This window comes from Cynocephalus volans, chromosome 14, assembly GCF_027409185.1.
Source record: "Cynocephalus volans isolate mCynVol1 chromosome 14, mCynVol1.pri, whole genome shotgun sequence".
Classification (NCBI taxonomy): Eukaryota; Metazoa; Chordata; class Mammalia; order Dermoptera; family Cynocephalidae; genus Cynocephalus; species Cynocephalus volans.
The window spans coordinates 41,557,763-41,701,941 of record NC_084473.1 but is presented as its reverse complement, the minus strand read 5'-3'; the positions used below and the strand labels follow the sequence as shown (position 1 = coordinate 41,701,941).

General features: G+C 37.5%; 1 protein-coding gene across 8 annotated transcripts; it reads right to left on the bottom strand.

Annotated features, from left to right (window-relative positions):
* Nucleotides 1–25,623: 25,623 nt before the first annotated feature.
* On the bottom strand, nucleotides 25,624–109,576 carry PPM1B (protein phosphatase, Mg2+/Mn2+ dependent 1B). Of its 8 annotated transcripts, none has more exons than XR_010021644.1 (9): nucleotides 109,157–109,576; nucleotides 108,507–108,623; nucleotides 101,542–101,674; nucleotides 58,929–59,788; nucleotides 51,711–51,828; nucleotides 39,111–39,222; nucleotides 38,663–38,720; nucleotides 28,504–29,487; nucleotides 25,624–27,373 (listed from the first exon to the last, which is right to left on the bottom strand). XR_010021644.1 is itself a non-coding variant. In XM_063078063.1 (9 exons), the coding sequence occupies exons 4-8, from the start codon at nucleotides 59,772–59,774 to the stop codon at nucleotides 28,525–28,527; spliced, it is 1,158 nt and encodes a 385-aa protein (XP_062934133.1). In that variant the 5' UTR covers nucleotides 59,775–59,788; nucleotides 101,542–101,674; nucleotides 108,507–108,623; nucleotides 109,157–109,576; the 3' UTR covers nucleotides 25,624–27,373; nucleotides 28,504–28,524. The 8 variants fall into 8 exon arrangements, 7 of the variants coding, with proteins under 7 accessions (XP_062934133.1, XP_062934130.1, XP_062934126.1 ...); XM_063078063.1 differs by having other exon boundaries at nucleotides 28,504–28,548; XM_063078060.1 differs by lacking the exon at nucleotides 28,504–29,487.
* Nucleotides 109,577–144,179: the final 34,603 nt, after the last annotated feature.

Below are 144,179 nucleotides of genomic sequence, written 5' to 3'. Positions count from 1 at the left end.
ACATTTTACTTTACTCAATAAGGATATTAAAAAATACTCTACCATCTATTACCCAATATCTTATTACATGAAGGACATTGTAACACCAAAACATGTAGGAAGAACATAATCTTAGATCAAAGCATAGTTATTTAAGTAGAATAAATTGTAGCTTTCTGGGAAAACTTTGTCCGAGCAAGTGAGGGAAAAAACACAAACCATTTTTCCTAATCTCTCACACCACAGTAATGGGCACAGGAGACTGTCTTCTGCAATCAAATAAGCGTAAGGCCCCCGTTCCTAACACACCCCCCAAGCAATTCTGCAAACCAGCTGGGTGCCCTCCAATTCAATTCTTTTCTGACACTGTCTACTTGGAAACAGCATCAGATCACACAGGGTGAGGGCTCAGTTCTCAAGACTGTCCCCCACTTCAGATGCCAGTCGCAAGCTCAGGCCCTGGAACTGTAAATCGGGGTTCCAAAGACCCCCTCTTCAAGTCCGATTAATTTGTTGAGTGGCTTACAGAATTCAGAGAAACATTTACTTACATTTACCAGTTTATTATAAAGGATACAGATGAAGACATGCATAGGGCGAGGGATGGGAAAAGGGGCGTGGAGCTTCCATGCCCTCCCTGGCGTGTCACCTTCCAGGAACTTTCAGGTGTTCAGCTGTGTGGAAGCTCTCCAAACCCTGTGCCCTTAGGTTTTTATGGAAGTTTCATTATGTAGGCATGGTGGAAACATGGACAACCATGTAGAAATGTGACTGGACAAAAAAGCTCTGATCTAACACTAACAGACTGGGTGGGGAAACCCAGCAAGGCCTGTCTGTTCAGATTCTTCTCAGCCTCTCTGTGCAGCATTCCTTCCTCCTGGGTGGGACCCTTTCTGGAACAGGGGTCTTAGGATCTACAATCAGATAAGGTAGGGCAGAGAATTTCCCACCTGGGGGAAAAAAAGGAACAGATGAAAGGAGGGCAGGAGAAGGTCAGAGAGGATTGTTCTCTGAGGGCCTGCTTCTCAGGCCCAACATTAGAATGAAAGAACAAAGGTTATGGGAGTTATGAGGTAGGAACTGTGAGCGAAAACTAATATACTCACATATATATTATAATATCACATTGTGGTTTTTTAAATTTTGTGATGGACAAGTGCAAACTTTGATCCAGGTTCTGGTTTGGGGGAACTATTACTTATCCAATGACTTCTGTTGACATGTGAGGACACTAAGATGCAGAAAGACAGTATGACTTGCTCATTGTATCGTGCTCTAGTGGCACAGCCCAGTGCTCCCACTCTTCTTACTGGTGGAGCTACAGTTGCACAGTAATTCATCTTCACTCAGTATGGTGAGACAGGAAAGTACAAGTCTTGGGCCAGATAGACATGGGTTTGAATCCCAAATCAGTAACTTCTGAGCTTCATGGTTTTGGATAAGTTACTCGGTCTTTTTAGATTTCAGCCTTTTCATCCCTTACACTTACTTTGTACAGTTGATACGAGGATTAAATAAAATGTCATATAAGGGCCGGCCCGTGGCTCATTTGGGAGAGTGTGGTGCTGATACACCAAGGCCATGGGTTCGGATCCCTATATAGGGATGGCCGGTTAGCTCACTTGGGAGAGCGTGGTGCTGACACCAAGTCAAGGGTTAAGATCCCCTTACCAGTCATCTTCAAAAAAAAAAAAAAGTCATATAAAAACTAACTACCAATGGTAATGAGCTCCTTTTATAAAAATTGATCAGCTTCCTCCCCAGCAAAGAGCATTGCATAGTGAAGCCTGTCATTGAGAAAAGTTGTTATTGTTAATGTAATTACAATAATGAAAATTACAATTTGTATTAACGTCCATTTTTCAGGATAATGAGGTCTACTCACTACATTTTTAGAACTAAAGGGAACTTCTCAAATTATTCTTCATAAAATAAGAATGATCTGCTTGGAAATAATTTCTCTATCCTCACTTATCCCAAGAGGGAGCTAGAAAATTCTCTAAATAAGACATAAGGGCTGGCTGGTTAGCTTACTTGGTTAGATACACGGTGCTAACACCATAGTCGAGGTTTTGCATCCCTTACCAGCCAGCTGCCAATAAATAAGTAAGTAAATAAATATTTGTTCTATTTGATAGTAAACACTGAGTAGGAAGAGACTAGAAACAGTAGAACATATCTACCATAATATCCTTTTCATTTCTATTTCTGCTTTTTAAGATATATTTGTTTAGTATGAATGATTAGACGTCCATGAGGACCACGACTCTTAGCTCTTCTAAGTCCAAGTTAATGTTAATACCTTTGCTCAAATCATAAGCAGTAATTTGAAAGTCCTTAATTAATAATTCTGCTTCAGGTTAGGGGAAATGATCTAAATACAAGGAACATTGCAAATTATATAAATTCTACTCATGGATGTTAGTCGTGTCCTATCTACTCCATACAACCAAGAATAAAAAATTGTAGAGCTAAATCTTCAGGAGTGAGAATAATAGTCATCTCAATTACTTGCTAAGTATAAAACAGTATAATCTTATAAAAAGAGGACAACGTTAAAGTAAAAACTACTCTCTGAATTTTACATTTGTAAACTAAAATACACTTTCTTTTTTTTTGGTGGCTGGCCAGTACAGGGATTTGAACCCTTGACCTTAGTGTTATCATAAAGTATACTTTCATTATCAGTCAAAGTGGTAATCTAATTTGTGAAACATTTCTAAGCTATCTTGGGTAAATATCTTCAGATTTTCTATAAATTAGAGATTTTTGCATACCAATTAATCATACAGAGTCATAGAATATGCATGCCCTAATTTTCTCATATGGGGCCTCCTGATGAACATTTTATCATTCTGTGTTAGTTCTCTTCATAGAAGTACCAATGTGACTATATAAAAACTTTGTCATAACATGTCCATACTTGTTTCGGCTGATATTTATAAACTACAGCTGGTGTGAGCAAACTTCAGCCTAGGTAAAATCCAGCCCCAAACCTGTTTTTGTATATAAAGTTTTCTTGAAACATAGCCACCATCATTCATTTATGTGTCTTCTATGGCTGCTTGCCACACAGCAGAGTTGAAAGACAGACCACATCATCCTTTACAAAGTTTGTCAACCCCTGTTCTACAGAATAAAGAGCAATAACCATATATGTTAAGGGATCATTACAAAAAAGTTGTCACTCCAAAAGCCTCAAAGGATGCAATCCTAAGCTAAGCCTGTATAACTTCTTACCAGAAAGACAATAAGCTTTGCTTAAAAGGTAGGATCCAGCTTTCCTAAGCTTAGACACATCCAATTGAAGGTCATAATTAAAATGGAGGCACTCTGCTCCTTATAAGCAGCAAAGTGCACTTGGTTTTGGCAATGTTGTATTAATGAGGATGCCATGCAAAAGGGACTGTTCTGATAGGTTACAAAACACTGGCCCTTGAGGAGGAAAAAAACCAACTATGGTCATCTTCAATAGTTGGAGTTCAATAAAATTTTAATTACTTTTACAACATTTTAAAGTTAGGTTCTATTAATAGGACTTCCTGGTTGTTGGGTGAAAGTGGCAGATGGGATAATAAAATAAAGCAGCCTCGATCAATTTCATATCATATAATTCAGCCCATATAAATGGGTTACGTGAAAAGCATTTTATATTTGTTTTGCTCCTCACTCCAACTCCATCATCACCCCAGCAGTTGCTCAAGAAAGTCCTTAAATAATTAAATTACTCAGATAATACACACACACACACACCCCTACTAAATAAATGTCCGAATAGTAAATCCCTGGGGCTACTTACACTAAGCAGGTTACACAGAGGTTCTCATGTGAAAAGTAACTAAGGACATATAATTTGGAGTAATCTTCTCGTGTAACTTTCATCTCAAATTCATATTTTGTATGCATATTTTAAAATGAAAATTATCAAACACAAAGCAAATATTAAAGAATTTTACAATGAATACCCATAAACCCAACATTTACATTAACACGTTTCTTTTTTTTTTTTTTAACATAAACTCAATGAATATAAAATACTCACCACTTACAGGTGTACAAGTCAATGAGTTTTGACAAATGCATACAGTCATATAACGACCACCACGTTCATGACATAGAACAGTTCCATCACCCTCCAAAGATCCCACATGCCCCTCTCCTCCAACCCAGCCTCTGGCAACAACGATCTGCTTTCTATCATTATAATTTTGCGTTTTCCAGAATTTCAGATAAATGGATTCATACAATATGTAGTCTTTTATATCTGTCTTCTTTCATTTAGCACATCAAGATTCACCCATGCTGTTGAATGAATTAGTAGTTTGTTCCATTTTATTGCTAAATAGCATTCATTGTATGAATGTGGTTTATCCATTCACCAGTTGATAGACTTTTGGGGTGTTTCCAGTTTTGGACTCTTATGAATAAAGCTCTTATAAGGAGATCCAATCAAGATGGTGGAATAGATGGTCCTTAGCGTCACTCTCTCCCACAAATCAACCAATTTACAACTATAAAAATGTAACATCAGCCAAGCTGGGGCCGCTGGAGCTCAGGGAAAGAGGAGGAGAGACCTACAGAGTTCATGAAGGTGGGAGAAACTATGATGAGAGAAAGAAAAAGCTGCTCTGAGCATTTCGGGCTGTGGCTGCTTTAAGGCTTGAGCTGATGAGCACATGGAGCAGGAGCTGGCAGAAGCCTCAGCTGTGCCCCTCAGGTGGAGTTATTTGGAGGCAGCAGGAGAGAAGAGGGCCTTGGTGGCCCCCAGGACAGCAAGACTGCTAATAGGGTTCACGTGGACCCACGCAGGAGCGAGGAGCCAGAACAACTGAAAAGAGGGAGCCACTCAGAGGCCAGTGAGTCATTGCAAGGGACCGGCGCAGGGCCTGTCCCATGGGAAGTGTTTGCAGCACGGGTGGTGGGGGAAACAGGCCCACCAGGGGAACACTGGGACACAGCAAGGACAGCTGATCTGCCCCCCAATCAGCACAGGACCACTCAGAGGAGAATGGTCAAGAATGCAGAGTTGCATGGGGTGCGGTTTGATGAAAAAACTCAGGCCCAGATCAGAGATTCTACAGAACACTGATCCACCAGGTCTCTGGAGAGCCGGAAGTACCTATAAGGTCAACAATTAAACTGGAGCTGCACAAAAAGCTTTCCCTAGGGAAACAGCAGCAAAGTAGAAATTTAAACAACCAGGGCCGACCCTGTGGCGCACTCGGGAGAGCACTGCGCTGGGAGCGCAGCAGTGCTCCCGCCGTGGGTTCAGATCCTACGTAAGGATGGCCGGTGCGCTCACTGGCTGAGCACGGTGCAGCCAGTCACAAAAAGACAGAAAAAAAAAAAAAAAGAAAGAAATTTAAACAACAACACAGCTCAAGTACTGGTTCCCACAGGAAGTTCCCCCGTGTTAGAAGCAAAGGTCAAAAAATTAGTTCCAGCCCAGGCACACCACCAACACCTTGGGGCCTGCCTGGGAACTGGAGGCTTGGATCTGGGGACTGGACCCCACTCCCACTTTCAGGCAAACTGCACCAGTGCCTCAGGGCCAGCCTGGGGAACTGAAGCATGGAGAAGGCACATGCCAGCACCTCCCAGAACCAGGCACACCATGCCAGCACCTTGGGGCCTGCCCAGGGACCTGAGGCAAGGAGAAGGGGACCTGACCTCTCTCCCACAACCAGGAACACAGAGCCAGCGCCTTGGGGCCCACCCAGGGACCCGGGGTATAGAGTTGGGGACTGGACCACCCTCCCACAACCAGGCACAACATGCCAGCACCTCAAAGCCCACCCAGGGACCTGGGGCATGGAGAAGGGAACTGGACCTCTCCCCCACAACCAGGCACACCAAGCCAGCGCCTTGGGTCCCACCCAGTGACCCAAGGCATGGAGCCAGGAACCAGACCCTCCTCCCACAACAAGGCACACCACGCCAGTACCTTGGGGCCCACCCAGGGACCAGAGGCAAGGAGAAGGAGACTGGACCTCTGTCCCACAACCAGGGACACCATGCCAGCACCTCAGGGCCCGCCTGGCCCAGAGGCATGCAGAAGGGGACTGGACCCTCTTCCCACACCAGGCACAAAACGCCAGCACCTCAGGGCCCACCTGGGTACCTGAGGCATGGATAAGGGGACCGGACCCTCCTCCCACAACCAGGCACACTGCGCCAGTACCTCAGGGCCTGCCCAGGGACCTGGGACATGGAGGAGGGGACTGGACCCCTCTCCCACAACGAGGCACATGGCGCCAGTGCCTTGGGGCCTGCCGAGGGACCAGAGGCATGGAGAAGGAGACCAAATACACCCCACAACCAGGCATACCGCCAGTGCCAAGGAGCATGCCAAAAACAGCACCCTCACGTGGGTGGCCCACCACAGCCACCACAATAACCATGGCTGCTGCAAGAGCAGCTGGACACCACAGCCACCATGCAGATGGTCTGCCAACTACTGGTGTGCATTCACACAAGAAGAGTCACCAGCAGAGACAAAGAAAAGAAGAGGATGTCTCTTTCCACAAAACCCATTTCAGAGTGACCAAAAAAGCATCTGCTCTATGATAATATTGGGGGACCTGATCACATCTCTCAGCATTGGACAGATCATCTAGACAACAAGTTAACAGAGGAACCATTATTCTTTCAGAAGGAGAGAAGAAATCTAGGACAATTAGAGGGGGGAGGGGGAGGGAATGGGGGAAAGGGAGAGGTTGGACAAGGGGCATAAAGAATAATTACGATTTGTAACAATATATATGCTAGTAATATTGATTTAATAAACATATCGCAATGTTCAACCCCAAAAATATGTATAATCGATTTTGATTCAATAAATAATTTTTTTTTAAAAAAGCTCCTATAAACATTAAAGCACATACAAGTTTTTGTGCTGACATGTGTTTCATTTCTCTTGAATAAATACTGAGGAGTGGAATTGCTGGGTAGTGGGGGTAGTGTAATGTTTAAGTTTATAAAAACTGCCAAACTGTTTTCTAAATTGGTTAGACCCTTTTACTAAACTTCCCATGAGCGATGTGTGAGAGTCCCACTTGCTCCACATTCTCGATGACAATTGGCAATGCCAGTCTTCATAACATTAGTCAATCTATTGAGTGGTATAATTTGAATTTCCTTCATGACTAATAACTTTGGGCATTAGTGTTTATTCGCCATTTGTATATCTTCCTTAGTAAAATGCAATTTTTCATTATTTTACCCATTTTTGCTTTTCGTTATTGAATTTTGAGTCGTTTATTATAAATACGAGTCCTTTACCAGATATATTTTGCCTAAGGCTTGACTTTTAATTTTCTTAACAGTTTCTCTTGAGGAGTAGAAGTTTCTAATTTTGATTAAGTCCAATTCATCAGTATTTTCTTTGATGATGCTTATTCTTATGCTTTCTGTCTTATCTGAAGTTTGCCTAACTCAAGGTCACAAAGATTTCCTCCAATGAGCTTTAGCTGTGTTGTTAAATCTGTGGCTCATTTCTAGTTAATTCGTGAGTGTTCGAGGGTTCAAATCCCCATACCAGCCAACCACCAAAAAAAAAAAATCTTGTTTGGCATAAAATAAAGTGGTCAAGATTGGTTTTGTTGTTTTTGCATATAGCTATGCATTCATTCCAGAATTATTTGTTTAAAAGACGTTCTCTTATTAAATTCTAGTATCATCTTGGTTAAAATTCATATGACCATATATGTGTGGACCGGACTCCATTGTGTTCCATTAATATATAGAGCCTGAAACCCAAACCACATTTTCTTAATTACTATAGGTTTATAGTAATTCTTGCAACCAGCTAGTATGAATCCTCCAATTCAATCCTTCTTTATCAAAGTTGTTTTTGCTATTCAAGGTCACTAGTATTTCTACATAAATCTTAAAATTAGCTTGTCAAATTCTACCAAAAAATGGCTGCTAGAATTTTTTTTTTTTTTGGCAGCTGGCCTGTATTAGGGATCCAAACCCTTGATCCTGTACCAACACCATGTTCTAACCAACTGAGCTAACTGGCCAGCCCTGTAATACCTTCTTTATAGATTCTTTATTAATTTCTATTTACATAATCATGTCATCTGCAAATAAAGACTGTTTTATGTGTTCTTCTTTCCAATTTCTATGCCTTTTATTTCCTTTTTTTCCCCCTTATTGTGCTGGCAACTGACCTCCAGTCAATATTGAATATGAGCATTAAGAGCTCATTCTTGCCTTGCTCCGTGCATGAGAGGGAAAGTTCAGTTTTTACCATTAAGTAGGTTTAGGTGTACTTCCCTTTTATTCATAATTTGCTGAGAATTTCCATCATAAATGGGTCCCGAATTTTGTCAAATGCTTTTTCTGAATCTAATGAGATATGGGTTTTCTTTTTCTTTTTTTTTACTTCCAGTATTGAATTATATTGATTTTCAAATATTCAACCTATCTTGCATTCTTGGGATGAATCCCACTTGATTATTCTTTTTGTATTGTGCTAGATTCAATTTGCTGAAACTTTGTTAAGGATTATTATAATAATATTCATTAGTGATATTGGTCTGTAGTTTTTTTCTTCTTTGTAATAGCTTTGTCTGGTTTTGTATCAAAGTAATGGTAGTCTCATAAAATGGTTTTGGAATCACTCCCTCCTCTTCAATTCTCTGAAAGATTTTATGTATAATTAGTATTACACCTAGGAAATCATTTCTTCAATAGATGGATATAGAGCTATTCAATTATAAATTCATTTTCTCCAATAAACATAGGTTATCCAGATTATGTTTTTTCTTGAAGTGAAGTGAGCTTTGGCAGTTTATGCCTTTCAAGTGATTTGTTCATTTCCTCTAAGGTGTCAAGTTTATTGGCATAAAAATGTTTGTAATATTCCTTCAACATTCATTTTTAATTTTAATTTTTTTCATTGTAGATATTTATGGGGTACAGTTTATTGTTTCAATACAAGCATATATTGTATAATGATCTAATCAAAAGAGTTAGTATATCTATTACCTGAACATTCATCATTTCTTTGTGGTTATAACATTCAAGATCCTCTTTTCTGGCTATCTTGAAACACAATAGTTTAGTTAACTATTATCACCTTTAACAGTATTTTTTTAAATGTCCATAGGATTTGTGGTGAGCTCTTCTCTTTCATCTCTGATATCGATAACTTGCATCTTTCTTTTTTCCTAATAAGTGGGGTTAGAAGTTCATCAATTTTATTGATATTTTTCAAAAAGCCAGCTTTTGATTTAATTGATTTTTCTTTATTTTCTGTTCTCTCTCATTGATTGGTGCTTTCATCATTACTGTTTCCTTCCTTTCTTGCACTTGTACTTGGTTCTTTTTTGGCAGCTGCCTGGTACAGGGATCCGAACCCTTGACCTTGGTGTTAGAATATCACATTCTAACCAACTGAGCTACCTGGTCAGCCCCCTTACTTTTTTCTAACATATGTATTTAAAGCTATAAATTTCCCTCTATATACTGCCTTTGCTGCAGCCCACAAATTTTAATGTGTTGTTTCCATTTTCGTTTTAGTCAAAATATTTTCTAGTTTCTCTTGTAATTTATTCTTTGGCACACAGATTATCTAAAAGTGTATTGTTTTTAATCTTTCTGTTATTGACTTCTAGGTTAATTCCACTGTGGTCAGAAAATATGCCTTGGGGGCTGGCCAGTTAGCTCAGTCTAGGGCTGATTTAGTCCCACTACTAAGTACACACTCTTCTAAGGATTCTTCTTAGTGCCCCTTGTATTATGAAGTTGTTTTGCTGTGGCTTGTGGCAACACAAACTGCTCCTTGACCTGTGTGTGTCTTGGGAATTGTTTTGTCTACTCCTTTCAAGTAATTGTTTCAGGACCAAGGTGGTTTCCTCATACACATGTATAGATCGGTACTCAGCCAAACTTGAAGGAACCCTCTGCAGGTTTCTGAAGTCTCTTCTCTCTGTGCAGCGCATTGCTCTGTCTCAGATACTGCATTGTGGACTGAATCCCTGAACTCAGATTTCTGTCTCCTCAGCTCAGTAAGTCTACCATGTTCTGCTTGTGTTCTTGTACTCTGTGCCATGGCCTGGAAACTACTTCTAGATAGTAAGCTGGTGAAATAAAAGGGCAAACCTCATTTGTTTACCTTCTATCAGCAATCTCATTTCCATATTGCGTATAGACCAATGTCTGAAAACCTTTGTTTCACATATTTTGCCTGGTTTTCTAGTTATGTAACATGGAGAGTAAATCTATTTCCTTTTTCTCCATCTTGGACAGTTGTGAAGTCTGTTAACATTTTACTATACTTGTTTTATTACATATCTATCCATCTATGCATCCCTCTATCCATCCATCAATTCTTCTTATTTCTTTGTGCATTTCAAGATAAATTGCAATTAACAGTGCATTTCCCCCTAAGTACTTCAGCAAGTGTATCATTAACTTTAATATTTGTTTACAAATTTATCTTTTGAAGTAAGATTTGTACACAATAAAATGCATAAATCTTAAGGGAATATCTGCTACATTTTGACAAATGCATACACCTGTATAATCCAAACCTCTTATCAAAATATGAAACAGTCCTGTCATCCCAGAAAGTTCCCTTATGTCCCTTCCTTGTCAATCTCTAACTCCCCTACCCCACTGAGACACCCACGGAGCTGATTCTTTTCCACCACAGATTAGTTTTTCCTCTTCTAAAACCTCATATAATCATAATCATATGGTATATACTCTTTGCATAAAGCTTCCTTTATTCAGCACAATGTTTTGAGATTTACCCATGCTGTTGCATGTATTGATAGTTCTTTACTTTTTATTACTGAGGAAAGTTCCATTGTATGTGTATGGGTATGTATACCACAGTTTATCCATTTTCCTACTGATGGATACCTAGGCTGTTTCCCATTTGACACTATTATAAATAGAGCCTCTCTGAACATTCTTATGCAAGTCTTTTTATAGACATATATTTTTATTTCTCTTGGATAAATACCTAGGAGTGGAACTGTTGAGACCTAATGTAGGTATGTTTTGTTTTATAAGAAGCCCTAGAACTTTTTCCAAAGTGGTTGTATCATTTACACTTCCACCAATAATACTGACAGTTGTAGTTGTACATCTTTGCCAAATATGGTGTTGTCATTCTTTTTAATTTCTGTAATTCTGATGGGTGCATGGAGTTATTTCACTTTTGAAGCTTGTATTTGAATCATTGTTAGTTTTCTCTGTCCACAGTGCCTTAATATGTATGCCACATCTCTCCCAAACAGTAGAATCTGTTTTACCTGCTCTGGAAAACAGATGCCTGTGGCAGAAATGGCCAGTTGTCTTCAAACGTATGCTCCCTATCTTCCATCCTAACTGAATTGTAGCTGGGACATAACTGCCTAGCCAGAGGTAACAATTTCTCAAGCCCACACCTGGCACTTACAGCTAAGTGTGGCCATATGACTAGTTCTCATCAACTAAGTGGGAAAAGAAACAAAGCGCACTGCCTTCAGGCTGAGTCTTTATAGAAGCAGGGGTACCTTTCCCTTGCCGTCTCTCCCCTCTGCTTGTTGAATACAGACGACAATAAGGCACTGGGTGATGAGGTAGTCATAAGACAGAAAGAGCCAAGACCTGAGTAACCACATGGAAGAGAGAAGCCCACTGACCTGAACACTTAGCCTGGTACATACATGAGCAAGGAATAAACTTCTATTATGTCTAAACAATTACAGGTGTGGTTCTGTTTGTTACAGCACTTTAGTTTATCCTGACTAAATTGCTGCCTATCTCTGAAGGTGCCCCCCTTCCCTGAAAGTGATTTTTTCATACAACATATAATCTATATTTTAGTTCATACTCTCCAAAGAATACCTACATCTGTTTAACTATTTTCACGTGCTCTACTGACAGAAACTTCATATAAATAAGTATATATAAAGTTTATTTCATCAGTCAAGGTTTTTGCTTTAAAATAAATTTTTATTGAAGCACAAGACACTATCTATATATACATTATATATGATACAAATATCTGCAGACATTTACAAAGCTATCTACATCTGAGACATTCCCTTCCTTTCCCCCATTTCTTTCTCACTTGCTATTTTTTTGAGCCCTGGTAATTGAGGGAAGTCAAGAGAACAAGAGGTAGAAGGGCACCCTCAGTGCATTAAAGGCCCTTCCAAGAAGTCTAAACTCAAGGCTAGAAAGCCAAAGCTAGTCCTTTAAGATTGCCTAAATGCTGCTCGAGTCTTCTGCCACACTCCTACGGTGCCATCATTTTTAATTTTTTTTTTTTAAAGGGAAAGAGGATATAAAACAGGTAGGGAAGAATGTAAAAAGAGAAATTATATTGTCTCTTTTCCCAGAGCAATTCAAAACTCCAGGGCTGCTGCTAGCCCATGTGACTTCTTTGGTAAATTAGAAAAATACTACCCCAAAAGCACTCCTTTCTCAAGTCACTTTACTTCCACTTGTCAGATATTTGTTGCAATATAACTACTACTTTTATTAGAATAAGAACACTTTCCTGCCACTTGCTGGACAGCTGTAACATATGAGTCCACATGTCTATGATGTGAATGGTGTCCTCATGGATGAGGCACTGTTCTGACCTGGACACCTACACTGCTGCATTTGGTCCTCAGGTTGCAGACCAAGTTGTACCTTTGATTTCTTTTAATGCAGCAGGGTAATTTTTAAAAATACTTCTTTATTGAAGTATAGCATACATACAGGATGAAAAGGGAGATGTACCTTAAAAAAAAAAAAATAAGCAAGAAACCACTATTTCCACAGGAAGAAATGTAACAAGCTCAGATTTTCAAAACTGCATAAATGATGCAAGAAACACTATAAGCAAAAACAAACACCAGAAATTTTCATGGATGTCTAGAAAGGGATCAAAGTGAAAACTCCAGATAAGTTGGGTTATATACAAGTGACTTCAGCAAGGAATGTAAAATCCTGTGATATCATTACAGATAACCTAGAGAGAGAACTAATAGATGGATCAGTACATTACTGAAATTCTTACCTAATGGGTGTTGATTAATAGATGGGTTAGTTTGCATCATAATGAGGCCTACCACAGGGCCTCAGTATTAGGACTTGTTTCATTAAATATAGGTGGTTTACACATCAAATTCTGGAGTGATTGGAAAGAAAAAGACAGCTAGTATATCTTCTGTGAATCCAAAATCAACTCAAAAGTTAATGAATTTAACCCAAGAAAACTGAATAGGAATAAATAAAGGTCCTACAAACTAGGTTAACCAAAACAACAACTGCTCAAGTGTGGGATGAGAAAAGTTCACTTAAAAGCAGTAAAAATAATTAAGCTCAAAAACTCAAAGAGTATCATGTGGTTGTTAGAAAAGTTAATCCAATATTTGAGTATTAAACAAAAGAACAGAAGAGTATTAACCAGAACAAAGGACAGACAATTCTGCCACCCATAAATGTTCAGTTTTGGGTTGTGTACTTTAAGATGAAGAAAACTTTGAAATTACCTTTGGAGAAAAGTGTCCCAGACAATTAATACAGTTGAAGTCACAGCATCTAATGAATTAAATAACTGGGATAGAAAAAAGGAGACACTACAAATTATCATCTTAGCTACAGTTGAATGTTTGGACCCAAGGGTTAACAAGACAAAGGAGAGGAAGAAACAGAGACACAACCAGAACAGGCATAGCTGCCCAAAGATGGAAGTTGATTCCCGTCCTGAGAGTGAGACAAGAAGCTACTAAAGGACTTCTGGCATTCGGGTTTTTTCCAACTTTGAGATCCCATAAACAGATACTTATAAGTCTGTCAGCTATAAAGTTTATTACTCTATCTTTGAAAAACACACAAATGACAAGTCTTCAAAACTACTATGTTAAAACTTCTGGGATGTAAAACTACAAGTCACTCAGTTTGCTTTTTTGGCCGCTCTTTTCTCTCTCACATGGATAAGTAGCTATGTGTGTTTTTTGATGTGAATTCAGTTTAGAAATGTATTTTGGCATATTTTTCTACTGTTAAAGCAATCAGCATTGATGTGTAAATTTTTGATATTTCACCAGTGGAGTGTAGCGTTACGCTGTCACATGATTATAGGCAACATTCTGTCTTAACTGCCAGATTCATGTGTGTGTGTGTGTGTGTGTGTGTGTGTGTGTGTGTGTGTGTGTGTGTGTGTGTGTGTGTGTGTGTGTGTGTGTGTGTGTGTGTGTGTGTGTGTGTGTGTGTGTGTGTGTGTGTGTGTGTGTGTGTTCCCCTCCCCCACAAAGAAAGCCAAAAGCCCTAAAAATGTGTGTGTGTATATGAGGGTACTTCAAAAAGCTCATGGAAAAGGAAAACAAATTTTCCACAAACTTTTTGAAGTACCCTCGTATGTGTGTGCATGTGTGTGTGTGTGTGTGTATACATCCAACATATATATATATAAATACATCCAACATATTAAAGAAGTTTTCTGTTTCATATAACTACATAATAGAATTATCCAGGCATCCAAAAATAAGTGTAAATTTTCTCATGGAGATCACCAACTATCCTTTAAAATTTTTATATTACCTCCTCAGATATTATATCAATTTTCTTTAGAAAAACAAGAATTAACTTTGGCATACCTTTGTGCTCAAGGACCAAACATGTGCTCCGTTTTTCTCACCATAGTTTCTTGCACTTTTCAGTCTCAGAAAGGAAATATCATCTCTCAGAAAGGGAATGTATATAGTTACTATACAGCAAATTATCAACTACTCCCTGATTATAAAAGTAAATTGATTAACAAATGAAACTGCAATAAAAGACACAAGAGGGGAGCTTGCCTAGGTGATGTATTGTTGTCCAAAAGTACTACTTTTTGAACACTTGGAAGAGTATCTGTGAGAAAATATTTAAGCCAATTCCTTGCCTGAACAAGTAATTCACTATTTTTTATATTCCTAAATATAGGACTTGGAAGTCACGTAAATAAAAACCAAAAGGGTATAAATTAATGGGCTTATTAATATTTGTATTCATTTAGGACAAGCCAATTACAAACTTACTTCTTTTCACATTAACTATAAGCACTACCTAATTTCAGAAGAGATCCGAGAATGTTAAAAACCAGTCACAAGATACTCTTACATACTTATAAATCTGTACCTTCTGATTTAAATGGCATTTAGGAGAAGGGAAACAATAATAACGGATTAAAGACAGCCTTTAACCATGAGAGACCCTGAAGTAAAACCAAAAGTGCTGCCAAGAAGCCACAGGTATTTATCACATGGACAGGGAAAAATATGATTTTGAAGGGCAGTGACAGTTCTTCTCAGCCTCCACTAATGGGTTATAAAATCAGAGGTTAACAGTAGTATAAATACTATAATCACATAATGTTGGGTTCATTTTTCTTTCAGATTTACCAAAAAGCCCTTTTTGTCTTTGTATTTCTGGAACTCAGAAGGTCTGCCGGCCACTGCCTTACAAATGGATGTGCCCACGACTGCCATCTGGTGGGAATGATAGAAATTGAATTTTTTTTTTTTTTTTTTTTTTGTAAGTGAATAAAGCCAGTTGTCTACTAAGAAGGTATGAATTAACAATATGTTGGAGGTTGGGAGCTCATTCATAACAGCAACAAGAAATATAAACAAGGAATTAATTTAAGAAATTTGTAAACCATATGGAGAAAACTATAGAACTGTACTGGGGGCATTAAAAAAACACTTGTATAAATAGAAAAGTGTAACATGTTCCTGGAATGGAACTTACCTCTGCTAAATGTATCAATGAACCCCAAAATTAATCTACACATATAACAACTCAATCAGCATATTAACAGGATTTTTAATAGGCAAGGAAATCCTGGTCAAATCATCCAGAAGTTCATCTAGAATAAACACTTTCAATTTTTGTAAAAGCATAAGGGGGCCTGTTTCCTACCAGATAATAAAATGTATAATAAAACTGTGATAATTTAAGATGACATGGTACTGATATATGATACAAAGCAATGAAATAGAATGCCCATAAAAATACAAGCATATACAAGAATATACAATAAAGGGCATTGACAAATAATGAGGAAAAAATTGGCTTATGTAATAGCTGGTGATAATGGAAAAATTATGGGAAAATGTTATATTAGATTTTCACCCCACAGTAATAAGTTCTAGTTGTATTAGATTTTTATAAGTATAAATATTTATTAAAAAGTTCAAAGCCATAAAAGAAAATATATGTAAATATTTACTTACTCATAATGTGAAAAAATTGTCTGTGTATGCAACTGAAAGTCGATGATACTGTTAAAGCAAATGATAAAATGATAAAATTCTAAAACTGTTGAATGAAAAAAACACGCTTCTCAAAACTCTTTAACACCTAAGATCTTTGCAGTTTATGCAAATTTTACTTCAATTTTTTTAAAAAGTGAAACAAAATAAACCCTACCCTATTTGATTTAAAAGGGGGCATGGAGGGGAAAAGGGATTATTTTTGACCAAGGAGAGTTATACAATACTCTTCAGATCCAAGCATCTTAGCCCTCTCTAGTGCCATTCTAATGATAGTGAGTAGAAAGCCTTTATTCTTCCTGTAGGAAAAGCTGGCATAGAAACAAAATGTTATTATGTAAGAAAAAGCACAGAGCACCATGATATAAGATTTTTAAGGGAAAACTCCTAAGATGTTGAGCTTGTGCTTTTTCAGGAATTAAAGTCATTTCAGTACAGTTAGAAGCCCTTAGTTCTTAGTCTCATTATCCAATATTCTTCATTAATACAACAACATACCATAAACAGTGTTACAGTACTGAAAGTCAAATGAACTGGAGAAAATAATTCATGACATATGTAACAGAATAATGGTAATTTCCTAAATATATAAAAAGCTCTCACAAATCAACAAGAAAAATGATAAATGTGTGTGAATAGAAAAATAAACATGTGAACAGACTTTAATAAAAGACATATATCTAGCCAAATGATAAAAAATGTTCACTCACTACTAATCAAATAATTGGGAATTACATCAAGAAAGTGTTATAATATTTTACCCACTGTATTGGAAATGTGCAACATTGTGAGGTGGAAAACATGGGCATTCCTGTATTCTATTGGGATTATAAATTGGTACTCTCTTCTTGATGGCAAATCAGGACCACTGAATTCATTTTGTTTTTGTAGTTTATTTTTTAATTCAAAAGTTTATGAAAAATTCAAATATATAGAAAATTACAGAAAAGAATATGATATTCATACCTATTACCTAGATTTAACAGATATTAGCATTTTGACACCTTTACCTTTTAAGAAAATAAAAACCTGACTCTTGCCAATGCCTCTGAAGAAGTAAAAACTGTTCTAAAGTTAATGTGTATTATTCCCATGGATGTTTTATACATACATATCATGTACCCATTAATTGTACATATCATACTTCATCTACTCTAAGATTATGTACCATTCTTTCATGTACCATTAAGAAAAAGTACTGCCAATTAAACTATAAAACAATGCTTTAACACAGTATTACTTTACACTTATTATAACAGGTTTTTAAGACTTAGACCTTTTAAAAATCTTACATAATGCTGCTGTTTGTGTCATAAACCAAATCATAGTGTAATCATTTTGAAGACATTTTATATAGCTTTTTTTTTTTTTCTGGCTGGTTTGTACAGAATCCAAACCTTTGACCTTGGTATTTTAACAGTGCCCTCTCAACAACTAAGCAAACTGGCCTGCCTTAAATAGCATTTAAATGTAACACTTGTAGTCTCAACAGTGTACAAAACCCAATAATGCATTGAAACATGAATAGGTATGGCCAAATTGGTACAACTATGCCATGACAGCTGCCTAGCCAATGACAATTGAGATGCTATTGACCTAAGATGCTTCCCAATTTCAAAGATATTAAAATATGAAAAAACAAGTGCATTTTTTGTGTAAATTTTGGAGAAAACTTTTACTTAAAAGATATCCTTTTGGAACATGGATGAGCCTGAAAGACATTATGTTAAATGAAATAAAATGGGCACAGAAAAACAAATACCACATGTTCTCACTCATGTGGAAGCTAAAACATTTTTTAAGTAATTGAACTTTTAGAAGTAGAGAGAATTGTGGTTACTAGAGGCTGAGAAGGGGAGGATAGGGAGAGGTTGGTTAATTACAGCTAGATAGAAAAATAAATTCTAGTGTTGTACAGTAGTGCTAGGCATCTATAATAATTTATTGTATGTTCTCAAATGGCTAGAAGTGAGGAGCCTAAATGTTCTCATCATCACAAAGAAATTATAAAGTTTTACGATAAACATGCTAACTACCCTGATTTGGTCATCACATATTGCATTTATATTGAAATATAACTGTACCCCATGGACGTGTACAATCAATACATGTCAATTAAAAAATAAATTCCTTTAAAAAAGGCCATCCTTCTGTAACTTGCTTTGTTTCTCTCAGTATCATGTTTTCAAAGTACAAAAAGATGGCTCACTGCCTAAGGAAGCAAAGCCAATAGCAACTGGCTGCTGCTGGAGCTCAGGAAATCACTAAGCTGCCCCAGAAAAAACTGTTTTATGCTAAAGGTTACTAGCAGGCTAAGAAGTTATTCCTCCTTGGGAACGTCTGCCTTTAATCAGGAAAATGGTCTACAAACAGTCACTTCAAGGGTCCCGGAATTCATGTACATATCAGCTGGGACTAGGGTGAGGCAGTTGCCTTGGGGAAAAAATATAAAGGGTAGTAAAAAACTCAGTAATCAAGATAAATATTTCAATGTAACTTTTTTTTTTTTTTGTCTTTTTCGTGACCGGCACTCAGCCAGTGAGTGCACCGGCCATCCCTATATAGGATCCGAACCCGTGGCGGGAGCGTCACCGCGCTCCCAGCGCCGCACTCTCCCGAGTGCGCCAGGGGCTCGGCCCTCAATGTAACATTTTTAAAAAACTAATATATAAATCGTGATATACAAAATCAAAATTCTAGGTCTGGCCAGTTAGCTCAGTTGGTTAGAGCACAGCCTTGTAACACTGAGGTCAAGGGTTCGGTTCCCTGTACCGGCCAGCCATCCAAACAAAAAAATCTTTATATAAAGACAGAGTCATTATTACTCAATTTGCCTTCTGCTCCAGCTCCAACATAGTTTGGCATGGCACTGTTACTGATCTAACTTTATAGGGGACACGTGCCAGGATTCCACTGGAACATTTTTTTTAATACTAAAAAGTTGCAAACCATCTAAATATCCCTCAATGGAAAATAATCCCATTGTGGTACAGTCAAACAATGGAATACTACACCAGTTTTTTGTTTGTTTCTTTAACCACTAGCTTGTTTTATACGAGGTGGACGTGGAGGTAATGATGTGAACAGATAAAGTTTGAACCTGAGGCTAGGAATAAAACGACCTTTGCCCACACCACCCCCATTATACCCCAATAAACAAATATTGTGGGTGATGTGTGGGGAAGGTGAGATGGTGACTGACCTCTTAAGACAGTGGATGTCTGATTCTTATTCCAACACAACTTCCCCTTCCCCACCTTCTAAATATAATTAAATCACAATACTAGGTAGATCATCAAATCAAAAACTGTAAGTACCATTTACAGCTCAGCCATGTTCTTACTGAGTTTGCTTTCTTGCAAAAGGGTAACTGTCCAGTTTCATTTACCTAATCATACATATAAGACTCCAAAAAGTTCATGGAAAAATGTAATTAAAAGATAGAAATTAAAAATATAAACTTTATTTCTCAACATAAGCTCCATTAAGTTCAAGACACTTTTTAAAGTGATGATACCAGCCATTTAGTCCATTCCTAAAGAACTGAGGGTCCTGGGAATTTAACCATGTGAATGCAGTCTTTTTTATATTACTAACTGAAGAAAAATGGGTGTCCTTTAAAGATTGTTTAAGATTAGGAGACAAAAAGAAATCAGAAGGAGCCAAATCAGCACTGTAAGGTGGATGCCTAACAATTTCCCATTGAAATTCTCGCAGAATTGCCCTTGTTTGATGTCAGCAATGGGCAGGAGCACTGCTGTGGTGGAGGACTCTCCGGTGAAATTTCTCAGGTGCTTTTCTCCTAAAGCTTTAGCTAACTTTCTCAAAACACTTTCATAATAAGCAGATGTTATTGTTCTTTGGCCCTCCAGAAAGTCAACAGGTAAAATGCCTTGAACATCCCCAAAACTGTTGCCATGACCTTTGCTCCTACCCAGTTCACTTTTGCTTTGATTGGACCATTGCCACATTTTGGTAGCCACTGTTTTGATTGTGCTGTCTTCAGGAACATACTGGTAAAGCTGTCACTGCCTGTTACAGTTCTTCAAAGAAATGCTTTAGCATCTTGATCTCACCTGTTTCTGTTTTGATTGTGCTGTCTTCAGGAACATACTGGTAAAGCTGTCATTGCCTGTTACAGTTCTTCAAAGAAATGCTTTAGCATCTTGATCTCACCTGTTTAAAATTTTCATGGAAAGCTCTGTTCTTGTTTGCAGCTGATCTAGGCACAAGTTTTGGCAACCATCAAGCAGAAAGTTTGCTCAACTTTAATTTGAAAAATTGTGTAAGTTGAACCAATTGAGATGTCCATGGTGTTGGTTACTGTTTCTGCTGTTAATCATGGGTACTCTTCAATTACGGCACAAATAAGATTAATTTTTTTCTCACAAATTGCTGTGGATGGCCTGCCACTGTGGGCTTCATCTCCAACATTGTCTCTTCCCTTCTTAAAATGAGTCATTCATTTGTAAACTGATTTCTATGGGGCATTGTCCCCATAAACTTTTTGTAAAGCATCAGTGATTTCACCATTCTTCCACATACGCTTCACCATAAATTTGATGTTTCTTCTTGCTGCAAATTTAGCAGAATTCATGTTGCTATGACAGGTAGGCTCTTTTCAAACTAATGTTTTATCCTTCCTAGTGCCTCAAACTAGATACTGTTTAGACATGTTATAAGAAGTTAAAGAGAGTTTATTTTGGTGCAAACAAAATTTTGAAATCCGTGCAGTTTTTTCATAATATGCATTTTCCATGAACTTCCTGGAGAACCCTTATATACTCTCTGAGCCTAGTGATTTTCCAACTTTTCAAAGTTAACCCTTTATTGAAATTAAATCTTAGGTAGAATCCCAACACATATAAAAAAGAAAAATTGCTCTGGAGGTTGAGAACTGGTATCCCAGTAACTTCCTCTGGTAATGATAACACTTTAGGGAGAACTTGGACTACATGAAAATTCTTAAGACTGCTGGTTAACTTGTAAGTTATCTAAAAATGTGAAGTCTTCATGAAAGTTTTATAGGTTCCTAAAGAACCTACAACTCCAGGAATTAAACAACTTTCAGCACAAAAGTATACTTCAATAGAGCCAAAGTGCTATAATCAGTCTTACCTAATACCAATCTTAACAGCAAATATTATTTAAAATAAACTTTATATCAATTTACTGATAAGATGCTCATCAAAATCTCATGAAAATAAACTCCAGTATCCTCTTAGTCATGTTACTGTAGAATTTTTCAAAATTGCACTTCATGGCTTCAAGTCTCAGGAAAGAAGCAAAACCACCTTGTCATAGTGAATACACAAGCAAAAATAAGTGTAAACAACCCAGGAGAGGAAAAGGTGTCAGACCAACACATTAGTGTAATTCCTGGATTGTACTGGTCGTCTTCACCTCAAGTACATACCCAAGTATTTTCATTATAGGTGAATGTTATATGGAAATAATTAATAATCACAATATTATAAACTAGGATTATTAGTCAACGAGAAAAAAGTAATCTCAAATATTGGATTCTACCCATATGTAAAAGTTATGGCTCTTCTGTGTCCCAGCAGAATTTTAAGTACTTGAGATAACAGAAATAACCTCCTACCACTAAGTCTAAGCACCCCTCACTCCTGAATTAGAAGAGCATATCTAACAGTTACATCTGAGCATAAAACGGTATGCTAGTTAACAGAAGTGTTTGATAGGTAGAATAAAGCTGAAACAGTTTTAAAATAAGCGGGGAGAAGACCTCACAGCAAGGAAGGGAAGGAGGATGTAAGAAATGGTGGTGATGCTGCCTAAAAAGCAATCTATTCTGTATTACTGGCTACATTCTTCTACTTCTAGACCACACTGTAATATACACAAATCACCAAAACAATGGGCAAAATAAACACTTGCTTAGTATTTTCTTTAGGGGGTTTACAGAATAATTCCCTAAGCTGAATAGAAAAAAACCCCTTGAATTCTAGTATTAATGATTACTACATTAGCATTTGACTATCTTACAAATACAATGGATTTCCTGCACACCTAGCGATTGTCTGATCTGCGAAGAAAAATCACAAGATGCTATTTTTCACTAAATGCTATTTAGCTCCCCAAAACATGTTCCAAAAGAAATCTTATCAAATGTTTTCACTTAAACTTACACCAGACTAATTTCAAAATACAAACGAAGGCAATTTGGAAGAGGAAATGTGAATCTGAGATGTCATTTTAAAAATATAATCTAAATCCAAGACAAGACTAAGATTGGGCTATCAAAAGAAATTTGATGGACATCTTCAGGTTAATTTCAGTAATTGAAGCCGAACAAAAACTAAGGCACCATATATTGCTGTATTTGTGAATTTTCTAAGGCTTTAGAAAATTCATACATTTGTTTTCTGTATGACTAATCTGTAGTTTGGAAACAAAACCTTGATGATATATGAGGGCACATCAAAAGTCCATGAAAAGATTTGTGTTGTCTTTTAATTCTATTTTTCCACAAACTTTTTGAACTCTCTTCGTATGTCAGAATACTTATTTATGCATGGTCTCATTCCGTCCAGTATTTCAGGCAATTTGGAATGTAAACTAGTGAGCCTTTCCCTAATTTCTGGCTCAAATGTTGGACTAATATGATTATAGAAACATTTTCCCCCAACTATTATTATTTCATATTATTAAGAGCAATTCTGAAGCCTAGATTTTAAAAAAGACCTCAGAGGGTTTTGGCAGCACCATCATTTTTATATAGAAAGATAAGTTTGGTTTTTTTTTTCAAGGACAGTGTAATTCTCAATGAATTTCTACCTTTAGCATTAAGAAATTATGACTTTGTCATAAACTGTTCTCAGGTTAATAAACTAATGGTGCAGAAACTTGTAAGCATTTGTAGCTTAGATTCGTTGCTTTTCCTTTACAATGAGGAGTTATTTTAAAAGTAAATCTCAGAAAATAAGCAACTTGATGCTTCAATATCTGCTACATTAAATAATAAAGGAACCCAAACAAGCTAAGCTTTTAGATGGGTATGTTATTGTTTTGTTTCTATATTGGCAATCCTCATTTTAATTTTAAATTTTGCTACAGTCTTATCTTATGAGGACCCTCTTAGTTACCTAGTCCAAGAGAGGCTGACTGCACTATAAAAAGACATTAAAATTAAAACTCAAATAAATCCCACACATGCAAAAATAAAACCGACTTAAGAAAAGCCTTAAGGAGAAACAGAGTGGCAGTCACTTCTGGCTATACAAAAACATTTAAAACCAAAAACTCAAGTAGTAGGTGAAGAATTTTAAGTAAATATTATAATAACACAGACTGTGTGACAGAAATTATGAGAATTAAAAAAAAAAATTATAACTTCATGGAACCTTTCCTCAACCCTGTAGAGTAATTAGAAAGTTGAAAAAGTCAGGGAAACAACCAGCATGAAGCTCTGATTCACTTCATGGTAATTAAAAAGAACAAAAATCAAAGTCCTGTGATTTTATTTAAAATATAAATTTAAAAATTCAATATACAGTGAGAATTTTTCAAAGAAATAACACAAATCTACAGACTAATAATTGAAGACAAGTTAAAAGATCAAAAATGATCTGAATATGGACGCCATACAAAAATTAAACTATTGTTGAGTTTAACCTTAAATCATGGGTTTCCTGAGTTGAACACCTCATAAGGAAAATACATTAAAGATTTCACCTTGTTTATCTTGATTTCAAAGTTCCAGTTTTACAGTCCATCCATCCACTACCCCACCAATAAATTTTATAACAGACCCATTTGTCTTGAGACTCATTTGCTACTATACTGTGATATTTGGAATAAGTGAACACACTACGAAGGAGTCCAAAAGGACTAGGGCAGAAGTTCTGAAAGTCTGGCGGATCCCAAAGAACCTTTCAAGGAGGTCCATGAAGTCAAAATTATTTTCATATCACTACTAATACTTAGTCTTTTACATCATATTGAAGTGCACTGATTGTGCAAAAGAAACAGTGGGCAAAACTACAGGCGACTTGGCACAAATCAAACAGTAGTACCAAACAAGTCATCATTGTACCTTCATTGCCACACACTTGCAGGAAAAAAAAAAAAAAAAAGCCTGCTTCCGTTAACAATGCCCTTGAGGAAGCAAAAGAAAATTAATTTTATTAAACCTCTACCCTTCAGTATACATATTTTTAATATCCTGTATGAAGTGGGGAGTCCTGCTTCTATAGCATATCGGAATGTGCTGTCTCGTGCTATCATTTGAGCTGTTTCATGGAACACTATTTTTACTTGAAAGAATGACTGATGGACTAGTTACTCAGTCATTTTTTCTAAAATAAATGAAGTGAGCCTATCACTTAAAGAAACAAATGAAAGTATTTGTTGCCAATGATAAAATTTCACCTTACAAAAGAAAACCAGAATTTTCAAAAAGCTGTATCCATCATGAGTCTGACAGCTTCTCAATAACTTAAAAGATTTTTCTGACAAGATCAGTAATATTAACAAAATATTTTTAATCATCGCATAGTAACATGTCAATATTCCCAAGAACTGCATAATTTAGTGAATCGGTATTTTCCAAATGACGAATTCATGATGTCACAAAATCATGCATAGGTAGAAGATCCATTCAGAATGCAAGACAGACCCAAGAAGTTCTTTGAGGTTTCAGATTTCACAATGCAACTAACCATCAAGAAACAAACAGTTGTCAAGTCCTGATAACCAAAATTACCTGAAGCTACTAAAATACTCCTCTCTTCCAACTACATGTCTGTGAGGCCAGATTTCTTTATATACTTCAACCATTTTGCCACATTAAAACAGATTGAATGAAGAAGCAAATATGAGAATCCAGCCACTTTATACACTACATTTTTTAGTATTAGGAAATAATTATTTTTCATAAAAATTTTATAACAGGTAATGGTTTTGTTATTTAATGAATTAAAGCAGTTATTTAAAAATTGTTTTAATTTCTAATGTAGTAAATTATCAACAGATACAAGTACAACCCACAAAATCGAAATTTCTTTAGGATAAATGAGTCCAGAGACCAAAATGTTTGAGAACAGACAGACTGGGTAATTCAGACAAGTAAACAGTGAACATGGGTTTTTCCTTTGCTAACTCATACCTTATTTGTATTTCAAGGGCCACTAATACCTCTGAAAAAGACAGGTTAGAAAAGTAGTATAAAAAATGTTTTTGGAGTGGAGAAGGGGTTAATTAGTACTGTCTTATACAGTTTGGTTAATTCTACTTTGGAGTTATATTTCATCTACGTACATGGTTTTTTATGAAAATTTTCACAAGTATGCTAATATATAAAGTGTTTAAAATAACATTCAAAACTGGATTTTTATTTTTGAAAATCATACCAAATAGTAAAATGTCACACAGTTTTTATCAATTCTTTATTTAGGTAACAAGTTGGTTATGTTCACTGCATTGTATGAAACATCACAATATCATACTGGAAAGGTACTATCAGTACAGGGTTGGATCAGAGTGGACAGTTTGAACAATAAACCATTTCTGCATTCTTAATTCCCTATCTTTTAACAAAACCCTCAAAACCCAGTAAAGGGACAAATAGCTTTTAACATCATGAAAAGCACTTTAACTTACAAGGCTAAAATCTAAAGAATAAATAAAATATATTGTGGCAATAATTCCTTTTAGACCAAAAATCAGGTGCACAATTAATCAAATGATCAGGAAAGCTGTCTGTATTCAAATGTGTGGCTCTCTAAAAACAGCTTCAGGAAAATGTTACAGAAAATACCATGAATTCCATTTCACACAGGACCAGATGATGCCTCATTTTAACTACACACGAGGGCAATTAACATATAAAAAAAGTTTACAAAGCATCCACAACATGTAAACCATGTACAAATGGACACATTCATCACTTCTCCTATCCCAATAACTTCTTTTAGATAAATACTTTACTCTTCATGTTTAGCATTAATTGAATTTAATACATGCAAAACTCAAAAGAATTCAAGGTTATTGTAAAAATAGAATTAAACTAATAATCTTCAAGTACCTTATGTGACAGCCACTCTGTACCGTGCCCAATGTTTTTATAAAATGAAAGGTTACTGAACCCATGAAAATATCTCTGTAATATTTTCTTAGATCTAAAATAGATAATTTTAAATGTATTTATAGTAATTTCAATGTGATATTCTGAGTTTTAAAATAACATAAATGACTAAAAGTTATACCAAATTACACAAAACTTGTTGTATCTTAAAAGCTGAAAAAATTAAAACTATAGAAACCCACATGTAACACAAAAATCACAATTTACATTATTTATAAAGGCAAATCTGATCATTTAAAAAAATTTGCAGCAGTGAGATGTCAAAGCAAATTATAAATAGCCATAAATTAAATTCATTTGGTTTCAAAAGATTTTCTAGTGAGAGTTGAAGGACGTAGTAGATACATGCATAAAAATTTGTAAGGGTTTATAATATTATTGCCAAATACACTTTATCCTGAAACAAGGCAACATTACTGTTTGGACATTATTGTAGAACCCAGTTTGGTAATACAGGTAAAACTGGAAAAAAATTAAATAACAATTAATAATAAATACATATCCTATATTAAATTGCTCAACTGACATTCCAAGCCACAGACCTGCAAAAGGCTTCCAACTTGGTGAACTGAAAAAAGGAATATCTCATACAATTCTTTACTTTTACATGCTTATATGTTGTGTGTTTTGTTTAAAAAAACAAATCAAAAAAACCCATAATGTATCTTCAGAGTATAGCTAACTATATCCCCATGCACCTCAGGAACATTTGTTGCTTTGTGGTGAAATAACTCATTGGTTTCTAGGGCCAAAAGTTCAATACATATGTAACCAGTATGCCTGAGGTTAGCAAAAAATACTGTAGTACAGGCAGTGCTACAAGTGGCAATTATCAGAAAACACAAATATGAACAAATGATGGTAAATGCTAATGATTTTCTGCTCATATCACAAAACGTTGGGAATCCACAAGAATATTTTCCCCTTGTATTGAAGAAAATTGTGATTAAAAGTTTTTTCCCCCAATTTTCAGAATCAAAAGCATTTTAGAAGGTTTATAAGGCTACCATGGGTCTTCTAGATCTCCAGCACCCTACAGGAAGAGAAAAGGAAGAATATTATTATTTACCTATACCACTTCCAGGTTGGAGTGAATTTCAAAAGAAAACAAAATTAGATGAACAAATTACCTTCCTTTCTTTGTCTGAAAAGGTACTTTTATAGAGAGGTGTATTTTATATTGTGTGTATACACATATCTTATAGATAGATAACTGGTTGGGTTTTTCCTCCCCTTTCCACCAAATGTTTTCCTCTTTCTCAAACCACTTACATAATATTCTGGCATTGGAAAAATAGATCAAAACATCAGCTACAACATACGAATATTCGAAAGTTTCAATTTATGGTACCTTAAGCAACTTCAGACACATTATATAAAATATAAACATGAAGAAGAAAAGTGAATGTTCTACAGTCACAAATAATTGTTTTAAAAAAGTTTCCCCCAGGCCGGCCTGTGGCTCACTCGGTAGAGTGTGGTGCTGATAACACCAAGGCCACGGGTTCGGATCCTATATAGGGATGGCCGGTTTGCTCACTGGCTGAGCGTGGTGCTGACAACACCAAGCCAAGGGTTGAGATCCCCTTACTGGTCATCTTTTAAAAAAATAAAAAATAAATAAATAAATAAATAAAAAATAAAATAAAAAAGTTTCCCCTATATGATTAACAGCTATTTGTAATTTAAAAATCTGTTTTAACAAAAACAAACTCACATCTGCCACTATTTTTAAAATAGCCCATAATTCTTGTATCTATTAATAACCGATGAATACTTTTAACAAAATTCACAATATTGCAATCTTTAAAATGTTCATCTTGGCAATTTTCTGTGTCTATGTGTGCCCATACTGTCCAAAGATTAGTATTTTATACTACAAAAAGGAGATGAGACAGAATAGATTTACTTTGAGTAAGCAAAGCTTATGTATTTTTATACTAAATTTTTTTCTTTTTTGTTAATGAAAAAAGCTAAGCCAGAAGTGTACTAAATTTTAGATACATACAAATTTCTAATGGGATTTTTCCAATATACCAAATCTAGTTGTTTAAAAAAAAATTAATTCAAAAATAAGTACAACATGCATAGATTATTCCACATCACATGCTTTATTAGGACTTAAACACTTATAATTTCATTCTAAACACTTGGTTGACATACATTTTGATGTGTGTTGTCCGGCTATACAGAATGTACAAACCAAAGCTGTATGAATAATACACAGGTCTTTTTCAAAAATTGTTTTATCAAGAATACAGAGAAAGGAAAAATAACCACACATCCAATATCTCACAACTTCTAAAAACAAAACTACAGAGATGTAAAATATAAACAAATCAAACACACAAATTATCATCCTTGAAAGAAAAATTACAGGCCAGCATTAGCCATTCTTTGAAGAACTAAAATTATTAAAGAAAAACACAAACTTATTACAAAGCTAACTATGGGTGTAATTAATATGTAAAATAATATGAAGTAGTATAATTCTACATTAACAAGTTTTCCACAATGTATTGTAATCTCTCTAATCAGTAATCTCTAATCCTATCTAGTATGAATTTAACTACTGACTTTAGTAACTGGTAGCCTAATTACTGGCATACAATGTGAAATGACATATACTTTCATTAAATTCAAAGTACTATAAATATTCAATTTTAAACTATCTCATAAAGGTGTATGCAAAGGCCTTTTTAAAAAACAAGGCTATATGAATATAATAAAACTAGTTTTCCAAGATTCAAATAACAAAATGATTATATAAATGCATACATTATACTTCCTAAGTAAAAACCATCAAATCAAAGATCACAAAAATTTTACCAAAAAGGAAAGTCATATTTTTTCACCACTCATCTTTGTCCCTGCATCTTCATTACAGCTGTCTAATTCAGCCAGACCACTTTTTGATTCAGTATGGCTTTCCTGCATTGTCACTGGGTTTCCAGCATCACTGTTCGAAGAAGCAGCTGTAGCGGCTGGTTCAGCAGGGCTTTCTTCTCCCTCTACTTTAGCTAGCCTGTAACTAGTCAGCATCTCCTCCAGAAGTTGTCGGTAGTTTCCCCTATGATTAATTCTCATTTGCCTGAGAGCTTCCACCAATTTCCCCTGTGATCCACTTTCCTCTGCTTCATCGGAGGCCTTTTTTTAAGATTCAAGACCCCAGTGTCAGTAGACAAACTAGGATATCACATGTATTTCATAACATATTACAGCAAAACACTCACTAATTTCTCTACCATGAGTAATACAGTCTAAGCATGAGCACATTTTATTAAATAAGAATCAATTCTTACCTGTGTCAATTAATAAAAACTTCCAATTGTAATATCTCAAGTTATTTTTAGCAGATTATCATTAACTAGTTTGTCTTATTTCACATTGCCATAAAAATTTAACCTGAAATTTACTCTGCTTTAAAAATTCAACAGCAACACAAGCATTTCCTAAAACTAAAACTGACTGAGTTAAGGGAAAAAAAAAAAGTAACTGGCTATAATGATTTAGTAGAAAAGGAAATTAGTGTTTAAAGCGATAGGAAAAGGACAGAAAAGTGGGCCATCAGAACATTAGTTTCTTCATCATTTCTGCCAAATGGTAAGTAGGAGAGGAGATACAAAATGTAAAACTATGTAAATTTAAACTGTGGATTTTTGTGAGATAGTAAAGCTTCCATGGATAAAAATTTTATTTACTTTTTGCCCTTAAATATTTTAATAAAAAATCTCTAGATGAAAACAGACAAATTATTTTAATGGTTATATGAACAGTAAACTACTCAAATCCTTTTATTAAATTTTGGAAAATCTACAGGTTCCTACAACAGTAACTAATTAATCCTGTTAGCAGAACAAGCTCTAATCAGACAAGCTGATCAAAGTTAAGCTGATAGACTAAAATCAAGACAACCTCACATATGTGCCTCCTGATGTGATACATTATGAAGTACAGAGCCATATCCTGTATTCTTGCCAAAAATGTTTAATGTGAATCTAATAAAGCTAATTGCAGGTTTACAGGGAAACAGGAATAGAGGATCAAGTTAAACAACACCATGAGAAAACAATCATATGAATACAGAGTTGTAGGACATCCTTTAAAAACCTGGCTCAGACACTCAAGTCAGCATTAAGGAAAAAAAAAAAAAGGTGGGGGGCTTCATTAAAGACTTGTTTAGGAGGCCGGCCCGTAGCTCACTTGGGAGAGTATGGTGCTGATAACACCAAGGCCGTAGGTTCGAATCCCTATATAGGGATGGCCGGTTAGCTCAATTGGGAGAGCGTGGTGCTGACAACACCAAGTCAATGGTTAAGATCCCCTTACTGGTCATGTTTTATTAAAAAAAAAAAAAAAAAAAAAAAAAAAAAGACTTGTTTAATGTGCTTGACTGATGACTTAACCTGACTAGTCCATGATTCAAAATAGTCATTCTAGGGACAAACAGGGAAATTTGGACTAGATATTAGATGACATTGTAAAATTTATTACTAACTTTATTAGGTATGATAACGGTATTACAGCTATGTAGAAAAATGTTCTTATTCTTGAGAGCTGCATGCCAAAATATTCAGAGGTAAAATATTATGATGTCTGCAATCTGCTTTGAAAGAGTTTAGCCAAAAAAAGAAAAAAATAGTGTATATATACACACATGCACATATAAAGAGAGATAAAGAAACTACAACAAAATTTAACAATTGTTGAATTTAGGTAGAAGGTATACAAGCATTCAATATGTTATTTCAATTTTTCTGTGTTTGGAAATTTTCAGCATAAAGTGTTGGGAAAAGGAAATGCAGAAAAGTTCACTGATGCAGGTGATCTGACACAAACTCTTAATCATCCTTGAAGACTATTGCCTTATAATTCTGGAACAAAGGTAAGACTAATAAAACCACATAATAAACTGAAATGTTTATTAGAAAAATGAGAGCACTTGAGTGCTTAAAAGAAAAAAAGTGCCCTCATGGCAAAAAGCAAAAGATGACACTGAGTACAGCCTGTGTTTTTTGGGTACGTGTATATCTGTGTATCTGTTAATTTTAGGATATGTAAAATGGCTGGGAAAAAAGGAAATACAGCAATAAAATAACAATGATAATGGGTAAGTGGAGTCAAGGATGCCTTATTCTCTTTGAGTTTTCTACAACAAGCACATTACATGTCAAATTAACTTTGTTTTTAATTTGGAAAATTTATTCTGCAGAAAGAACACGATAAAATATGCTCTCCTTTAAGACTTTTCTTATTTTCTCCCCCTTAAAAGTCTCCTTTAAGACTTTTCTTATTTTCTCTTACCTTTCCCCCCTTAGCATGTTTCCCTAAATGAAGTTTCTCATTTTAATCTATACAGGAAGGGTTAAGGATGGAACAATGAGATAAATGCACTCCAATTATAAACCTTGCCAGTCTTTAATCGGGCCTTCCACCAAAAGGAAATTTTCTAAGACCTTTTTCTTTTTTCTGGCAGCTGGCCATTACGGGAACCGAACTCTTGACCTTGGTTTTACAAGGCTATGTGCTAACCACCTGAGCCACAAAAAACTTTTAACAGTGGGCCCCCCCACACACACCCTCAAAACAAAAACAAAAACCCCCAAACCAAACCCCCCCCAACTCACCTCCCTTTTTATTTGAAACAAAAATTTCTGTACGACACTGATGAAACAAAATCTGCTTCAAAGGACTAGCCAGTTAGCTCAGTCAGCTAGAGCATGGTGTTGTAACACCAAGATCAAGGGTTCATATTGCCATACTGGCCAGCAGCAAAAAAAATTAAATATATATAAATATAAGAAATCTGCTTCAAATGAATACTTGACTTACACATAGAATTATCAAACTTTGTTTCACACCAGATTCACCTGTGGAGCTTTTAAAATTATACACATGCCGAAGTTCCATTTCAAGATATATATATTCAGTAGATCTGGGTTGTTTTTCTAGCCTGCCAGGTAAGTCTGATATACAGCCAGGGCTAAAATTCACTGATATACACTTAATAGTAAGAATTCTACTTGAACTTAGTGATAACAGTGAATCAAAGGTCATTACATTTGTTGTGTTTGGGTCAATTTTAGTGGATTCAACAGATAAAGCACCTCTCACTCTCCAGTTGACACCTTTATTATTACAGTAATCATCTATTTTTCTGTGAATTGTTATAGTAGTGGTAGTTGGGAAAAAGTAGTTGCTTTTTTAAAAAAAAACATGCTAAACCAAACCAGTAAATCAAGTAGAGACAAATTTATAGTAGCTGGTATCCCAGAGGCTCTGAATTGAAAAAAACTTTAGCTAATGACCACACTTAAGAATCATTTTTATCTCAGGATGAATTACATTTTCCCAGTTGTGCTAGATAGACAACGGATGGCTGAAACCTCTTCCCCAGACATTACATTTGATTTTTCAAAATATTATTACATAACTCTCTCATCGGGCTTTCATTAATATCAGAAGAGGAAACTATTATCTAGGCTCCTGCACTTTCTTTACCTTAACTCATACAATTGAGCTCATCAATTTTTACACATCTATTATAGCAATTAACTCTACTTTGCAACCGTTCACAAGTGTCTCCAGTTAGACCGGAAACTCTTTGAGTATAAAGATAATTTCATATTCCTTTCTATATCCTCCTACCACCAAGGAAAGAAAATTAACACTTGTGCTAAGAACTTGATATACACATAATCTCATTTAATTCTCACAGGTACCCTATGAAATACGCACTACAACTTTCATTTATATGTGAGGAAACTAAGAGATATAAATTGTTTATCAGGGTGACAGTGCTAATAAGTGGCAGAGCTTAGATTTGTGTACAGGCATTCTTAACACCAATGTCCATCTGAATGAACTACTGAATACATTACTGTGAATAACAGTTTTTGTGCACAGGAAGTGCTCCGTATAAATAGATGCATACAAAAGAATTACTGGTGAAAATTATTGTAGAACTATAACAGATTATTTCATATTGAAGCCCATAATGTATTCCTTGATAAAGATTAATAAAAGTATAGGACACTAGTCACGTTGATTAAAAAATCTATTTAGATGAATGTTTAAAGTTATTATGTTAAAAAAATTCAAGGCACTGGATGAGATAAGAATTTAGGACTTTCTTCCCCAGTTTTTGTTTTGAAGGTTCTCCTGTCAGCTAGACCAACAACCCAGCTTAAAAATCAAATCTCAAAATTAATAAATAAAATTTTAAAAAGGTAAAAAAGTGGACCAAAAAAATTTTTTTAAGGAATTAAATAAAAAAGGAAAAAAAAAAAAACCCCAAACCTCTCATTATGAAAATACTGTCTTATACCAAATAAGACATAGGAATGTGGATAAATCAAGCAGGGAACAAACAGTGGGGGAGAGGGGTACACATTTAAAAAATAAAATTTAAGTAGCTAACATTTATTTGCAGCAATTTTTTTTTTTTTTTTAAATAGAGCTCCTGAGGGCTGGCTGGTTAGCTCAGTTAGTTAAGAGTGCAGCCTTATAACACCAATGTCATAAGTTTGGTTCCCCTTACTGACCAACACTTAAAAAAAGAAGAAAAAACTAGTATTCAAATAACCCTAAAAACTGTGATATAAAAACATAAAAGCAGCTATGTCTACTGCAATTATCTGTCTGGAGTAAAATAGAAAAGAAAGTTGCACATAAAACTTAATAATGTAAAAACAATATGGTGATTTATTTGGGCTTTAAAAGTTTTTGGATTAGAATAAATAAAAGTGTGTATTAAAATGAATAACTGACAAGGAACTGGGTTTGATTGCTTAGTTTCAACAACTTTATAAAACATTCCTCACTAGAAACAGCGTATCTTAGGACTATTAAACATGAGTTTTCACAGAACAGAAAATGATTTTTCTTGGATGGTAGATAAAGGTAGGGTACGAACATTCATAATATCTATCTTAGAGAGGTGCGTGGAAGAGCATAGTGAGAATAGGTTTTGGAGTCAGCTTGATTCAAATTCTGTCTACATGATTTCTTTAGCTTTGTGGCTTATGCAAGCTACTTTTTCTCGCTGATTCTTAGTCTCATGTGTAAAAGAAGGGTGCTGAGGAGATTACATATTATATGAGATTACCTATATTATATATATATATGGTTTATATATATATATATAGCTTGGCACAAGTAGGAGTTGGGCAAATGCAAGATCCTCCTTTACACTTAGAAATCATCAACTTACATACTTGATCAGAGATATACTAATTCAAAAGCATTATGAGTCTTCTTTGAGGGGAGAACTTAAATTTTTGCATGGAAAATACAAAGCTATAAAATAGACTTTCATACCAATTAACAACCTCAAATTGTTTTTTTAAAATATATAACTTAAGGACAGTCTTTAAGCAAACTACTAGAAATGAATAAATATAAACATTTTCTATTCAACAAGTATTTATTGAGCTCTCACCATATGTCAGAATTGTTGTAGGTGTGCATGGACTATGGGAATAAAGAAGTCAGGTGAAGTCCCAGATCTCACAGAATTTATATTCTAGTTATAAAACACAAACTAGCATTTAGAAAAAGGAAAGGAGTGTGATTTCAGAGCCCTGCCTAATAAAAGAAAAACTTCTAGCAAAACGTAGTTTTATTTTTTCTGGAGAATTTTTAATGGATGTAGGAGTCCTCTAGGGAATTATTCTTTGGGGTCATAGAAACCTTTGAAAAACCAATCAAAATCACATACATATTCATTGTTAAAGAATGCATATGTACAGACATAAATAAATGTACTTTCAAATTTCTGGGGATTCATGAACCCCTTGATTAAGAATTCCTGCTAGACTCTTTTCCAAAGATTTATTTTAAAGGTTGACAAAACATCAATATTGCTTGCACTTAGAAGACTGAACATATTCCAAAAAGTTGAACTAAAAACAAATTTAATAAACAACTTGAGAAGATTCCCCTAGTGAATTTTTGGGAAATTATTTAATTCCTGACTTATACTCAACATGGCTTTTTAAAGTACATTAACTTAAAAGATTTGGCTTTAAATAAAGGAAAAATCAATAAATCCCTATTTCTAATGGTTCTACTTCTAAGCATTTACAGAACAACTCTCTGATATAAAGCAGACATTTTAGGAGTCTAAAAAAATCTGATTTCACTCTAGCACTCTTGTTTTATATCTAAACAAAAAGTTATTTTCATTATTTAAAAACTTAATTTTTATAATACTTTCCATCTTTCTCCTCTTCCATATTTCTACCACACTTTCATCTTTCCCACCCTGAAAGTTAACTACCAGCTCCTGCCACTGTACCTCCTAGCAACATCTTCCACACTATGGAGACCTTTAAGTCAAGAAGCATTTATGGAACACATCTGTGCCTAATTCATTGCTATAGTCGGTGAAAGGTAAGAGCTAAGAATTTAATTAAATATCTATCTTTTCTTCTTTCCCTCTGCTTCTTTTGTATTTTTAAGTACATTTCATGACTGTGGTTCAACAATTTCTAAGGTAATGATTATTCTGAAAGGGTATGTTTCCCAAAATAGGATTCTGGGCTGCAAAGTCACTTTTTATAATAAATAGGGGAGTTTCTCTAATTTATATATCTAAATAATGAATGTATGCTTACCATTTAATCTCTGCAGTTATTTCACAACTACTTGACTTCCAGCACCTCTTTAAACTAACATTGCTAATGTTTCTAACAGATTAAAATAAAGTTCTTCACTCTAAAATAAAGTTCAAAAGGCCAATTTCTTATCAAATACCTCTGCAACCTAAATTCTATTTTCACCACAGGAGTTCACTGCTCTAACCAAAAAGATGTCTTTTTTCTTCCCCAAACATATCTTGTTACTGCCTCTCTTGTTAACTTGAAATGTCATTCTCCTTATCTCATTTTTGCCATTCAAATCATTCTTCAAATCTCATCTTTTCTCTGAGAAACTGACTTTCCCTTCTCTGCTGAACTTTCACAGCAATAACTGTATAATTACATGGCAATTACCCACTTTCTACATTTTATCATTTCTTTTTTTTTTTTTTTTTTTTTTTTTTGGTGGCTAGCCAATAAGGGATCTAAACACTTGACCTTGGTGTTATTATCAATTCTTTTGTTCTTTACTAACTATGTGAAATATTTTTATAATTTAACTTGTGTTTACACCTACATTGTAAGCTGCACTAGGCATAAAGATGGGACCATGCTTTATGTACTGCAGTCTCTACTCCCTCTATCGATTCACTACATGGTAGACTGTCAGTGTCTGATTTGGTGATAGTAACAGAAAGCTTATATATAAAGGTAACTATGTATATTATAAATTTGTATAGTCATACTTGGGCAATTGGTCTGTTGCCTATTTATTCACTGTGTATGTAGCTATTATGTGTGATTATTTTCTCTTTAAAAAAATTTTAACAGTCATCCTTGATATTTCTTAAACAGAAATTCAGGTAATTAAACATTTTAAAAATCTTGTTTGGAGTAAAACAGACCATTTTCTTGATGGACCATGCAATTCAGCAAGATGTAATAATTTATTTTTTTAAGACGAATACACCAGGGTTGCATTTTGAAACACCTGTGGAAATGGAGTACTTCTATGCCTAATAATGGATCAACAACTATTCTGAGGGCTTATTTCCTCTAACCAAGGTGGGAAAGGCCATGCAGAACCTGTAAACCAAAGAGGTGAGATTTTCTTCTCTGCACCTCCCACATTAACACCGTCTTACTCATCAACATCCTATACTCATTTGTTTTACTGAGGGTTCTCTGAATGTATCCCATACCATAATTTTATTTTTAAATTAATTTTTAACAGCTTTGGATACGATTCTTAATACTTTGAGGTTCTGCCACAAAAAAAGACTCAGAATCACTGCTCTAGACCAAGACATAAATTCTGTTATTAGCAATATATAGTATCACTTTTATTCAACTCACTAAAACTGTATTAATTGTGAAATTTTCCTTTTTTCCAGGATAACTTTTTTGTTAAGAAAAAGAACTGGCTGGCCAGTTAGCTCAGTTGCTTGGAGTGGCATTGTAACACCAAGGTCAAGGGTTTGGATCCCTGTACCGGCCAGTCACCAAAGAAAAAAGAAAAAGAACTTATATTACATTGCTATGCAGTAATGAATCCTGGGGGCTGACAGGTTAGCTCAGCTCGTTAGAGCAGCAGCTTTATAACACCAAGGTCACCAGTTCGGATCCCCATATCAGCGAGCCGCCAAAACAAACAAACAAAAAAGCAATAATGAATCCTAAAAAACAATGCAATTGAGATGATACTTAATTTCTACCCAATGGCTACCGTCTCTCTCAAGATCTGCCAAGATTTCTTCTCAAAAAAATTTCATTATTAAGTTGGTTTCTCTTAAAGATTTAAAGCATACATATTAAAAATTAATTAATTTTTTTTTTTTTTTAAAGATGACCGGTAAGGGGATCTTAACCCTTGACTTGGTGTTGTCAGCACCACGCTCAGCCAGTGAACGAACCGGCCATCCGTATATGGGATCCGAACCCGGGGCCTTGGTGTTATCAGCACCGCACTCTCCCGAGTGAGCCACGGGCCGGCCCTAAAAATTAATTTTTAATTCACTTTTAGATTTCTAAAAACTTGAAAACCCTATAAGAAAATACTTACTTGAATTGCTGACTTTGAAACAGAGTAAAATTTTTTTTTTTTAAAAAGACACTTTTATGTCCTGGTACTAGTACAAAAACAAAACTATGTAGAGGAGCAGCTGGCACCTCATCAGTATTTCGAAGGACAGCAAAATAAAAGGTAAAGGAATAAAGAATTTTGCTCTGATGAAGCACAGCAGGGTACAATAGAAATGGTTATCTCAGTTCAATACTCATATACCCATAATACAACAATAATATTAGAAAGAAATTATCCTCACGTATTCCCTGGGCACACAGGGGCACTCAAAGGTCTGGTCGTTAAAATAACTCACTATCACTAACTTCTGCTGATTGTGGCAGCCTGATGGAGGAGAAATTGAGATATTTAAAAGCACATTCTTACCTCAAAATTAAGGTTTAAGGGAAAAGGGGAAGGAAAAGCAGACATACAGGGAGAAAGTGAGGACAGCCCAAACAAAAAGGTTATTTGATGCCCAGAAAGTGACAACAAAGCTATCTACAAAACAGAACTTTATCTCTACCTCCATTTCAATACATTTCCTTAAAATTTAACTGATTCCTTAAAATGAAAAGCAGTAATAATTTATTATAGACTTCATTATGTGAATGTATTCATATCTAGTATTTATACTATAAAATTACTTCAAATGGTTAGGAAATAAAATAAAACTTACCCCATCATTTTCTCTATGTGGATTCAGTCTACTATAAACAGCTTCAATAACATTGCGCCTAAAAAAAATTATGCTTTAGTTTTATTCAATTACATACAATTTTAAGCTTGTATTTATATACTTCATCTTGACTACACTAAATAATTAACTGCCACACTAAATACTTGCTAAGAACACAGTTTCTTCTACATTTCACTCAGAATTTGATTCTGCACAATTTACTTGTTCTCACTTAGCAAGGAAAGAACCGATTTTATCCTCAAAGAGTATAATTCCTCTTTAAAAAAATCTTTTTTAGATGAAGTTTTAGGTTCTCCTCTAAATAAAAGAAACATCAAACCATCTCATCTCTAAATAACTGATGTACTTCCGACTTAAGTTTTCTTACTCAAAATTATATAATAACAATTATAAATGAACTCAAAATTGCTCTTTTTGTCCTACTTACTTGCCAGCAAGACCTCCCCCAGGAGGCAAATTTGGGATATTTTCTGCAGACAAGATGCGCATGACATGGGCAAGATCAGGCATTCCTTCTTCACCAGACTTCTCCATAATTTCTGTAGGGTTTTAAAAGGAGTTGCTAAATTAATGTGATAACTTCTTTGTACGCACAAAGAAGTGCAACAAAAGGCACTATTTGGCAGTACCTATTTTTAAATATAAAAAACAAACATTACCATCAATACAGAAGGAATTTTAAAAATATGAAACCATCAATACACAAGGAATTATAAAAAGTAATACAAAAGTTATTTTCATAAAATGTTCATTCCACCATAATTCATAAAAGCAAAATCTGGAACAAATTAAATGTCCAACAATAAACGAAGAGTTAAGAAAACTGTGGCATAGCCACTAGGTGAAATGGTTTATAATCACTAAAAACGATCCCTATAAAAACATAGTAATAGCACATGGAAAAACACTTTTGATCTAATTTTAAGTAAAAATGATATGAAAGTTATTAATATCATAATTACAGGAAACAAAAGCAATGGCTGAATAAGGATTATAAGGAAAAGAAAAAAATTAAAAATAATTTTATAGGTTTTTTTGGTACCTAAATAGTCATGTTCTAAAACAATTTACTTAACATAAATAAGGAAAATAAATCACATAAGTTGTTAATACTTAAAACAAAAAATTTACACTTCCTATGTCTATTTACAATTTATGGAAAATAGATTTTTTTTAAAAGCATGGTTATTTGGACATTGGCAAGACATAAACTCATCAAAATTCAAAGGATGACAACTTACTTTTAAGACAACAAAAAGCAGCATCCTAAGCAGCCCTCAAGATGCAAAATCCAAATGTCACTCTCTCAAATCCTTCCTTCTCTAACTGAAGACTAGGGTAGGTACACTGCTATATACTCCATATACATGATATACATATACTGTAGTATATACCATATTGTTATATACTCCCATATACGTGATGTTTACTGTATTATCACAGGCTGCAAGCTTCATGAAAGCAGGACTGTAAAATTTCTACCTAGACTTCTATCTCTATAGCATATGGATTCTCAACCTTCACAATACTGACATTTTGGACCAGACTATTTTTTGTTGTGGGGAGTGTTCTATGTACTAAAGGATGTTAAGCAGCATCCCTGGCCTCTACTCACTGGATGCCAGTGGCACCACCTCAGCTGAGACACCGAAAATCTTCCCAGACATTGCCATGTGTCTCTTGGGGACAAAATCTCCCCTGAGAACCTCTACAGTCTAGCACATTATCAACCAACTTTCACACCCTTCCACTAGTGCCGTTCTGGTCCATTTCACCACCATCATCTGCCACCTGCATTAATGCATGATTTGTAATTGGTATCTTGGCTTCTCTTGTCCCCTCTTTACAATCTCTTTTCCACATAGTAACTAAGAGAAATTCTTTGGAAAAAAGTCAGATCAAGCCAGTCTTGTGCTTAAAATCTTCCAGTGAATTTCCATCACAACTTGAATAAAGTCCAGTTTGGTCTACACAACGCTATATGATAGGCTTACTAGCAACTCGTCTTAATCTTCTTCTGCTTTTCTAATGGCTCATTCTAACTTTCACTAAGCACATCCCTCTTCAGTCTTTGCTGTTCTCTTTGCTTGGAATGCTCTTCCCTCAGATACCTACTCTCTCCATACACAGGTCAAATGTCCTTCCTCAAAGAGACTTTTGTAACCAACATTCCTTGTTACTCTCTGCTTCCTCTATTTTATTTCTCATCCATTTAAAAAAATTATCAGTCTCTATGAGAATATAAACTCCAGGAGATTTGTTTTTCACTATATGCTCGGTAACACAAGTGTTCAACAAACATTGAATAAGCAAATATATGTAAAAAGCACTCACTAAATATCTAATCAATCAGGGGCTGGCCGGTTGGCTCAGTTGGTTAGAGCACAAGGTCAATGGTTTGGATCCCTATACCAACCAGCCGCCAAAAAAAAGAAAAAAAAAAAAAAGACTATGTAATCAATCAATTTAGGTTATCTTAACATCATACCTCCCTCTCCTGCCTGTCTACTCTCACTAAAAACATGTAAAGACTTACCCGATACATCAGAATACTTTTACCTCAAAATTTAATGTCAGACAGATTACATGATTTAAAACTCCAACAGAAATACAATGCTCCTGAAGAACACTGCCTCATAAAAAAGAAGTTAAATGTTAAGTACCAACTCAAACTGCTTTATAGAGGCAGACTTGCCAATGATTTAAAGTCTTCTAATTGAGTGATTATAATCAAGTATTTCTCACAGCCCCAGAGGTCATATTACATATATGCCATATCCGCTACATAACATATACTTTGGAAAGTTACAAACTATACAAGAGAAAATTTGTAAGAACCCAAATGCCCCAAGGGATCACACCCTGATCCTTCTCGGCCACACCCACCCCAAGCCCCATGAGGTATGCTAAGCAGGGATTGTATTTTAAGCCAATCAGCCTTCCCTTAAAGCCCTATATACGTGTGTGTGCTGCCTAATAAACGAGCTCTCTCCGGTGGATCATCAACTGGTGTCGACTCGTCCTTTCATTTGGTGCCGAAACCTGGGACGGCGCTTCTCTCGAGCGGCGACACTTTTTGGATCTCAGGGGCAACACCTTCCAAGTCGCCCCTCAGGGCTCCCTCGAGCTGTAACACTTTTCTAATCGCAGTGGCAGCACTTTCCAAGTTGCCCCTCGGGAACTCCGTCCCGCCAGGACCGGCCTCCCTTCCACCGATCACCATTGACGGTCCACCCTCGTCCATTCTTTTCGGTGCTGGCTCCTTCCACTCACCACCGGCTCATCATTAGGTAAGCCCCCTTTCCTAAAGGGCACCAGCCCTTTTTCAGGCTACCACGGGGAGTCTAGATCATCCGGTAGCCCGTAACGCCCATACCCCACCCCACCACGGTCTTCACGACCACCATAAATTCCCAAACTATAACAGGTTCCAAAGCCCTGGTAAACTTTTACTTTCATTTTTGGAGGTTAAAAGCCCTATTCTGTTCTCTCCTTCACCCTCCTGTCCACCACTCTCTTCTCTCCACTTCCCGGGTCCGGGACCCAACCAGAAAATCCTGGCGCTAGGTTCCTTCAGGCACCGGGCTTTTGCCCTAGAGAAGTGGAGGTCTGAGTGACGACCCACACCTCCCTTCTCTCCTCCTGGTTCGTACCTGAACCTGCCGGGACGTGACCTACTGGGGACACCCTTTAGGATCCCGCCTTTCCCAACCGGCCGAAGGATCTGTCCTATCACTAAATCTCTGTCCGATTTCTGTATAAATTCCCATTTAGAGACCAGAATGGGCGCTTCCTCCTCCTCCCTAGGGGACTCTCCTCTTCAGTGCCGGATATTGAGCCCAAACTCCTCACCAAATTCTGTACACAAGATTGGCCTTATTATCCTTTAGATAATCAAAACACATGGCCCCCTGAGGGCACACTAGATCCTAACATTCTGTGCTCGCTTCGGCAGCACATATACTAGATCCTAACATTCTGAGACCTCCTTAACTACTGCCAGCGCCTAAAAAAATGGAAGGAGATCCCCTACATCGAGGCTTTTCACCTCTTGGCTCAGAACCCCACCCTCTGCTCCTCCTGTGCTCCCTCTCAAGTCCTTTAGCCTGTAAACCCTCTTCAGTCACCCCTCGATTCTTCCACCTTTGACCCTGCTGATGAACCCCCACCCTACCGACCTCCTCCTCCCCCAGTGCCTCCGGCATCAACTCCTCCTCCCCCGTCATCTGCGTCACCTTCTGCACCTTCTGCGCCATCCACTCCCCCGTCTTTACCCTCACCTACTCCTGATCCACTAAGCCCCCCTTTCACCCGTTCCCGAGGACCTCCCCCCGCCCCTTTAACTCGCCCCACTACGTGAGGTAGCTGGGGCTGAAGGAGTAGTTAGGGTCCATGTTCCCTTTTCCCTAGCTGACCTTACAGAATTAGAAAAAAGACTAGGCTCTTTCTCTACCGACCCTACCACCTACATTAAAGAATTCCAATGGATCCTGCAGGCCTACAGCCTCACACATCATGACATCTTCATGCTCCTAGCCAATACCCTCCTCCCCGAGGAACACCGCTGGGTCTGGGATACAGCCCAAACCCATGCCACTGACACCCATCGTACCAATCCAGATCACTCGCCAGGCCCCCAAGCAGTCCCAGAACAGGAACCTAATTGGGATTATAACACAGCCCAGGGAATCCAGGCTCGAGACCATTTTGCCTCTTGCTTAATAATTGGCCTCAAAAAATCGGCTCGCAAGGTCGTCAATTTCCAAAAAAAAATCAAGAAATTGTCCAAAAACAGGTGGAAACTCCCTCCGAGTTCCTCAATAGATTAACTCAGGCCTTTCAACAATACACTAACTTAGACCCCAACTCAGAAGACAGCCGGCATGTCCTTATGACCTATTTCCTGGCCCAATCCTACCCCGACATTAAAACTAAACTTAAAAAATTAGAGCAGGGTCCTGCAACCCCTCAGACCGAAATCCTGTCAGTGGCCTTCAAGGTTTTTCATAATCGGGAGGAGGAAAAGGATCGTCGAAAACAAAAGGCTGACCACGCCAACTTCCAGATGTTGGCCCAGCTTATCAAACCCCCCGGGCACCCTCCCACAGCCTCCACCTCTCAGCCTCCACCTGGAGCCTGCTTTAAATGTGGAAAGGAAGGGCATTGGGCAAAGGCTTGCCCCACCCCCAGACCACCCACCACTTCTTGTCCAAAATGCAAAAAGAAGGGACACTGGGGATCTGATTGCCCCTTTGCCCGAAGGGGTGAGGGACCAACTGCCCCACAGTCCCCCGAACCGTGGACACCACCTACGGTGGGCCTCGCTGAGTAGGACCGACGGAGCCTTGGGCCCTTCCCGACCATCTCTATAACAAAGCAAGAGCCCAGGGTATCCATGGTTGTGGACAGCCACCCAATATCTTTCCTCCTGGACACTGGAGCCACCTTTTCGGTCTTAAGGGTATATAAAGGCCTCACCACCTCCAGCAGCTCTCCTATAGTCGGAGTAGGAGGTAAACAAATCTTTCCCCAAAAAACCCCTCTTTTAACCTGCTGCACTCAATCTGTTTTCTCCCATTCCTTTCTAGTCATGCCACAATGCCCCGTCCCCTTGTTGGGTCGGGACATTCTATCACGGCTTCAAGTCTCCATTACTTTGCCCCGTCCTCTTTCTCTTCCTCTGTTTCCTTCCTCCTAGCGCTAGTTCAAGCCCAAGATCCTACTAATTCCACCCCTCCGAAGAAGTCCTTACCCATGCTAACACACCCTGTTAACCCCACAGTTTGGGACACTGCCAGCCCCGCTCTGGCCCAGTGTTCCCCTGTACACATAAAACTAAAAGACACCTCCAAATATATTTGTCAGTCTCAGTATCCATTAACCACAACAGCCCTCCTCAGGTTAAGCCCCATCATTCAGGACCTATTAAAAAAGGGGTATCTCCATCCCACTCGCTCCCCTTTCAATACTCCCATACTTGCTGTAAAAAAACCTAATGGCGCCTTTCGTCTCGTCCAAGATCTCCGCCTTGTTAATGCCGCTGTCATTCCCATTCACCCCCTTGTACCTATCAAAACAGTTGGACCCCACTGTACGAGGCTGGGCACCCTAAGAGCCCTAGCAGCGGGGCAGTTACTGCATAAGGAGGCATCCAAATTAACATTTGGGGCACCTCTCACCATTCTCTCACCACATCACCTCAAAGACCTCCTTACCTATAAGGCTCTCCAATCCCTCCCACCTTCCAGAATCCTAACCCTCCTATCCTCGTTTCGGTTATAGAGGCCCAACCTTTACCCAAGGGTACTACCAACCAGCAGGCTGCCATGCGAGCCTGCGTTCTAGATATGTCATATACTTCTCTCTCATGCCGCCATATAAAGAACGTGGTCTGCTTAACACCAAGGGTAACACAATCACCAACTCAGCTTTAATCTCCACATTAATTGAGGCATCCCATTTACCTTGTGAACTAGGAGTCATTCATTGCGGAGCCCACCGGAGGGACGATTCCCCAATCACTCGCGGGAATCGTAAGGCTGACCTCGCCGCACGCACTGCGGCACGGCACCCACAGACACAAAACCAACTTCCCATTCTTCCATACGGCTCCCAAGGTTCACAGACACCCTCTCAGCCTCAACCACCTAATGATGATAAGTCCTCTCTCTTTTGCTTGCTCCATGACCTGTTTCACTCTAGCCCCCAAACTTTATCCCAGTTTTTACAAGCCTTCTTCTCAGTCACCCCATCTGACAAAGCCCTCTTACAAAAAATTTCCTCCTCTGCCAGCATACCAATCCTAACACCCCTCTCAAACCTGGGCCATACCCCTCCTACCGGGCCAGAGGTCTTACACCCGCGGCCGACTGGCAAGTCGATTTTACGCACATGCCTTCTGTCCGGCACCTCAAATACCTCTTGGTGTTTGTTGATACCTTTTCAGGATGGGTAGAGGCATTCCCAACATCCAATAAAAAGGCCTCCACCGTAGCCCAGACTCTCCTTTCCCAAATCATCCCACGATTTGGGATGCCCACTTCCATTCAATCTGACAATGGACCTGAATTTACCGCCCAGATAATACAAAAACTCTCCCAGTCACTCTCTCTCCCCTGGCACCTACATTGCCCTTACCGACCTCAGGCATCTGGAAAGGTAGAGAGAACCATACTAATTAAATTGTCTCTGGAATTACACCTTGATTGGGTCCGTCTTCTACCTCTCGCTCTACTCAAGACCAGAGCTCTCCCAAAAAAGCCCTCCAATCTTTCCCCTTTGGAAGTCATGTATGGTAGGCCCCTCCTACCCCTGGGGATCACAGCAACTGAAGGACCCATACCACCCACCATGGCCTTACCCTTGCTCTCCCACCTTTGCACCGAATTATGGAAGTACCAGGACTAGCTACTTCCAGATCCGTCATTTTCCAAAAATAACCTTTACACTTCCCCGGAACCCAAAACCCCCCCAACCCCTAAGTGGGAAGGCCCATGTCCTGTCATCCTTTGCACTCCAACTGCTGCTAAACTTGCCCTGCCAGGTAATCATGTTAACCACACCGTCTCCCCAACAGGCTCTTTCTTCTGGTGCAATGGAACCCTCTCTACCTCCATCCTGCCTAATCTAACTGCCCCATGCCTTCTTGTCACCATCGTCCCTCAACTCACTCTGTACACCAGTTCCATCTTCTTCATCCCCCCTCAAGGCAAAAAAAGGGCCGCCTTCCTCCCGATCATGGTTGGTATTTCCCTAACAACAGCAGCGGTCGGAGCCGGCCTGTCCGGAGGAGCCTTAGGACACAGTTTATGGGCGGTCGAAGACATAAATGCTAAACTTGAAGGGGCTCTGACCTCCACTGCCGAATCTCTTTCCTCTCTACAGAGAAAAATTGCCTCTTTAGCTCAGGTCACCCTCCAAAACCATAGAGCACTAGACCTCCTCACAGCAGAAAAAGGAGGTACTTGCATCTTCCTTGGGGAAGAATGCTGTTATTATATCAGTGAATCCGGTCTAGTAGAAACAAACATCATCAAACTCACCGATTTAGCTTCCAGCCTACGAACCACATCCAGTTCTAACCCCTTTTCTTCTTTTATCTTAAACCCTATCCTAACTTGGATTTGGCCCATTTTGGGACCTCTAATCATTATCCTCATAACCTGCCTTTTCTTGCCCTGCATCATTAGGTTTCTTCAAACCCAACGGGGAAAATCTGTAATCAGGCCTTTAACCAGCTTTTGCTTAGAAACTACCAGCTTCTAGGTACCGATGAACCCCCCGCCTCATCTCATGAGCGCCTCAGCCGATGCTGAAGAGAAACCACCTTACAGAGGAAACGCACTCCTACACGCCCTTGCCACCAAGGCCTGGCTGCTCCCTCCAGTCTCCAACTACAAACAATGGAACCGGTGCATATTCGACTTGTGGCTTCAAGGAACGTTTATGGACTTTTCCCCTTTTGAAATTACTTGTTTCTCCACCTTCCTTTGGAGTTTCATAATGGGTATTTATGTACCTTCCTCCCTTTGCCCCCCCCCCACAACGCCCCAGTTCAGCAGGAAGTAGCTCTATGACTTCAACGTCCCCTTTCCTAAAACAAGAAAAAGGGAGGAATGTAAGAACCCAAATGCCCCAAGGGATCACACCCTGATCCTTCTCAGCCACACCCACCCCAAGCCCCATGAGGTATGCTAAGTAGGGATTGTATTTTAAGCCAATCAGCCTTCCCTTAAAGCCCTATATATGTGTGTGTGCGCTGCCTAATAAATGAGCTCTCTCTGGTGGATCGTCAACTGGTGTCGACTCGTCCTTTCAAAATTAATATTCAACGTTAACAATTCTGTTGAACTGAATTGACCATGCCTTTCAGAAATTACAATTTAGCTGTTACAGAAGTTAATAAAAGATAGTTTGCTAAGGACTATGTGTTAAGCACAATACTAGATACTTAACAGACATCTATTTTGACAAAGGCTCTCTCCTTTGACCAAAACTTTAGTCAGACTCAAGTTCTTTCTGACTAGGCTGACCTTGGGGTTTCCTCTCTGTCCTTGTAGAATCCAGTCTGAGCAAGAATCCTGCTTAAATCAGAACAGTGAAAATCCCCCACCCCTGGCATCTGACCACCCTGAATATCTTATCACCATGGCCTGCCTTCAGCAATAATCCTACCAAGTCATTTTAGCCAGAAACCCCCTTATCTTGATGTTTTTTCTTAGTAATTTTCCACCCACTGACACCCCCCCACACACACTCTGTTCCTTGGTTATAAATTCCCACTGTCCTTGCTGGAGTTCAAGTTGAGTCCAATCTCTCTCTGCCACTGCCTCATAAAAAAGAAGTGGTCCCTATATCTATCACCATGGCCCTCCTTAAATAAAGTCTGCTTTACCATCTTTAACAAGTGTCATGAATAAGTTTTAAAACAATCTCTACAGTTGGTGTTTTTATCTTTAGTTTGCAATAAAGAAACAAGCCGTGAGAGGTTAAAGCAAGTTGGGTAAGATCACACAGTATAGTAGCTGACCAAACTGGAAAGCTCTTCCCAAATAAAACAAAACAAAACTACTTAGGTCCTTTTGAATGAGGAAAATGGACAGTAAGAAAATTCCTCCTGTCTTCTGATAAACTATAGCCAGTGATATACTATAGTTTATCAGAAAATGTTCATTATTAATAACTCCTATAAACAGCTCCTCTTAAAAATTATGTTATCAACAGGAATATGAGTGTCTCTCACATGGTCTTCAAGTGTTCCCACATATTTCTCATCTTTCCATCACCTTAAAAGCAGGGTACTCACTGAGACTAAAAAGCATTGAGACCTAAAAGCAGGAATCATTTCGAGCTGAGGAAATTGCAGGCCAAATAAAAAAATTTTTAAAAATTTTTTAGGATGTGTAGCTAGTTGTAAAGATAGAAAAGATCAATCTCTCCTCCCAAATTTGCAAAAGAATGGAGTTTTCATACGGTAATTATACAGCTGAAATCATAAATCTTCATATTTGAAAACTCTCAGCAATAACTATGAATACTATATACAAAATATGACTCACAAGAGGCCAAATTCAACAAGCATATTATATTATAATCATAAATTAAATCATTCAAATCCTTTTTTTCTATTTTTATTTTTTGTGACCGGTAAGGAGATCGCAACCCTTGGCTTGGTGTCGTCCGCACCGCGCTCAGCCAGTGAGCGCACCGGCCATCCCTATATAGGATCCAAACCCGCGGCGGGAGCGCCGCTGCACTCCCAGCGCCGCACTCTCCCGAATGCGCCACGGGGTCGGCCCTAAATCATTCAAATCTATTTACTATAAAAAAGAATCAAGCCATGAAAGTGTTAGAAGAAAATACAGATCAATATCTAACACCTTGAGTTGGGGAAAAGAACTCTGTATGACAGTAAGACGAAAGAAAAAAAAGATTGACAATGTAACTTCATAGAAAGTAATTTTATATCTAAAAAACAGCACAAATGAAATCAAAAGGCAGTATTAAGTTAGGGATCCTGTCATAATCTCTAGGGCCTTCAGATTGCAACATGCATTCTCAATTTATCACAGTAACCACTAAGTAAATTTTGAAAAGACTATCTCTAAGTGGGGGCTGGCCAATTAGCTGACTTGGTTAGAGCATGATGTTGGTAACACCAAGGTCAAGGGTTTAGATCCTCACACCTGCCAGCCACCAAAAAAAATAAACAAATAAAAGAATATCACTAATAAACACTGGGGTGAACTGGAATAGAATTAATTCAAAAGAAGACAAGAAAGGAGAAAAAAGGAATAGATGAAACACGGAAAACAAGTAAGATGGTAAATTTAAACTCAAACATATCAGTAATTACATTAAAGATAAAGCAGACTAGCTTCACCCCTTTCTCATTCCTAAATAAGTCCAAAACCATTAGGATAAGGCTAAGCAAAGGAAGAGAGTGGAGGGAGCACTGGTGGCAGCAGCAGGGTCCAGCATAAGATATCCATGCCTAAACACAGTAAGCAAGGATTCAGCACTGGTGCAGCTGACCTGGAATGGGGTCAAAACCAATATCGAGTGAGAAAGGCATTTGCAACAGGGTTTGCAGCAACAGAAGATTTGTTTGATCAATCAGAAACAGCCAGGTTTCTCACTGTAGGAGAATGGAGCTACAAATATGAAAAGGGAGAAAACTAGAATAAATCCTGCAGTATTGTACAAGAGTTGGGAGATATTGGTTGGAATGACTGATAGATAAAGAAATATAGACATAAACTTGTGTGTGTAGTTCTGTCCTCTTGAGAAGATCTAGGAATAGAAACAATCTAACAGCACCCCTAATGCCCAAATTTCAACTCCTAAATATTATTCTCCCCTAAACTAAAAGGAAAGAGGGATCACTGGAAAAATGGCTCATTAAAGAGCTGGGGTAGGAAAAATAAAGATGAGCCTGGAACATCTGATTATGCCAGAAAGTAATTAAGTTCTCAAAAAATGATGGGGACAGGTCAAAAAGACTATAGCAAGCTTGAATAGGCTCTCTCTGGCTGAATCTAGGACAATATAAGCATCAAGATAAATAATACAGTAACAGTTTATAACACAATGATTACAACAGGAATGTGAGAGTCCATGCTCATATAATAAATAAACGGGTAGATGACAACATTTTTCCTTGCAGTAAAATGCTAACTAATACATACAGAACGAATCAGAAAATCACCAGCTGGCTACCATTCTAGCACCAACTGATTCAGGCAAGAATCATCAATGACAGCTGAAAACTTGATGAGGCATACTTTATTTACAATCTCAAGTACCTCCACATAAAATATTTACTAGAAAGTATAACATACTTATTAATTAACTTTTCAGTGAATTAACTTTTCAGTGGAGGAACCTGAAAGACAACACCTCAAGCAAGTGTAAAAGTTAGTATTACCACTAACGGGACAAATCAACATCACATACCTCCTGGTATGATGTACTGAGGAGAATCTAGAATCACTTCTGTGGTATTCCTGCCAGTTTATAACCTAAATCTTATCAAGAGGAAACATCAACCAACTCAAATTGAGGGACATTCTACAAAGCAACAAACCTGTACTCTTAAAAATTGTCAAAGTCAGTAAAAACAAGAAAAGATTACAGAACTTTTTTAAATTGAGGGAGACTAAAGAGAGGCATGATACAGCTAAATGCAGCACGTGCTCTAGACTGGATCCTGGACCTATATATAAATGACAATTACTGTGACAATTAGGGAAAACTGAATGGGATCTGTGGATTATATGGTAATATTATATCAATGTTAATTTCCTAATTTTGAAGGCTGTTGTGTAGTAGTTATGTAGACTATATTTGTTGTTGTATTAAGGGGTACTGGAATTTCATATTTGCAACTCAACTGGTTCAGGAAAAAAAATTATCAGTATGAGTGGAGGGGGAGGTTTGAGAGAGACAGAATGAGAATGTTAAAGCATATAAAGAGATAAGTCAAATGTAGTATAATATAAACAAATGGGGAATCTAGGTAAAGGATATTACATGTACATGGGAGCTCCTTATAATATATTTGTTAACTTTTCTGTAAGATTATAATTATTGCAAAACGAAAAGTTAAAAAAATAAGTAAAATCAATAACCTTTGAAACATCAATGCTAACTCAGTAAAATGAAAAACATATGGTGACGAATTCCAATGATTAACTGGGGAAGGGAGAATTAGTGTAAGTGGAATTATAACAACCTGAGGCAATTTCACTGTATTCTTCATTTACTTCTAGGAATGTAATCAGGGAAAGAAAAAATAGCAAGCTTTAACAGACTGTTTTGAAATTATGTTTCCGTTTGGTGGTATAGCAGACAAATTCATCTTCTCCCTGCCAATAAATCTCCACATACTGGTCCAAGATAGTAAACGTTAGGCAGATAGATGTTTGTTATTAAGGCCTTGTTCTGAAATATTTCATTGTTTTTCCTAAAAAAAAAAAAAAAGAAAAGAAAAGAAAAGAAAGAAAAAAGAAAAAAGTGTCTTTCTTACCTTCAACCCGTGATTCCAAGTGCTTATCCAACTCTGAATCTTTTTTCACTGCTTCATCTGAGACCTTGGGGGCATTTGAAAAGCAAACTAGTACAATACTCATGTTATCTCGACTTCCCTGTATATTAAAGAAAAAAGTAAGAAAAAACTTTATTTCTATAGTCTACCAACTTTCTAGTATTTACTTTAAAACAGTTAATTAAGCAATTATACTCATTTATTTAATCATCTAGAATGAATATGTTCATCACATTTTTATTCCTAAGAATTATTTAAAGCACAACCTGAAGAAAGTATCTAGGTATGGAGAGATCTATAATTATTTTTGGATTTTCAATTCTGTGTTAACTATTCTTATCTACCACCATATTCCACAGGCTGAGAAATAAAGATATCCTCATACATATTAAATCTTCTAAATTCTATTTCCCACTCAAGATCTCATATTCCCAGAGTGTCTTAAATCAACGCATCCTCACAAACACACGTGCAAATTTTTTCCAGCTAAATAACCTGCACCAGAGCAATGCCACCACATGATACTGAATTTAACACAGCTGAAAATCATTGTTCAGCAGTATACCCACTAAACTACAAGCAGAGAAGTTAGGTAAATTTGAAACTGCTCTAAGGGTACAACATCAAACAGTGGATGGAATGACTGTTGTATGACTGCAACAGAACTGTAATCATATATAACTTTTAAAGAAAAGATGTCAGATTGTTGTACAGAATCACAAATAGTTTCTGGGTCTTTAGAGAGTAGCTAAAACATCTAATTTAAGGACAAGATTTACTGCTGCCTCTCCCACCTCTTTATTTTTGGCGGCTGGCCAGTACACAGATCAGAACCCTTGACCTTGGTGTTATATAACACCAAGCTCTAACCAACTTGAGCTAACCAGCCAGTCCACTGCTGCCTTTTTAATCACACCCTTAGAGAAATTATCTGCATTAAAAAGAAATCATAGAATATATACTATCCTAGTATCATAAGATTACATACAATAAATTAAAAATATTTTCTCATTACTTTTTCTACAGGTAAATACTGGGTTTCTTAAACTAGTGATTTTTTTTCAAAGTTTTTTTTTTTCTTTTCTTTTTCCATTCACTCTAAAAAACTAAGTCAATGGAGGTAGTGCGCTATTTTGCCTGATAGAGGGGTTTGTCAAATTTGCCAGCCCAAATGAAAGAAGCAAAGGCCACACCCATTCTAGTCTTTTCAGTCACTGTGGCAAGAATCTAGGAGGGCACTGCTTGGTTCAGACTTGCCAGCTTTCCAGAACCCACATGACACAGCCAAAAAGACAGACAGGCCTTGAACTTCTGCCTCCATCTCTGAACTTAATGGAAGCAAAGTTTGAAGACAGTGAAGGTTGGGTCTCCAGAAGACTTCAAAAAAAGTAACTCTCTCCACAGTTACTGCTTTGGTAGGAAGAACCATCATGAGTATATAACTAGATTCTTGATATCTGCAAAATCAGGATTTCCAAATTAGCCAAACTAATTTCATTACTCAACGAAACTCACCAAAAACACACCAAATGTTAATGACAATATTAGAAATACAGTATCTGGTTGTATGAATATACACATATGAATATATCATAAAAGTGCAGGTCAAGCAAAAATTTTTAAAGTTTTAAACCATACCATGGACATTCAAGAATCAAGCATTGCTATATTAATGATGTTTTTAAAAGCAATTTTATGAATAAATAGAATTAACACTTTACATTTTTAGAAATCTAGTTTCTCCTAACCATTTCCTATTTTTGTAACAACAGCATGAGCATTGTTTAGTAATTCCTAATCAATTTTCATAAAATTTCCATTAGATTTCTCTAAGTTATAAAATATAGATCCTATCATTTGTAAAATTAACTGAAAGGAAGTTTGAAAAAGTTTATGGCCCTTCAAAGATATTTAAAGAAGTTACATTTACACCCCAGGTATGTGTGATTTCAATGATGCTGCTTCTATTTCTTTACAAAAATGACTTTCCCCTAAACACAAAGTATGAGTGTTTTTGTAGTTCTTACACAGCCATTGAAAAAGGTCCTTCCCTTTATGCCTCTTTAGTTTTTTAGAGACAAATTAGCCTTCCATAACCAGTCTAAAGTTTTCATTAAGTCCAGAAATGAAACGTTTTTTAAAAATCTAGGTTGGAGAACTAAAGCAATTAGCAAGATATTTATTTCATGTTTCAGAAGAAGGAGCAGGTTTTTTTAAAAATTGATTATTTCAGTACCTTTTCTTTTTACCTTTTTTTTTTTTTTAAATAAGCGATGGAGGACTGCAATGTTGTTCAGGCTGGAAGTGCAGTGCTATTCACAGGCGCAATCCCATTACTGATCGGCACTGGAGTTTTGACCTGCTCCATTTCCAACTGGGGCTGGTTTCTTTTTACTTTTTACAGTAGCATAGCAGTAACCCTCTCAAGAATTAGAGTACTGATAGATAGTAAGATGTCAAAGAAGCCAATGCCCCTGCCTTCAATAAGAGTATCTAAATTTAGTTTTTGCACGGTTACAAAGTAGTGTCCGGGATCAACTGTTAACACAGTATCTGAAATAGGCTGTAAACAGAATCTCTATCACCGCCAAATTCAGTAAATAAACATCTAAGTGAAACATCAATTTCATTTTTTAAAAAAATTTTTAAACCTGGCACTCACTGTACTTATCTCATTTATAGTACAAAAACCAGCCAAGCTGAAGAAACAGACAAAATTTTCACCTATCCATAAAAAGATGAAGCCTATGATCACTTCCTTTCATTAATATTCACTGTTTCCATCATTACCTTACTCCTTGAACCAATTTTTCTTCTATACAAATTTTCCTCTTTGTTTCATAACCAACATCAACAGAACTAAAATTTATTGAGGTCTGTAAAACCAGATACTGTTCAGGCACTTGCCAAGAGCTTTACTATCAACAGTATCAATCAATGAGGAAGATATTATCATCTTTTTTTTTTTACATGAAGAAACTGAGGAGCATAACTTAAAACCCAGCTGTCTGGCTCCAAAGCCTGTCTGTGTTCTTTAACACTAAACTGGTGGTTCCCAAACAGTGCACCAAGAAGCTTCAAGGTTTCACAGTGTGCTCACTAGAGATATTTTAAATGAGGGAGAAACACACTGCTACTCAACATCTGTAGACATCCCATAAACAAGCTTGAGGCAGTTCACAGTTTTAACATTAGATAATGCTATACTCCTTTCCATGACATACTATTTTTTTTAAAGCTAGGGTTTTGGGGATTTCTGTGATAAAAAGCAAGTCTCCATAAAAATCAATATGATACATGAAATGAGGATGGCGGTGTCCAGTGATTCCAAAGTTTGAGAAGTTGTGCAGTGTCCAACAGGTACACACATCTCATTAGTAAACTGGTATTTTTAAAAACAATTTTTTCATGTGTATTATTTTGTTAGGACATATAGACTCATTAAGTTTGGATCTAACTGCTTAATTCTTGGAACTGTTAAGTGTAATTTTGGCTAAGTAGTGCTGTGAAATAATTATCGAGACAACTAGGGCAGTATGAACCAAGACAGTATGGAAATCTCTACACTAAACTATACTGCCTTTACATATACTGTACTTTTACAATCAGTCCTTCTCCTCCACCCCTCAGAATACCCAACCACATCTCACTCTAATATCATCTATATCTACTTTCCCATTATTTTTGCTTATATTTTCTGGAAACTACAATGGAAAAAGGCCTGAGTTTAGAACTAAACAATTATTTGGGGGGAAAGGGGGTAGCTTTTCCATGTTGTATGAATAACCTAGAATGATACTCCCTTTGGAAAATAAGTAATTAATTTTTCTCAATTTTATCCAAATATCAAGTATTGTCTCATGTTTTAAAATAAATAAGGTTCTGATAGGTGGTATATAAATGGAATTTAGGGAAATCAAATAATATTTTAAAAGAACAACTTAAAGAAATACTGACTTTAATGATTTAAGAAAAACAAAGCAGGTAGCAAAAATAACAAGCATAGCATGATCCATTTCTCTAAAATGCCTGCCCCCAATGAAAACCCTACTTTTATGCTTATATATTTGTAACACAGAGAACCATTTCAGTGTTCAGAGAATACACATCAAACCGTAAACAGTAGTTATCTAAGGGGAATGAAACTGGAAAAAAGAAACATAAAGATGCTAAAAAAAACTACTAAACACCGCTAACGAAAATACTAAACGTAGTCAGAAAACTTGGATTCTAGCCTCAGCTTCAATACTCATCGACTTACAACTAACTTTTAATGTCAACCTCCATATCCTTACTTGCAAATTGTTAATAAAAATTTTAACTTTGTTCACCCCAGAAGATTACTGTAAGGATTAATAAAATGTTTGATTTATAACTTATGAAAGGCTATGCAAATAGAAGTTACATATTCTATGCAACCAGAAATTAATTGGCAGTAAACACCATGAATGCTAGCGACAGCAATAAAATGGGAAGGGTACTTTTAGAGGGAACATTCTCCTTTAGAGTTAAACACCTGATTTAAAGAGGGTAATATCTGACCAGAGTCATCCAACACTTACAGCTTAATACTGCTAAGTGGCAAACCTGAAAAATGATTGTCATTAACAACAACAATGTTAAATACTTCACATGGTTGTTGTAAAAATGAAATGAATTAAAATATGTGCAAAGTACTTAGAACAGCATTTGGCTCACAGAAAGCAATAATTTACTGATATTATTGTGACTATGATTAGGATTCATGAGTTAACATATAAAGTGCTCATAAACTATTAAGACATGACAAGTGATTCTCTTATCAGGGAAACATCTACTTAATAACTGAATCTTCTCTATCTTTCCTCTTAAAACAGTTAACATCTACTAAGCAATCGCTAAGTGCCTTCCATGGATTTCAAAATGTATATTCAATCTTTCACACTGAATTCAAAGTAATATTCTATTTTATAATAGTACTAACCCTTAGTTTTACAACACAAACAAGTGAAATGACAAAATTATGGACTTAGCAGAAATAGAGAAGTTTTCTTTAATTCCATAAGAAAATTTTCAGTGGTTCGTTATATTTCAATCCAAACCAGCTAACTAAGCTTCCCCAAACTGACTTCAATTTGAATGTAGCTTCAAAGGAACTATGTTGGTCAACTTCAACTAAAACTGAATGGAACACGAGCCCCAAACTCTTGATTGTTACTGTCATTCCTCATTTCTGAGATTCTAAGACTCCATCTAGAATCTTCTAACATCATCAGCATGAACATTTAACACTTTAAGCTGGTAAAGTTATCAAGTGAAGATATCCCAACAGAATCATTTAAATCTCATTCAAAAGATTAGAGTTAAAATTCCTGAAAACTGGCACCTTTTCAGTGGATGGGAGAGTACAGTTTATCTACTATACAAACTTCTTTTCTTAGTCCAAATTACAGACCTAGTAGATTTTTGGCTATTCTCTCACAACCACACGTTATTCATTCAACATAATACTATGCAGCCATGAAAAACAATGCAGAGCCATACTTAGACACAGAGATCTCTCTACAAAATATTGTTGGAAAAAGCAGGCTGTAAAATAAGTATAATGATCTCATTTTTATAAAAAGATATACACTTGCAGGCAGACAAAAAAGACTGGAAAGATATACACCACAACAATGAAAGTAGGTGACTTAGGTGGGTCACAAAATTTTGAGTGCTCCCTTATATATTCTGTATCGTCTGAAATTTTTTTTCCCTGATAATATGCAGATATTTTTTTAAATTGAGGAAAGTGCTATTTTCATTTGCTAGTCAGGCAAAAAACAATGCCTGCTTTTGTCTCAAAAATCTGCAGGTAAGAATCACTCCATTTAGAATCCAAGGAGAAAGACATTTTTAGAGCCACTTACACTATGTGATCACTGACAACCATCAATACTTCTGTACTTAACTCATCCAAAGAAGTAAAAAGGATACATTGTGCTAAAAATAAAAATCAGAGGAGATAAAGGTACCATTATTAAAATCCTTTCAGAAAAAAGCTGTCCACTGGTAGCACCAGCCCTTAAATTTTCTGTTTTTAAAGGTGTCTCTTTCTATTCCATGGAAAATAATAAGATATTTCACCAAAGCCTGGGCATTTCCACAGACCCAGAGATCCTTCTTGAGAAACTTTATGGCTATATCTATGCCTTCCACAGCAACTTACATGATGGGGGGATAGAATGGTTCTAATCTAAACAGAAAAAATAAGTCAAACTATTTCATGTAACTAAAAGTCAGTTTTGCTTCAATATCTTTTCAGTCAGTCATGGAATACTTGCACACTCCAGGTAGGCACTGGCCATATAACTCAAATTTTAATTGATTTTTATATAGATGCTGTCGAAACTCCACTTGAAACAACTGAATATTTTAAAGACATTCAAGAGAACTGTCAATTACTTGTTACTCTAGACTTTTTTTCTATTACTGTATCAAGTTCAGATTCATAGAAAATTACAAATCTAAAAAAAGTTCAGTGTTCCACAGAAATCCTTCACAGGATTCCATTTTATATAAACTTTTCTTTTTCAATCAGTGGTAATAAAAACATGTATATTAAAAGAATTTTATCTTCTACAAAAGATACTACTCATCAAGTCATAATATAGAGAGTCACAAGTAAATTCCTTTTAGATTTTCTTGCTAGAAAAAGCCTCTTTTACTAGACAATGAGAAACACACAATTCATACTTTTATTTCAGTTTTTGTCTTTGCTGCTATAAAGCTTAGAACTAAATTCTACTTAGGCCAGGTTTCTGGTACATCTTCCAAATATTTTATGTGGCTCTTGATCTTTTAGTATACCGAGCACAGAATTCTACTATAAACATATTTTATCAAGCTGCTTCAAAATCAAGCATTAAGATGACTATTGCCAATGTCAAGAATTCAATCAAAAGTCACAATCCTGTACAGATGCCTTTGCCACAGCAATAAGCTCATAAAAGCACTTAAATGAAGACAAATGCCTCAAATTTATTAAACTAAATTTTCAAATTGGTATATTAGGTCAGATGGGGATGGCAAAAAAAACAATGGTTTTACTTCTGATGAAGAAAGTATCTTTAAATATACAGGTCTTCCCAAACAAAAACATTAAAAGTTTTAATTTTACTTACCGTGCCTTTTCAAAATTAATATGGTATTTTAATTATAACAAAAAAACTTACATACCTTATGTAAACAAGTGTCCACTACCCAATTGCACACACTTTCCAGGTCATCAGATACCTCAAGCCTAGATTTAACAAATTCACAGAGCTCCTCATTACTCATAACATCCCAGATCCCATCACAAGCCAAGATGATAAATTCCTCCTCTTCTGCTCTTAAAATTTCATAAACCTCAGGCTCTGGAGAAACAAGTTGTTCTGTTGGGCCCTTGCCATCAACACACTTGTAATCATAGTCCCCCAGAGCACGAGACACTGCTAATGAACCATTAACGCGCTGTATCATTACGCTGCCTCCTGCGTTTTGGATTCGCTCCTTTTCCCTTGGATTGCAAGGTTTGTGATCCTGCGTAGAAAAGCAGACTTGTCCATTCCTATACAGAACAGCACGTGAATCACCACAGTTGATAAAGTAGATATGCTTAGGTGAAATCATAACTCCCACTGCAGTTGAACCACTCCTGTCCATCCCATTTCTGAGGTCTGAAAAGTTACGCATGTATTCATCGATTTTCAAAAAGCCAGTTCTGATACCATTCTTGACATTTTCCACTGAGGGCTCATGAGCAGATCCTGACTTTCCAGCTGCTCTAAAGTCTTCATTAGTAGTGATGTGTTCTAATAAATGTGTTGAGCAGTAATTTGCCACTCGGGATCCAGCATGACCATCATAAACTGCAAAAAATGACCAGTCTTCCAAGCCGTGAGGAATACCTACAACAGCTGTGTGTGCATCTTCCATTTCCACTCTCCATCCTTGCATACTGCTCAGGCCATAACGTAAACCATTCCCAGCACCATGAGCATTATGTTTTTCAGTTTTGGGTTTATCCAAAAATGCACCCATGTTTACTAATGAATCTGAAATAAAAAAAGATTGTAAGTGTTACATGTTTAAATTTGATATAAAATTTATCTATAATATTCCACCTGTTCTCTAATAACACCTATCTCAAGTATATTTTTCAGTATTATCCTAATTTACTAGAACAAAAAAGAACCAAAAAATTTCCTCCCCTACATTCGTCTTCTAGAATAGTGGTTTCTCAACCCTACCATATCAGAATCATCAGACTAATAAAACCAGAATCTCTGGGGGTGGAGCCCAAATACCAGTATTTTTAAAAAACATCTCTAGTGATCTGTATGTGTAGCCAAGTTGAGAACCACTGTTATGGGAGAAAGAAAAATCCAGAAATGAAACTTGGTTAAGAATTTTTTAAAACTTTAATTTACAAGATAAGTCTAGGCTTCAATATATAAATTTATATAAGAATAGACAATGACAATATTCAGAATGGTGAGTCACTTTGTTCAATAAATTAAGGTAGTAAAGTATGCTAATCTATTTTAGAAAGACTTCCAAAAAGAATTATTGAAATCAAGATCCACCCCCCAGTAATCCTAACACCTCCCACCTGCCCAACTTTACTGTTATTACAGAATAAAGTTTTCCCAATTTCAAATGATTTGGGACTAGAGTAGTGATTCTCAAAAATGAGCATGAGAATTCCTTGGTGTGTTTCCTACATACAATCCTGGCTCTACAACACTCTAGCTGTGTAACCTTGGGCAAATTTCTTAGTCACTTATACCTATACTTCAGTGGGTTGCTGTGAAGAATGAGTTAATATAAAGTGCTTAAAACAGTGCTTGAAACATACTAAACACCTTAAAATATTTCCTGTTATTATCTGCTCAATATGCAGATTCCATAGCCCTATCTCTACACCCAAAGATTTTTTTCAATAAATCTTGGATGGGACCTTCAAAAATACATGCTATTGACTTAAAAATCGCATTCTGAGACACTGGTCTAGAATAATTGACTTCCATTTGGGTACAGGCATCTCTGTGAGATATCTTTTTCAGTTATGACCATTACCAAACTTTAAAATAAAACTACATATCCACATTTATAAAATTTGTTGAACCACTCTATATATGCATGTATTTAAAAATTATATACCAATTTTATAATTTTCCTGAGTTACATATAATACTGTATTAATAAATTTTATATTTACAAGTTATCTTGAAAGGATTAAAAATACATAAAAATTATTTTTCATTCAATTGGTATAATACCATATTACGTATGGAGAGCAACAATAATATGCTTGATTATTTTTGTCAGCACCACGCTCAGCCAGTGAGCTAACCGGCCATCCCTATATAGGATCCGAACCCGTGGCCTTGGTGTTATCAGCACCGCACTCTACCGAGTGAGACACGGGCTGGCCTATGCTTGATTATTTTTGAACATGCTGGTTTAATACTCTGTGATACAATGATTTAAAAGCCTGGCTCTAAGTACACTTTTATTCAGATTCTTGTTTTTACTGGCTATTGTACCTGAAAAAAGAAAACTTAAAAAGATACCTAAATGCAAATGAAACTGAACTGCTAACTATATTCATTAAACCATTTTTCAATCTCATCTACCAATTATGGGAAAAAGTTCTGTTGTAGTTCTATCTTTCCTGATGTTCTTGCAATTAAGGTGCTGCTGTTTTACATTTTAATAAATAGGTTCAAAATCCACAAAACCCCCTAATTTAGAAGTTTTTTTTTTAAAGTTTAGAAACTTCTACTGCCAAATTTGTTGTTGTTGTTGTTGTTGTTGTTAACTGCTGGCTGGTAGGGTCAGATTTGTTTTTAATTTGAGTATAAAAAAAAGAGGAAAAGAAAATGGGGTCTTCAATAGAAAGCTACAGGGGACCCTAAGAATTGAAGGGAGTCGAGAAGGCCATCTTGGAACACCGTCAGGAAAAAAAAGAGCTCCTGAGGACAGGCTACAAAACACAGTGAAGTTTACACCAACAACCCAAACCTTGCTTGTCTTCTATTATGCGTCACTAAATGTCGGCTACCTTCTATCTGCTTTCTCTCTGAAAGTCACTAGGTCAAGATTTAAAGTCCTGGGAATGAGCATCTAACTGACTGAACTTAGGTCATCAGCATAACCTTTGACTGTAACAGAGACTGCATTCTTTTGAAAACTGTTAATTTTTTTTAAAGTTCCTAATTGATCTTATTTTAATGTTGGTGTTGCAAAGGAGATGGAGAGATAGAGACATGGGGGCAAAAAAAGTTGGGGTTGCCCCATAAGTACTTAATTTTTAAAACATAATGAACTATCATACAAATAAGAATTCATATAATGTATATATAGCTAAAGACTAATAAAACAAACACCCATGCACCCACCACACAGTTTAAGAAACAGAGCATTATTACCACCACTGAAGCCTCCTATTTAACCTCTCCCCCACAAGATGGGCACTATTCTGAGTTTTTTTGTTTTGTTTTGTTTTTAGAAGCAGGGGGAGGGCAATTGGAGATGGACAGCTGGACTGTACAGGGATCCAAACCTGTGATCTTCATGTTATAAGGCTGCACTATAAGCCAAAAGAGCAAACTGGCCAGGCCTGAGTTTTGTAATTAGTATCCACTGTAATTTAACTGTATTCATGTGTGATTGTTTAGTTCTACATGTCTGGCACTTTACATGATGTAAAGTACAGTACGTATTACTCTAGTACTTTTTTTTTTTTGCTCAACACTACTTCTGAGATTCATCTACATTGATGCAGAGCTGTAGTTCATTGTATTCCATTGTATGCCTGTACCACAATTGATTGATCCATTCTACTATCAACATTTGAATTATTTCTCTTTTTTTATAAACAGTGCTGTTTTGAACAATCTTGGTGCACATCTGAGTTTACCTAGAATATATACCTACACTCCCAAGTGTTTGAAGTATGCAAATGACAGTTAATATAGATGATTTCCCCCCCAACAAAAACCACAAAACAAACCATTTCCAAACATTTATTTCCCAAATGTTCTCTAACACTACTTTCTTTAGAACAATTACTTTCTTTACCTTGAATGTGAAGATTAAGAGAGTGTGTGTTTTCTATTATCCAAAAATATCTGCATAGTAAGGAATTAGCAACTCTTATTTTAAGTTCCATAACTCTTCAAAAGCAAAGAACTCTGTCATGAGATAATCAGCAAACCTCTATGTGGGTTAAATACACTTTCTTGGTCACTTCATCATTTATAAGCATTGTAAATAACTTACTATATTTTAAAGTTGTGTTTTATAAAATTAAGCACATTGACAACATCCTAACAGCTCTTTGTAAACTCCTGGTTTCAATTTCTTTGCTGTAGTAACTTGCCTATGAATGATGCAGTGAATGTTTTTCACCTAAGTAACCATGATTTTTTTTTTCCATAAAAGGTTGCCTTTATTAAATTAAACAACCTTCTACTTAATGACATATGGGTCCAAGAAGAAATTAAACAGGAAATCAAAAAATTTACTGAAACTAATGAAAACAATGACATCTCATACCAAAACCTTTGGGATACTACAAAAGCAGTACTAAGAGGGAAATTTATCGCATTAAATGCTCACTGCAGAAGAATAGAAAGATGGCAAGCAAACAACCTAACACTTCACCTTCAAGAATTAGAAAAATAAGAACAAACGAAACCCAAAGTAAGTAGATGGAAAGAAATAATTAAGATCAGAGCAGAACTAAATGAAATAGAAACCTAAAAAACAACAAATCAGTGAAACAAAAAGTTGGTTGTTTTAAAAGATAAATAAAATTCACAAATCCTTAGCAAGGCTAACTAAAAAAAAGAAGAGAGAAGACACAAATAACAAAAATTAGAAATGAAAAAGGTGATATTACAACCAATACCTCAGAAATATAAGGAATCATTAGAGACTACTATAAACAACTATACACCAACAAATTTGAAAATCTGGAGGAAATGGATACATTTTTGGACACACACAAACTACCAAGACTGAGCCAAGAAGACAAAGAAAATCTGAACAGACCAATAACAAAGAAATTGAAGCTGTCATCAGCAGTCTCCCAACAAAGAAAAGCCCAGGGCCAGATGGCTTCACTGCAGAATTCTACCAAACCTTTAAAGAACTAGAATAATTCTCTACAAACTATTCCAAAAAATTGAAACAGAGGCCTTTCTCCCAAACTCATTCTATGAGGCAAACCTCATTCTATGATTTGGTATCACCCTGATACCAAAATGAAACAAAGATACAATAAAAAGAAAACTACAGGCCAATATCTTTGATGAATATAGATGCAAAAATCCTCAGTATAGAATACAGCAACACATACATAAAATTATACACCATGATCAAGTGGGATTCACCCCAGGGATGCAAGGTTGGTTCAACATACACAAGTCAATAAATGTTATATACCACATCAATAAAATCAAAGACAAAAACTATATGATCATCTCTACTCTACAGACACTGAAAAAGCATTTGACAAAATTCAACATTCACTCATTAAGAGTCTCTATAAATTGGGTATAGAAGGAAAGTATATCAACACAATTAAAGCCATATATGACAAACCCACTGCCAATATCATCCTAAATAGGGAAAAATTGAAAGCTTTTCCCTTAAGAAAAGGAACAAGACAAGGATGCCCACTCTTGCCACTCCTAACATAGTGTTAGAAGTACTAGCCAGAGCAATCAGGGAAGAGAATGAAATAAAGGGCACCCAGATGGGAAAAGATGAAGTCAAACTGTCCCTGTTTGCAGATGATATGATCCTATACAGAGAACAGCCTAAAGACTACAAAAACCTTAGTTAATAAATGATTTTAGCAAAGTTACAGGATACAAAACCAGCACCCCCAAATCAGTAACATTTCTATATCCCAACAATGAACTAGCAGAAAAAGAAATCAAGAAAGCTAGCCCATTTACAATAGGCACCAAGATAAAATACCTAGGAATAAATTTAACCAAGGATGTGAAAATCTCTATGACGAGAACTACAAACCACAGTTGAGAGAAATTAAAGAGGACACAAGAAAATGGAAAGATATCCCATGCTCTTGGATTGAAAGAATTAATACTGTGAAAACGTCCATACTACCCCAAATGATATAGACTCAATACAATCCCCATCAAAATTCCAATGACATTTTTCTCAGAATTGGAAAAAACAATCCTAACATTCATATGGAATAACAAAAGACCACACATAGCCAAAGCAATCCTGAGCAAAAAAAATAAAGCTGGAGGCATAACATTACCTCACTTTGAACTATACTACACAGCTATAGTAACCAAGACAGCATGGTACTGGCAAAAAAACAGACACACAGACCAATGGAACACAATAGAGAATCCAGAAATCAACCCATGTACTTACAGCCATCTGATCTTTGACAAAGACACCAAGACTACACACTGGAGACTGCCTCTGCAGTAAATGGTGCTGGGAAAATTGGACATTCATATGTAGGCGAATGAAACTAGACCCATACTTCTCACCATATACCAAAATCAACTCCAAATGGATTAAAGAATTAAATATATGTCCTGAAACAATAAAACTCCTTAAAGAAAACATACGGGAAACACTCCAGGAAGTAGGACTAGGTACAGACTTCATGAATACGACCCCAAAAGCACAGGCAACCAAAGGAAAAACAAACAAATGGGATTATATCAAACTAAAAAGCTTCTGCACAGCAAAAGAGACAAATAACAGAGTGAAAAGACAATGAGCAGAGTGGGAGAGAATATGTGCAAAATATTCCTCTGACAAAGGATTAATATCCAGAATATACAAGGAACTCAAACAACTTAACAGCAAAAACTCAACTAACCCTATTAAAAAATGGGCAAAGGAGCTAAATAGGCATTTCTCAAAGGAGGATATATGAATGGCCAACAGACACATGAAAAAATGCTCAACATCACTCAGCATTCAGGAAATGCAAATCAATACCATACTGAGATACCATCTCACTCCAGTTAGGATGGATAATATCCAAATGACTGAGAATGATAAATGCTGGCAAGGATGTGGAGAAAAAGGAACCCTCCCACACTGTTGGTGGGACTACAAAATGGTGCAGCCTTTATGGAAAACGGTATGGAGGCTTCTCAAACAATTACAGATAGATCTACCGTATGATCCAGCTACTCCACTGCTGGGTGTATACCCAAAGGAATGGAAATCATCATGTCAAAGGGATATCTGTACTCCCATGTTCACTGCAGCACTATTTACAATAGCCAAGAGTTGGAACCAGCCTAAACGCCCATCATCGGATGACTGGACAAGAAAATGTGGTGTATTTACACAATGGAATACTACTCTGCTATTGAAAAAAAATGAAATACTAACATTTGCAGCAACATGGATGGACTTAGAGAAAATTATATTAAGTAAAATAAGCCAGGTACAGAAAGAGAAATACAGCATATTCTCACTTATTTGGGGGAGCTAATAAAAATAAATAAATAAATATACAAACAAACAGGGTGGGGGGGGACACAACAATCACAATTCCTTGAACTTATTAAGATAAGTGAAAAGATATGATGTTGATTGAAGGGTGGGAGGGAGGGAGGAAAATGGACACAAAAGTCAACTACATTGTACATTGATAAATTAAAATTAAAAAGAAAAAAAATATTTTACTGCTGAGAATGCATATTTGTCTAGTACCTCTTAGGTTTCACCCTTCACACGCACAAAAAATAGTCTTTTTATTGAAACACAACTTGGCAAATAATAAGAGTAGACATGTTACAAACACCTATACTTGAATCAATCTTAAAAAAAAAACTTCCACAATTCCTAATCTGTTCTTAAACTGGTTTCTTCAAACCAGCAATGTTTACTATGCATATTTCAAAACTGCATTTTAATTTTTTGCTGTACATCTGAATATTATGTCAGTCCTTTAGACCAAAGCAGGAAAAACAAGTGTTTCCCCAGCAGTATGGCATTCTGTCTTCTAGTATTCAATGAAGAACTAGATTCTTAGTTGATGGAGAAGAAGAAAGGCTGAACTTTAACTACAAAATAAAACAAACAACAACAATAACAACAAAAACCAAGATTCAATGGATAAAATTCCCTACTATTCCTAAAAATATTAAATATAGTACACCTAGTTAACAATTTATTTTAATGATACACTCTCTCACAAAGAATGAGAAAACTAATCTGAAGAACTGTTTTAAAAAAATCCTTCCAATTTCAAGTTACCCTTGCCTTTGCTGGTAGACTGTGGCTGACTTGTTCTCATTAATCACATTTTAAGTGGGAAATAACTCATGGCTGCCCTCAGTTTACAATCAAGCCCAACTATACTTCACATTTATAAACAAAACTGACAGTACAGCAGGTCATCAAAGAATATCGTTTGATTTTTTTAAATAGGAATTTTACTAAACACTTGCACTAACACTGAATTGTACTCAATTGTACTAAACACTTATTGCAACTGATTCTAACATAACCAAAATCAAAAGCAGGACTATTTTTGTCTCTCATAACTTGGACATTTAATTTTTTTTTAAACCATACCCTCCTTCTTTAACTACCCCCCACCTCCGCGAAGTCCTATTTTTCCTGAAAAGCCAGGTTCAGGTCTTACCTTCTTCTAGGAATCCTTTCCCCATGCAGCTCTACTGAACTTCATTAACACTACTCTACCATCAACACTTAGCATGTTACTTTGCATATTAACGATCCTTCTGTATACCTCTTATTTCCCAAAACAGTACTTTACATTTTGTTACTTCCTTGCCAAAACAAGTACGGAATAAATGTTAAAAGATGGTTTAAAAACTAGTTTTAGAAAAGTTGTTTAACAAAGCCACACTTCCATCCTCAATAAATGTGATAAATTTGTTATGGCCATACTCCCCCTGGGAGCTGGGTAGACTCCCTAATAGAAATAGACATTTCTTGTATTATAGTGAAAAGAGAAAAGCCTCAGGCAAAAAAACCCCTCAACTCATCATTCCAGTGTAGTACAAGAGCCTCATTCTCTCAGATCAAAACTTCTAGGAGGCACAGCATCCAGGAATGGGATCTGGGGTAATGGATATCTATCACATGGCAATCCCGGAGCCATACTATACAAAGGAAGCTATACATCCCAGATGAAATTATGTATTTGGTTATTATGCTCTATGTTTATTTCCCTTTGGATATCCTATACCCTTTAATAAAGTTTTAAAGTTCCTGATTTATCTCAACTATCTTGAGTCAAATTCAGGGGAGAGAGTCTTCTGCTAATGTTCTAGATAGGGCACTGAAGTTAAAATGAATCATCTGTCTCCCTTAAGTTGGTATGGGGGAGGGCAACAATAATAAGGGTTAGGGTCTCCCACAGGGGAGAAAAATCTTGGTTTAAGCAAAAGCGTGGAATTATGAGAGGTCTGGCCACCCTTACCTGCTTGGATCTGGATTTTTTTTAAAAGGAAATAATAGCTTACCAGCATATTATAGTCATAAAGTCATTTTAACTGTTGATGGTTCATTTCACAGGATCATCTAAAAAAGGCTTGGCCATGAAAATTTACACAAATTTCAAAAACATATATTGGAGAAGCAGGTGCCATATTTTATTGAAATGACCTGGGAAAGCTTCATGAAACAGAAAGTTCCAGAAAACAAACTATATGTTTGAATATACACACAGATCTAGACTTTAAAAGACTCAACAAAATGGTCCCGAAAAACCAAAGAATCTATAGATACTAGAAAAAAAATTTCTGATAATAAAAGCACACTAACTTACACCCAAAATACAAACACATTCAATAAACATATAATCTTAAGACAATGAACTGCAGGAAACAAGGAAAAGAATGCTTGAGCATTGGGTTTGACTTTTAGCCTTTACCAAGTATCTTTTTTTCCTAGAAAAGGGGTTTTACAAAACAATATTGAGCATCTCTTTCTGTTTCATGTCTTTAGGGTCTGATTAGAAAGTGAATTGCCAACTGCTTCCAACAGATGCAATTATATATGACATTGGAAGACTAGAATATGGCACACAGGGGACAGACACAGTTCAACCGGCCATGATATTTCATATGCAATACCTAATATTAAAGAAAAATAAATTTTTAAGAATTTTAACCAGATGAAAGTTAGAGAAGGATCTAGGTTTGCTGCCCAAGAGTCCCAAAATGATGACAATCATGTCCACTTCTCCAACTTTAAAAAAACCAAAAACTTTCCAAGTCAAGTATGCTCTCTCATATGAAATTTTACGGATGACTCAAATCAAAACTACTTATCTTTCTGAACTCCTCGAAGTAGTGTTTCTCACACGAGAAAATTAACTACACACTGCTTTATAACAAGCTTTACATTAAATGTTAATGTTTATACCACTCTAAATGTATGTGCTCACGTCATGTGAAACAAAGTTTCAATTTCAACATTTTATTCAAAACAAAAAGCTCTCTTACTGAAACTTTAAGCAGAACTAAACTTTCTTATTACCATATTTTTATTATTACCCAATAGGAATTTTACTTTTTTTTTTTTTTTTTAAAGGAAGGAGTCACCAATTTGGCATAATTATCTTTTGGGGAAATTTAGTTCTACATTGCATATAAAAGAAGGTCAATGCTTCTCCATGTTGCTGGGCATCAGTGTATGTACTTCAAAGAATGACTGTTGACAAAAGAAGAGAAAAACATTTCACTAGGGTACACCTCTGATTGATAGAATACAACTTCTAAAAATACAAAATGTATACAAAATACTGCATGTATATATTATTTACATTTTTTTCCTCAGGAGCTTGAAACGATTCTCGATGAAAACCAACAGCCCTAAAGGCTAAGAATTACTTAAGTTTGATCTGATACAAGCTTACCTTTGAACGAACTAACATATTTAAAAATTCATGTAAAGGACTTCCAATAAAGCATGTCTCTCATCTGTTCTGAAATTCACTAAACTATGATAAAGGAATTTTTTTAATCCACAAAATAAAGTTAATAGAAAAGGAAACATAAATTTTGAAGGCTGGAATGCAGAAGAACCAGGACCAACTAACTTAGTGGAAATACTGAGTTGCTATACTATGTGAGTTATGAGGAAAGCAAGAAGCAACCAAGTTTAAACTGCAGACCACACCAAAAGGCTCAGGTTTTGGTGGTACCTGTGTAAGTGTAGGTGAAACTGGGACTGAAAAACAGAAAGACTGACTGAAAGTCTATTTAAGAAGTAGATGGACTCCCCAAACTCCTCTCCAGCTCAGTGTAGCTTGAATGAACGAATGCTGCTCCCTCACCAAGAGACAGAGACTTATTTCTGAAGAAAGTAAAATGGGACTTTATGAATTGGGGAACACCAGACAGAGATCACAGCAGGAATCAGGTTTAAAACATGAAACTAAGTGAAAGTTTACATACTTATTGTTTGATATAATAGACTTTTTCAGATACCTGACTCCCAAGAAGGAAATCAGATCTATACACTCTAAACAAAAGATGAGAAGAGTCTTTAGAGCATCTAGGAAATATCTAAAAGGTACTAACACTGGAGATTACCCAATCACTCTGCAGTGAACCCCATAATCAACAAATCCCACAAGGCACAGAGCTTCCAATCAGCTAACCAGTACCCACTTTAAAATGTTAAGTAGACCTGGCCATTGAGAAGACAGATAAAAACAATAATAATAAAATATAAGGAGACAGTTCATGGTCAAACATAGAAGAATTTTCCTAATGTAAGAATCAGAGACCAAAACAAGCAGAAAAGAGCATATTGGAAAAGAAAGGGACTAAGTTGAAAAAAGAAAATGGAAGAAAAGAAGGGAGGAAAGCAAGTAAGCAAGCAAGCAAGCAAACACCTTTCAGAAAGATAAAATTTTGAATCCATGAAATAGGATGTTATTAAAAGGAAAAACAGGATGTTATTAAAAGGGGGGGGGGACATTTAGAGGAACAAAAGAGCTCCTGCAAAGTATAAACACATAAAAGACAAAGCTGGGAAGATAAAAGTTGAAGTAAACTTCCAGAAATTAGAGCATAAGATAGAGATGATAAAATGACTATTTTCACTGCAGTATGAGGTGTCTTCAAAATGTTCGTGGAAAGGGCCGACCCCGTGGCGCACTCAGGAGAGTACGCACTGGGAGCGCAGCGATGCTCCCCCCGCGGATTCGGATCCTATATAGGAATGGCCGGTGCACTCACTGGCTGAGTGCCCGTCACGAAAAAGACAAAAAAAGAAAACAAACAAACAAACAAAAAAAAGAATGCTAGAAATATTAAACATGTGTAAATAAAAAAGATATTAAAAAAAATGTTCGTGGAAAGATTCATATTATCTTTTAATTCCATCTTTCCACAAACTTTTGTACCCTCATACTGTCAGCAAAAGTAGAACACATGAAACAATATTTGTATCACTCACTTGGTAACTGATAGTTTTAGTTAATACGATTGTCATGTTACATATTTAATGATATAATATAATACACTACAATTTGTAAAATATTTGTACATATTTGCTTGTGTATGTCTATTTGTGTGTGTGTATATATTCATTCTCTGCAAGTGTACCTGAACTAGAAATTCCGGGGAAGAGAAATCAAGAGGTTGGGAGACAGGAGGGAAAGAAATACTTTCCATTATATACTATTTTGTACCTTTTCCATTTTAAACCATGTGAATGAAATAAAAAATAAAATTACTTAAAATTTAATATTATTTAATGAATATTACTTCAACTAGAAAAATTCCTTAAATAAATCCTTTTTTTAGCAACCAGAAGCTCTTATCTAATATCTATAAATATCAATAAATTGATACCCCAATTATTTCTCTCAAATTTAAAAAATCACTTACATTAACATAGTGAGTGAGCCATTAAGACCCAGCAAATACTTCCTATTTTAAAAAATATATTATCATTTCCTTGAAAAAATAAAACCATTGGTGAATACTACTATTAAATAAAATAATAAAAAGTATGAATTCTACATTCAATGCAGGATGAGAACAGGGATTTAATGGCCCCTGAAAATCAGCATCAAACTATAGTAATACATACAATAAATTCATGAAGAGATGCAGATACCACAGAAACAGAGGTAAAAATCCTTTTCTGGAAAGAATTTAGAACAAGACTAAATATTTAGTGCTGCCACTACACTGTAAGTACAAGTATCAAATTCTACCTAATTAAACTGCAATTCTGTAAGAGACAAAGTAAATGAAACTCTTGTGATACATTTTAAAATTTTATAGAACTAGGATTAACAGATACTTCCCTAGACACCAATATAAATGCTGTATTATGAAGCATGTTAGCAAAAATGGACACGTCTGATGACTCTTGTAAAACATTTCTTCAGTCTAAGACACTGCAGTATAAGCATACTCTCAAACAAACTTGATATAAATGCAATATTAATGCAGATTTTAGCTAGCAATATATAGCTACAGGAAAACATAAAACAATTTTCCCATATGGCTAATATTATGTAGACTCAGAATTACTCTTGCAAAAACCCTAGAAACAATAAAAGTTAACATTTATATAGTCTCTTTAATATGACCAGGTACTGGAGCCTATACAAGTATTTACTTCTATATCAACTCATTTAATTTTGCAACAATCTTACAAGGTAAATACTATTATCCTCATTTTACAGATGAAGGCACTGAGTCACAGAAAGACTGAGTAACTTGCCCAAGGAGGTACCAGAGCCATTCTAACTCAGCCTGTCTGACTACAGAGTTCATGCTCTTAACCACTCAATATACTACACACCATAGTAAACATTAAAAGCATGCCAGCTTTTTTCTAGAGTTGAGACAAATCTCCATTCCTCACATGAACAAAAATATCTATATGTCAGAGCCCTGACTTTGCTTTCTTTCACACACACTACTTATTTCATTAGCAAAGTCTACTAATTCTACCACCAAATATAGCCCACATCAGTCCATTTCTCTCCATCGGTAGCTACACCAGTCCAGTCATCATCTTTTTTTTTTTTTTTTTTTTGGCAGCTGGCCAGTACAGGGATCCCAGAGTGATCTTTCTTAACAGTAATGGAATCTTGACTCTCTTGACTTCCCAATGAATTCAGGGAAAATTTCAAACTTTTACAGCTCTCTATGATCTGACCCTGCTTACTTCTTCAACTTCACTTCTGTAACTACTCCATCAACATTTACCACTCTCTAGCCACAGTGGCCTTCTTTCTGTTCCCCCAATATGCCAAGCTTGTTTCCCTAACTCTGGAACCTTGTTTCTACTGTTTTTTCTTCTTAGAATCACCCTCATTCCTCCACCCCTCTACCTGCATGGCTGGCTCCTTCTTGATATTTAGATCTCAGGCCAAATGTTAACTCCTAGAAAGCTTCCAATCTCAAGTATTCTCCCAACACCATCACATCTCATTTTCTTGTTTTATTTTGTTCATAGCTTGCTGAAATTGTTTTTCATTAAATTCCTTACTTTTTTATCCTAATCAGAATGAAAGCTCCATGAGAAGAGGAACTATATTTGTCTTGTTCGCTGCCAAAATTAATAAAACTATCCATGGCACATAGTAGGCACTCTATAAATATTTGTGGAATGAATAAATGAATGAGCTAGTATGCACCAAATGAAGGAGCTGGCATGCTATAAAAAATATGCATTTTGGGCCGGCCTGTGGCTCACTCGGGAGAGTGCGGTGCTGAGAACACCAAGGCCCCGGGTTCGGATCCCATATACGGATGGCCGGTTCGCTCACTGGCTGAGCGTGGTGCTCACAACACCAAGTCAAGGGTTAAGATCCCCTTACCGGTCATCTTTTTAAAAAAAAAAAAAAAAAATATGCATTTGATAATGCTCTCATTATGGAAAGCCTGCTGGAATTGAAGATGGGTGAACTAAGGCTCCCAACTCAAGTTCATTATAACCGGAAAATATAAATAAATATAACAGTCTAAATTAATATAAGCTCAGTGCCCTGATCTGCAAAACATATAAAGCACTGCATTCAGCTGTGAGAACCAGATTTTAACAGGTACAATGACAAAACTAAAATATATACTAAACAGAAGAATGAGAGTAGCATGAAGTTCAGAAAACACATGAAAAGCAGGTGTCTCATTAACATGAAGCTATTTTTTAAAATATTATGTTACTTGTTAGGGATGCTGAAGGAAGGGACACAAGTTCAAAATTGAAGAACAGTTGTCCTTCAATCAATTACACTTAAAAACTTACATACTGAATTACCAACTGCCCCCATTCAAGGATTAAAAAACAAACAACAAAAACACCCACCTCTATATCAGAACCTGTCTACTGTTTATAAACACTTGAAAACCAAGATTCATCACCTTGATATCTACAACAACATAAAAATATCGGTGCTCTTTCCAAGTTAAAGTCAGAATAGAATATGGAAAAAAAACAGAAATGAATAAGGAAGAGAGGATGGTTGAGGGGCATAAAACAGAAATTATGATTTCCCCACTAAAATGATGGATTTTTGCTAGTAACACAAAGAAAATAGTAACACAAAGAAAACAAAAATATTTGTACTCTAATTTGAAAATGTAAAATTTGTCGTCAAAGGTTTGGATCCCCTTACCAGCCAGCTGCCAAAAAAAAAGTTAAGATTTGTACATGTAAAAGAAAAATATACAAAAAACAAAATGGTTGCTGTGAGACTAATGACGTTATGGGAGTTCACACAGACTCAAAAATACTCATTACCTTTAATTGGCTCTACATCAATAATTGTTGAAGTTGGGTGAAATGTACATGGGGGTTCAATATATACTATTATTTCTACCTTTATGTCTGAAATTTTCCATAACAATATTTTTTAAAAGCTAATTTAATGTTGTCCCTCTACATTCTACTAAAATTAGGACCACTTCTTCCTTAGTAAACACACTTGGAAGGGCCGGGCCCGTGGCTCACTCGGGAGAGTGCGGTGCTGATAACACCAAGGCCACGGGTTCGGATCCTATATAGGGATGGCCGGTTGGCTCACTTGGAAGAGCGTGGTGCTGACAACACCAGGCCAAGGGTTGAGATCCCCTTACCGGTCATCTTTAAAAAAACAAACAAACAAACAAAAACACTTGGATCACAATGAGATTTAAATTTCAGGACATGAAAACATAGGAGAAACACTTCAGGAAATAGGACTGGGCACAGACTTCATGAATACGACCCCAAAAGCACGGGCAACCAAAGGAAAAATAAACAAATGGGATTATATCAAACTAAAAAGCTTCTGCACAGCAAAAGAAACAATTAAAAGAGTTAAAAGACAACCAACAGAGTGGGAGAAAATATTTGCAAAATATACATCTGACAAAGGATTAATATCCAGAATATATAAGGAACTCAAACAACTTTACAAGAAGAAAACAAGCAACCCAATTAAAAAATGGGCAAAAGAGCTAAGTAGGCATTTCTCTAAGGAAGATATCCAAATGGCCAACAGACATATGAAAAAATGCTCAACATCACTCAGCATCCGGGAAATGCAAATCAAAACCACATTGAGATACCATCTAACCCCAGTTAGGATGGCTAAAATCCAAAAGACTCTGAACGATAAATGCTGGCGAGGCTGCGGAGAAAAAGGAACTCTCATACATTGTTGGTGGGACTGCAAAATGGTGCAGCCTCTATGGAAAATGGTATGGAGGTTCCTTAAACAATTGCAAATAGATCTACCATACGACCCAGCCATCCCACTGTTGGGAATATACCCAGAGGAATGGAAATCATCAAGTCGAAGGTATACCTGTTCCCCAATGTTCATTGCAGCACTCTTTACAATAGCCAAGAGTTGGAACCAGCCCAAATGCCCATCATCAGATGAGTGGATACGGAAAATGTGGTACATCTACACAATGGAATACTACTCAGCTATAAAAACGAATGAAATACTGCCATTTGCAACAACATGGATGGACCTTGAGAGAATTATATTAAGTGAAACAAGTCAGGCACAGAAAGAGAAATTCCACATGTTCTCACTTATTGGTGGGAGCTAAAAATTAATATATAAATTCACACACACACATACACACACACACACACAAACCGGGGGGGGGGGGGAAGAAGATATAACAACCACAATTATTTGAAGTTGATACAACAAGCAAACAGAAAGGACATTGTTGGGGGGAGGGGGGGAGGGAGAAGGGAGGGAGGTTTTGGTGATGGGGAGCAATAATCAGCTACAATGTATATCGACAAAATAAAATAAAAAAAAAATAAAAAAAAATTAAAAAAAATTAAAAAAAAAATTAAAAAAAATAAATAAATAAATTTCAGGACATGTAGAGAAAAAAACTACATAAACAATTTCATTCCCCCTTTATTCCCTAATAACTACAAATGCCAGATACTGCTCACACTTTTACAAGCCCTATGGCCAAAGATTAAGAATCTTCAGCTGTCTCAATAAGATGATGGGGCAGACTGCAGAGAGGTTTGGTCTGAAACCAAGCCCCTTGCAGGGACAACCTGGGGACTAATCTGAGAGGGTTAATGGTCCTTCTGTCTCTTATTATGTCATTTAATTTGTGCACCAGAGGTTCTTTATAACATGTAATCATCATATGCTTTTATCTTATTTGAGGCACTAAGGAATAAGCTAATACCCCTATAGCTCTTACTCTGTCAGGCACTGTTTCAAATGCTTCATAATACTAACTGATTTAAATTCTACCCTTCAGAAAAACAAACATCAAAAAAGCAAACTAACAATTCTCAAAGAGACCTTTAACCAAAAATCTTTAGACAAAGCAAATCATAAAACTTCAAGGACATTCAGATACTGCAAAAATTCTCCACCTTATTGCAGTTGGCACACTTTGTTAAAGACGTCACACAGACATTGGCAAGCCCTGCTTAAGAGCAGCACAATCTGTCAATTCCATCTGCTTCCTATCAAATGGATGAGGTGGTATCACCTATGCTTCAGGCTCATGGACAAGATTTTCCCAAGGATTCTCAAGACTAGTATGCTGTTCTTTCGACTAAAAAAGAAATACAAATAGCAGAGCTTCACTTTTTTATGAGCTCTATATGCCAGGCACTATACTATGATACTGACATGCATTTAATTCTAATAACAACCTAGTAAGGTTAGCACAATTAATATTCTCAGTTTGCAACTGAGAAAACTAAGACACCTAATGTATCCAGACAACACAACTAGAGTGGTAAGCCAGGATTCAAACCAAGGCAGACTAGCCTAGAGCTTGTACTCTGAAACTCTAGGCTTAAGTGGTGAAAGCATTATAAGCCTTTTTCTTCTTTTTCAAAGACCAAAAAACATAAATGTTTGGGGACTCAAAAGGTGATGGTACTAGATGCAATGTAGTATCCTGAATTGGATAGTGGCACAGATAAATAGGATTACTAGAAAAACTGGTGAAAATCCCAACAAAATCTGAAATTTAGTCAATATAATAGTAATAATGTTGGGTTTTTAAGTTTTGACATATACACCACAGTAATGTAAGAAGTTAACATTAGAGGAAACTGGGTAAAAGATGTGCTGGAATTCTCTTTACTATCTTTTGCAATTTTTCTGTAAACCTAAAATCACTTCAACTTAAAAGTTTAACTAAATCATGAAAAGTAAAAGGTAAGCCTCAATTAAGCCATTCCAACCAAAGCACTGGATAAAGCAAAGGTTGGGCTGGCTATGGAAAATCTCCACCTGTGATTCTGCCAATCATGCTAGGGTGGCTTAGAAATGTATCCTAAAAATGTCAAGATTACCAGCTGCCAAAAATACCCAAAACTTCAGATTATATAATTACATAATTTGAAACTCTGACTCAGTGATTCTATTTTTGAGAAGTTATCACTCTTGGCCCATGGTAGATCAAACAGATTTTCCTTTTTAATAGACAAATAATCTGAACAGCAAGGTAAAGTAGTATTGGGTTATAACCCAAGGTATAAAATAAATATCCATAAATCCATACTGATAAAAAAACAAATCCCCAGTTTAGAAGAATTCCAAATAATTTATGTAGATACTCTACCATCAAAAAGGGAGAGTACGGGGCCGAGCCCGTGGCTCACTCGGGAGAGTGTGGCGCTGGGAGCGTCGAGGCCGCGGGTTCGGATCCCATATACGGATGGCCGGTTTGCTCACTGGGTGAGCGTGGTGCTGACAACACCAAGTCAAGGGTTAAGATCCCCTTACCGGTCATCTTTTAAAAAATAAAAAAATAAAAAATAAAAAATAAAAAAAAAAAATAAAAATAAAAAAGGGAGAGTACAACAGGCTGGCTGGTTAGCTCAGTTGTTTAGAGTGCCATCTTGTAACACCAAGGTCAAGGGTTCAGATCACCACACTGGCCAGCTGCCAAAAACAAAGAAGTTTTGGAAAAGGTAGAATATAATAATTTCCCACTCCTTAAATGTGGATCGGGCATAGTGCTTTCCTTTTCAAAGAGCACAAAATGAAAAGAGGGGGAGGGGAAAATAGTAATTTACAGTAGAGAAACCTGACAAACACTACCTCAGCCAGGTAAATGAAGGCTGACATTGACGGTTTTGAATCATGTTCATAGTATGTACTTGATAGAATGTGAAATAATGAAAGTGGTACTGGACCTCCATGGTTTTCCTCCAAAAGCACGACCATAACTCCCAGTCTAATCATGAGAAAAGCATTAGACAAACTCCAAGAGAATAGTCTACAAAATGCCTAATCAGTATATCTCAAAACTGTCAAGGTCATAAAAAACAAGAGTCTTACAAACTGTCACAGCCAAGAAGTGCCTAAGGAGACATGATGACTAAAGGTAATGTGGTACATCCTATATGGGATCCTGGAACAGAAAAAGGACAATAGGTAAAAACTAAGAAAATATGAATAAATTAAGGGCTTCAGTTAATGAATCAATATTGGCTTGTTAATTCTAAGGGCTAAACTGGGCAGTTCTCACTTGGGTTTTTTCGTACTACTGAACACATATACTGGGTGGGGAAACAGTCACCTGACAGCTCACTTCCATGATTGGCAGCTGATGCTGCCTGCTGGCTAGAAATTCAGCTCAGACTGTCCCAAGAAGCGCCTATACGTGGCCTCTCTGAGTTTGACTATCTTGGCAGTGTCAGACTTCTTACATGGCACCTCACTTCTCCTAGAGGGAATGTCCCAGATGGAAGCTACATGGCCTTTGTGACCCTACCCTCAGAAGTCACAAAGTGTCACCTGTGCTACATTCTGTGCTTACAAGCAAGTCACTAAGGCCATTCAAATTCAAGAAGGTACTTAGTCCCCACCTCTCAAAGGGGAAGATTAAAAAAGCATTTGCAGACATGTATGCAAAGTTGTCCTACCACACATGGCAAATTTTCTTTGAAAACTGTGAACTACAGAGGCTCTAGATTTAGAGATAGCAGATTTAGCTGAGGGCCAGAATAAGAAGCCTTACTAAAAACCAGAAATTTAAACTGTAAGTATGCATAATGAATGCTGAAATGCTTGGTCTTCTTCCCAACTCAACTTCCAGAAATCTCAGAAACCTCACGCAGGCAACAATTCAATTGCCCTCTGAGGAAATTCAGAAGTTACAGAGAAAGTACCTAACAAATTAAATCACTTACACACAGGAATACTCCACAAAATGTTCAAGTCTCCACAAACATCCTATAGTGAGGCTTACCAAATGACATCCCTGTCCACCCACACAAGGCTTTCAAACTTAGACTTAAATATGAATAGACATCCAAGGATTATCAGATATTGAAGGAAAACATACAATGAAAAACAGAATAAATCAAACAAAGAAAGGAACAAAAAGGAATCAAAGAAAAAAACACGAGGGAATTAAAAAAAATCAACAAACTGGATCCTCAAGACAAATAACAGAGTACTGTATTCATGAACAAAGAATAATAAGATCATTCAGAGAAAAGGAAAGTGCTCTTAGAAATTGAAATGGTGGCCTTTTGGAGTGCAACTGTGTTTACAACTAACTGATCGCAATCAGGTACAGATTTCTTTGTTCCTTCTGCACTCCCACTGCTTCACTTGACTAGCCTTAAAAAAATAAAATACAAATAAAATTTTTTAAAAAAAATTTTAAATGGCATACCAATGGCCGATATATGAAAAATGTTCAGCATCACTAACCATTAGGGAAATGCAAATTAAAACCAAAATGACATATCCCCTCACATCTGTCTGAATGGCTATCAAAAACAAAAAGACAGGGCTGGCAGGTTAGCTCCGTTGGTTAGAGTGCGGTTAGAGTGCGGCGCTGTAACACTAAGGTCAAGGGCTTTGATCCCTGTACTGGCCAACCATCAAAACAAAGAACAAAGATTAACAACAGTTCTTGGTGAGGATGTGGAGAAAGGGGAATCCTTGCACACTCTGTTGGTGGGAATATAAATTAGTATGGACATAAAGGAAAACACACTAGCATGGGAGTTCCTCACAAAAATAAAAAGAGAACTACCATATGATCCAGCAATCCCATTTCTGGGTATACATCCTAAGGACTTGAAATCAATATGTTGAAGAGATATCATGTTCATTGTAGCATTATTTACAACAGCCAAGTTATAGCATCAACTTAAGTGTCCATCAATGAATGAATGGATTTTTAAAATGTGGTATATATATACACAATGGAATACTATTCAGCCTTTATAAAGGAAATTCTGTCATTTATGACAACACTGATGAACCTGGAGGACATTGTGCTAAGTAAAATAAACCAGGATAGAAAAATACTGCATGTTCTCAGTTACATGTGGAATGTAACCCAATTTAATCAATAGAAGCAGTGTAAAATGGTGATTATCAGAGACTGGGGGTGGGGGAAACATTGAGCTGTTGGTCAAAGGACACAAAGTTGCAATTAGACAGGTGGAATAAATGACATATTTAAGGTGATAAATATGTTAATTACCTTAATTATTCCACATTGTATACATATTTCACAAGGTCACTTTGTACCCAATAAATATATACAAATACCATTTGTCAACTAAATTTTTTTTTCTTTATTGGCAGCTGGCCAGTACTGGAATCTGAACTCTTGACCTTGGTGTTATAACACCACACTCTAACCAGCCAGCCCCCTAAAACATTTTTTAAAAAAGAAATTAAAATGACAGAAAATTTTCAATGAAAGGTTAAAAAATCAAATTAGAAAAACCACCCAAAAAGTAGAATTCCCCACATCAATTTCCCCCCCAAAACAAAGAGAATCAAAGTAGGAGAGAATAAAACTAAGAAAGCCATAAGATTAGAACATCCAACTACTAGATACTACAAAAAGAACAAGAAAAGGAAAGAGAAGAAATTCAACAAAGAAATGATTCAGAAAACTTTCCCAGAACTAAACAGCACGAGTGTCAAGACTGAAAGTAGAACCACAACAACAACAGAAAAATTAACTGAAATTTCAAAACACTGATGATAAAGGTAAAACCCTAAAAATTCCGAGAAGGAAAAAACAGGTCACATATAGAGAATCAGGAACCATAAGAACATCAGAAATCTCCAGAGTAATACTATATCTGGTAAAGATGCACCTAATTTCCTAGAATTGTTAGTTATAGAGTATTCACCTTGGAGAAATGCTCACATATACACGAGGAAAAGCATACAATGGTGCTTGCTACAATGTAACACTACAGAAGTTAAAAGTATGGATTACATTTACATGTACCAACCATGAATAAATCTCAAAAACAAGCTAACTGAAAAAGGATAGAGTAATACCATTTATTTAAAAGTATGAAATTTACAAAATAGATTTAGATGCATCAATATGTAGCAAAAGTACTTTTAAAACATGCTTGAGTAGTATGAAAACTAAAACTACTATCAAGACCAATTTGATAAAAAATGAAATAAAGTGCTACCAACTTTACCTAAATATCACTATTTAGCTAAATACTATTATATTCCTATTATATTTAGATATCTCTACATCTACGGAAGAAGAGAAAAGAGAAGGAATGGTAATATTTAGATAAAGTTGGTAACATTTTCTTTCTCTTTGAGAGCAGTTTGAAGCAAACAGTAAAATGTTAATGTCTGTTAAATCTCGATGAGAATATGGATCCTTATGTTAACAATCAACATAAAGAGTCTTGCATATTGACAGCTTCAGTTTTGTCCTGCTGGTGGGAGGCTGGGATGCTTTAGCTGTTTTAGCCCATATTCACAAGTAAAAACTCAAATATTAAGCAACTTTTTAAAAGTCACTTTCGTTTTATAACTTTCCCATTAAAGCAGATATTTCCTCATATTTCCCTTAATAGAAATTCAGAATTGTGGTCCCCAGTTGAATGACTTAATACAGTGCCTGGCACAGATTATGAAAGGGAAAAGGAGAGAAAAATGTCTTGGTGACATTAATCATTGTTCTATTCTGTTAGACAAAGGTGCTATCAATGGCTTTTGAAGTATGTAAAGCAATAGCTTAGGAGAAACCAAATGTTGCCAGAGGAAATAAAAAAGCTTAATAAAATGCTAATCTTTATTTTCAGCATAACAGTAACTCAGAAGCCATATTAGCTCCTTATGTAGTAAAAATCATAAACTATTTTTAATAAAAACACTGGATACTCCTTAAAAAAAAAGAATCAACATAAATTTTCATCCTGCAAGACTATTCAAATAAGCTGCATATGCATATAAAAATTCATGTCTCAGTAAAATTTCATTTCAACACAATAATTCTGTACCAATTTCTCTTACTATTAAATGGTCATTAATAACCATATCCTTGACAAATATTGCAGCAAAACTTAGTCAACCAAAAAATATGGGTACTTGCTCTATTCAATTTATGGAGTGTGAAAATGCTATGTAAACACATATGTAGAACAGAAACTGTTTAGCCAAAATAAATGTCACTTCTGTTTTAACAGATGCCTAGTCTAACACTTACAAATAAAAGATCAACTCATCTAAATTTATCTGCCTACTAAATTTTCTGAGAGCTCTTTAAAATTACTTTCAAAAGAGATGCTTTAAAAAATGGGAAAAAGAAAAGGGAAGAAAAGCTCCCAAGAAACAAAGGAAGAGGAACATGAGAGTTTAAATTTCAGTATTTTCTCAAAATCAAACATAACCAAATTTCCATACACTCTAAGCAAATAAGCACCAGTACTCAAAAGCCCTATGGCACTTGAATCTTTTGTGAAATATTTTTTGTACTGAAAATAATCACTCACATTGATATGCTATAATCCATGTAGTAAAAGAGTTTCTAGTTCAAGACAGATGGAACACAGCTATATCACTAATCCCTCCCACTACTCCATCAAAATGTTAGTAAAGGAATTTTTTTAAAGGTATAAATCATACAACAATAAAAACTTAGGAGCAAGAAGAAGAGGGAGACAAGAGGTACACCATCAATGGGCGGAGATATCAAAAATCTTTGGAAGATACAGGAAGCATGGTGATTAATGTAACAGAATGGAAGGATCAGCAGTTGAGTAAACTAGAACTGGGGAGGGAATCCTAGACAGGTTGAGAACTCAGACAGCATGTGCACAGAAACTGTAAAATAGGATCAAACATGGGAATGAAAATAGGGGGAGATACCAAAAGTTATAGAGAACCATCAATCCCAGTCTCCCTTCACACATACAAAAACAGAAGTGTTCTTTTCTCAAGAAATTTAAGGTGTATTTTCTATTCATATTCAAGAATAAGTGTAAACAAATAGCCTAGGATAATCAGACTTATAAAAAAACACAGCAGCATGACCATAATAAACAGTTAAAGACCATAATAAACAGTGGGGGCAGGAAGGAGACACCACTGTAAAAAATCATAATCCTCAGAGACTCAAAAAGATATTTCATCTTACTTCCATAAAAGAACAGGATACTACAAGAATGGAACACAGAATGAAAAATAACTTCAAATTTAAACATCTGACTGTCTCACTCCATCTACCCTCTAGAAAAACAAAAGAACAAAAAACCTCACTAGATGGTTTTTGGAAGTTTAAGTCAAAGCAATCTCTTGGACTATGTAACAAGTACAAAAAAAAAAAAAAAAGGTGAAGGTAGAGGTTCAATCTAGGCATTCCAACATTGGACCAAGTAAGTATTCCAAAAAAAGAGAACAAAGAAATAAAAGAGGGGGGCCGGCCCATGGCTCACTGGGAGTGTGTGGTGCTGATAACACCAAGGCCATGGGTTTGGACCGTTATATACAGGGATGGCCAGTTAGCTCACTTGGGAGAGCATGGTGCTGACAAAACCAAGTCAAGGGTTAAGATCCCCTTACCACTCCTCTTTTTAAAAGAAAAAGAAAAAAAAATGAAGGAGGAAAAAATTTTTTTCCAGCTTCCAGTCAAGATGACGGAATAGACAATCCCCAGCATCATTCTCTCCCACAAATCAACCAATTTACAACTATAAAAAAGCAACAACAGCCAAGCTGGGGCCGCTAGAGCTCAGGGGAAGAGGAGAGACCTACAGATTGCATGAAGGCAGGAGAAGCCACAGATGAGAGGGAAAAAAACGCTCAGACCATCTCGTGTCGCCACCGCTTTAAAGCTGAAGCTGCCAAGCGCATGGAGCAGGAGCCAGCAAAAGCCTCAGCCTTGGGCCAAGCCCGTGGCGCACTCATTAGAGTGCGGCGCTGGGAGCATGGCGACACTCCCGCCGCGGGTTCGGATCCTATATAGGAATGGCTGGTGCACTCACTGGCTGAGTGCCGGTCACGAAAAAGACAAAAAAAAAAAAAAAAAAGCCTCAGCCTTGCCCTTCCAATGAAGTTGCTTGGAGGCAGCAGGGGAGAAGAGGGCCTTGGTAGCCCCCAGGCCAGCAAGACCACTAACCGGGTTCCTATAGACCCACATAGGAGCAAGAAGCCACAACAACTGAAAAAAAGGAGCCACTCAGAGGCCAGAGAGTCATCGCAAGGGACCAGTGCAAGGCCCAATGCATCACAAGTGTTTGCATCATGGGGCCATTGGGGAAAAGGGCCCACCAGGTGGAACGCTGGGGCACAGCAATGACAGCTGACCAGAAGGACCACTCAGAGGAGACTGGTCAGGAACACAGAATTGCATGGGGTGCAGTTTGATGAAAAGACTCAGGCCCAGATCAGAGTTTCACAATCCAGGTGTACCAGTCTCTGGAGAGTGGGAAAGCAAGAAGTACCTATAAAGTCAACCACTAAAAACAGAAGCCTTCCGTAGGGAATGAGCAGCAAAGCAGCAATTTAGCTAAACCATACAGCTCAAGTACTGGTCCCCACAGGAAGTTCCCCCATCTTAGAAGTAAGGAAAGGACAAAAAATTAGTTGCAGCCCAGGCACACCGCCAGCACCTCAGGCTGCCCAGGAACCTGAAGCACGAAGCTGAAGGGACCACCCTCCCACAACCAGGCACACTGCCAGCACCAAGGAGCATGCCAAAAACATCACCTCCATGTGGGTGGCCCACCACAGATACCACAGTAACCACAGCTGCCACAAAAGTGGCTAGACACCACAACCACCATGCAGATGGTCCGCCAGCCACGGGTGTGCATTGGCACAAGGAGAGTCACCAGCAGAGACCAAAGAAAAGAAGAGGATGTCTCCACAAAGCCCATTCTAGAGTGATAGAAGAAGCATCTACTCTACAATAATACTGGAGGATCTGAACACACCTGTCAGCATTAGACAGATCATCTAGGGAACAAATCAACAGAGTAACCATTACTCTTTCAGAAGGAGAGAAGAAATCTAGGGTAATTAGAGGGGAGATGGGGGAGCAGGGAGGGCGAGGGGTGTGGGGAGAGATTGGACAAGGGGCAGAAAGAATAAGTATGATTTGTAACAATATATAGGCTAGTAATATTGATTTGATCAACATATGTCAACATTGAACCCCCAAATATGTATTATGATTCAATAAAAATTAAAAAAATAAAATATTTAACTTTTTTCCAAAATAAGCATTTCAAGTTACAAACTTTGTTTCAAATACTGCTTTAACTGTATGACACGAACTTTGTTATCTTGCGTTTTCATTATCTTTCAGTTCAGTATAGTTTCTAATATCTTTTGTGATTTTTTTCGACCCAGTTGTTATTTAGAAGTGTGCTGTTTAATTTTTACATATTTGAAACTCTTCTGGATATCCTGTTGTTATTGATTTCTAATTAAATTATTTCGTGATCAGAAAAATAAAAAATAAGAAAAAATTATCAAAGAAACAACACAACAAAAATAATTTCTCAGAGCTGAGGAAAAGATACATGAAGACTCAAAGCCCACTGTTTGGGGAAGAGATCTATGTTTAGACAGACCATTGTGAACTCTGGGATGGCCAATAATTTAAAGAAACTCTCAGAAGCTTTTGGTGACAGTAAGATGGTTCCTTAAAAAATTTAAAAAAGAACTACCATATGATCCAGCAATCCCACTTAGGGGTATATATCCAAAAGAATGGAAAGCAAGGTATCAAAGACATATTTGTATTTGCACACCCATGTTCATAACAGAATTATTCTCAATAGCCAAGAAGTGGAAGCAACTAATGTCCAACAGCCAGTGATGAACAAAATTGGTATATACATACAATGGAATATTATTCAGCCTTAAGGAAATCCTGTCATACGCTACAACATGGATGAATCTTAAGTGAAATAAGCAAATCACAGAAAACACAAATCTGTATGATTCCTCTTATATGAGATATCTAAAATAGTCAAATTCACAGAAACAAGTTGGTTAGAGCAAGGTACTGATAACACCAAGGTCAAGGGTTCGAATCACTGTACCAGCCAGCCACCAAAAAAATAAATAAATAAATTCACAGAAACAGAAAGCAGAATGGTGGTTACCAGAGGTTGGGGGAAGAGGGAGAAAAGAAAAGTCGTTTCGTGGTGTAGAGCTAGGGCTAGGGTCTGAAGCTCACAGACCCCTTGAGCCCATTCATAAACCCTTCACACGCAGGTCTATGAGCTAGGTAACCAGCAAAAAAGTCCTTGGAGCCTTGGTTGAAAAAGGAATAGTCTTTATTCAGCACACACACCACTAGGAGTTAGGCAGTACAAAGAGAAACTCAGAAACTCAACCGCTACCAGCAAGGTCCAAAGAAAAACTGAAACTGAGCAGCTGCCAGCAGAATAAACATGGCTCTATTTTTAGAGGCAAGCTCTGCCCCCAGCCTGCTTCACAAACTGCAGATCACCCAATTGCGATTGACTAGAAAGATACATGGGTGGCACATGAGCACTAACTCCCCCCACACACAACTTGTTTACAAGAAATGTGGAGGGAGCCTGACTAAACTATTCTATTTTCCCCACATATGGCCATAGCATTGCATTTCAGTTTTGCAAGAGAGAAAGTTCTGGAGATCCGGCGCACAACAATGTGAATATACTTAACACTAATAAACTGAACACTTAAAAATGGTTAAAATGCTAAGTTTTATGTTGTGTGTCTTTTTTACCACAATTAAGAATTTTTTTTTTTTTAAAGCTTTAGGGGGTATGGGGCTGAAAAGTCATGAAGACAAAAAGAAGAATCCAAATTGCATGAGACTTCTCATCAGCAAAACCAGATGACAGAAAAATTTTTTGATATTACATAGAAAATCAAAGGATAATGCCTAACTGAAAAATCATTAGATAGTTGCTTAAACATTTAAAAAATAATGGAGGTGACTACCAGAAGACGCCAAAGATATTATCAAAACTTGTTGTTTCTGGAGAAGAGCATTTTTCTCCTTCATTAAAAGCCCTTCTATACCGTATATTTTTTAATTGTGCACATATTACTTTTTAAAATATTGTAATATCGGCCGGCTCAAAAAATATATATATAGTTTAATATAAAACTATCCTTACTAACCTCTATAGACTACTCACTTAATACGTCATTTAAGGTTAAAACAATCTTACTTTCTTTTTTCCCCACCCTCCCCCTTATTTTCTTGTGTTTCATTACAAAATAAGTTTCTCTGAATTTAAATAAATCAGTTCTGAAAACAATGAAATGACTTTTTACCATTTTTATTTTTTTTTTAATTAAATCATAATTGATTATACATATTTTTGGGATTCAATGTTGACACGTTGATCAAATCAATATTACTAGTATGTATATTGTAACAAATTGTACCTATTCTTTATGCCCCTTTTCCAATCTCTCCCTATCCCCCTCTGAAATGACATTTAAAAATGAAATCTAATGCAGAATAAATTTAAAGGAAACATACTTGCTGAAAACAAATAGTAATTATAGAATCCAAAACAGCAGTACTGATATGCTATGTTCGAACTAGCCAGAATACTAAAAATAAGTAATTCAATGGGGGGGAGGGGGGATCAGAAAACAACATACAATTTAATTAATTTTATGCTGTGGCATCTAGCCCTAGATCCCTGGCTGAACACCCTAAACTTTTAAACACTTTACTTTCAGGCGAGAATTGCTGACCTTCCTGAGTCATATGATCCAGATTTCATCAAGTCTGGAAAATTCTCAGCCAATATCTCTTAAAATAATGTGTCTCCTCAACCCACTCTATTCTATTCATTTACAGTTAAAAGCAAGGACTCCTGAGCCAGACTGTCTGGATTTGAATCCCAGATTTGAATTTATTACATATATGCTAGGTGACAGACAAGTTACTTAATCTTTCCTTTGCTTCACTTTCTATAAAATGGGAGAAATAATACCTACCCTGAGAGAGTTATTATGAGAATTTTAAAAGCTCACACACATGAAATGTTTAGAACAGTGCCTTTCTATTTTTAAATTTTAAATGAGGCAACATATTCTACTAAGGGTTATCAAGAAATGTTTCTATGATTTAGCCAAGTGCTCTTCACTACTAGCCTGTTGCTAGACACAATACTTAAATTAACAGCTTTTATTATTATAATATATTGCTAAAATAAATGATAGTAGTAATAAAATCTATAATCAGCTCATGCTCAAAGAGATGCTTGAAAAGTCACATACTACCAACACCAATCCAGGGCCTTAAAGAACATGAGAACATATCCATTCACAAATATATGCATCAAATCCTAAATACTACTGCCAACTGCTTGAATGAGAAGCAAAAGAACATCCCCTCATCAGTAAACTCAGAAACAGAACATCTGGCTCTTACCCTTTCTTCCAATTCTTAATGCATTCAGAATTAAATCAAAAATCCCCTCTTTTTCCAAATCAATTCTGATCAAGTGGCATTTGCTTAAGATTTTGGAAATGACAACTGATATGGAGTTCAAAGGGGGTTGAGTGATTGTTAAATAATTGTTAAATTAATAGTTTACAGTTTTAGTTATAATAGTTGAATAACTAGGCTAGCTCCGAAAGCAGAGATGTCACTGATGGAATAGTCTGGGCAGTTCCAAGAATCCCCCCAAAGCTGGAAAATAGCTCTAGATTAGAGTGAGATTATGTAAACTAATCAATTCAGTAAGTCACAGATTTTATGAAATTAATGTATAAGTGAGACATGCCAGATGAGAATAATTTAGATTTTCTTGTCCTAACTCAAAAGCATGGCTAGAAATTTCAAATTTGAGGCAATAGTGCCACTTTTTAATCCCTCCCTAAGCCCTTAAATAAAAAAAACACAGGCCATAAAACGGAAATAGCTTTGTTGACAGTGGTATTTTGCTTTAGCTGTGAATTTAATTTAAGGAAAAATATGTCACTGTTTGGATATGTATAGTGGTTCTAAAAATTAGACTACATGCAGATCTGAATTGTGAAGAATATGTATTCAGGCTATATCAAAAACAAAAGGTTATCACTTACTAAATTTTAAATTAGTAGTTCTCAACATAGCTATCACACAAAAGAGGAGTTGATTTAACATCACCTGTGGAGCTTTTTTAAATTCTAGAAGAGTATATGTGCCTAGCTTTTTTATTATATGCATATAATAAAACTACAAGAATACAACTAACTATAGGCAGAAACATGGATGAATCTCATTAACAATGACGAAAGAAACTAGATATCAAAAAGTTCATAATGTATGATTCCATTTAAATAAAATGTAAAGGGGCCGACCCCGTGGCGCACTCGGGAGAGTGCGGCGCTGGGAGCGCAGCAGCGCTCCCGCCACGGGTTCGGATCCTATATAGGGATGGCCGGTGCGCTCACTGGGCGGCCGGTCACAAAAACGACAAGTAAATAAATAAATAAATAAATAAATAAATAAATAAATAAAATGTAAAAACAGGCAAAACTAGAAATCAGGAAAGCATAAATTGCATACAACAATTAGAATTCCTATGAAACCCAGTTATATTAGTCTTCATTAGCACAGTAACAATATCTAGTGGCAGATCTAATAAGTATAATAATTCTGAAGTAGTGATGAGTTCAACAATATTTTGAGATACCTACAACTATAATGATATGGAAATATCTGCTTTCTTTCTTTCTTTCTTTTTTTTTTTTTTTGTGACCAGTGAGCGCACCGGCCATCCCTATATAGGATCCGAACCCATGGCCTTGGCACTCCCAGCGCCGCTGCACTCCCAGCGCTTCACTCTCCTGAGTGAGCCATGGGGTCAGCCCTGGAAATACCTGCTTTCTAAAGTAAACAAGTCAAAAAGTATTGCTATACTACTGTGATTTGGTCCTACACTGATAATTAAAGAAAATGCTAAATTTCAGTTAGAGATTAGTGAAAATGAAAACACAATTCCCGTGAATTTTATCCATATATCCCTAGAGATTCTGTAGGCCCTAGCTTAAGAACCCCTGACTAGTCTGAGACAAGAGCAACTTTGGGAAGAAGCAGGGAGGTATAACATATCATGTGATCAGTTCTGAACGTGTTCAGTAGAGATGCCTATTACACATGCGTGGAGATATTGCAGGCAGTTGGATAAAGGAATATAGAAGAGTTCAAGAGTGGGATCGAGGGTGAAGATAAGAATTTGAGAACATTTAGATGGTAATTAAACCCCCTGAAAAGAGTGAGTGTAATTGCAAAGAGAAGAGACTGAAGAAATAAGTTCTGGAGCACTCCAACATTTAAAGGTCAGGAGATGAAAAGGAGGCAGTAAAGGTTACTGAGAATCAGCAACCAGAGTTTTGGGAGGAAAACCAAGAGTGTGGTACCCCTGAAAGCAAAGAAAAATCCTATGAAGAAGGTACTGCTATATTATAACCACCACATTGCAAATGAGGAAACATACATTGAGAGGTTAAGAAACTTGCCAAGGACACACAGCTAGCAAGTGTTTGTAAAACTAAGAAACCAACCCATGCAGTTCACTTCCAAAGCCAGATCTCTTAATTAACATCCCCCTGACTCTCACAATTGGGTCAAAAAAGCTCTCTGGCTAATTCTCTGCCTTTCTTCTGGGGCTGGCAACTATGCCTTTCATTGTACTTAAATGATAAAGAAACTGTGGGCTGTGGTGAGGAAACAGGCCTTTTGGCTTTCTTTGGTTCTAGGTCATTCAGGCCTACCTAGCTTATGTAAAACTTATCAGTAGCCAGCTGCACTTAATTCAATTGTCCAACCAGTAATTACCTATTATTTTGTCTTATTCGTCCTACTCTACACAGGTATTTGCTTCCAAAAGCACATGGGAAAAATATTCAAGGTCAGAATGTGGCTGTTCTTCACTGCAATGGCCTGATTTCATCATACAAGGGCACTTCAAAATGTTCGTGCAAAAATAGAATTAACAGATGATATGAATCTTTCCATTAACTTTTTGAAGTACCTTTATATTACGTGGCAGGAAGTACAGTAGAGTGGTTAGGAACATGCACATGGAGAGAATTCAAAGACGGTAGTGGGGGGAGCGGTTTTTTATATCCTCACGAAAACAGATAAAGACATTTACTGCACCTAAGCAACAAAGGTATCATCCCCCCATAAAACACCAACCACTATAATATCCAAGTGGTATAAGCCTTTGTGCAAAAAGAAGAAGGAAAGTAAACAAGCTTCTGAAGATCCTGAGATGAGAGAAACCCCCAAATCAATACCTACTCACTGGAAAGTTTGACAGGAAAATCTAATAACAGCCAAAACTGTGAGGGGATTCTGCAAGATCCAATCAGGGAGTTAGTTCAAGGGGACAACAATATAATAAGGTCTGATAGTGCCAAAGCAATGTAGGTCCTATAAACTCTGAAAACAAACAAAACCTCCCTTGCTAGACAAAGCTCTACACTAAAGAAAGACTGCTAGGAAGAGAATCAAAATTGCAAAAGACAGCAGCACTCACCGCACTCTTTTAAAATTCGGGAAACCTACTTCTCCATAAAAATGAGCAACAAAAAATATCACAGTCCCATTGTATACAAAGTAATTTTAGCAAAAAAGAAAACAAGGAAAAATAAAGTCCCTAGTCAAAGAAAGCACACCAGGAAAAAGTGCCTACTAAACCAAGGAAACCTCTAACTTCTTTCTAAAAAGTAATGTCTTATGAGAAAGAAAAGATGGAAAGAAAGAAAATTTTGAAAGTCAAAATGAAAAAAAGATGAAAAGAATTTGAGGAAAAGAGATTGATATAAAAGATGGACAAAAAAGACTAGGTAAATTTAACAGAAGTTCACCCAAAAAGGAAACCAAAGCAATCTGACAGAACAAATGCTAGAAACCACAAATCAAGAAAACTTCCCTGAAATAAAACAACTTGGAACTACATACTGAAAGGGCATACCACGTATCGAGGAAAAATTGACCCAGAAAGGACAATACTAAGACTTGTTTTAGTTAAACTACTGAATTTGAAAAGGAAAAAGGAAAAAATCCTTTCAGCATTCAGGCAAAAAGCCAAGTCACATACATGGGAAAGAAAATCAGATTGCCATCAAACTTTGACAGCGGTGCTCTATGCCAGAGAACAATGATATTTAACATAACACAATGAAAGAAAATACTTGTCACAGATTTTACATCCAGCAAAACTGATTGTGAAGTATAAAAGGGTATAAATTAACTATTACGAACACACACTTGGTGATAGAGTTTGGATGAATTGTCCCCCCAAAACTCAGGCGGAAATCTGATCCCCAATGTGACAGTGTTGGAAGCTGTTTGAGTCATGGGGGCAGATCCCTCATGAATGGATTAATGCTCTCGCTGGGGGAGGGGGCCAGAGCGAGATCTCGCTCTATTAGTTCCCGCAAGCGCTGGTTGTTAAAAGACCCTGGCACCTCTGCTCTCTCTCTTGTTTCCTCTCGCCATGTGATCTGCTTGTACCATTGCCTGCCTGCCATTTTCCATCATGAGTAGAAGCAGCCTGAGGTCTGCACCAGATGCAGCTGTCCAGAATCGTGAGCCAAACAAACCTCTTTTCTTTATAAATTACCCAGTCTCAGGTATTTCTGTTATAGCAACACAAATGGACTAATACACTAGGAATATTCTTCCCATGAGGCCTTCCAGAGGAACCTGATGTGAGATAATGACATGAGGCCAAGTGGGCAGCTAGGATGACAGGAGTGAGGATAAGAAAGACAAGACAAAGGTCTACTGAGGGTAAGAGCCAGAGTTTTGGATGAAAGACCTTCGGAATGACAGAAACCTTATTTCCAATGGCCAGCATGGCCTTTAGCTCAGTACGCATGCCTGCCAACATGAGATGTCAAAAGCTAAGAAGTGCCAGATTCTTTGGTATCAAAGATCCATTTATTGTGGGTCACAGAATCTGCAAAAATCTCAAATTATGCCCTTCTCTTTCAAATCACCACCCTCCCTCTCAAGGCTTTTCTTTTTTTTTTTAACATAAAAAAAAAAAGAAGTATGAACATTAGCACAAAATAGACTTCAATTCAACTGCCAGCTCAACCACTTGTGTTGATGTTTTGTCTTGAAAATAGGAGTAATAAAAGCACCTACATCACAAAGTTGTAGTAACTGAATAAGTAACTGCTTAGATAAGTGCCATGCATAAAATGCCTTAAAAGTAATAGCTATCATTACCATTATAATTCATAAATCATCCCCTAATCAACCATAACCAGCCAAATACATAAATAAAACCAGACATATTCAAAAAGCCAAAAAAAATTATAGTTTATGTCCCAGATCAACTATCCATATATAAACTGACAGAGGAGAAAATATCTGATGTTTAGAATGATTATCCTAATAACATTTTGAGCCCTCAGGTTTTTTCAATTAGACTCAACTATATTTAAATATTCTTTGAAATTCTTTTTCATTTTGGAAATCCATTCAATGATTTCTGAAACCAGAAAGCCAGGGAAAAAAAACTTAACTATTATTAGATTTTAGTTGACTACATATATACATGCTTCCTTACTGCGTTTATACAAATTACCTTGTGTATATGTCCCTGTCAGAAACATTAAGCAGTATCACTAGTATTAGACACCTTTACTGCGAAAAAGATTGATTCACTATGAAAACCTCACATTATTACATATGTGCTCAATCCATAAAGTTCCATTCTGCTGTTCACCTTGTCGCTGCTCCTAAAGATACCTGTTTTTTAACATATAATAAAATGCACCCATTTTATGTAGACAGTGATGAGTTCTAACAAACATATACCTTGTATAACCACCCCCAAATAAAGATAGAGAACGTTCCCATCACTCCAAAAGTTCCTCTTGCCCCTGTGAAGTCAACTCCCCATCCTCTCCAGACTTAGACAACCACTGATGTGTATTGTCAGTAGTTTTGCCTTCTCTAGAATTTCATTTAAATGGAATCATACAGCACCTACTCCTTTGTGTCTGGTTTCTTTCACTTAGTATAATGTCTCTGAGATCCATCCATATTGTGTTTATCATTAGTTTCTTCCTTTCTACTGCTTCCATGGCTCTTTAAAACTTTGGATCCTAATATATTTGTACAAAGACTGGGACAAAGCCTCAAGACAGTAGTGTAGGCCTACAGAATACATCATCAGCTACCTACACATGTCCATTAAAATCTTAAGATTATCAGGTAAAAAATTCCTTCCCTTGACCATAATACTAAATTTTTTCAGCTAATGTTGCAGAAATCAGAGGAAGTTCATGTTCCCATTTGTATCTGACTACCTAAATGATGAAACAAGGGCTATAGCTACCTTGGTTTTATGCTTGATTGATTTCAAACACACTGACAGATATAACCTTTTTAACCTCAGCAAAGATGAATGGGAATAAAATAACTGCTCTTCCTACTCCAAATAGTTTTTCAGTTAGCAATGAAAACAAAATAAGTTCAGGGTTACATGGTTTGATTTCTAGCTGTTCTCTGTTCTCTCTCCCAGATAAACAGATCTAGATTAGAAAAAAGCAAATTGGGGGGGGGGGGAACAGACAGCAAATGTTTCATGAGGCTTTTAGAGGAAATTTTATTTATAGGTTTGTCTAGCCATTTTAGTGTTTATGACCAGTTAGCAAAGTGGGACAGAACATGACTCTAATGGACAGTCACAGTCTTGATACCCACAAAAGGGAACTTACTTTACCCTGGAACATTGTTTTAATATGTCTAACATGTCTAGAATATTTCATATAGAGAATGTTTCTCATGATATAACATACAGCCATTTCAGTACCCCAATCACCAATATTCCTGGCAAAACCACTCAAACACTGATGTCCTGATTGGTAGAATTAGCCCGTACATCAGTACAGTCTTAAAAAAGATTTGCAAAATAAGGAAGGTACTTTGTGGCACTTCACACTATTGACTCCCACATTCCAGAAACTCTTTACACTTATGTTTTCAAAACATTCCCCATCATTAGCATTTGTTCTTTTTTTCCTTCAGCCTTCTAAACTAAGAGGGAAGTGGGCCCCCAAAACAATAATTAACCTCCAACCCAAAACATAGTATCTGCCTTTTGATGCATCCTCATTGCCTCAACTTTTACTGTTATACTGACTTTTCAGACGAATTATAGTCTAGGTTTTAAGCATTAAACTAGGCTACATATCTTCAAACGTAACTAAAAACTTCATCTCTGAACCCAAACCACCTTCATATCCCAATCTACCTATCTGTATTAACAACAGCATTCTTCTAGAAACCCACGGCAGAAACCAAAAATCTGCTGATATAAATCTAACCAGTATATATTGTCACTATGTTCCATCAGTCTTGCTTTTAAGTTTCTCTCTTATCCTACCATCCCGATCTTGAGTATCATCACCTAATAATATTATCTAACTGCCTTCCAGTTGGTCTACCTGACTTCAATCTCTCCTCCAATACACCCTACAGACTATCACCAGGTTGATTTCCCTAAAATATTTTTTAATTGTTCCAAAAAGATGTAATGGCTTCCTACTCCCCGAAAGACATTAAATACAAAATATCCAATCGGGATTTACTTATCAGGAAATTTCCTGTACAATTTGTCCTCCGTTGGCCCTCCCTACACAGCCCAAGTATATCATGCTCATTTCCACCTCTTAGTCCATTTTTCCTATTTTATTAGTCCATTTTTCCTACTTTATTTATCTCACCAAATCTTTCAAGGTGCCTATGAAATATTTCCTCCTTGACGCCAACTGCAACCCTTCATCTCACCACTCCCATAAAATCATTCACATTCCTTTCGACATTTTTGCCCTCCTACCCTAACTTGTGACCTTGGCACCTAGCAGGTATAAATAAAAAGATACGTTAAGTTAAAAGATACTTCAAGAAAGGATAATTTTAGTCAGCTATTCCAATGTTCCCAGAAATATCAAACTGGCAGAGACCTAAAAATCTATTGGAACACCAATTAACCTCTACCATCTACTGTTAACATTTATTAAGTACAAGCAGTCCTGATTTCCAGCAATTTTACTTTTCACATTTAAATTCACATTTAAAGCACACAGCCAATTACACCCACTTACTGCAGACAGAGGGCACAGTAATTAATTTCCTGATGATGCGCATAAAGTATACTCAACTTCCCTTTTCAGTCCAGCTCTACAGCCCTTTGTGAGAATATCTTAGGCTCTAGACCAGAATCCACTCAGCCTAGCTCTTCCTACAGGTCCTTAGGCTTAGGATTGAGAAAAGCAGCAGCAAGATTAAGCAGAACAAAGGAAGAAATGCATGGAAGAAATAAACACAAAGGATTGTTTACCTTAAGTATAAAGCAATTGCCCTGCCCGCCCCTCTCTCCCTCTCCCCAAAGCATTCATTTCAAACCAAATACTTTGGGGATTTTTGAACTGCCTTTAGGTGAAAATATTTCATTAGCATCTTTTTATAGACACACTTTATAATTAATCTCTAAAAACTCTTTAAACACAGCTAACAAAAAGAAACACCTGCATTTAACAGCAAAGTAATTCCATACTTATGCCTGTAAGATTATATTTTGTCATTAAAAGAAAACAGAAAAATAGAAAATAGGGCAAATGATAATGGCAAATACCCAAAAGGAGAAATTCAAATGGCCAATAAATACATCAGAATGTTCACTGATACTCACTAATAATAGAAAAAATGCAAACTTAGTAAAGGAAATAATAGTTAATAATATGAAAACTAACAGGAAAATGCAAAATTAAAGTCACAATGAAATACCATTTCTTCCCCATTAGATTGAGGGAAAAAAAAAGAGAGACTCTCAATACCAAATGTATACAAGAATATAGAGCTATGCTGTCTAGTACTGTAGCCACTAGCCAGCCACATGTGGCTAGAAAAAATATGAAATGTGGCTAATTCAAATTAAGATTTGCTGTAAGTGTAAAATACACACTGGATTATTAATATTTAATATAAAAATGCAAAATATCTAATTTTTTATTGTCAACATACTGAAATATTTTAGATAAACTGGATGAAACAAAATACATTATTAAAATTAACTTCACCCTTTTTTTTTGTTAATGTAGTTACAAGTAAATTCTAAATTATATTTACATAGGACAGCACTGTTACAGAGCAACAGAAATTTTATATACCACTGGTATAATAAACTTATATAGTCACTTTGGAGAGAATTTTCGAAATATCTAGGTAGGCTGTAAAATGAAAATAGCCTACAGTCGAGCAGTTATACTCCTAGCCATGTCCTAGAGGAACTCTCACACATTTATATAATAAGAAATGTAAATTACATTTTAGACCATTGTTTATAATCACAAAATCCAAATGTCCTTCCAAAAGAGACTATGCAAAATGTGCTTATGTAATGGAATACTATGTAATACATATGCAACACTATGGAAGAAAGATAACAGAACAAAGACCTTTGCAAAAATGTTAAGTGAAAAAAGTAAATTGTATAAAAAGATATTCTATATACAAGCACGTACACAAACTATAAAGTCTCTTAAAACAGTAGTACTATATGCTATTTAGAGATAGATGCATATGTATGTAGTATGGATAACATATCTATCAGAAGGTAAGCTAGGCACAAAATTCAGAATGGGAGAAAGGAGATGGAATCTCAGAAGGTTACAGAATAGCTGCAACTATACTGGTAATGTTCTATATCCTAAACTAAGCTGAGTGGTAGGTAATTTGGTGTTCAATGTTCTTTATAACTATTTGCATGTGAAATATTTTAATGTTTTTAACATGATTTTATATACCATGTACAGCACTAACTGGGAATACTTTTTGGTTTGGGAGACATAACAAAGCAGTAACTGCACAATTTTAACCATATTAAAAGCAGTTATCCCTTGAATAACACCAGAGTGCAGGAGAAGTTACATTATCAACACCAACAACATAAACACCAAATATGCAAATACATACTTTATACCACTACAGTGAGAAAGGGAACAAAACATACATCCTGATCAGGGGTCAGCAAATTTTTTCTTTAAAGGGCCAGATAAATATTTTTGGCTTTGCAGGGCCATATGGTTCCTGTCATGTACTCAACTGTGCCATAGCAGTGGGAAAGCAGCTTTAGACATATGCAAACAAATGAATGTGGTCATCTCCCAATAAAACTTTATTTACAAAAATACAAAGTAGGCCAAATTTGGCCAATCGGTCACAGTTTGATGACCCTTGTCTAGATCCATCTGTAAAAAAGAAAAGAGAAAAGCTATGAAGTGAGAGTCGGAAGGGGAAATGGATTTGTACAGTAATAAAATATGCCATGGATTACCTGGTAATCACAAAAGAGAAAATGTTCCTTCTCCATGGAGACATCTAGCAATCACCACCCTTAACCCAGTGATCAAACTTAGCACCACTGAATAGTCCGACAGTGGCATTTTGTGCCTCCTGATATGACGTGCTAAGAAACAGCATCACTTATGGAGTATCCTGGCCAAAATGTTCAATGTGAATTTAAGTCATTGGATCTAATTTAACAGTTTAGTTTTAAACAAGGCCTCAAAGAAACAAATTCTGAATAGAGGACATTTTACAAGATAATTGGTCTCTTTAAAAAGACAAAGTCATCTTTTTTAAAGTGGGTGTTTATAAGAGAATTGAGACACAACAAATGCAGTGTAATGCATGATCCTCCAACAGACCTTAGTTTGGAGGGTTAAAAGCTGCATCAGACATTTTGACCCATTTGGTGAAATCTGAATACAGACTGGGGATCAGATGATCTCTGGTCATTTATTTTGTTAGCTATGATAAAAATATTGTAGGTATAGAGTAAAATGTCATTTTTTGGAGATTCATCCTTAAGAATTTAGGGGTAAAGTGACTTAATGTCTATTATTTATTTTTAAATGGTTCAGCAAAAGTTATATTTATGTAGATGAAGTAAATACAGCAACATTATAATGCTTGTGTCCCCCTGAAATTGTATATTGAAATCCTAAACCTCATTGTGATGGTATTAGAAGGTGGGGCATTTGGGAGGTAATTAGGTCACAACGCCCTCATGAATTGGATTAGTGCGGTTATAAAAGGGACCCCCGAGAGCTCTCTAGTCCTCCTTTCGCCCTGTGAGGTTACAACCAAAAGACAGCCGTCTTCAAACCTGGAGAAGGTCCTCACCAGACACCCAATCTGCCAGCACCTTGATCTAGAACTTCCCGGCCTCCAGAATTATAAGAAATTTCTGCTGTTTATAAGCCACCCAGTCTATGGTACTGTGTTACAGCAGCCTGAACTAAGACAGGCAAAAATACAAAATACTGTTGAATTTAGGTGATGAGTATATAAGTACTCAGTGTAATGTTGCAATGTTATGTAGGATTAAAATTTTTCATAATAAAAAGGCAAAAAAATGCAGTATGAGATGATTTTTAGCTTGCTAAATTTTATTTATCACTCTCCCCTCCAAAAAATATTAAAGTACTACTAAGTCTCCCCCAAAGTTCTCAAGGTTACATATAAAAATCTACCCAAAAGAAATTCTCTGAAAGTTCATGACCCTAATGTTTTTCCCTTAAAGCATCTGATTTCCAAAAGTGGACAAGACAAAAATTACAAGATACACTGATTAATTAATACTGCTATTTGACTTTTACTCATTTTAGAAAAATTCCTAATACATGAAATAGCCTGGACAGTTAGCTCAGTTGGTTAGAACATGGTATTATAACACCAGGGGCAAGGGTTTGGAACCCAGTACAGGCCAGCGGCCCAAAAAACCCCAAACAAATATATATATATATAAATTATATCTATAATTCCTTTATGGCACTTTTACTTTTTACCTTATATAATTAAATGTTCATATACCTGTTTTACTCTCTTCCTCACCCCCCCAGATGGCAGTCTCAAATAATCTTTGTTCCCGAAGTGCCTATGCTGATAATATTGACTAAACAAAAATGAACAGCAGGAAATCTGTATTCATACCTTAAACAAGCATCAAATTCTAGAGAAAAAAATGTAAACCTCTTCCTACACCCTACTTCCCTCCTCTCCCTAAAAGATACTGTTTCTATGGAAAAATTTATTCAGCAAATCTTTATAGAATACAATATTGGTACATGGATAAATCAGCATACAAAACTAACACAATTATTGCCCTATGTAGCTTACACTCTGGTAGAAAATGAGAATCTTAGAACAGAACCCTTGAATTTAGAGTCAGAAGGACCTCAAGATACCATATGGTCCAGCCCTCTGCCTTTACTCAAGTAAAAAAAAATGTTAGATTACAGGTTAAGACTACTAAATCTTAGAAAGAATAAGTAACTCACAAGTCACAGAATCATTACAAGGTTGAGTGGGAACCTCAAACAGGGTCTTCTGCTGCCAAGTTTAACTACTCTTTCAGCTTAGCGTATATCATGTAGCAGCAGTAATAGTAGTAATATTAGTAATAGCAATAGAAAGCACTCAATAAAGGTTAGCAATTTTAACGTACCAGGCTCTATGCTAACAGCTTTACATGTATTTGGGCTGGCCAGTTAACTCACTTTGGGAGAGTTTGGTGCTGATAACACCAAGGTCAAGGGTTCAGATCCCCATACCAGCCAGCCACCAAAAAAAGAGAAATAAAATAAATAATTTTTAAAAATTAAAAAATTTGAATAAACCTTTACATGGATTATCTCAACCCAACAATCTTAAGAAATATACAAGAGTACTTCAAAAAGTTCCTGGAAAAATAGAATTGAAAGATAATACAAGTCTTACATGGACGTTTTGAAGTACCCTCATACTATCATCAAATGACCTTACTTTACAAGTGAGAAAACCGAAATTTAGAAACATCAAGTAACTTGCTTTAAGTTACCTTATCTATGAAGTGGTAGAGCAAGGATTCAAATCCAAGTATCTGACATTAGCATCAATGCTCCCAATCACCATCCCTCCTTTTGGAACTTTTTCCAGAAACATAATCCACTCCAAGTATAAAGACTTAATATACACTTATAAACATACACAAGTAAACAGTGCTAAGCATTCTACATTACCTGAAAGAACAGAGTAGCAACAATTCAGAAATATTTATCTAAATCTGTTGAAGGGGCTGGCCAGTTAGCTCAGTTGGTTAAAGAATGGTACTGGTAACACCAAGGTCCAGGGTTCAATCCCTATACCAACCAGCTGTCAAAAAAAAAAAAAAGTAAATCTGTTGAGAACATGCGTCATTCACACTGTAAAACAATACCAATGTCATTACCATTTGGCCAACCCCTCTAACCAGCTTTCAAGTATACTCCTGAAATTATTGCTATTTAGCATCTCCCAAACTTTTTTTAGCCAAAATATTTGAAAACCAATTAAATATCACACTTTTTACCTTGTTAGTTTTCAGTCCTCTTAAAAACACAGGGCCAATGTGATTCCAGCCTGCTCTCTATAATTAACTACTCATCTCTACTCCATTATATTCGAAATATGCCTTATACTTGACTCCATAGTTTGGCCAGGCAATATAAATCCAAACAAAGACAAAAAGGCCCACCTACACGAATTCCCCTCTATAGGGTGGTCATATAGTCTGAAAACACAGATGTTAGTTTAACATATTCTGTGATGTAACATCAATAAACAATATATTATGTATCCATCTGTGTTTCCAAACTTGGTGGCCACCCTGTATTTAAATAAAAATCAAGTAAGCAAAGGCAGAGGCAGAAAAAGCAACACAAAGCAAGAGCACAGAAGAACAAATAACCTTAACTAAAGTACAAATCTATCACTGAGAAAAATATTTTTAATAAGAGAGAAGTTGTTGAGACAGAATAAGAGCAATAAAGCCATCTAAATCATCACTAATCCTTCCAAGCTCTATTACCCTTACAAACTAGAGTTAGAATTTATAAAACAAAAAACAAAGAAAGGGTAGGCTATAACTGAAAGCTATTACATATTTAGCTAAATGTTATCATTTCACATTCACATTTTTATTCAAAACACTCCAGAACAGTTGAATAGAAAGAAATAATCTGTGTCCTTAAGTTTAGGACCATCAACTACCAAAATATTCATAAATTTTTAAATTATATGAACAAAACCAGTTACAAGAGATAATTTAAGAAATTCAAGTAAGGTTATTTTTGGTTATTTTTGAATCTAAAATACAGGCAACTCAAAGATGGCCAAATGTTGAACAGCTTAATAAACCTGGTCTGAATTACAGCACTAAATTTAATACATTCAAAAAGTTTCAAGTTCTCCTGCACATCAGCATTTTGGTAAAGTAATAAATATAGTTACAAAAATATATTAAAAGTGAAACTGGTACTCTGAAGACTTATTAGGGTGTAATAAAAGAGGTCTCAGGTCATGAAAGGAACTAATGTTCATTTTTTATTGGAGCAATGAAATATACAAGTCAATTTGCTTTAAATATAGATATAGATATAGATATAGATATATTGATTCCGCTGCAGCAATCAAGATCACATGAAACTCTGAGTCTGACTCACAAGTGACAGGGAAAGACCATCAAGAATTAAATTAAAAACAAAAGACCAAAGATCTCTCATGCTTAAGTGTGCAATGTTTGTGTAAACTCAGAAAGAGACATCTTCACCAAACTGGATCATTACTAGGAAACTACAGAACAGAAAGTAGAAACTAAGCACCTTCTTCACATGTAAGTACAACAGGACAACCTTATGCAGAAATTTTGCAATGCAGGAAAAACAAAAGCAGGAACTCAAGTAATACACCACAGCTACGGAATTAAGGAAAGCAGTGATAAATATACAGACCAATTTGAGAACAATAAAACAAGAGACAAATTGGTTCCATCAGACATCTTTTAGCAAAATTGTCAAACAACCAGAGAACAAACGTAGCAGTCGCAAATCAGTGACATACTCACCTAAGAACAGAAACAGCAAAAGGGTCTTTTTCAAACACAAATGATGACATATATTTTAAAGGTACATCCCAAGTTACTTAAACCAGACTTGCTAAAAGTCCTATTCGCCCTCCTCCCATTATCCCATCTTTTCTCCCATCCTCCTTTCCAGGAACTCATCTCTCCAAGGCTGGACAATAAATAAAAACACCTGAAACCCCCAGACTTCTCTGATTTCCCTGATGCCTGCCTCTTTTCTCTCACTGGGTCATTTTTAAATCTTAAATCAATGTTTTTCACTCAGGTAGAGCAATATTTCCCCCATCCTCCTTCCTTCCCTTTTCATATTCCAGTTTTTGCCCAATTACAGAAAAACTCTTCTTCCTTTCCTTTTGTTAAAAATAGTAAAGCTCTAATCACAGCTTTTAAGTATAGTGTAGAAAACCATACATCCCAAATTTTCCACTCATTTTCTAAGGCCAGTCGCAAAGGGAGCACAGCTGTAATGTAAACTGAGGAAGAGTTGTTGTCTCTCAGAATGTAAGATCTATGAGGGCAGGGATTTTGTCTGTTTTGTTCAGACTCCATCCTGAAATGGTGCCTTGCACGCAGAAGGCACTCAGTGAATTGGGGGGGTGGGGGTTACAGACTAGATACTATTAGACTATTCTGAATTTCTGAACTCTTTACTTCTCCGTGGGTTGGTAGCCTAGTGTATCTATCATTTGCAGTTGCTTTGAGTTTATTTTCTCACCAGTATTTAATAGATGCCAGTTCCTTACCTCAGAGTAAAATGCTTTAGTCATAAGGAGGTGGGGGGGGGAGACACTGTATCCAGTGTCAGTGAGTAATACAGACACTCCTAGTTACTCATGAGAACATCTACAAACTCTCCCTTTTCAATGCTAGGAGTGCTCTTGATACCTACCATCAAGAAAATAAAATCCAATTATAATTAAGAATCAGCGACATTACTCTCAAGTTTTTTTTTTTTTTTTTTTTTTTTTTTTTGTGACCGGTAAGGAGATCACAACCCTTGGCTTGGTGTCGCCCGCACCACGCTCAGCCAGTGAGCGCACCGGCCATCTCCATATAGGATCCGAACCAGCGGCCTCAGCACTCCCAGCACCACACTCTCCCGAGTGAGCCACGGGGATCGTCCCAACTCTCAAGTTTTAAAGTGCTTTGAAATGCTTCAGACCCTTACAAATTATTTTACATATCCTTTATCAAACCTGCTTCTTCTTAGGTATGTACCACCTATCAAACAAAACTTAGCCACTTGTTTTATTTTCTTTTATATAACAAATTTGATTCTACCTGATAACATAACCCCTTTTTAAAAGTTTCCCATAAAGGAAAAGATTTTTCCTATTTCTATCATACAAATGTACTTTTCATTCACAACCTATTCTGAAGTAAAGGACATTCTACATTGACAAAAATCACAGCAATCCTAGAGACAGGTCTTAGTCTCCCTATAACACTGCCAGAAACTGGTCCTATGTCTAAGAGTAACACAAGTTCCTCAAAGTCAATAGATGTCCTCCAGTATCTGTCTCTCTCCTCTAAGTATCAGACCTTATTTGACTGGATCTTCTTTTGTTCACAAGGATGCAAAAACTTTTTCAAATAGTGTTATGTTTCTAAACTTTAAGATTTTTAATTCTCAAGAAACATCAATTTAAAGCCAACAAATATAATCCTGACAATATTTCAACATACTCCAGAAGAAAACTTTGAATCCACTTTATTTTTAGCAAGTTAATAGTAAACTATGGTAAGTTGTAAAAGCTTTAAGTTGGTAAACTGCTTTAAATGCTATAAACCATGTTAAAGGTATGTCTAATATACGAACTAACAAGTTAAAATACAATTGATTAAGCTACTGGGTTCTTGAAGTTAAAAAAAGTTACTAAAGAGGGCTAGCCAGTTAGCTCAATTGATTAGAGAGCAGCCTTGAACACCAAGGTCATGGGTTTGGCTCTCTCTACCAGCCAGCTGCCAAAAAAGAAAAAAAAGAAAAGAAAAAAATTTAATTGAAGGGGAGAAATAAAGCACCCTGAAATTTGAATAAAAACTAAAAAGAAAAAAGTATGAGCCACATCATATGGTGTTTATGTTTTCCGGGATGCTAGATGTTACTAAAAACTAAATCTCAAAATCTTCAAATAGTCTGAGAAATAAATACATACAGTACATAGACTAAACTTTTGAAAAGCTTCATAAAATTATTAAGAATTTAGTAAAGGATTCTTTTTATGTCGTTTATTTTTTGGTACGGGGATCCAAACCCTTGACCTTGGTTGTTACAAAGCAGTGCTCTAACCAACTGAACTAACCAGCCAGCAAGTAAAGGGTTCTTTCTATCATAACACTGATCCAAGTATGTGGCCTAGACACTTTGTTAGTCTAAGTGGTGGTCTTTTTTTAAGGGGAGGAATATAGACGGAATGCTGAAAAGTGTCAATCTTAAATCAAGTCTATACAAAGAGATTAAATCACATCAAAAATGCTTTATTTGCAAAAATATTCCAAAACGACTAATCAAAAATATTACCATACTCAATTAGTCAAAAAAAACCCTAAAAGTTATTCTATCATTTAAAATCAATGCTGATATAAGCAAGCATCACCAACGAAAACAAGGCAAAAATACAGATTATGAAGCACATGTATCTTTTTCTTCACCTGTACTTGTTAAATCAGCTTCCAGAAGCTGACGATTAGCTGTCATTTTATAAGTTCTATGACAGCTGATCTTAAACTACAAGGTGCAAGGTGGTTAGTGAAAGGTGTTATAACACCAAGGTCAAGGGTTCAGATACCCATACCAGCCAACCAAAAAAAAAAAAAAAATCCCCAAAAGCATAAATTACAATAACTAAATACTCCCAAGATCTACTCTATTTTACCTTCGCTGTTTAGTTTAAGTACAGGACAGTGAAATGAAAAGTAACCTAGATTATGTTTCTTGGATCTATCCAGTTTCTGGGAATCTTTTTTCCACAAATAATAATGAATCCTCTTAATCAACAATTTACCAAGATGTCTCTTACCACTAATTATGATTTTATATTTTAAGCTACTACTTGAATAAATTTTGTTATTAGAATATTGGAATTAAAAAAAAAAAAAACCTTTTATTGCTCTGATACCATCAGTTGTTTGCCAACTAATTTTTCTTAAAATCAGTGAATTGTGAAAGGCATATTTCATAGAAAATGTAAAATATCATGTGTTACATTTTAAAATATCATGTGTTACATTAATATTACCTTTATTAATATCTTATGAAAGACCACTGTTAAAATTACACTATTTTACTACTTTCTATGGTAGGTAATGTCACAAAGTACTTTAAAAGTTACATATATAAATATTCATAAAATATAGACTACATATTAACTAACACAAATGACTGTGGGGAAAAAAAAATACCACTCACTCCTAGCATCACGTACAACAAAAGATATGTTTACAACCCACTGTATGTTTGCAGTCCTTCCTATTGGCTCAGCCAGTTTTTGATGAACCTCCAGAATCACTAAGTGATACTAGGACAAATTCTACTATTCCAAGAGTGCCAAGAGACAGTCAATCAGATCATATAACTCAAAAAACTCCATTAAAAATGTACGTTATAGGAAAATATTATAACTTTCAACAAGAGCCACTCTTTCTGACCTTGCCAACTTATGAATCAGCTGTTCTTAGAAGCACAGCTATTTAGACACTACACCACTCCTTTGGATGATGTAATCTTAAGGGATTTAGTATTTATGCGAATTACTAACTAACATAAAACATGTACTTACTGATATGGCCATCAGAAAAACTAAAAGGCTTCTCACCTATTCCTGCAGTCTTCAGAGAAATCAGACACCCAAGAAAACAGGTGTTGAAAGCTTTGCAAGTCACTTCTGAGAGAATAATCACATCAACAAATCCAAAGGATAATATCAAAGAAACGGTGGAGATCTTAACTAATGCATATGAAAGCTCCAGTAAAAAAAATACTACTCCATGCTAATAACACAACAACATAAAGAACCACTGCAAAAACTGTGATAAGACTTTATGAAAGCAAAAACAAATGAAGAGGGGAAAACACAAACGACCATTAAAAAAAAAGACAAAGAAGGCATGGAGAGAAAGTACAGTTAAAAACAAAACAAATTATCACTGAAAAAAAAACTGTTGACAAAAAAAAATCTATTTTAAATATTAAAATTTAAAAGCTCAATTATAACATTGTTCATTAAAAAGGCCTACAAAAATCTTTCCAAAATTACCAGTTTGATATTACTTCAACTATACTTTTAGTTTGTTTTTACTTCAACTATTTTTTTTAAAAAAACCTGTACACTTGAAAAAGACTACTATAATAATTAGAATAACTTGCCTCACTATTTGTTTAGAAATGCTCTATTTAAAAGTAGGCCAACAATAGGAACTTTGCTGTTGCACAATAGAGAAAGTAAACGAAGTAGTATCTATTAACATTCAGCGTCGATGGCATGCTTCTCCATCTCTTGGAAAATACTGTGACTTACAGTCTTCTCTGAACAATTTACCACTTCTCCATCCATGCAGCAGCTCAAATAAAGAGTTCCTGTGTTAATCCCACAATAAATCTCAGTAACTCTCACATCACAGTAGTTGTAAACGTTTGTTAACAGAAAAATAGTGTTTTTCCCCAAATAACTACATAACACTAAGACTAGTCAAATTCCTATACAATCCTTTTACAAGACTCCTGCCAACTTTATTTTGATACATGAAACGTGTATCCTATTTTAAAAGCTCTTTAACTGTGATTCTATCAAAACAGCTTCCTAGTTGTTCATTTTTCTTTTTAAGTTTTCAAGTTTTTTCTAAAAGAACCTGAAAATTGATGAATTTGGGCTGCTAATAAATGCTTAAAAAACATTTTTGCCAAATAAGATAGGAAAACGTCCTAGATTTCCTAAATCTGACATTAGAGGTCGTGCAACTTTAAAAAAATAAAGAACACTCATTGAGCCCTTCATTTTTAAAATTACTTCAGTGTATTTTCACACTCTAAGTTTAATAATACAATTTTGTTAAAGAAAGTTAAAAAGTATAAAAAAACCGATCTACCACTTAAAGCTGGTCTACTCTTAATGGGCCTCTGGTAGATTTGGAGTACTGAACTTCACGGTTAATGACATCCGAAAAGGACGGTGCTGGAGAAGGCAGGGAAGAGAAGCCAGGAGTCTGACGGGAAAAGAAAGAGAAACGACTTAAAGCCACTGAGGAAGGAGATGTTGGGACGCAGAGACAGAAGAGAGAAAAAAGACGATTTAACAAGGAAGTGAAGCGGAGCGCAGAGCAGGGCAGAAAAGCTGAGGAGGAAACAAATGGGAAAAGGCACTATTTTCAAATAAGGCATGCACCAGGAAGGGATGAGCCAAGGCCTGGGGTAGCCCAGTGCTTCTGTGTGACTGATGCTTACAGACCGAAGCAGAGAAAAGGGGAAGCAGTTGACTTCAAGGCGTTCGAGCAAACTCCTGTTCCCTCCCGCGCCTCTCCCGGCCCTCAGCCGAGAGCGGAGGCGGCGGACGGGGAAGGGGCCTACCCAGGAGCCAGGCCCGGCGTTCCGCTCCCCAAGCGCCGCGGCGGCGGGGAGAGGGATGTGAATTCGGAAGGGCAGAGCCCGGCCGCAGCTCGACGGCACCCCGAGAACGGTCCCGGGGCCTCGGCGGTGCCTCCAGCCGTTTCCCCTCCAGCTGGGCGCCGAGCGGCCTTACCTGAGGCGAAGGAGGGAGGCGAGGTTCTAAGGCGTCTCGCTCGCGGCCGCCGCAGTCTCCCGCCGCACTCAGCCCAGGTTTCCCAAGGAGGCGCGACCCTGCCTCAGCCGCCGCTTCCCCCTCAGGGTCTCGGCCTCCGCCTCCGCCGCCTCAGGGGCTGTTTACACCGCCGGGCCCCTCACACCGCCGCCGCCGCCGCCTGCTCTCCACCCTAGCGTCGTTGCCGATTCGGCCGCCGCCACCTCCTCCGCCGCAGCCTCGTCTCTCTGGAGCATCTTCCAACCACCGAACCCTGAGAAACAGAGACTCCAGCCGCGCCGGCAGGAAACTCCCCCGCAACTGCTAGGGGAACGAGGCGGTCACAGCACCAGCAGATTTTCCGCCATTGAGCAGCAGCCGCTCGACTTCTTCTGCACCCCTCCTCCCCGCACAACTGTCCTTCCCCGCCCCTCAGGGAGCCCCGCCCCCAGCTCCCACCCATTGGGACGCCGCACGCTCTCTCGCGGTTCCCGGTTTGCTAGGGGGCCTATCAATCACTGCCCTCCCTCCCAGTTCAACTCCCCCGGTACCTCCGTACTTAGTTTCCCCCGCCCACACGGCCCCGCCTCTGGGTTCCTAAAATCCCATTGGGCATCAGTAGCCGCCTTCAATTGGCAAGGACAACTATCCATCAAACACCGCCCACGAGTGAGACCCAACCCTTCCTTACCATTTACTTCATTCAGCCCCGCCTCCACTAAGCACGGCCTCGCGGGCGTCATGGACCAGCCCACCCTACCAGCCATGAGTAGAGCTCTCCGTCAATCAAATAACGCCCACCTGCGCTTCGCCTAACAAAGTCTGAGATCTAGCGACTCCCTTTTCTTATTGGTCCAAATGGTGGTCCGAACGCTCAGTCATTGGCTTTCTCTACGTGTCCGTCACAGAACCAATTTCCAAGTCCGTCACACCGCCTTTTTTCAAACGAACGCGCAAAAGGCGGGGAAGTATCCGGAAAGCGATTGGTTAGTCTTCGAAAAAGGTCAAACCCAGAGTGTCTGTGCCGATCCTTCCCGTTCTGCGAGGACTTTGCCCCCTTATTTTTGACCTCTAAGCCTTGCGTAAAAGAAGCGCCATAAAGGAGCCAACGGGCTGCCCAGTTATAGGTGTGGAGGCCTAGTCCCACCCAGAATTGCAGGGGGTTGGCTACTGATTGGCTTACAAAGTCCTCCTAGGCCCTCATTGGATTGTACAAACGCCCCTCTTCGGCTCAGAGACGGGAAGGGACAGCGCAGGCGAGGACAAGAAACCGGCTGGCGAGAGGCGGTTGTTTTGCTTCAGCCACGGGTGGGGCGCACGCGGGAGTAGGAAACTGGGAAGGCGGAGCTCTGGGGTGGTGTTGCGGGAGGAGAAAGGCCCGGATGAGCCCTAACAATGAAATCATCGCTGACCAATCAGAGCCGCTGAGCTGGCGTACCTGCCAGACCTGTCTCCAGAAAGGGAGAGAGTGGGCGGGAAATTGGGGTGTCTGAAGAGGCTGAGAAGCGACGTGACAGCATGGAACAGGTGGTCCCGTCAGGAGGATTCTGTGTTGTTAGGGATTATTTTTATAATGCCTGGCTTTCAGCCCTTGGCATTTCCGTGTCTTGTTTCTCAGTCAACAGTTTTTTCTATTTAAAAAACTCCCGGCCTAGTCTTTTGACGTTGACTCGTTCATTCAACAGTTATTGAGCGCTTGATATTTGCCAGGCACTGTATGTAAATATAGAGATACAAAAATAAATTAGGCAATCCCGGTACAAGATGATAGGTGCTGTAATCGGAACGTGCAAGGGATGGTGATAACAAAGAATCTTCCCTGTGGATAGGTTTACCAAGAAAGGCTTCACAAAGACACAGGATGCGTCCAGAATGAATGAGTTCAGTAAGCGGCTGAGAGAAGTGGCATGATTCTTGCACCAATCGAATTACACTAGACAGTGCTGCCAAGTTAATTCCCCAAAAGAAAAACAAAACTAAAGTGTAATAGAGTCATTCTAATACTTAACTTAGGCTTTGGGGATTTTTGGGTTTTTTTGTTTGTTTTAATGCAAGTGTCCCATTCATACTTTGGTATAAATTGGTTTGGGCAGTCAATTTAAGCTTAGATCCAACAGAGAGCTATTCAGCTTAGAGACTATCAATATTTTGCAGAAAAGGGCAAATTTAAGAATAGGACAACTTCCCAGGCCGTGGTGAGGATGGAAGAAATACAGGCTTGATTGCAATTGAGGGATTTTTTTTTTTTTTTTCTTTTTACCTACTCCTCAAGTTTGTGTAAGGAAGATGTTTTTTACAGCATGGTGAATAGATCACCAGCATGAGAATCACCTGGGGTACAGATTCCCAGGTCTGTTTATGTCTACAAAATTAGGGACTGGGGCCAAGGCTCGGAAAGGTAAATTTTTGAATAGTTCCTACCTGATTTTTATGCACACCAATGTTTGAGACCCCTGGCATAGGGTAATGGAAGCAGACATAAACTAAAATTTTGTTTCTCCACTTCTGCATGTTAGGAGAACGTCTGTATCTCACCTTTCCCTTGGCCCCTTTATTATCAGTATGGGATCATACAATCCTCAGGAAGTATTACTTAAACGACTTATAGAATACATTTCCCTGAATCACACTCCCTTACCTGATACCTTATAGAGAAAGAAGGGAGTCTGAGACCTCAGCTTCCATAATAGGAACCATGCTAACGATCAAAAAGTGAAGCCACCTGGAGACCCTTGTCTCGAGAATCCAAGCAACAAGAGCATCAGAGCAGTTTCTTGGTTTGCTTGATTTCCTTCTCACTTTACCTTGGTAGACCCTAAAACTAATACAAAGCCCAATCATTTAGATGGGCTGATGATTACATATCATTTACTCTTTCAATCACTTAAAAAAAAAAAAAAAGGATGTATTGAGTACTGTTCTAGGTGCTGAGAATACACCATGGACCAGAACAAATATTTAGGTAAACTTTGTTACAAACTTTATTTGATAAAACACTAAGCCATTAAAGAAGGCCCAAAAAGAATCACAACGTTAAAGGAAAACTGATGTGGGCCGACCCCGTGGCGCACTTTGGAGAGTGCGGCACTGGGAGCGCAGGTTCGGATCCTATATAGGAATGGCTGGTGCGCTCACAGGCTGAGCGCTGTGCGGGCGACACCACACCAAGGGTTGCGATTCCCTTACCGGTCACAAAAAGACAAAAAAAAAAAAAAAGAAAGAAAACTGATGTGTACCATCATAAATATGTAATGTGTCATAAACATTGACTAGCATCATAGTTAGTACCATCTGTTACTGACTAGCTATGACTTGAACTGGTAACTAAGCTCTCTGAGCCTTGGTTCATTCTGTAAAATGGGAATCAACATCTTCCTCCAGAGCCAGATGAATAGTTTTAGACATTCTTAGTAATACAAAACACTCTGTGATGTGTGATTTAAAATTGAAACAATACTAAATAATGTAGAAAAATATTCTGACTTTTCCCATGTTCGCTACAGTATTCTCATCACTCATGCCCTTTTTTTCTTTTTTTGGGGGGGGGCAGCTGGCCAGTACAGGGATTCGAACCCTTGACTTTGGTCTTATTAGCACCATGCTCTAACCAAGTGAGCTAATTGGCCAGCACTAATGCTCTTGTTTTTTTAATTAGACATCAGGACTGGCTGGTTAGCTCAGCTGGTTAAAGCATGGTGTTGATAATACCAGAGTCCAGGATTGGATTCCTATCACTGGCCAGCCGCCAAAAGTTAAAAAAAAAGGAAGACATCAGATAACCATTTTCTTTCAACAAATTTGGGTGACCCGGTTTTGCTGATACTCTAAACCCATCCCAGATCACAGGTAATCCAGTGCTGCCCACTTCACAGGATTATTTCAAAGATTAAATAGGATGTGATGCATAAAAGCACCTAATACGGTGACCTTCACAATTAGAGTCTGAATCTTTATATGTCACATAAGTTTCATTCATACATTCAGCATATTTACATGCCTCTTATATACAGATCACTGTGCTCTCTCAAACAAGGAGCTTTGTTGTTAAGCTTCAAGTAGTCCGATGTGAGTGGATTGATCCACTCCCTTCTTAACCACTGGAAATGCTCCACTAATAAACCTGTTTTCTTCATTTTAAAAAATTCACCAATTCTACTTTACAAATATTTATTAAGCATCCACTGTGAATCAGGTACTATAGTAGGTGATAACTCTCCTTTTTTTTTTAAGGACTACCTTTGAAATTAATTGACCATTTCTATTTTCGCAGAAATATTCAATCCTGGCTTTCATAAAACCATAGCATAGTTTCTCGTAAAATCGCTTTTTAGACAGGTCCAGAGGAGGATCCCCTAGGACTGTGGACTTCTATACCAATGTATCTCATGTGTTCCTTAAACCATATCGTATTAGTTAGAAATGTTTGGTTATGACTAACAGAAAACCTAAACAGTGGCTTAAATCCCTGGAGGGTGGAGGTGACATTTTCTCACATAACAAGAAGCAGAGGTGGGCAGTGATGTCTGGATCAGTGCTACCAAAGGACAAAATTACAACAAATTAAGTTTAAAGATCTTAATAGCCTTTCCAGCGATTCTAGAGTCAGGCAACACTTAGTTCTATATAGCAGAATAAGGTTCCAATGAGCTAAGAAGAAGAGATTGGCTTTATAAACAGAAAAAAGGCTGAAGAAAGCAGAAACAAAGAACAAAAAAACAGACTGTTCATTTTAAAGTTACTTTCCTTGTAAGGTAGAATCAGGGAGACAGAACAAGAGAAAAATAACTGATTGGTTAACATCAGGTTACTTCAGGTTACTTCTTTTATGTAAGGATTAAAGCAGAGGGAACTTTATTATCATGCCTATTAAAGATATAAACTGGCCTGTTTGGGAAATTAGCTGTTAACTCTCTTTCCTGATTTCTTTTTGTTGTTGTTGTTAATCATTGTGGGAGACTTTATTACACCTTCCTTTGAATTATACCATTCATATAAACAATTTATTTTTATTTTTATTTATTTATTTATTCGGAGCTGGCCGGTATTCTTTCCTGATTTCAGGCTGGCTAGTTAGCTCAGTTGGTTAGAGTCCAGCCTCGTAACACCAAGGTCATGGGTTCGGATCCCCGTACTATGCAGCCACCAATAAATAAATACATAAGTAAATCTTTCCTGATTTTTTTGAAGTTCAGACAACAACTTAATTTGGCTTTGGTGTTATGGAACTTTTAGCATGGGTTTCTCCAATTTGATGTTTAGTCTGGTCTGCTGGGCCTAGTGCAGAAGCTTAGTCCAAATGGCCTCCAAACAGTGCTTCTACTATTATCTTGTTCCAAGATTCAGATAGTTACTGCAGCTTTAGATGAGATGTCCAAGTTTAAGGCAGTAGGGGTGAGGAAGTCATGTGACCACCCCTAACTGCAAAGGGGACCAGGAAATTAGGGAACTATGATGTCATGAGTTGCTTAGAGCAGAGATTCTCAAACTTTACCGAGTATCATAATCTTTTAAAATATTATTTACACTCATTCCTGTTTTGAAATTATGGTATGTATTAGACCCACTGCTATATCTTACTAAATGAAAGAAAGTGAGCTGAAACACTGGATACCGATCAAGATTTATTAAAGGAAAAGAATCTGCCGGGCTGCACTCAAAATGGAGGGCAGCACCAGGCGTGGGGGTGGGAGAGCTTATATAGACTGTAAGGAAGGCTGATGTAATCAGGGAGGGGTTTGGTGCTGGAGTGGAAGATAAGGCTGGCAGATGCAATCAGGTGGAAGCTTGCACCCATACAGAAGTAGAGGAGTTTCTATTTCTCAGAAACCATGAGGTTTCTCATAAGGGAAAGGCTGATGGCCATTTTGTGCTCAGCGGGTGTAAAAATGGTGCTGGTCACATCAAAGATGGCACCAGTCACATCCAAGATCCATCATTCCCACCATTTAAGTATAGGGAGAAGGGAAAAGGGGTGAAGGTCTCATTCTTCTGAAGCCACTTCCTGCTGGAAATGGCTGAAGATATGAAAAAATAAAAGATTTATGTTGGCAGGTAAAACAATTAGGTGGCAGGGTATTGGTTTCTTGTGGGGAGGCTGTATTCTTCTGGGGAATGGTCGCTGATTCTGAGGGGCTGATATCCTCCTCCCATGAAGAATTCAGTGACCCTTTGATTGGTGAAGGCCTGCATACATTCCTGTAAGAAACCACTCAAGGATGTCTTCAACACTGGAGGTGGCAGGTCAGGACCAGTCTTGGAGCAGCTCCTGTGTGAAGGACATGAAGCGGGCCTGCAGGAGTGAGAGGATAATCACCAGGGGAGAGATCATCCTTCTGGGATTGGGGGAAGAGTAGAGGTCCTGGAGATTTTCAATTTTGTGGGTCCTAAAATGGATGAAGTGTAAGAGGATGTTGGGTTGGGGGTTGAGCAGAGGGAGCCCTCTGGCTTGGTGTTAACAGATTCTTTGGATAAGGTCTTAGGTGCTAGTTTTACAAAGGATAAGTGATACCAAGGGGCCTTTCCTAGTACTTTTTCTGCCATGGGGGTGGTGAGAAGTACTGTATAAGGCCCTTCCCAACATGGTGAGAGGAGCTTTGGAACTCAGGTTTGTTTGTTTTTTTTTAAAGATGACTAGTAAGGGGATCTTAACCCTTGACTTGGTGTTGTCAGCACCACGCTCTTCCAAGTGAGCTAACCAGCCATCCCTACATAGGGATCCGAACCTGTGGCCTTGGTGTTATCAGCACCACACTCTCCCGAGTGAGCCATGGGCTAGCCTGGGATTCAGGTTTTAATATACACTCGCTGTCCCGGGCTCAGTTTAAAGTCTGAGAGGGTGGTGGAGAAAGGATGAGGTAATCGAAGGTTGACCTGTTCCCAAAGAAGATCCCTAATGAGTGAAAGAGTAGGGACATACTGGCCAAAGGCAATGAGCTGGAAGGGAGAGGTGTGAGAGTGAAGGATCTACCATACATAAGTTCTAAGGGGCTGAGGCCAATGGGTTTGCAGGGGGCTGCTCACAAGTGAGTGAGTGCTAGAGGGAGAAGTTGCGTCCAAGGGAGGTGAAGTTCCATGGACTGCTCAGTGAAGTGTGTTTTTATGAGGTGATTGGCTTTTTCTACTTTGCCTGATGACTAAGGCCGAAATGGTATATGTAAGTCCCATTTGATATGTAATACCTGTGCTGTGAGTTGTGTAATCTGGTAAATGAATGTCAGGCCATTATTAGACTGGAGGATGGTGGGCAAGCCAAAACAAGGGATGATTTCTGAGGTGAAGGCATGCGTTACTGCTGTAGCATCCTCTGAAGTGCAGGGAAAGACCTCAATCCAACCTGAAAAGGTATCTACTAAAGTTAGAAGATAGCGTGTCCTTTTGTGGGGAGGCATGTGAGTAAAGTCAATTTGCCAATCCTGGCAAGGAGTGTATCCTCTGGCCTGATGGGTGGGAAGGGACTGAACTTGGAGGCCACCTTGATTGGAGCAACGAGTACACAAAGGACAATTTTGAGTGATTTGTTTAAGTAACTTGGCCATGTGGGGAGAGTATAATATAAGGGCTGAAAAAGGTGTAGTAGGGGTTCATAGCCTATATGAACTGAATTATGGAAATCTAAAAGGATTTGCTCAGCTTGTGTGGTAGGGAGGACATAGCGACCAGAGAGAGTATACCAATTGTCCTTCCTCTGTGCTCCCAACTGTTGGAGGTGTTGTATTTCTTGGAGTGTGTATTGGGGTAAGTGTGTAGGGGCCATGAGAAGGACCTGAGCAGGAGAGGAAGAATGGGAGCCTGGTGATTCAGCAGCCTGTTTTGCGGTTAGATCTGCCAGTTTGTTTCTCTGGGCTATGGGGTCCTTGAAGGTTTGGTGTCCTCTGCAATGCATAACCCCACCTCCTTTGGAAGTTGTGCAGCCTCAAGAAGTATCTTGATAATATGTCCACTTTTTATGGGCCCTCCTTGAGTGGTCATGTATCCTCTCTCTTTCCCTATTGCCACGCAGGAGTGTAGGATGTGGTAGGCATACCTAGAGTCAGTGTATATATTGACTCATTTGTTACTTGGCCGAGTGAAAGCACAGGTGAGGGCAATGAGTTCTGCCTGTTGGGAAGTGGTGTTAGCGGGGAGGAGGGTAGCCTCAATAGTTTGTGTTAGATTTACTATGGCATAACCCACCCTGGGTGCGGGCTTGGAGTTGGTGCTCCCATCTATGAACCATGTATGTTGGGACTGCATAATGGCATGTGGAGAGATGTGTGGAAAAGTATTGAGAAAGAGGTCTAAAGACTCCATGCAATTATATTCTAAGGGTTGTGAGTGTTTTGGGATGAGAGTGGCTGGATTTAAGGGAGAGCAAGGTTTAAAGGAGAACTGGGAATTTTCAGTGAAGGTAAGGTGGATAAGTTGTAGGCAAGAAGGGGAGAGAACTGACATGGGCTTATGGCTGAGACAGCCTTGAAGATGATGGGGGGAGCAAATGACTATTTGTTGTCCAAAAGTTAGTTTAGAGCTTTCTTGTGCTAAAAGGGTGACTGCCATCAAGGCCCGTAAACAGGGAGCCCATCCTTGAGCTGTGGTGTCCAATTGTTTGAAAAGGTATGCAACAGGGGAGAAGATATCTCCCGCCTCTTGTCCCAAATCCCCCACCGCCAATCCTTGGGTTTCAGTGACATATAGGATAAAAGGGTGAGATAGATTTGGGAGGGATAGAGCTGCAGTTGTGAGGAGAGCAGCTTTTAATCACTGAAAGGGAGAATGAATAGGCTTTCTGGGATCTAAGGGAATGGCAGGATCCCCATTGGCTGCCTCATAAAGTGGTTTTGCTAGCATGCCAAAATTAGGAATCCATAGGCAAAGATACCCTGCAAGCCCCAAGAAAGAAAGGATTTCACCCTTTGTGGTAGGAGTAGAAATTAGACTCTTGTGATCCACCATTATTTCTCTGGTGTTGGGGGTGAGGTGTACTCCCAAATAAGTAACTGAAGGAGAAGAAATTTGGGCCTTGCTGGGGAACACTCGATACCCCCTGGAGGCCAGGAAATTAAGGAGAGCAACAGTGTGGGCCTGTGACTCCTCATAGGAGGGGCTACAAAGGAGGAGGTCATCCACGTATTGCATTAAAGTGCTAGAGATTAGAGGAAGTTCAGATAAGTCTTGAGTTAAGGCCTGACCAAAGAACTGGGGGCTATCCCGAAACCCCTGAGGCAGTACTGTCCAGGTGAGTTGTTGGGAATGATGTGTATCAGGATCAGTCCAAGTGAAAGTGAACAGGTTTTGACAGGAAGGGTGTAAGGGGCATCTTTGAGGTCAAGTACAGAGAAGAAATGGGTTGTTGTTAGGATTGTGGATAGAAGAGTATAGGGGTTAGAAATGATTGGGGTTATGGGTAAAATGGCCACATTAATGGCCCTGAGTTCTTGAACTAAATGGTATGAGCCATAGACTTTTTAACAGGAAGGATGGGTGTATTAAAAGGCAAGTGGGTAGGCTGTAAGAGATGAGAAGAAAGGAGTTTGTATATGATGGGTTTTAAGCCTATTAGGTGTTTGTTAGCAATGGGGTATTGTGGGACATTAGGGAACAAAGAGGGGTTCCACAACTTAACAAGGATAGGGGAATGGTGCATAGCAATGGAGGGAGAAGAAGTGTCCCATTCTATGGGATTAACCTTGTCTGAGGGGAAGGGGAAGGTGGAAGCCTCAGGGTTCAGGTCTGGAGTGGCCTGTAATAGGAGTGTTGTAGCTGGAGTTAAAGTGTCTAGAGTAAGGGTAGCTTTGAATTTGGAAAGGATGTCCCATCTCAGTAAGGGGCTGGGCATTGATGCATTATTAAAAATTTGTGTGTGAATTGGGTGTGATGTAGAGTGCAGGAAAGGGGTTGAGTGATCCGTGGGTGGTATTTTGATCCTGTGACCCATACTATTGTGATAGAGGATGGGGTTGTTGGTCCTGCATATTCAGGAAGGGTAAAGTAAGTGGTCTCTGTATCGATGACAAAAGAGATCAGCTTACCTGCTATGAGGAGAGTTACCCTGGGCTCGTGCATGGTGATCTCCGTGGGACCCTTGGGCACTGGGCATCATCAGTCCTCCTCCTGGGTAAAGCCAAGAAGCTCTGGTAGGGATGGCCACGGAGCTAGAGGTTGTGCGTTAGGGAATGGGCCGCTCCCTCTCTGGCGAGTGGAACAGTCAACCCCCCAGTAACCAGGCTGTTTGCAGTGAAGACAGGGCCCAGGAGGAGGCCGGGGGTTATGACAGCCCTGTACCCAGTGACCCAGTTGACTGCATTTGAAGCAGTTCCTGGGTGGCTTGCCCCTATAGGCAGCCAGCTTTGGAGTGAATGATCCTTGGATGTCATTAGCCAGGAGCTGGTATTTTGCCTGATCTCTTTTGTAATGAACTTTCTTCTCCTCCTCTCTATTGTTAAAAACCTTGAAAGCAGTGTTGAGGAGGTCTCATTGGGTTGTATTTGGACCAACCTCAAGGTTTTTTTTAGTTTTTTTCTACTATCAGGGGCTGATTGGGTAATGAAATGAGAGTGGAAGAGGGCCATGCCTGCAGGGGAGTTTGGGTCTATATGTGTGTATTTATGTAAAGCCTCAGAGAGGCAGGTTTGGAACTCGCTGGGATTTTCAGTGGATCTCTGTGTGATTTCTCTAAGCTTGTCATAATTGACCAACTTGTGAGTAGCCTTTTGGAGACTGTAAATCAAGTATGTGATCATGTTATCCCAGAGATCCCAATCCCCACGGCTAGCCTGGTAGTCCCATTTTGTGTTGATATGAGGGACAGCAACAGCTCCCACAGGCCATCTGTTATTTTGAGCATGTACCTCATCTGCCTGTTGTTGGGCCATTATCCAGACCTGCTCCCTGTCTTCAGGGGACAAAGTAGTGGTGAGAATCATAAAAATATCATGCCCACTGAGATCATAAGACTGGGTGAGTTATCTGAATTCTTTAAGATATGTGTCCAGGTTGGACTGGAAAGATCCCAGTTGTTTTTCAATTTGGGAGAGATCGGAAAAAGAAAAGGGGATATGGACTCGGACAATTCCTTTCATCCCAGCCACTTCATGGAGGGGGTATAAAGAAGCTGGAGCTGAGGTGGGGTTGTCACCTGACGAAGGGGAAGAAGGGGAGGGGTTGGGTGGCTGAGGACAAGCATCTGGAGACCAGGTGCGGGGAAGAGAGGGAAAAGATGGAGGAGCTGGTGAAGGATCTGGAGCATAAGGAGGTGGTCAGGGAACAGAGTTGTCTGACAGATCAAAAGATTGATCTCAGTCCAGAAGGGGAGGTCGGGGATGAGCTAGGAGAATTTGAGATGTAGGACAGTCTTGGCAGAGAGAAGGATGTGATGGAAGATAGAAGAAGGCTTGAACATAAGGAATCTCTCCAACTTTACCGTTTTGGTGACAAAAGTTGTCTAAATCTGTAAGAGTATCTAAATTGAGAGTGCCATCTTCTGGCCACTGGGATCCATTGTCTAGTTTGTATTTAGGCCAAACCTGATTGCAGTATAAAATGAGGCGTTTGTATTTAATGTCTCTCTCTGGAGGCCAAGAGGTCATAAATTGGCCAGGAGACAGCCTAAGGGCATAGAGCATGGTGGTTTGGATTGTGAGGATCCCACACAGAGGGTGAGAAAGAAAACGAGTAATCCTAGTAGAAGGAGGGTGACAACAAAGTCTCCCTGGAAGCTGAGAGATTGTAAATCGGCCAGGAGACAGCCCAGAGGCATAGAACATGGAGGTTTGGATTGTGAGGACCCCATTTAGAGGGTGAGAAAGGGGGTGATCGGTCCCAGTAGAAGAAGGGTAACACCAAGGAATGTCCTCATTGGTGCACACCTCCTTTTTGAGAGAGAAGCCACCGACTGGCTAAAGGAGCATCCTCCAATAACTGGGGGACATAAGAGGGGTTCCCTCGGCCAGGCACCTGGTCTACAGGAAGTAGACAGTAGTCATAGAAAGTAGTCGGGGGAACCTGTAGAAGTAGGACAGACCTGCTGACTCTCCTTGAATTGAGGCCGATGTTGGATGTGTTGGTCTGAGACTGCAGAAGGAGAGAGTCCCAGAGGCACCCAGTCCTGCAGGTCCAGGAAGGGCAGCCAGGAGGGCCAATCAACCCAAGAGAGGGGATCGTCCAAAGGTCCCAGCCGGACCTTTCCCGGGTTTTGGCACCAAAATGAAAGAAAGTGAGCCAAAATGCTGGGTACCAATCAAGCTTTATTAAAGGAAAAGAATCTGCCGGGCTGCACTCAAAATGGAGGGCAGCACCAGGCGTGGGGGTGGGAGAGCTTATATAGACTGTAAGGAAGGCTGACATAATCAGGGAGGGGTTTGGTGCTGGAGTGGATGATAAGGCTGGCAGATGCAATCAGGTGGAAGGTCACACCCATGCAGAAGTAGAGGAGTTTCAATTTCTCAGAAACCATGAGGTTTCTCATAAGGGAAAGGCTGGTGGCCATTTTGTGCTCATCGTGTGTAAAAATGGCGCTGGTCAAGTCCAAGATGGCACTGGTCATGTCCAAGATACATTACTTATTATATTAAAAAGCAAGCATACAGGGCTGGCCCATGGCTCACTTGGGAGAGTGTGGTGCTGATAACACCAAGGCCACAGGTTTGGATCCCTATATAGGGATAGCCGGTTAGCTCACTGGGTGAGCATGGTGCTAACAACACCAAGTCAAGGGTTAAGATCCCCTTACCGGTCATCTTTAAAAAAAAAAGAAGAAGAAGAAGAAGCGTATATATCATTGTGTCACAAATTTCATTACTAGTTTGGTAAGTGTTTTAATATTGCTGGTTTCCTTTGTAATCTTATCAATTTTATTTTATGTATTTAACATAAAAACATTATTCTAGGGGTTGGCTCACCTGGTTAGAACACAGCCTTCTAACTCGAAGGCTAAGGGTTCAAATCCCCATACCAGCCAGCCACCAAAAATAAATAATAAATAATAAATAAAAACATTATTCTGAGGGGAATCCACAGGATTCATTCACTAAAGGAACCCGCCCTCCCCCGCCATACACACACAAAGAAAAAAAAGGACATGGGTGGGGTAGTAACCCTGCTGTGGACAGTAATCTCCAATTCAGCAAGGAAATTGTTTCTTTTGTTCTACATCACACATAACAGATGCTCAATAGGTATTTATTCAATTGCATTTGGAATATCTCAAGTAGTTTGCTGGATGTTTTCCCTTTCCTCAGTGCCTCTACCCCAAGGTTGGGCCTGCCCCCAGCCCCACTTCCTCCTAAGAGAGGAAGTTGATCAAGCTATCACCATCCTGCATGAAATCCACCCAGCATAGGAGGCCAAAGTAGCTACCTCAGAGCCAGATCCTCCTTTGTGTTTTAAAGCACATGAGATGATTGAGATTATAACACAGTGGGTGGTATCAGAAAAACTTTTCACATGGAGCCCAACTATAAATATTGCAAAACAACAAAATGTTTAAATGTGCTTGGCTGTGGAAAACTCTTAACAACAGCCATTTATGTAAGCAGTTTAGCATTTATGCCCAAATTCATTTATATTATTCTTTGACTTTGTTATGTATTGTTTTCTTTTTATAATAAACTATACATTTCTGCCAACTCTTCATCTTTTGCTTCTTAGTATTATTGCCATTAGCTCATGTAATATGGTGGTTTGCTGGTGCTTCAGAAACCTAAAGGAAACATTGTGCTACTTTTCCCTCATTTTCCTTCAACATCCGCAAGATCTCTTTTCCTGTTTACTTGACTGAAAGCTTTTTTTTCTACTGCCATTGAAGCTGGGCTTGAGTGCTGACCTTAAGAATCTTAAGCAGACTCTGAGGACGGAGCAGACATCAAGGAGTTGAACATAGCAGTAAAGTCACAGGTTGATTATTCTAAGAACAAGCGTGCAGGAATACAGTTGTCAAAAACTCACAAATGAAAAATTCATGATGAAAGGGACATACAGTACTTGAGTGCTATTAGTTTAAAAGGTTTCATAATAAGGCCACATTTAATGTCCTCTAGATAAAGGCCTAATGTTTCTGGCAAATAGCAGAGACCCCAGCAGTTAGATAATTGCTCTGGAGGCAGGTATCTTATCAGGTCCTGGCCACAGGAAGCTTGGAGATCAGGGCTGAAGAATTCAGACTCTGAAGCCAAGTTGAAATGGTGATAGGAAGGAAGCCAGAGACCCAACAGAACAGCAGGAGCAGACCAGCAGCAGAAATGGCTGGAAAATGAGCCAGTGAGAGGCCAAACTAGGGCTTCTTATATTCTCCCTGACTGGGACCAGAACTTGTCCCAAACTATGGGGGTAGATTCAAACCTTACACAAGGGTTAAGTTAAAAGGCTGCAGAGGGTTAGGGACCAAGGACAGGGAGCCCCTTCATAGTGAGAGAGTTTCCAAAGGCTCCAAGGTTGGTTTTTGTTTTGTTTTTAGTTTTTATCAGAAACATTTACAGACAGACAAAAATAGGCAGTAATATTATCTAATGAACCCCATGTAGCTATCACACAGCCTAAACAATTCTCAACACTTCACTATATTGCTTCAACAATCCCTCTCACCAACTTTTTAAAGGTTCAGTTTTAGTCCTCTGATTTCTATACCATCTTCCTTGCAAATGTGTCCTATTCTCATGACTCCAACTGCTGCCTCAATGCATCTGAGCCCAAGTGTGGAGCACCAGCCCCATTCTCTTGATATGTCCTCAGCTGCCTACTGGATTTGTGCATGTCCATGTCCTATGGCACTTCAGTCTGTGGTGCACACCGTTGGTTGACCTATACTGGCTGCTTCCCTACCTCCATCTTGTGCCCTGCTATAGAACCTCACTTAAATTAAGGTATGAGAGGGCACATGCTTTGGAGGAGGCTGAGCTGCTGCCCAGCCCCAGAGATTAATCTTGGTTAGTCCAAGCTATTCCTGATAATTTCATTCCCAATTGTGGATTATTGGTTAATGAACGTGCATATGATACAAGTCAGACTAACGAAAATTGATAGGAAGTAGGCTGGAGGTGGGGCATCCTGAAAAGTTTTCCTTACTCTCACAAAGAAACATGAGAAAAGAACTCACTCTATTCCTTTCTTGGAGCCAGATTACTGCAGTTGTATCTCAGTTGTGCCACGCAGTACCTAGTGACTCTGGACAAGTTACTTAATTTCCCTGTACCTCAATTTCCTTTTGTATAAAATGGGGATAATAGAATCAACTCATAAGACCATAAAAGAACTGAGGCTGACTTTACCCAAGGCCACCTGGCTAACAAAAAGGCAGAACTGAATTTAGGTTTGCATGAATTTCTGTTATGCTGTACTACTTTTTAATTACACACTACTTAATTACACCAAACACTTCCTCATAGACTGTGAGGACCAAAATAATATATGTAAAGTGATTGGAACATGCCTGGCCTATCAAAAGTGCTATGCAAATTTTAGCTATTATTATTACTATTTTGTAAGGATGTGATGTTAGGAGCTATGGCCACCATCTTGTGACCATGAAGGAACAAGCTTGAGGACTGTATTAGTCCATTTCTGTTGCTTATAACAAAATACCTGGAACCAGGTGATTTATAAGAAAATGAAATTATTGCTTACAGTTTCTGAGGCTGGGAAGTCCAAAGACCAGGGAACACATCTGGTATTCAGCAACACAAAGTAGCACATTGTGACATGGTTGAAGCAGAGAGAGAGACTCTCATATGCTCTCCTTTTAAAGCCCTCAGAATCATGCCCATGACCACCATTATTAATCCATTCATTAGGGCATGGTCATGAGACTCTAATCATCTGCTCAAGGCCCCATGCTTCAATTACTATAATAGGATTTCCCACCCTCAACAGGTACAGTGGTGATTAAGCTTCAATACATGGACTTTGGGGGACCCAATTCAATCAATCGACAGCAAGGACAAAAACCAAGTGACTATGCATGAAACAGTGGGAAGGTGGAAAGGACCTCAATCATTGAAGATATTGTCAAGATACTGAATTAAACAACCCTGAAACCACCCTACCCCTGAATTTCTCATAAAGTGAGGTAGTAATTTTCCTTATTATACATACCTCTTTGGGTTGAATTTTCTATTACTTGCAGCCCAAATCATCCTAATTGTTACCTATGCCCCAAACCAAATTTCTTCTCTCTGAAGCTCACTCAAGTTTATTGCTTCTGTCTGGGCATCACAATTTCCTCATTCAGCCTTCTCTATGATTCCCCATATCTAGCCAGTTTTGTCATTGTTTCCTTCCAACTTCTTCTTTTCCTCCATGAACAAAATTACTATTAGCAGCAAAACAAAAACAGAGCAGCTGAAATAGCTCTTATGAAAGGTGAGAGGCTCATATAACATGAAAGTACATGGCCATCTCTGTCTTGGTCACAGTCTAGCACACAGTAGACATTCAACACAAATTTGTTGAATGAATGGAAGGAGGGATGGATGGATGAGACGTTTCCCAAATGAAGATTTTTTTCAAAGAATAACTTTTCAGAGAAAGAAATCATCCTCTGCCACATAAGTTGGGTTATTCAATTAATCGTTAAAGAAAGTTGTTTCAGGACTTTTCAGAGCCTTCGATATGCTTCTGTGTATTAAGAATCAAGAGGGGATTCTCTACTACTCAGTGCCACCCAAGCTTAATTGACCAGAGAGGCATTGTTCTCCAGCTACCATTTTCTGGAGTTCCACAGAGCATAGTTGGAGAAATACTAAGGCAATATTTTTGAATGAGCATGATGCCAAGGCAATATTTTTTGAATGAGCATGATACCACTAGCTAACAAATTAAATTTTACTTGAATAGAAATCAACTTTAGTTGGATTTTCTTTAAAATATAGGGGCAGTATTCTGAAGCTGGAATCTCTCCTCCTCGTTATATAGGACTGAACATGATAATGATATTACATGATAATACAGCAGGTGAAATTTCCTAAATGTCCCAGGGCCTCTGTAAGTTAACATAGAAATCCCACACTCATACCTATAGAGGCCAGGAAGTAAACAAGTGAGGCAGATGAGTATAAAAAACATACAGTGCTAGCATGATACTAAACAGCAATCGATCCTCAGTATTACTATAGGGGAATAATGGTTACCCCTACATAAATAAAAGAAAGCTGATTCAGAGCTCCAGCTAAGTAGTGAATATAGGCCAAGTGTGGCAAAAATATTCCTTTTTTTTTTTTTTCAAGAGAAATCTCAAATCTGGATTTTTATTTAATTTGTTTTTGTGTGTGTGTGTGTGGCTGACTGGTATGAGGATCCTAACCCTTGACCTTGGTATCATAACACGACGTTCTAATGGACCAAGCTAACCAGCTAGTGCTATGACTTTTAAATGTTCAAAAAATATTGCATGGGCCAAAACACAAACCCTTGGGTTGCCAGTTTTAGACAAATCAGTCTATCAACAGCATTATTTAAGATCATCCAAATAACTACATGAACAGTTGTAAATTCAGATTACATAGAACAGGGAGTTAACTCAGCCTGAATTTCTATGTCCTAACCTATTCCAAAGCAAGGAATTTTCTGGAGTTTAAGTATCCAAAAATACACAATGAAAGAAAAAAGACATTTATCCACTATATGCATGTTGTAAATAATTAATATTCATATACATTTTATATATTCATGTAATGTAAAAACTTAGTTGTTACACAGAGAAATTAAGTCTTCATTAGCATCCTGAGAAGATCATACTGTCACTTCTAAACACTACTACAGCAATAATACCTATGTTACTTTAAGGGGTTGGTTGTTTAAATGGATGATTATTAAAATAATGCTCTTAGAAAAATTTCGTTATCTGGATGTCATTAGTGTCTTGCTGTTCAGATAAATAATTTTCTACTATGCTGAAAAAATGTAAACAGATGAATATTTTAATAGATCAAGTATTTGTCAAATTTACCCCGCAAAATTTAGACCACTCTTTTGTCAAAAAAAAGGGAAAAACTCAGGCATTTATTAATAGAAGGTAATTGGAATACAGCAGTTGGTCTCAAACTATTTTTACCAATGACAGCTTTAGGCAGGACAAAAACTCTAGGTCACTCTACACCAAAAACTCTGGATCAATTCACAATCGACATGCTTGCTTTGCTATCTATTCATCCTCATTTTCCAGTGGAAAAAGTGATGATATTAATGAAGTATTACTCTATGGGCCAATTGGGGGAGGTTATGTATGCAACTACTTTTGCAATTCTAGTATGGTTTATTTATATTTGAACAATGTGTACATATCCTAAAGTGTAAACATTAAAAAATTCCATATTAAAACACAATTGATGCAAATATATACTACTGCATGCTGTAAGTTAACCCAAACTCCAGAGTAAACTGATAATGATGAAGCTTAGCTGAGCATACAAAATATAAAAACAGCAACTTTGGGAAACCACAAGCAACCTAAAACAATACTGATGACAACAGTGTCCTTCCTGAAAACCATAGCAGTTTCTACCAACCATATGTGCACGTGTGCTATGGCAGCTTGGCACGCATCCAGTCTTCTTAGAAGAACAGATTTAGACCTCACTAAATGCTGACAAATCACTAATTTTGGTGTGTGAGTACCTGAACTTCATAACCCTTAATAACTCAGTGGGTTTCAGGTAAGCCTTAGTTTCATGTGAAAATGAACATCATTGGAATTGGCTAAGATAATAAAAACTGGGACCATGCTTCTGAGAATGACTTTGAAGAGGTCACAGCCTGCTTAGATTGGTACAATGTGTGAAGAGATCATCTTGTTCATCTCCCTCATATATTGGAGCCCTGAGGAGGGGCCCATATTGGCCTGTACAGGGGGCCTATTTCATTTGTTGCTACTCATTACTGTGTACCATATTAGTGCAGACCATCACCTCCTCACATTTAAAGAAAGCAGTACCTACTGACAGTAAAAGTTACCAGCCCCTAAATTAGTAGACAGCCTAAGGTCTCCACACCATTAATGATGCTGGAAAGTAATAAAAGGAACCTAAGCGCTATTTTCAATATTTCAAAAAAACAAAAGGAAATCATGTATTTACTTGTAATACAATTGCACTGGTCACATTTCTTACTTTCAGTTTGGAATTATACCAACTCTGTGAAGAAATACTGGTTATCTGTTAGTGATCTGAATTTTAGAATAACAGTTTCATGTCTTTGATTTATAAAACATGCTAAATTTATCCTCACTCTACTCATTTTGATCCATTTAAGTGTAATTTTTCCTCTTTCTAGTCAAGTCCTCCCATTTATTTATTTACTTATTTATTTAGTACAGGATACAAAGATATTAATTACAGGGGTGACATACATACAGGAAAGTTGCATGCAATGAAAAATCCAAAGTATACTGTGGATGAGAGAGCTCTGACTCTCTGGGTTTAGGCAAAGTTATTATATAGCAAAAGGTCAGTTATTAAAAATAAGTTCAGGGAAACATCTTAAGAAAATTACGTTAATAATATCATTCACCAGGTATCTTGTGATCTATGAGGCAGAGAGTCTTGTGATGTTAGTGCAAAAGAAAGATGATCTATGTGATTAATAGCTTGTTTCATATGTGAAAGCAAATCAGTTACATTAGCCATATGTAGGAATATAGTACAGCATTCTAGTCCAATCATGGCATAGGTTCCTCCCTGCGCAGCAGTCTGCAAACCCAGCAGTCAGAGTTGTTGTGGGTCTCAGCATATGTAGTGCCCAGGAGCAGAAGGCATCCCAAGAGTTTGATGAGGAGGAAACCAACCAGATAACTCACAGGAATTTTATTGACTGCCCCAGCCCTCGTATTTTGTTGGTATTTACTTCCTGTTCCCATTTCTTCAGTGTGCCTGCAAAGACACTGCAGGTGCAGGAATGTTGCACACAGCAAGGAATCAGACATCTACAGCAGATGAGCGCTCTCCCTCCCATTTTCAAAGTAGAGGCTCAAGATCCTACTACTGCAGCCCTCAGAGATCTGTCACTTCTCTTCAATTCCCCAGCACTTGTTGATTATTTTACTATTCCAATTTCTTAACCCGTGCTAATCCAAATCCCAAATGGGTCTTTGTGTTCTACTTCACTTTAGAATCAGCATTGCACAAATACAAAGCTCTCAATTTGGTAAATGCTCAAGAAATGAACAAAACTCATTTTTTGAATGAAGCTGACTTGAATTTGTAGGGCAATTGATTGAAGCTCTTCTGTTTAATTTATATAGAGTCCTGAAAAAAAAAAAAAAAAAAAAAAACAAGGTTAAGCAGAAGGTTAACAGACTAGATTTTTATCTCCCTAAACATTTTATTATGAACATAGAGAAAAGTAGAAAGAAAATCACAAGGGGCCGGCCCCGTGGCGCACTCGGGAGAGTGCAGCGCTTGGGAGCACAGCGGCGCTCCCGCCGCGGGTTCGGATCCTATATAGGAATGGCCGGTGCACTCACTGGCTGAGTGCCGGTCACGAAAAAGACAAAAAAAAAAAAAAAAAAAATCACAAGAATTATCTGTATACTCTACACCTAGATTCAACAATTGATCATTTTGAGATATTTATTTACTCATATTTTATATCGTTACTGAAACATTTAAAAATCAGTTGCAGAAATCATAACACTTAGATTCTTCAGCAAGCATCTCTAAGAATAAGGAGATTTTCCTACATAACTATAATGCCATTATCATACCTATGATATTGTGAAAAAACAGTCCCCCTCCTTTTTTTTACAACATTGACTTTTTAAAGAAATAGGCAGTTGTAGAAACAGAGTTTTAATGATCTTAAATAACTGTATGGGAAGGACATTTTTCAGTTTCCTTTGTCTGCAAAAGTAGAAGTTCCTGTACTGATATTCTGAGATTTTGAAATTAACCTAATCATCAGTTGATTAGTTCCAAATAAAACAAGCATTGAAAAGTGAAAAGGAAAGTGCGAATTTACAGGGTAATTAAGGGGTTTCAGCAATCACTAGCTACGACTCCTTGAGCAAGTTCTTTAGCTGCTATGAGGTTAATTTCTGTTATGTAAGAGGGAGACCATACATACTTTGTAAAGTAAGGATTACTAGGAGATGATTGCATGAATGCCTAGCATAAAGTAGAAGCTTAGTAAATGCTGATTTCAAGGTGCTGGCCATTTAGTTCAGTTGATTAGAAAGCAGCCTTATAACACCCAGGTCATGGGTTCAGATCTCTGTACCAGCCAACAGCCAAAAAAGAGAGAGGAAAAAATAAATAAATGCTTGTTGCCTTCTTCTAAATCCCAACTTTTAATCTAAGGTTGGGGTATTTTTCAGACTGGTAAATGTCCCAAGTTTGATTCTTTTGAGTATTTTATTGCCAAGACAATTGCTAAACATTATAAAGTCCAAACTGCAGTTTTACATTATATTTTACCTTGCTTTGCTTTGGGGTTGTGCTAGAAAGTAGTATCTGTCTGCCTTTATTTTGAGTTTATTATATAAAGTAATTTCTAAAAAACACTTCTAAAACTAATTTAAGACAAAATTATTACTATTTTAAGTTAACATTTTAATCTAAATATGTTTTCAGTTTTCTTGAGATTGTATTTCTGCTAGTATTATATCTTAAAAATATGATATTTTAAAAATAATAAAAATACAATTTCAAATTACTTGCCTGAAGATATGGACACAGTTCTAATATAACTACTTTTAAAAATTAAAGCGATACACTTTAAACAAGCTTTACCATCTTGCTGGTTCTCTCACTAATGAATCAATAAATCCTCAATATGCGTTCATTCTAAAAAAATATTTGAGACATATTGCTATGGTTTGAATGTATCCCCCAAAGTTCATATGTTGGAAATTTAAACCCCAATGCAATAGTGTTGGGAGGTAGGATCTAATAAGAGGTGAGGGCTAATAAGGTCATGAGGGCTCTGTCCTCATAAATGGGTTAATGTTGTTATCACAGCAGTTTGTTAATTATTGGGCTGGTTATAAAAGTGAATTTGGGCCCCTCTTGCTCTCTCTCTCTCTCTCTTTTTTTTTTTTTTCAAAGAAATGAAATTTATTTCTTACAGTTTTGGAGGCTGGGAAGTCCAAAGTCCAGGGAACACATCTGGTGTCACATGGCAAATGGGCTGAGCAAGAGTCCTCTCTTGCTCTCTTGCTTGCTCTTGCTATCTCTTGCCCTTCTGCCTTCTGCCATTGGGATGACACAGTGTGAAGGCCCTAAACAGATGTCAGCACTATGCTCTTGGACTTCCCAGCCTTCAGAACTGTGAGCCAAATAAATTTCTGTTCATTATAAATTACCCAGTTTGTGGTATTCTGTTACAGCAACATAAAACAGACTAAGACATACATAATACATAAAATTCTAATTTTCTGGACAAAAAACCCAATTAAGAACTAATTGATTATCTTTGAAGTGAAATATCAAATAAGAAGCTAATGATTAAAAGAATAATGTTTCCAAGGTCATAGGTTTGGATCCCCACACCAGCCAGCCACCCCCAAAAAAGTAAAATAAAATAATCCTTTTCAGGAGCTGACCAGTTAGCTCAGTTGGTTAGAGCATGGTGCTAATTACTACAAGGTCCAGGGTTCAATCCCTGTACTGGCCACCTGCCAAAAAAAAAAAAAAAAGAAGAATCCTTTTCAAAGCACTGTTTTAAAAAGGATCCAAAATGGATAGAACAGCTGTGAAAATTCCCTACTTAGATTTCTTTTATATTCATCACTACACTTTAAGATTAAGCTTGACATAGTAAATAGATGTAGAGGGGGGAAAAGAGCCATCTAATAAAACATAGTTTTCATTGTATCATTTTGGAACACAGTTGTTTATCAATAATAAACTAAGTATAATTTTCAAACATATTGTAGTAGTCATCTATTCACAAAGGACAAATATTTTGGTAGTTTTGTTAACACTAAATTTAAACAATTTATGGCAAGGAAACACCAAATAAAGGTCATTGTTCGTAATTGTATTAAGTCAATTTTAGAATTATAATAATAATTTTATAATAATAAGTCATAAAAGAATGTATGTATGTATATCTTTTCTTTCTCCTGGCTATATTTTTTGTGTATTTTAGAATATTATATACAACTACTATAACAATTTTCTTTTACTATAACTTCATTGCATTACTTTTATTTACTTACAGTAGGGTGATTATATTATACAGTTAAGCACTTCAGTGAATTTCAGTTGCTACATGAATATGCACATTCGTTCATATTTGGACAACTTCATTATGGTTTGTTTGCTATTAATCACCATCATGCAAGACAACATAGAATAACCAGCATGAGGTATTAGACATGATTGTTAATGTTTGTTGTAAAATACTTCATCGAAGAGGACAAATAGCTGATTGGCCCCAGGAAACCTAATCTCCTTATATCAAGCTGAAGTGAGTGAGAGTAGACTGCATTGAAAATGCTATAAGATTATAGAGAACTACTTCAATTAAAGCAGTGTGCTTTTTCAGTTTCCCAACATTACAAAAGAACTCAATACCAACTAGAGCTAGTAATCAGAAATAAGAGAAGCATTTTTAAACAAATTTCCTACCAATTAGGGACCTGAACCCTCCTCAATCCTGCTGGTTTGCTCACTGTGGAGTCCCTACCCCTCTTCTCTCATCCCTGCTGATTACAGCCTCAAGGATCTCTCTCTCTCTTTCCTGAACTACAGTAGTAATGCTTCAGTGCCATGCAATTTAATGCTTAATTATATACTGTTTTTGCTAGTCTTATTGTTTTAGATATGTTATGTGTTCTTTTCTCAACTAGATTGTTATTTCAGAGGCTAGGAATATGTGCCATATTTCTGGTATTGCTCAACATGGTAGGTACTAAACATGGTAGATACTCAGTCATGTCTTGTTTATTATTTATAGGAAAATCCCAGAAAAGCAATTGGTTTTGTACAACTGTGGTCAAAGCTCAAAGCAAATGACTTCATGTCTGTGTGTGGTAAAAAGAACTTTCACTGGGAACTGATATTTTCAGAGTCATTCAGATGCTCTAGTTACACTGAACATAAGTTTACTTAAGTCAGTTTAGCTAGATAGGTGTCTATAATAAGCAGCAGATTTCATGGAACCCAACTGCAGGTTGGTGATTAAGACGGCATGGGATTGAAACTGAGAATTGGAAGAACCGAAACCAGTCACTGTCTCTTTTGTTAAAAACTGGCACGGTCTCTCTTTTCTCCATTTCTCTGTCCAGTTGCTTCTATCTTACTGTGTAGATGTAGGTCAGTCTTTCTTGTCTGTATGTGTATTAGCATGGCTATTCCAGCATCAACCTTCCATGGTCTTACAAGTCTAGGACCCATGGATAACTGACCCAGATTCCACATCCCATTTCCAAATTTCTGGTAGAAAAAGTATGATTGGCCTGTAATGGGTTACATATTAATTCCTGGACCAGTCAGCTGTTACCTGGATAACAAGGGTCATGTGGTTTGATATCTGTTGTCAGCAGGGTTGTGGCAACGACTCTCAGAGAAAAGACTCACAAGGCAGACAACTTAATTGATGCAACTTCAGTTGAAATCTATAGGAAATTGCAATAAAAGCAGTTATGGGTGTCTTCCCAGCTTATAACCCCCTTCCTCCAAGAATTTTATCCCTTGTCCAGTGAGATGGACCTCCAACAGACCCATTGGTACTTGATGACACTGTGCCTATGGCCATTTGACCATATCAGGGTAGTCACTATTCCCAAGCCAGGCCAATCTGGTTTTCTCCTGGGGAATTTGATTTGAGGCCAAGAGAATGCCCATTAGGCTAGGCTGGTCTTTTGAGAGGAAAGACTGTAAACTCAGAACTGTTTCAGGCCCACCTTTCCTCATTCTGTACCCAGGGAAGGAGAGGGGCCAATGCATTTGAAAGAAGAATAAAGCAGACATCCTTAAAGAAGCAGAACTGAGAGAACAAAGCAAACTCTGCCTGGGTTCTTCAAGGCTGAGCAGTTTCTGATTCCACAAGCCCAACTGCTTTACTTCCCTTGAGTTCTATGAGACATCTCTACATTCTTTTTGCTTAAAATAGCTTGAGTTGGTTTGCAACCAAAATAGTTGTAACTGAGACATCCAGATTAAAAGTAAGAAAGAGCCTTTCCTACACTTGCCCATTGAGGCAAGTCAGTCATATTAAGATGCCAATATTTCGTTGCCATGAAAAGCGTCTAAATTTATCTGTAGATTCACATATCTGTGTGGCTATAGAGTACGTCTGTTGGTGACTCATGAGGATTAAATAGTATGGGAGGCCTCCATTACCTGATTCTGTAGGGGGTTAAATGATTTCTTGAACAATTTATGAAGAAAACTTAGCCTTGAATTTTTCTGTCATTTAATGTATGTGTTATTAAAACTGATGTTTAGTACAGTTCTCAAAGCACATTTACACACATTCTCTCACTGGACCTTCATAATACTCCTCTAAAGAAATATTATATCATTCTTATTTCATAAATGAAGAAACTGAGGCTCAGAGAAATCAAGTGATTTGGTCAGAGTCATTAATCTAGGAAGGATACAACACAGACTAAAAACCAGTGTTGTTATACATTTCTGACCCACATTTAGTCTTTGTCTTCTTACAGCAAGGGCTTCTAAATTGTTTTTTGTTTTGTGTTTTCCCTTTAAAAACTCATTTTCCACTGATGCATAAAGTGGGTACAGAAATGTGCATAAATCAAAAGCATACAGCTCAATTAATTATCACAATATGAATATACCATGTAACCACCAAAGATGTATAAAATTGAACACGTAACCCCAGAACCCCCCTTCTGCTCCCTCCCAGTCACTATTCCCTCCCTCTTCCCCAAAGGAAATCGCTCTCTTGACTTTTAATATCATAGATTTGTCTATTTTCTTTTCTTTTTTTTTTTTAAAGATGACCGGTCAGGGGATCTTAACCCTTGACTTGGTGGTGTCAGCACCACGCTCAGCCAGTGAGCAAACTGGCCATGCCTATATGGGATCCGAACCCGCGGCCTTGGTGTTATCAGCACCACACTCTCCCGAGTGAGCCACGGGCCGGCCCATAGATTTGTCTATTTTCAAACTTTATATCAATAAAATCATGCAGGATGGATACTCGAGTTCAACTTTTTTCACTCATGTGAGATTCATCCGTACTGTTGTGTGTAACAGTAGTTCATTCATTTCTATTCCTGAAAAGTACTCCATTTTCTGAACACGTCACAGTTTTATATCCATTCTATTACCTATAGAAATATGGATTGTTTTTAGTTTGGGTCTATAATAAATGATGTTATTATGAACATTCATGAATACATATTTTAGTGTACCACATATATGCCCTATTGAGTAAATATCTAGTAACGAAATTGCTGGGTCAAAAGTTCAGATGTAATAGCTACTGCTAGCCAGTTCTTCAATGTGGTTGTATCAATTTACATGCTCACTATACTGATAGAGGAAAATTCTGGTTGCTCTGTTGAAAAAATACAAAATTAATTCTTTAAGTAGCTAGTTTTGCCCTTAGAACAAAACCTGCTTATTGTATCAGCTTTACTGATAATCAACTGCTTTACTCCTGCTTTTGTAAATGTGCTTGCTTATTGCAATGACTACTGTACTGGCTACATGAATGCTGAGAGAACAAAACTTAAAAGAACCCAGAAGAGTCTGCCTATATAAACCCTGTAAGACCTAAACTCGAGGCTCAGTTTTGAAGCACTAGCTCACCTGGGCTTGCAAGCATAATAAAATACCTGACTCCCCAACCCTCTGAGTGCCAACCACTTCTCTGTCGAAGTCTGTTCCGTAACAGCTCCACGTACTCATCAATACTTGGTGTTTTCTATTTTTAATTTTAGTCATTCTAGTGAATGTGTAATGGTATATCTCATTATGGTTTTAATTTGCTTTTCCCTGGTAACTACTGAGCTTGAGCACATTTTTATGTTTATTGGTCATTTGGATATTCTCTTTTGTGAAGGGCCTGTTCTAGATTTTGCCCATATTTCTTTTGTAGAAATGCTTTATGCTGGCCAGTTAGTTCAGTTGGTTACAGTGCAGCTTTATGATCCCAAGGCCACAGGTTCAGATCCCCATACCAGCCAGCCACCAAAGAAAGAATTTTTTTTTTTGGTGGCAGCTGGCTAGTATGGTTCTGTGCTGTAGAAGAAATTCTTTATGTATTCTAAATATAAGCCCTGTAGTGGATTGAAGTATGTCCCCCCAAAACTCCCTGAAGCTTGAATTGTGTCCCCCAAGTTTTATGTATTCGAAACTTAGCCCCTGCTGTGACTGTTAAGAGGGTGGGAGATCCTATTATGGTAATTGGAAGGTGGAGCCTTGAAGAGGTGATTGGATTGCAGGACCATGCCATATGAATGGATTAAAAATGGTGGCCAGAGGCGTGGTTCTGAGGGCTTTAAAAGAAGAGGAGAGTCTGCCTTTTGCTCTCTTTCTGCTCTCTCTGCTTCCACCATCTTGCAATGTGAGACCCCTGGGTCACTGTCACCACCACCAGATGGACTTTGGACTTAGCCTCAGAACTGTAAGGGATAAATTTCGTTTTCTTTATAAATTGCCCAGTCTCAGGTATCCTGTTATAGCAACACAAAATGGACTAATACAAGCCCTTAGTAATGTGCATTGTAAATATCTTCTCCCTCTGTGTGATATTTTTCAGCCTTTAATTTTTGACATCAAAGAAATTGTAACATCTTATTTGTGCTTTTCTGCTTCTTTTAATAACATAATCTTTTCAATTACTTGGGATAAAGTTCAATGAAACAAGATGCTCAAATGGCACTTCTCTGTCTCTGTTTGGCTGGTCCCCAAAAGCTGAAAGCAATACAATAGGTGACCAGTACTCCCATAGTCACTCTTCCCATAGTCAATCTGGGTCTGCTAAGAGCATGTAAACACTTCTGGCTTTTGTGAACCCATTATTGACCTTGACAGAATAAGGAAGTTGAGGTAGAAAAGACTTAGAGAGTGAAGATTTCTTTGGAAAGTGCTTTTCCGCCCCTCACCTTCACATGGGGACAGGGAGAAGGGTGTCCCCTGTCCTCACCTCAAGCCAGATGAAAGGTGCCTTAAGGAGACCTCCCAGAACTTGTCCCCTGGAGTTTCAGGAAGAAGGACATGGGTCTGGTCCTCACCAAGTGTGAAGGCTGGAGAGAATGGCTTATGTAGTCACATTGGGTATAAACTGGAATTTCACTTACGGTGTGCAAAAAAGAATATATTGCAGGGGACAAAGTAAAATCCACAAAACGTGCTGGCCTGGGATGATCTGAGAGCGCCGAATCCTAACCACTAGACCACCAGGGAAGCTTGGGATGATCTGAAAAGGAATCTTGCCTTTTTTGCCTTCCAAAGGGTGAAGAAACCACCAGAAGCCCTGATTGAGGGAATCATCAAAAGCTAACAGCCAGAGAAGGTTTTCTGTTTCTGGGAGTTGCAGTCAGGGTAGGTGAAGGGAGAAGGGTGACTTCTGGGAAAAAACAGGGAGAGAAAGAGCCAGCTTTGGACATTCTCCATACCCAGAGGGCACTAGTGCCAGATGATACAGAACCAGGCATACAAGACTATTTGCCTTTTCCCTAAATACTCTTTTCCCTTGGCACAGGAAGGAGAGGTCAAAAACAGAAGTTTGCAAGTTGGAGAGGCAGTGTTGGAGGAGAGGAGCAGCCAACAAGGCCACTTCCCCCAACCTTGGGCTCTGATGCCTAAAGCAGGCCTGAGCTGGGGAATCAGAGGAGGTTTAGCTTTGAACATTTCTGGAATTTTGAAATTGTCCTCAGTGAGACTGGAGTTATATGATTATAGGTCAAGACTGAACTCTTCTACAAATTCTCTCCTCAACTGTTTCTATTCTGATGCTTAATCCATCTATTGAGTTTTCAATTCCAGTGATTAAAATTTTCATCTCTAGAAATTCTGTTTGGCTCTTTATCATATCTGCTTAGGTATTTTTATAGTCTTTTGTGGTTTTCTCATATTTCAAGCCACCCTTTTATGTCTTTAAATATATCAAACATAGTAATTTTATGCTGGGTCTGACAATTGCAATATTTGAAGTCTTTACAGATAGAATTCTGCTGTTTTGTTGCTGCTACTTCTTGCCTTGAGTGCCTTATTTCCTTGTGGTGTTAGATTTTTTGTTGTGAGCTGAATCATTGGCCTTGGCGCGTTATTGGTGGGATTTCTTTGAGGTCCAGGTTGAAACTGCAGTCCTCTTGCCTATTGCCTGGGGGAACTACCAACCTGGGACCACGTCAAGTTATATGAGCATTTGAGGTTTTCAAACCTCACTGGCAGCATGATTTCAGACTGAAAATCAACTTGGAGGCCAGCTTGTGGTAACAATGCTCAGGGGATATTTTTCTATCTTATTGTCCTTACACAGGGTAAAGTTCAAGACAGGCAATATTTCTTGCTGTCCATTTCTGAAAGATAAATTTATTTCTCTTTGGGATCACTGGGAGTCCAAACATCATGGTAATCCTCTAATAGACTATCTACTGGGTAGGCCCTAGGTGTTATTTCCTGTCCCTCCAGATTCTGGGCAGCCATCAAAGTGGAAGCAGAAGGCTGCCAGTGTTCTTCTGAAACCTTAGGGCTCTGCCATTTCTGGTGCTCACTTTACCTCTTAGGATTCTTGTTTTCACTTCATTTTAGGCCTTAGTACATTTCCTCATAACATGCCATTAATTGTCATTAAAATGTCTGTAAGACATTACCAAACCTCTTACAGCCTGTTGTTTGCTCACCAAACCTGTGTCACTTTCCTCCTGGGTGCACATACTTCTGGAAATCTGGAATAGACATCTTCATATTTGAAAGAGACCAGAGGACTTTTTGTTATCTGGAAATAACTGGATATAATGTCTGAATTTTTACATGGCTAGGGATATTTAACTGAAACTTATGATGACAAATAGGATTACTGTCATACTTGCGCACTGCTGAGCTCAGCTTCCTCAAAACACTGATCACGCACTCTTCACAATTAGGTGACTAGCTGTAGATGCTATTAACGTTTTTAAAGCAATATTACAAAAGTAGTGGCAGTACTTCTAAGCTATTGAAGTAATCCTGCAGTGGAGTGAGTGTGAAACCACAGTGAAATATAGCACTCACCAACATATATTCAGTACAAGTAAAAATTTACAACAGTGAGGCCAAAGCAGCCAAAGACAACAGAGAACTTCAGGCTGGGAGTGTTGAGTAACTGTGACTTCTGTACTTGGAGTTGTAGGTGGCCCTAAAGGGGCTTTATGAAACCTTTTACAGCCTCTGCGGAAGAGAATGATTGGCTGCTCACCAAAGCTGTGTCACTTTGCTCCTAGACCATATTTCCTACCTCCCTTGCAGATAGGTGTGATTTTGTCCAATGGAATGTGGGCGAAGTGATATCCAGCACTTTCAGTTTGGCCCATAAAACCTCCTGCATAGATATTAGAGAGCTACAGCTATTGGCTAGGTGTACTCACCCCTGCTTCTCGGCAATAGAGGCAGCTTGTGTCAGCTCCCTCCATCTGCTGAGCCCCTTTGCTCAACTACATCAGCAGAAAAGGTTGACATATGAATAATCCATAGCACAGAATTCAGATAGTCTGTCTTATAACATGCACCTTATCTTAGGTGTGGCAACCTACCCCATTCTCATTCCCCTTGCTTCTTGCTATGTGTTTAAAATTGATTTGATACACCATTTAATTAGAAAAACAAAAACAAAACCTATAACATTCTATGTGATCTTTCCCTTTTGTCATTGGAAGCAAAGGATTCCAAGTTTCCAGAATATGGCAGACCATGAGAAGGAAGAAACCTGGAAGCCTGAGTTACCATATGGAAGGCCGTTCACCAAACATATTCTCTCATTCAGAGAGAAATTCAACTTTTATTGTATTAAGTCACTGAGATTATAGAGTTTTTGTTACCACAGCTATTACATTAACAAATACAACCCTAGTGTCTTGGCCCATGTCTGCTGCTATGACAAAATAACTCAGACTGAGTAATTTATAAACAACAGAAATTCAGATTGCTAGGAAGTCCAAGATTAAGGCACCAGCACATTTGGTGTTGGTGAAGGTTGCTCTTTGGTTTAAAGATGGCGCCCCTTATACCAGCCAGCCACCAAGAAAAACAAAAAGCAAAAACAAAGATGGCACCTTCTTAATGCATCCTTACATGGTGGAAGGGAAGAACAAGCTCCCTTGGGCCTCTTCTAAAGACACTAATCCCATTCCTCAGGGTGGACCCCTCATGAATTGATCATCTCCTCCTGAAGGCCTCACCTCTTAATACTATCACATTGGGGATTAAGTTCCAATGTATGAATTTTGGAGGGACACCAACATTCCGACTATGGCATCAAGTCACCCTGAAATTCCAGCAAAATTACCTAATGTTGTTATAAAACCTTTGCCTTTAGCAAGCCAGGTCACCTTGATCCAGCAATTAGGATTTGGATATGTTTTACTCTGTCACTAGTTTCATCTTGCTATACTGTTCAGAGGGTTATGATAATGACTAAGCATCACAAATATGTAGTCTAGTCTCATTGCACCCAGGTAACAATGGCCAGTCTTTGGGCATTTGTAATCATTTATTTGTGAGATATATGGAGGGCCTTTGTGCAGAATATCATAGTCACATTCAAAAAACAGCATTTTGACCACAGAAATCCTGAAGATAATGTTGATCTTTACCCTAGGTTTCCCTAAAATAGTGAGGTAGGAATGCTTTCTAACATTGCAGGGGGTCAGGGTACTTGATAGATAATAACAAAGGCCAATTCTGGCTAACTCAAGCAAAAAAAAAAAAAAATGTGTGTATATATATATATATATATATATATATATATATATATATCTCCAATAAACTGGGAAGAACTACAGAAGGGTAGGTCAGATGAGAATTCCAAGACTACAGTGAAGGCTAGTTACATGGTTTTAAAGTATAACCCCACAGATCACTTTCTTCCCCCAGCTTTATTAAGGTATAATTGATAAACCTATGAGTTGCTTATTAACCAAAAAAGGGGAAAAGGGGAAAACTACTTTTACAAAGCAGGGAATTGTCAGATAATACATTAACTAAGTGATCAAACTTCATATCACTTAATAATGGGACACACTGGCATTATGTGCCTCCTGAAGTGATACAACATCATCTGTGTAGTATATTTATGAAATTATTTAACCTGAAACTAATAAGAGGGAAACAATCAGGCATATCCAGATTATGGGACATACAAGACAACTTGCTTATAATCTTCAAAAATATTAGTGTCGTGAAAAACCAAAACAATGCAAAGGACTTTTCTAAATGAAAAGAGATTAGAAAGACATGAACCTTGATTAAATCCTAAGTTGGGAGAAAAAACTGTTTTAAAGGGCATTTGGGAAACAATTTTTAAAATTCAAATATGTATCAGTTAAGACTACTGTATTAATGTTAAATTTCTTGTGTGAGATAATAATATTAGGGTTATATAGCAGAAAGTCCTTGTTCTTAGTAGACACATGCTAAGTATTTAGGGGTAAAGTTTCATGATATCTATTACATACTTTCTTTTTTTTGTTGTTGGCTGGCTGGTATGGGGATCCAAACCCATGACCTTGGTGTTGTTTAAGGCTGTGCTCTAACCAACTGAGCTAACCAGCCACCTATAACTTACTTTCAAGTGATTTAGCAAAAAAAAAAAAAAAAAAAAAGTAGATAGAGGCAGACAGACAAACAGAGCAAGCATTATGTTATAAAAGTTAATAATAGATAAGTCTAGGTGAAGGGTATATGAATACTCACTATACTGTTATTTTCTACGTTTTGTAGGTTTGACATTTTTCAAAATAAAAACTTTGGAAAAATTTAAAAAATCTGTAATGCTTCTGAACTGGGCCTAGGAATTTACACCAAAAATATGGGCAATAAATTACACTGCAATGCATCTGTGGGCAACCACCATGTTAAATGTTTACATTAGTGTCTGACAAAACTCATACAGTTTATTTGTACATGTGACATAATTTAATAAAAAGTTTGAGAAATGAGAGAGAAAAAGAAAATCACCAAAGTTCACATAGCTTACTAGTGGCACAGCTGAAATATAAACTCTCATACTCAGATGCCTTTCCTCTATGCAGAGGAAAAAAGCCGCAGGCTTGCTACGCTCTAAAATCAAATAACCTACTTCCCAATTTTGCAGAGTGTCGACCTTGAAATAATTTCTAAATAACTCTTAAATGCTAAAGATAGTCACACAATAAAATAAAAGAATGCTTTAAAAACACTACTCTATTGAGCCAAGCTTGAGAATGTGTTTGGGATTTATAAGAGGATTTGAGGATTTCATAAAGCAGTGATTTAAAAACAAGAGAACAAGAGGCTCTTTGACATGTATTTAACAAGAGTTCAGGAACAGTTAGGAAAGACTCACTTCCAGGTAGTTTATTTAATATGATGGATTTGTGGGGGGAAATTAATTGCTAAAGTGAAGAAATATTCTGAGAAATAATAATATGATTTTATAAAAGTCACTGTCTCACAGTATCAGACCTTTGCATTCCTCTCCAGTCTTTCAAAATTCTGTTGTCAGACTTCTTCTCTGCTCTTTCTCAGCACTCTCATCTGCTCCCCAATCTTTAACAAACAACTCAATGCCAATGTCTCCTAAAATCTATATCTATGGTCTTAACCCCCTGCTAGGCTCCACAGGTATATTTTCAATTGCCTCTGGAGCTGTGCTAAGGTATCCAATTGACATCTTAACTTCAAAACAAATTCATCATTCTCCCTTAAAATTTGGTCCTTCTTCTGGCTTCTCTGTTCCTGTTCCTAACACTATCATCTTCCCAGTTATGGGCTTTAAGCCTTGAAATGTTTTTTTGAAATTCTGCTTTCTCCTCTACCCTACATATTTCCACAATTCTGGGTACTCTACTTCCACAGTGCACTCAGCTCTGCCCATTTTTTCCTTTCTTCTTATCTAGTCTAATTACCTCTACCCATGGTTTCTTTTTTTTTTTTTTTTTTTTTAAAAGATGACCGGTAAGGGGATCTTAACCCTTGACTTGGTGTTGGCAGCACCACGCTCAGCCAGTGAGCGAACCGGCCATCCGTATATGGGATCCGAACCCGGGGCCTTGGTGTTATCAGCACCGCACTCTCCCGAGTGAGCCACGGGCCGGCCCTACCCATGGTTTCTTAAGTGGGGAACGATCAACATTTTGGACAGGATAATTCTTTGTTGTAGGGGCTGTCTTGTGCATTGTAGGATGCTTAGCAGCACCCTTCACCCCTACTCAATAGATAGATGCACCCCCTCAGTTGTGAGAATCAAATATGTCTCCAGACATTGCCAAATGTCCCCTGCGGGGCAAAATCACCCCCAGCTGAGAACCTCTGCTCTCACCCAATTGATTGCCATAGTCTTCTATTACAAAGATGTTCCCATTTGTAGGGGTCCTACCACCAATTCATTCCAGACACTGCTACTGGTTTAGTCTTCTCAAGTTTTAGCTCTGATCATATTATTTTCCTGCCCGTAAGCCTTTAGTGGTTCCCTGTCTGTAGAGTAATGCATAAATTCTTCAGCTTAGCCTTTAAGTCTTCCTACTATATAGGTCTAACCTACATCTCAGTCATATTTCTTGCTGTTACTTTCCATATTCCTAGTTCCAGTTTATGACCTCTGAAACTCTGCTTATGATAGTTATTTGTTCAGTCTTTATTCATTCAACAAACATTTACTGAACACCTATTAATTATTAGGTACTGTGTTGGGCACTAAAGCCATGAAGTGAGACACAGCCCCATCCTTTCAAGGAGCTTAGCACTGAGTGGCGGAATATTAATAATGGTTTGGCCACCAGTTGTTATGGCCTGCCTAGCATTCCCTTCTACTTCTTCCAACAACAGAGCCTCTCTTTCTCTTGGAGGACACTATCCATAAAGTTCAGGTAGGGCTGACTTTCCCAATCAATCAAGGATACCGTCTCTCTGGCTACAGTGATTGGTTCAGAGGTGGGCATGTGACC

Bases quoted from the DNA above. Each gene is read 5' to 3' on its own strand.
- PPM1B (XM_063078056.1), bottom strand. From the start codon at position 59,774: ATGGGTGCATTTTTGGATAAACCCAAAACTGAAAAACATAATGCTCAT. The intron at 51,829-58,928 runs GTATGTAAGTTT...TTTAATATACAG, and splicing joins TGGACACTTGTTTACATAAG to GGAAGTCGAGATAACATGAG. The intron at 39,223-51,710 runs GTAAGAAAGACA...AAAACCCTACAG, and splicing joins CTTGGAATCACGGGTTGAAG to AAATTATGGAGAAGTCTGGT.